The sequence below is a fragment of the Schistocerca americana genome, chromosome 1 (genome assembly GCF_021461395.2).
Source record: "Schistocerca americana isolate TAMUIC-IGC-003095 chromosome 1, iqSchAmer2.1, whole genome shotgun sequence".
NCBI classification, from domain to species: Eukaryota; Metazoa; Arthropoda; class Insecta; order Orthoptera; family Acrididae; genus Schistocerca; species Schistocerca americana.
This window is the reverse complement of record NC_060119.1, coordinates 920,538,577-920,682,755: the sequence shown is the minus strand read 5'-3', so window position 1 is coordinate 920,682,755 and position 144,179 is coordinate 920,538,577.

Genomic DNA, 144,179 nt, shown 5'->3' with positions numbered 1-144,179 from the left:
GAAGGGATCATTGGCCGTCATCATCTTAGTTATATAGGAGATGTCTGTTCTTTCGGAAAAACTGGCTCGGTAAGTCAGTTGAAAGTTCAAAGGAAGGCAATATCTTATTAGGTGTCAATGGTTCATGCATAGTAAGATACCTTCGCATCACTTACTTATTTGATAACTTCACAAAAAGAAAACAAATGACACCAACAAAATACTTTTGAATACGTTGTTGCTACCCACCTACATAGGGAGAAATGACCATCACCATAAACTAAGAGAAACCATAGCTCACACGGAAATATTTAAGTGGTCGTTTTTCCCGCACGCTATTCGAGAGTTGAACGGTACAGAAATAGTTTGAACGTGTTTTGATGAACCCTCTGCCATGCACTTAATTGTGAACTGCAGAGTAATCATGAAGGTGTATACGTACATCTACATAACACAGACAGATACGTTTATAAAGCTTCTGGAAAATGGTACGCATCAGGAGATGAATAGGATGGTGGCAGACAGTTGTTGTCGTTGTCTATCCAAGTCCGGATCGAGTAATACCACCAGGTCTTATTCCCTATGATCGCAGCCTGCATAAAGAATGAATTACAGTCAGATGTGTCAGCAAAGTCTTCAAGATTTCATGTTTGTTCTTGTTCGTCAGCCAGATTGTTCGATAAACCCGTCGTCAGGCTGTATACACTGACAGACAAGAAATCGCAACACCAAAAAGAAATAATGTCGGGAATACTTCTGTCTAGGTAACATATTTAAATTATTAACACAGCAAGACCACAGCATAATGCAAACCAAGGCAAATGTGAAATGGTGGTAGAGTTATAATCGGTGTAACTTACCGAATGTTGAATGGAAGCATGCAAACGTGCATGCATTGTGCCTCACAGGTGCCGGATGTCAGTTTGAGGGATGGAGCCGCTAAAGACACCCCTTCGGTAGTAAAAGATATAAAAAAAATTAGTTATTCTGACCTTGACGGGACTTGCTAGCAACAAAATATTAACACTATTGAAAGTTTGACTAACTGAAATACTATGTAATTAACGACATTTATTATAAGGAAAGAACTAAACGAAAGACTATCAGATAATACAAAGCATGAAACTCTAAATAAATAATTCAAAATATGTGCCTTACGAAGATTAACACCCAGACGAGAAAAAGTGATCAGAGATAACATCTATCCAAGAAGAGGGTTGTAGCTGCAACGAGCTGTAAGTTCGCTACGATTACAATGTAGAACATCAATGGAGATCTTAGTTCGCTCTCTTGTAGACGTTGCAATAACAATAAGCCTATTGACCGCTACTAGATTGTTTCAAACCGATCAGGAGTTTTAAAACTTTTCCAGTTTCGTCTTGACGTACTAGTCAGAATTGTGAAAAGATGTAAGATAATAGTTACCGTTTATCCAGACAACGGAACAGTTATTATACGTGAGGGAAAAGTAATTCGTGTGATACTTAATGAATTCTGGGACCTAATCGTCGTAATCTGTGATAGTCACGATCATTGAAGTTTACAGCAACATACAAACCGCCGACATAAACTCTACAAACAGCCTTGAGTAGGGAACATCTACACGCGATCATGAAGAATTCACACGTACACTTTGTTGTCGGAAGCTGCAGACAATGTCATAATTGCTGATGCAAATAGCTTCAGTTCCCTGAATGACAGATCGGTGTGCTTTCAATAACTCAGAAGTTCAATAAACTCAGATCTAACTTTAATGCTTCGTGTCGGCTACATCACTTAATGGAACTTTACTGTATAACTGTGAAATAATTATTTCTTGAGAGAACGCAGAAGTTAAATGTGATTTAGTCACATTATTACCAGGGAACAGTAAGTTTACATCGAAATACGACACCTTCTGTACGTTGTTTAGAGAATACCTTATCTCTGGATTTACGACGTAGGAGTTGTTGAATTAGCACCGTAGCGACGCCTTAACGACGTTATAATACTTCATAAATCAACGTCCTCGCAAGACTATAATGTGCCATCGGCTTGAATGGTGGAACTTATAATTCGAGACATCATATTATCTACCTTTGAACATTCACTTGCAAACCGGGCATAAAGAACTACTGTTATCAAGTTTCGCGTAAGCTTATAAGCTCGTCGCGAACACGCGAAGGATATTTGGTTAATTGTTTCAGATAAAGAGAGTTACTGAGGTACCGAGTGGTGCAGTCGCTGTGTGTGGCAGTAAAGAAGACAGATTTCTCTCGAACACCATTGCTTCAATTACAAGCGAGGGCCGCTTATACATTCCGGCGTTCTGCTCCATCGATACGCGGATATCTGTTAAAGGGAGATAGTATCTGAAAGTAACCAAACAAAGCGAGGGGTTTGTTTTAACAGCTACAGATCGGAGTTGTCGCGATCGACGGACACACACACACACACACACACACACACACACACACACACACAGACACACACGCACGCACGCACGCACGCACGACACAAGTTCCATGCCTCTTGCACTTCGTCAGTCAATGCAAGAACGGTTAATGCTCTTTGTGGATGACGCTGGAGTTGTCTTTCGACGATGTCCCACATGTAATCGGCTGGAGACAAATGTGGTGATCGAGCAGACCAAGGCAACATGTCGACACTCTATAGAGCATGTTGAGTTAGAACAGCGGTATGATGGCGAGCGTTATCCTGTTGGAAAACACCTCCTCGAATGTTGTGCCTGAATGGCAGCACGACAGTTCGAATCACCAGACTGGCGAACAATTTTGCAGTCGATGCGCGTGGGAAAACCACTATAGTGCTCCTGCTGGCGTACCAAATCGCACCCCGGATCATAACTCCAGGTGTAGGTCTCGTGCAACTAGCAGACAGACAGGCTGCTTGCTGGTCATTAAATGGTCACCTTCCAAATAACACACAACCATCACTGGCACAGAGGCAGAACCAACCTTCATCAGGAAACATAACAGACATTCACCCTACCATCCAGTGAATTCCCGCGTGCCACCACTGAAGTCGCAAATGGCGGTAGTTTTTGGTCAGTGGAGTGCACGCTACAGGGCATCTCCCTCAGAGCTGTCCTTGAAGTAACCGATTTGTACCAGTTCATTGTGTCACAATGATGCCAACTGCTGCTCAGATTGGTGCTGCAGATGCAGTACTACGCGCCAGAGCCACACGCCGAATACGATTATCTTCCCGCTCGGTAGAATCATGTGACGGTCCGGAACCCGGTCTTATTGCGTCTGTACATTCTTGTAAGCACCGCTTCCAGCAAGCATGTACAGTGGCTACATTCATGTCAAGTTTTTTTTTTTTTTTTTTTGCAGTATCGCGGAAAGAACATCCAGCATCTACTAGCCCTATCACACGACTTCGTAAAAACTCAGTGATATGTTGACAATGGCCTCTTTGTCGCCTTAATGGCATTCTTTACTAACATGAAGTCACGACGTCCACTCTCAAATATAAATAACATTCACACCCGTTACAGAGTGTATTTAAAGCAAACTGACTTGAGTCCTCATAGTGGCGCTGCTAGTGCCATTTTTACGCGACTGATATGAAATTTGAGTAGACTTTGACTTTCAGCTGTCGAATCAAGCCTGCCAACTTTTGTTTACGTCGCACAACTCGTTCTTGGTACTGCGATATTTTTTCCGTCAGTGTATATTTTTGTTGTAGAATCGGTTAACACTGCCGTAGACAGGTAAACTTTAACTCAGTTCACTGATGGACGGCACACACGTCGGTCGTCCACTTACACAGATCCTGCCGTTGTGTTGAGATGTCTATTCGACAATAGACGTGAGTGGCACGTTTGCAATAAGCAGACACTCACTGGTTGAAGAGCTCGCCACAAATAAGTAATCGTCTACCATTGTATCCAAAAATCTGAATTTCAGTTATTATCTGTAAGTCCATTTCTATCTAAAAGAATCACCTCATTATACCATGGCTCTTAATTTAGGCTAACAGCGTGGCAAGCTACTGATGTTTCATCTGAAACATTTTCCAACAACGTAAAGAATTGTCTCCTGTCATTTGTTCCTGCTAACGCGATCTACGACGTCTTACAGGTGATGCTGCACCACACTTTGACTGAGTATCGAAATGAACAGAAGGGACAAACATACAACAGATCTTCACCATTACTGAAAATGTGTATAATTTTAACAATCATTTTTACAATGCAACACTTGTCATATTTTTTGACGTATTTGCAAACGCTTCAAGTAGTCGCAAAAAACTGTCAACTGGGAATTCAGTGACGACATATACATGTTTACAACACAGACGACGACAGGAAAGTTGGGTAGGACAAAAACTGTGGAAAAAGAAATTTGTGACACGATCCAGAATAGAATGCAAGTTAACATGACTATTGTTGCTTTAAATGATAATTTCCATCATTTCCCCTTGTTCCTAACGCACCAGGAGCGATGGTCTAGTGTACCATTTCTTTTCAGAGCAGGGCCCATTTGGCTGTCCTCCGCGGGACCTTTACGGCACAACGGTACTTGGACGATATTCTACGCCCCGTTTTGTTGTCATTCATGGCAAGCCATCCTGGGCTTACATTACAGCAAGATAATGCCCGACCGCACACGGCGAGTTTCTACTGCTTGTATTAGTGGTGGCCAAATCCTACCTTGGCCAGCGGAATCACCGGATCTTTCCCCAGTTGAGAGCATTTGGAGCATTACCGGCAGGACCCTCCAACTGACTCTAGATTCTGACGACTGAACGCGCCGTTCAGAGAGAGCTTGGCATGATATCGCTGAGGAGGACATCCACAACTGTATCAATCAATACCATGCCAAATAACTGCTTGCGTAAGGGTCAGAGGTGGACTTGATCAGTTTGTGAAGCTCTTTATCTTGAATAATTCATCCAGTTTTTCTGTAATTGTAATCATTTGTTTGTCTGTATCTGTACATCACATATAGCGATTTCTGTCCCAGTCGGATAATTCCGTAGTGGTGCACATTTTATGGTGTTTATTTTAACTGGAGACATTGAAACATTTCGAGAACTACACATCGGATGAAAAAGGATATAGTTCCAATTTGTTTGTCTCGGAGGGATACATCCAATCACATTTGACCCGCCACCCCACCCCGTGCGTGGGTGGTGGGGGTCAGATTTGAATCCTTCAATGGAAACCACCGTCTTTTGCCTCTGATTACGATTCTGCGACAAAATCTAAATACATTTTGTCTGAATCATTTTCTCCGTTTCGCCACAGATTGCGCTGTAATCTGAAGAATAGTAATGGGTACCCAGTCGCAATTTACGACATGCTACTCAATGGCCTTTGAATACCCAATGGCACGTGAAACCCCAACTCCATGCGGCGAGAGTTGAACAGGCCGGTATTATATAACGTCTAATTGGAAACCACATTCGCAACGTCCTACTCCTCCGAAATGCCGGACAGGGGACCACTCGACGCGCCACCGCGGCCGTGTAGAGAACAACGTTGTATCATAAAAGGCACTACAATGCGGCCGGAGCTCACGTATCGTGCTGACGTAGAACAGATAGCGGCTCTAAACGTTACAATACTTGCGTAGTGTTTATTGCCTACGTGACTGCCTATGATTTGTAGAACAGACGTAAACTGGACAATGAATGTTGTAACCACGGAAAAAAACGGAGAATGTAGGAGAAATACATGGAGGTGGAATCCCACGAGCTAATGAATATTCAAGGGCCATTGGGTGACATGTCGTAAATTGCAATTAGGTACCTGTTTCTGTTCCTCCGATTACAGTGCCATCTGTGGCAAAACGGAGAAAATGCTTCAGACATAAGTATGTAGATTTTGCTGTAGAATCGTAATCTGCAATAAAAACGGTGGTTCCCATTGAATGTTTGGAAGTTACACCTCGCCACACAGGCACAGTGTGGAATGTGGGTCGAGTGTGTTATCATTGGATGTCACCTCCGAGACAAACAAATTTGAATTTCAACTTTTTTAACCCGATGTGTAGTTTTCGAGATACTTCAATGTCTTCAGTTAAAATGAGCACCCGGGTGTTCAAACAAGAACCTTCGAATACCATAAGAGGTGGTAGAACTCATCGAAACAAGAAAAATGAATCCAATAACATGGGTTCGGAAAAGCCTAATTTCCGAGACAAACATATTTTTATAGAAAGGGCTGCGCGACGCTTGGTTGCAGATATTAGTACAGTCGTTGCATTGGTACTCCGTCAAATGTGTCGGTAGGGTATTATGATGTCTTACTCACCGTACTCTACCTAGCTCTGCTGTCATTGTGTGGTTCGAGTCGTGCTCTAGTCGTTAAGCTGTTGTCGTGTTAGTGTGCCTTATTTGACGCTACTGTCAACCCTGGGTACGCATCATGGAGTTTTACCTTCTGCCAACGAGGATTTACTTATATATGACCGAGCGAGGTGGCGCAGTGGTTAGCACACTGGACTCGCATTCGGGAGGACGACGGTTCAATCCCGTCTCCGGCCATCCTGTTTTAGGTTTTTCGTGATTTCCCTAAATCGTTTCAGGCAAATGCCGGGATGGTTCCTTTGAAAGGGCACGGCCGATTTCGTTCCCAATCCTTCCCTAACCCGAGCTTGCGCTCCGTCTCTAATGACCTCGTTGTCGACGGGACGTTAAACACTAACCACCACCACCACCACTTACATATGTGTTTACTGCTATTGCGCTGTTTCTATCTATAGATAGTGTTCAAATGGTTCAAATGGCTCTGAGCACTATGGGACTTAACTACTGAGGTCATCAGTCCCCTAGAACTTAGAACTACTTAAACCTAACTAACCTAAGGACATCACACACATCCATGCCCGAGGCAGGATTCGAACCTGCGACCGTAGCGGTCACGCGGTTCCAAACTGACGCGCTTAGAACCGCACGGCCACACCGGCCGGCTATAGATAGTGTAGTACATTTAAATTTTCTCTCTTCCATCACTTGTTAGCAGTGGATAAATGAAATTACGGATATGATATTCTGCTATGGTTTAGCAAATGGACATAACTTGCGAGCCCGTGTCCTCTTCACCGAAAAATATCACAACACAGGTTGCCCTCTGATGAGCTATTCGGCAGACTTTTCCAGCGTCTGAGGGACAGAGGTAATCTTGCACGTCGGAAGACTGACGGTGGAAGGCTCCGCTCATTCCGCACATCTAACATGGAGGAGCTTGTGCTACGTTCTGTAGAAGAAACCCCCGGGACCATTGTGCGGCGATTAGCAGCAGCAGAAGACGTGTACCAGTCTATTATCTGCGGGGTACTTCATAAACAAATACTGTACCTATATCACCTACAGCGCGTTCAGGCCCTAAGGCCAGTGGATCGCCGGCCGCTGTGGCCGAGCGGTTCTAGACGCTTCAGTCCGGAACCGCGCTGCTGCTACGGTCGCAGATTCGCATCCTGCCTCGGGCGTGGGTGTGTGTGATGTCCTTCGGTTAGTTAGGTTTAAGTAGTTCTAAGTCTAGGGGACTGATGACCTCAGATGTTAAGTCCCATAGTGCTCAGAGCCATTTTTGAGTCAGTGCATCATCATTGCAGACGGCGGTTCTTTCAATGGCTGCTGCAGAACTGTGCCACACGCTCACTGTTCACATCCAAGATTTCACTCACCGGTGAGGTAGGGTTTACAAGATATAGTGTTGTGAATTTCTATAACCAGCACGTATGGGAAGATGTAAATCCCAAAGCAATTCCGGAAAGGGCAGGCTGCTTGGCGAAAGATACTTGCCACCACAAAGTTTAATTGGCGCGCGTTATCTGGACCTTCACCTTACTGCACTGTCTACCTTGCTGCAAGCTGTGCCATTGCGGCAACGAATACAAATGTAGTTCATGCATGATGGCGCACCAACACACTTACGTCTCAATACGTGCGAACATCTGACGCAAACGTTTCTAGACCGCTGGATTGGTTGGGTAGGAGGGGGGGGGGGGGGAGGGGGCACACCATGGCCTGCTCGCTCCCCAGACCTCAATCCCCTAGAATTCCGGCTACGGGGACACTTGAAGCAATTGGTCTACGCCTCGACAATCAACGATGTAAGGGCACTACAGATTCGCGTCTTCAATGCGTACCAGCAGGTGCAACGACAGCAACCGGATATACTTCAAAGGGTGCGTCATGCCTTACTCCGGAGGGCAGAGGGGCACATTGTCAAGAATGGACACCAGGTTGAACATCTCTTGTTTTTTCCTTTATTGTAATTTTATACCTGTACAAACAACAGGTAGGCCGGCAGCAGCATTCTACGCCGCTCTTCAGAGACAATGATAAAAACAGAAAGAATACTCATAATTGACATAATGGCGGGTAAAAAAACAGTAGACATAGAATACAAAACATGGAGCCGTTCACACTCGACGATAATGCACACTACAAACTGTTGGCACGACGCACAAACACTGATGATTTCGATGGCACATGTGAACGATGGAGCGTGACGGTGAACACTATACACAAAACACGACGGCATACACGAAAAACGGATGGCTATGATCTCCAGCGCACGAATGTCCACGTAACGTATGCGAGTCCGGGGACCTGCCAAGAGGGGTAGAAGGGTGAGGGGGAAGGAAGGGGAGAGCAAAGATGCCAATGGCAGAGGAGATGGGAGGAGGAGTGGAGGGACGGGGGTAGGGGAAGCCTGGGGGAGGAGTGGGGAGAAAGGGAGTAGGGAGGGAAGGGGGAGAGAGGGGAGAGAGGGTGCTCAAAGGAACAAACACAGGAAGAGGGAGGGAGGATCAAAGTTGGTAGGAGGGGTAGATGGAGAGGAGGAAGGCATCATCAGGGAGGGGGAGCTGGCAGAAGCCACCTTGGGAGAGGGTGTGGAGAGTGGAGAGATGGAGAGCAGGTGGGACATGGAAGTACAGGCGCGGCAGCGGACGGGGGTGGGAGAGGATGGGAGAGACCAGCGGGTGAGGAGGATCGAGTTTGCGGGAGTGTAGAGGATCTGTAGCTGTTCAAGGAAAAGGAGGGGGTGGGGGAAGGGAATTAGGTCATACAGGATCCACGTGGGGGAGGGGAGACAGATGCGGTAGGCGAGGCGAAGAGCATGGCGTTCTAGGATCTGAAGGGATTTGTAAAAGGTAGGGGGAGCGGAGATACAGGCAGGGTGGGCATAGCAAAGGATAGGGCGAATGAGGGATTTATAGGTATGGAGGATGGTGGAGAGATCCAGAGCCCAAGTTCGGCCGCAAAGGAGTTTGAGGAGACAGAGGCGGGAGCGTGCCTTGGCTTGGTTCGTCCGGAGGTGGGGGGTCCAGGAGAGGCGACGGTCGAGGGTGACACCAAGGTACATAAGGGTGAGGGTGAGGGCGATAGGACGGCCATAGATGGTGATGCAGAAATCGAGGAGGCGGGAGGAAGGGGTGGTTTTGCCTACTATGATCGCCTGGGTTTTGGCAGGATTGACCTTAAGCAACCACTGGTTGCACCAAGCAGTGAACCGGTCAAGATGGGATTGGAGAAGGTGTTGAGAGCACTGCAGGGTGGGGGCAAGGGCAAGGAAGGCAGTGTCATCCGCGTACTGGAGAAGGTGAAGGCGGCGGCATGTCCGCCGTATACAAGAGGTACAGAAGAGGGGAGAGGACGGAACCCTGGGGCGCACCGGCGAAGGGGAAAACGGTGTAGGAATCCGTGTTGTGGATGGTGATGCAGGAAGGACATTGTGAAAGAAAGGAGCCGATCAGACGGACGTAGTTAATAGGAAGGGCGAAGGTTAGGAGTTTGAAGAGGAGACAGGAATGCCACACACGGTCATAGGCTCTTTCAAGGTCAAGGGAGAGGAAGATAGTGGAACAACGGGAATTAAGCTGTTCGGAGAGGAGATGAGTGAGTTGAAGGAGAAGGTCAGCAGATGCGAAGGACGGCCGAAAGCCACACTGGGTAATGGGAAGGAGGCAGTGCTGGCGGAGATGCTGGTGGATGCGTCGGGTGACGATGGATTCCAGGTCCTTGCTGAAGGTCGAAGTAAGGCTGATGGGATGGTAGGAGGAGACAGCGGATGGCAGTTTACAAGGTTTAAGGAACATCTGGATACGGGAGGTTTTCCACAGGTCGGGGTAGTAGCCGGTGGACAGGACTACATTGTAGAGCCTGTCAGGGTGGAGAGGAAAGAGGCAGGAGCTTTACGAAGGTGGCGATAGGTGGCACGATCGTGACCAGGAGCAGTGTTACGTTTCGTGCGGAGTGTAGCAATGAGATCCTGTGTAGTGATAGGGCATTGAGTTCTGTGTGTGCAATGTTGTCCAAGTACTGGAAACCAGGTGTGAGGGGAGGGACAGAGGTGTCAGTTCGATCACGGACGTCTGGGAAGAGGGAGTAATCGAACTGGGGATCGTCAGGGAGGCCAAAGATATCGGAGAGGTAGGAGACAAAGTGATCGGCCTTACTAAGGTTGTCAGGGAATGGTTGGTTGTCATGAAGGAGAGGATAGTAGGGAGGGGGAGGGTTTAGATCCGGTAAGGTTGCGAAAGGCTGACCAGTAGTTGGACGAGTTGATGGGATGGGTAGCGTATAAACGGGTGCATGTCTGTCGCCAGTCCCGGCGTTTCTTAGCCGCGAGCAAGTTACGGATGTGTCTCTGGAATTGCCGGTGGCGTCTTAGTGTGTCCGGGTCATGCGTTTGGAGGAAGGCACGATAGAGACAGCGGGATTCATGGAGGAGGAGGACGGCGGCCTGTGTGGGTAAGGTAGGACAGTGGGGGTGGATGGCAGCAGAAGGGACGTGGGCCTCCACGGCCTCAGACAAGGTCTGCTGGAGAAAGGAGGCGGCATGGGTAATATCATCAGGGTGGCGGTAGGTGTAGGGGTGGCCATCGACATGGGTGGAGAGGGTAACCCGGTAGGCATTCCAGTTGGCACGGGAATAATTATGGACGTACTTCGGAGGAGGGTAAGGCGGACAGGGAGATGGTCACTACTAATGGGGTCCAGGACATCCACCGTTATGCGGCCAAGGAAGTTAGGGGAGGAGAGGACGACATCAGGAATGGAGTTTGATTCGGGGCGGGTGTGCTGGGCAATGGGGACGAGGTCGCCTTGGAGGGAGGAGAAGAACCGATTCCACCGCCGTAACTGGGCGGCGGAACGACTGTGGATGTTGAGGTCGGCAGCGATCACGTAGGAGGAGAAGGTACGGTCAATGTGGGAGAGGAAGTCAAAAGGAACAGGGGTGTTAGGACGGACACAGATGGTGGTGCAGGTGATGGTTGAACATCTCCTGTAAACACGTATTTATCGCAGAAAGTGTGCATTTCCTAACCCATATAAACTGGACGTGTTTATGTGAGTTCTACCACCTCTCGAAGTATTCGACACTTCTTTTGAACACACTATGTGTACAAAGACAGAGAGAATCATGATCCATTGATCGTGGCCAGGCCAAATATCTCACGAAATAAGCGTCAAACGAAGAAACTACAAAGACGAAACTTGTCTAGCTTGAAGGGGGAAACCAGATGGCGCTATGGTTAGCCCCCTAGATGGTGCTATCATAGGTCAAACGGTTATCAACTGCTTTTTTTAAAAATAGGAACCCATTTTTTAAATTACATATTCGTGTAGTACGTAAAGAAATATGAATGTTTTAGTTGAACCACCTTTTTCGCTTTGTGGTAGATGACGCTGTAATAGACACAAACATATGGCTCACAATTTTAGACGAACAGTTAGTAACAGGTAGGTTTTTTAAATTAAAATACAGAACGTAGGTACGTTTGAACATTTTATTTCGGTTGTTCCAATGTGATACATGTACCTTTGTGAACTTATCATTTCTTAGAACGCATGCTGTTATCGCGTGATTACCTGTAAAGTACACTTAAAGTAGTAAAGGAGTTTTGCTATTTAGGGAGTAAAATAGCTGATGATGGTCGAAGTAGAGAGGATATAAAATAGACTGGCAATGGGAAGGAAAGCGTTTCTCAAGAAGAGAAATTTGTTAACATCGAGTATAGATTTAAGTGTCAGGAAGTCGTTTCTGAAAGTATTTGTATGGAGTGTAGCCATGTATGGAAGTGAAACATGGACGATAACTAGTTTGGACAAGAAGAGAATAGAAGCTTTCGAAATGTGGTGCTACAGAAGAATGCTGAAGATAAGGTGGGTAGAGCACGTAACTAATGAGGAGGTATTGAATAGGATTGGAGAGAAGAGAAGTTTGTGGCACAACTTGACTAGAAGAAGGGATCGGTTGGTAGGACATGTTTTGAGGCATCAAGGGATCACAAATTTAGCATTGGAGGGCAGCGTGGAGGGTAAAAATCGTAGAGGGAGACCAAGAGATGAATACACTAAGCAGATTCAGAAGGATGTAGGTTGCAGTAGGTACCGGGAGATGAAGAAGCTTGCACAGGATAGAGTAGCATGGAGAGCTGCATCAAACCAGTCTCAGGACTGAAGACCACAGCAACAACAACCTGTAAATACCTCATTAATGCAATAAATGCGCAAAATGATGTCCGTCAACCTTAATGCATTTGGCAATACGTGTAACGACATTCCTCTCAACAGCGAGTAGTTCGCCTTCCGCAATGTTCGCACATGCATTGACAATGCGCTGACACATGTTGTCAGGCATTGTCGGTGGATCACGATAGCAAATATCCTTCAACTTTCCCCAGAAATCCGGGGACGTCAGATCCGGTGAATGTGCGGGTCATCGTATGGTGCATCGACGACCAATCCACCTGTCATGAAATATGCTATTTAATACCGCTTCAACCGCACGCGAGCTATGTGCCGGACATCCATCATGATGTAAGTACATCGCCATTCGGTCATGCGGTGAAACATCTTCTAGTAACATCGGTAGAACATTACATAGGAAACCAGCATACATTGCACCATTTAGATTGCCATCGATAAAATGGGGGCCAATTATCCTTCCTCCCATAATGCCGCACCATACATTAATTCGCCAAGGTCGCTGATGTTCCACTTGTCGCAGCCATCGTTGATTTTCCGTTTCCCAATAGTGTGTATTATGCCGGTTTACGTTACCGCTGTTGGTGAATGACGCTTCGTCGCTAAATAGAACGCGTGCAAATAATCTGTCATCGTCCTGTAATTTCTCTTGTGCCCAGTGGCAGAACTGTACACGACGTTCTAAGTCGTCGCCTTGCAATTCCTGGTGCATAGAAATATGGTAGGGGGGCAATCGATGTTGATGTAGTATTCTCAACACCGACGTTTTTGAGATTCCCGATTCTCGCGCAATTTGTCTGCTACTGATGTGCGGATTAGCTGCGACAGCAGCTAAAACACCTACTTGGGCATCATCATTTGTTGCAGGTAGTGGTTGATGTTTCACATGTGGCTGAACACTTCCTGTTTCCTTAAATAATGTAACTATTCGGCGAACGGTCCGGACACTTGGATGATGTCGTCCAGGATACCGAGCAGCATACATAGCACACGCCCGTTGGGCATTTTGATCACAATAGCTATACATACACACGATATCGACCTTTTCCGCAATTGGTAAACGGTCCATTTTAACACGGGTAATGTATCACGAAGCAAATACCGCCCACACTGGCGGAATGTTACGTGATACCACGTACTTATACGTTTGTCACTATTACAGCGCCATCTATCACAAAGCGAAAATAGTGGTCCAACTAAAAGATTCATACTTCTTTACGTACTACACGAATATGTAATAAAAATGACGCTCTAAGCGTCTTAACGTAAATGTGGTTGGCTACAAATGACAAATGAATCGCAATACGACTGCTATGGTTTGAACTGCACATTGCACCATCCGTATTGTTCAATGTGCATCACTACACAAGTTTGGCAGTCAACTGTGACACTGTTATTTCGGTAAGCGCATCCACCATGGCAAGGACGTACCCCATCGAACGGGAAAAACTGGTTTTGATTGTCCTGAGGTCAAAAACAGCTTGATAAGAAAAATAACATCGGTTTTTAATTTTCTTGGAGTAAGAAACAGCATAAAAATCAAAATGACACCGGTTTTTAAGTGTTGTGAGGCTGTTGCAGGACGTGTTCAATACGGTGTCCACCGTTTTCTGCACAAGTTGAAATGGAGAACGGCATATTCCACAATAGATCCTAGTGTCTCTGGATTGAGAATGCGTTGCGCAATGCCTGCTTTTAATTCTGAACCACTGAACCAGCCATCTTTCATATAACCTCGCAGCCAGGAGTCCCACGGATTAGGAGCAGGTAATCAGGACGGCCAGCCTCTAGGGAAATTACGGCTGATAATTCTAGCATGTTCGACATAGCTCTTCTGCAACCACTTCACTAGCTGTGCAGTGTGCAGAAGAGCGCAATAAATGACCCTAGCCACACACACACACTGTTGAAGGGTCGGAATGACGTTAGTCTGCAAAAGACTCTCGAAGCATTTACCAGTGATGTTACAGGACAGTGAGGTTACAGGTCCCGCAGGACTGATTTCCTCTAAAAAATACGGCCCTACGATAAGCGATGCCGTCAATTCGCACCACACCGCCACCTTTGCAGAAAGAAGTGGCACCGGTTGATGGGTGTACGGATTTACCGTTACCCATATTCTGCAGTTTTGCGTATTGACATGTCCTTACAGATGCAAATGGGCTTCATCCGTTCACAGAATGTTCCATGGACATTTATTATCCTCTTCCACGCGGATAAGAAATTTCAGAGCGAGCGGTTGTCTTGCTGGCAGTTCAGCAGGGAGCAACTTCTGAACGTCGATGATTTTGTATGAATAGCAATAAATGACGTTTCGTAGGATTTTATGCTCCGTCCTCTCCGGCATTTCCAACGTGCGAGCAATTCCCCGTGGGCTACATCTTCCCACACCACTGCTCGCCGCCTCCTGCAGTGCTGTGGCCACATCTTGGACAGACGCTGGATCAACCTCTTTCTTCTCTCTGCTTCACTGCACTTCAACAAAATCTGCCTTTGCAAATTTTGTCATCATTATTTCTATATCTTTAGCAGGCCTCAGACTAATGTCTTTTTTCATACCCTTGGGTGTCTGGAACCTCTGCAGGGTTACTGGCGCAGTCACCGTTCTTGTAAAAGAACTTTACCACCAGCGCTCGATTCTTCATGCAGATAGTGTCGTCGGCCATCTCGGACGCAAACTGGGGATCAGTGCATATTCTGAGGCTTACAGCGCCATCTGCTGGCCAAAGTTCGGTAAAATATTTTTGTTACACGACGTTTCCCCCTGTTTCAGTAATACACTGATCAAATTCAACATCAGTCTGTGCAGTGGTTCTCTTCCCACGGCCTTTTGAAACTGCAACTGTAATTATGGACGTATAGTACATTCATCGACGAAAAAAATCGCTACCCTGAAAAGGAATTAAGAGAAGCCATTGCAAATGTGAAATGCTTGCATATTAATACCCCGTGTAGCCGCCGGAATGTTGAATGCAAGGATGTAGGCTTACATGCATTGTATTGTGCAGATGCCGGATGTCACATTGTAGGATGGAGTTACATTCCTGTTGCATTTGGTTGGTCGATACGGGGATGGTTAATGCTGTATGTGGAGGACTCTGGAGTTGTCTTATGTCCCATATGTGCTCGATTGGAGACAGATCTGGTGATCGAGCAGGTCAAGGCAACATGTCGCCTCTCTGTCAAGCATGTGGGCGACTGTTATCGTGTTGGAAAACAGCCCCTGGAATGCTGTTTATGAACGGCTGCCCAACAGATCGAATAACCATATTGCCAAACAAATTTGCATTTAGGGTGCGTGGGATAACTACGAGAGTACCCCTGATGTCACGAAATTTCATCCCAGACCATAACACTAGGTGTAAGTCCATTGTGTCTAGCACGCACATAGGGTGGTTGTAGGCCGTTAAGTGGCCTCATTGTAACGAACAGACGGTCATAACTGGCACCGAGGGAGAACCAGATTTCGTCAGAAAACACAAGAGACCTTCACCCTACCCTCCAATGAGCTCTCGATTGCCACCACTAACCCTGCAAATGGCGGTGGTTTGGGGTCAGTCGAATGCATGCTACATAGCGTCTGCCTCGAAGCTGTCACTCAAGAAACCGATTTGTAACAGTTCACTGTGTCACTGTGGTGCCAACTACTGCTGAAATTACTGCTGCAAATGCACTACTATGCGCCAGAGATATATTCTGAACACGATGGTCTTCCCTCTCAGTAACGCCACTTGGTCGTCCAGAGCCCAGTTTTCTTGCGACCGAATATTCTTGTAACCACCGTTGCCAGCAATCAGGTACGGTGGCTACACACGTGCCAAGTCTTTCTGCAGTACCACAAAAAGAACATCGAGCTTCTCACAGCCATACCACACCACCTCATTGAAACTCAATGAGTGTCGAAAATGGCGTCTTTGTCGCCTTAAATGCATTCTGGACTAACATCAATTCACCACGTCCAATCTAAAATGTAACTAATGTGCACGACCATTACAGCGATTTTGCATTTTCATAGCGTCACTACTAGCGCCACTCTTACGCGACTGGAGCAAAATCTGGACAGCTATATAGTCTTTCAGTTGTATAAACACGCCTACGTAGCACAAATCCTTCTTGGTGTTGCGATTCTTTTTTTCCGGCATAGTATGTGAACCATGGACCTTGCCGTTGGTGGGGAGGCTTGCGTGCCTCAGCGATACAGATGGCCGTACCGTAGGTGCAACCACAACGGAGGGGTATCTGTTGAGAGGCCAGACAAACATGTGGTTCCTGAAGAGGGGCAGCAGCCTTTCCAGTAGTTGCAGGGGCAACAGTCTGGATGATTGACTGATCTGGCCTTGTAACATTAACCAAAACGGCCTTGCTGTGCTGGTACTGCGAACGGCTGAAAGCAAGGTGAAACTACAGCCGTAATTTTTCCCGAGGACATGCAGCTTTACTGTATGATTAAATGGTGATGGCGTCCTCTTGGGTAAAATATTCCGGAGGTAAAATAGTCCCCCATTCGGATCTCCGGGCGGGGACTACTCAAGAGGACGTCGTTACCAGGAGAAAGAAAACTGGCGTTCTACGGATCGGAGCGTGGAATGTCAGATCCCTTAATCGGGCAGGTAGGTTAGAAAATTTAAAAAGGGAAATGGATAGGTTAAAGTTAGATATAGTGGGAATTAGTGAAGTTCGATGGCAGGAGGAACAAGACTTTTGGCCAGGTGATTACAGGGTTATAAATACAAAATCAAACAGAGGTAATGCAGGAGTAGGTTTAATAATGAATAAAAAATAGGAGTGCGGGTTAGCTACTACAAACAGCATAGTGAACGCATTATTGTGGCCAAGATAGACAAAAAGCCCATGCCTACTACAGTAGTACAAGTTTATATGCCAACTAGCTCTGCAGATGATGAAGAAATTGATGAAATGTATGACGAGATAAAAGAAATTATTCAGGTAGTGAAGGGAGACGAAAATTTAATAGTCATGGGTGACTGGAATTCGTCAGTAGGAAAAGGGAGAGAAGGAAACTTAGTAGGTGAATATGGATTGGGGGGAAGAAATGAAAGAGGAAGCCGCCTTGTAGAATTTTGCACAGAGCATAACTTAATCATAGCTAACACTTGGTTCAAGAATCATAAAAGAAGCTTGTATACATGGAAGAATCCTGGAGATACTAAAAGGTATCAGATAGATTATATAATAGTAAGACAGAGATTTAGGAACCAGGTTTTAAATTGTAAGACGTTTCCAGGGGCAGATATGGATTCTGACCACAATCTCTTGGTTATGAACTGCAGATTGAAACTGAAGAAACTGCAAAAAGGTGGGAATTTAAGCAGATGGGACCTGGATAAACTGAAAGAACGAGAGGTCGTAGAGAGTTTCAGGGAGAGCATAATGGAACAATTGACAGGAATGGGGGAAAGAAATACAGTAGAAGAAGAATGGGTAGCACCTGAGGGATGAAGTAGTGAAAGCAGCAGACGATGAAGTAGGTAAAAAGACGAGGGCTAATAGAAATCCTTGGGTAACAGAAGAAATATTGAATTTAATTGATAAAAGGAGAAAATATAAAAATGCAGTAAATGAAGCAGGCAAAAAGGAATACAAACGTCTCAAACATGAGATCGACAGGAAGTGCAAAATGGCTAAGCAGGGATGGCTAGAGGACAAATGTAAGGATGTAGAGGCTTATCTCACTAGGGGTAAGATAGATACAGCCTACAGGAAAATTAAAGAGACCTTTGGAGAAAAGAAAGCCACTTGTATGAATATCAAGAGCTCAGATGGAAGCCCAGTTCTAAGCAAAGAGGGGAAAGCAAAAAGGTGGAAGGAATATATAGAGGGTCTATACAAGGGCGATGTACTTGAGGACAATATTATGGAAATGGAAGAGGATGTAGATGAAGATGAAATGGGAGATACGATACTGCGTGAAGAGTTTGACAGAGCACTGAAAGACCTGAGTCGAAACAAGGCCCCGGGAGTAGACAACATTCCATTAGAACTACTGACGGCCTTGGGAGAGCCAGTCCTGACAAAACTCTACCATCTGGTGAGCAAGATGTATGAGACAGGTGAAATACCCTCAGACTTCAAGAAGAGTATAATAATTCCAATCCCAAAGAAAGCAGATGTTGACAGATGTGAGAATTACCGAACTATCAGTTTAATAAGTCACAGCTGCAAAATACTAACGCAAATTCTTTACAGACGAATGGAAAAACTGGTAGAAGCGGACCTCGGGGAAGATCAGTTTGGATTCCGTAGAAATGTTGGAACACGTGAGGCAATACTAACCTTACGACTCATCTTAGAAGAAAGATTAAGAAAAGGCAAACCTACGTTTCTAGCATTTGTAGACTTAGAGAAAGCTTTTGACAATGTTGATTGGAATACTCTCTTTCAAATTCTAAAGGTGGCAGGGGTAAAATACAGGGAGCGAAAGGCTATTTACAATTTGTACAGAAACCAGATGGCAGTTATAAAAGTCGAGGGGCATGAAAGGTAAGCAGTGGTTGGGAAAGGAGTGAGACAGGGTTGTAGCCTCACCCCGATGTTATTCAATCTGTATATTGAGCAAGCAGTAAAGGAAACAAAAGAAAAATTCGGAGTAGGTATTAAAATTCATGGAGAAGAAGTAAAAACTTTGAGGTTCGCCGATGACATTGTAATTCTGTCAGAGACAGCAAAGGACTTGGAAGAGCAGTTGAACGGAATGGACAGTGTCTTGAAGGGAGGATATAAGATGAACATCAACAAAAGCAAAACGAGGATAATGGAATGTAGTCGAATTAAATCGGGTGATGCTGAGGGAATTAGATTAGGAAATGAGACACTTAAAGTAGTAAAGGAGTTTTGCTATTTAGGGACTAAAATAACTGATGATGGTCGAAGTAGAGAGGATATAAAATGTAGACTGGCAATGGCAAGGAAATCGTTTCTGAAGAAGAGAAATTTGTTAACATTGAGTATAGATTTAAGTGTCAGGAAGTCGTTTCTGAAAGTATTTGTATGGAGTGTAGCCATGTATGGAAGTGAAACATGGACGATAACTAGTATGGACAAGAAGAGAATAGAAGCTTTCGAAATGTGGTGCTACAGAAGAATGCTGAAGATAAGGTGGGTAGTTCATATAACTAATGAGGAGGTATTGAATAGGATTGGGGAGAAGAGAAGTTTGTGGCACAAGTTGACTAGAAGAAGGGATCGGTTGGTAGGACATGTTTTGAGGCATCAAGGGATCACAAATTTAGCATTGGAGGGCAGCGTGGAGGGTAAAAATCGTAGAGGGAGACCAAGAGATGAATACACTAAACTGATACAGAAGGATGTAGGTTGCAGTAGGTACTGGGAGATGAAGAAGCTTGCAGAGGATAGAGTAGCATGGAGAGCTGCATCAAACGAGTCTCAGGACTGAAGACCACAACAACAACAACAGTATGTGAGTGTGTGCATCTAACTGACTTGCTGCAAACAGATCACATAATTTACTACCTGATGTTTTCTGCCAGCCATACACTACTAAGTGGATTACTCCTGCCAGTACAGAATAATCATTTCGCGTCCACGCTTCCAGACTTTTGCAGCTGACCTGCTGTCCAGGGGAAAATAAACATTGGTCTCGCCACACGTACTTGGAGGATCTACTTCGCCTAAAAGTACTTGTAATAGTTACTATTGTTACTCTGCAAATGACGTGGATACTGACGTAATGTTGTTCAGTACACTGTCATTTCAACGCAAGAAAATACACATGTACACCTGGGACCAACTAGCGCAAGACAAACCTGTCACGGACTTGAAGATACTGATCAGTAGCAGAAAATTCAGCGTGAGAGGTGTAAGACTACTGAGACAACGTGAACGTGCAAGCAGCCACCATACCCTAAGAGGGAAAGTCATTTAGCCCTACGGTAAGAGGGAAAGTCATTTATCATTCAAACAATACTGCAGAGCCGATATTTAAAACGTAACCGCTGAAACAATATAGTATTAACATGTTATACCGAAACAGGCTGAACAGCAAGCTTTCTCTCGACAGGATAGGCACAACAGAACGGTTATTTGGTATATTGACGAGCGGTGTCTCCCATGCTGTCACACAAGCTTTAGGGTAGCGAAAAGAACGAACAAATATTCTGGGAGAACTCTACAAGGATTTGGAACATCGACTTATGGAGAAGAAAGAAGTCTACTTCAAGTGGTTATCACATAAGACTGTTCAATTTAGAAAAAGATAATGCAGTGTTTTAAGGAATAGGGTTAAAGAGATGGTCGAAATGGGGAAAGAATAACTGGGAAATTGAGTGTACACGGACTGATACTACTGGCTCCAAAAAATTCGCTGAGACATACAAGACCGTAAAAAATATAAGAACTGGTACAAGACACTGATGTACGATGTAGGTTATACCAGGGTGTTCAGTAAGTATGCAACACAGATTTTCTCAGATCAAGTTGGCTTTTTTCAGGATTCCAATACACCACATTATTCCTCTCTCTTTTGGCTACAAAACATTAGTTTTCATCATAATCGCTGTCCAAGGCTACGGCAATATGTCACCTTACTGGGAGGGCCTATATGCCTGCATGGCACCATTGTACTGTTCCACGTCGGAGCCAACGTCTTGCCGCATCAACAACTTCCCCATCAACCACGTGCTGTTTCTGGTGAAGCGCAACCTTCATTGGGCCAAATAGATACAATTTGTAAAGTGCGAAAACCACGCTGTGGATTGGATCCCGGTGGGCACACAGATTTAAGAACCCCAGCTGGTGATCGGGTGTGTCGACGCTACCGACAGATACATATAGCTGTGCAGGGAACTGTTCGATTGTGACCCGTCGATCACCTCGAATGAGAGTGTTTGCACGTTGCGACACTGCAGGAGTCACAGCTACACTATGTGATAAAAAGTATCTGGGCACGCCAAAAACATGCGCTCTCCATATTAGGAGCATTGTGCTGTCACCTACTGCCAGGTACTCCGTATCAGCGACCTCAGTAGTCATTAGACACCGTGAGAGAGCAGAATGGGGCGCTCCGCTGAACTCACGGACTTCGAACGTGGTCAGGTGATTGGGTGTCACTTGTGTCATATGTTTGTACGCGAGATTTCCACACTTTTAAACATCCCTAGGTCCACTGTTTCCGATGTGATAGTGAAGGGGAAACGTGAAGGGACACGTACAGCACAAAAGCGTACAGGCCGACCTCATCTGTTGACTGACAAAGACCGCCGACAGTTGAAGAGGGTCGTAATGTGTAATAGGCAGACATCTATCCAGACCATCGCACAGGAATTCCAAACTGCATCAGGATCCACTGCAAGTACCATGACAGGCGGGAGGTGAGAAAACTTGGATTTCATGGTTGAGAGGCTGCTCATAAGCCACACATCACGCCGGTAAATGCCAAACGACGCCTCGCTTTGGGTAAGTAGCGTAAACATTGGACGAATGAACAGTGGAAGAAAGTTGTGTGGAGTGACGAATGAAGGTACACAATGTGGCGAACCGATGGCAGGGTGTGGGTATGGCGAATGCCTGGTGAACGTCATCTGCGTGTGTAGCGCCAACAGTAAAATTCGGAGGCGGTGGTGTTATGGTGTGGTCGTGTTTTTCATGGAGGGGGCTTGCACCCCTTGTTGTTTTGCGTCGCACTAGCACAGCACAGCCCTGCATTGATGTTTTAAGCACCTTCTGGCTTCCCACTACTGAAGAGCAATTTGGGGATGGGGACTGCATCTTTCAACACGATCGAGCACCTGTTCATAATGCACGGCCTGTGGCTGAGTGGTTACAAGACAATAACATCCCTGTAATGGATTGACGTGCACAGATTCCTGACTGAATCCTGTAGCACACCTTTGGGATGTTTTGGAACGCCGACTTCGTACCAGGTCTCACCGAGCGACATCGATACCTCTTCTCAGTGCATCACTCCGTGAAGAATGGGCTGCCATTCCCCAAGAAACCTTCGAGCACCAGACTGAAAGTGTGCCTGCGAGAGTGGAATCTATCATCAAGGCTATGGGTGGGTCAACACCCTATTAAATTCCAGCATTACCGATGGAGGGCGCCACGAACTTGTAAATCATTTTCAGCCACGTGTACGTGTACTTTAGATCACATAATGTATGTGCTGCTGGACGGCACACGGGAGATGGGGCAGGTTTGCGCGACCTTGTTGCGATGATGACAAACGTCTCTCCCGACGACTCACTATGCATTTGTTCACTGCCAGGTCTCCATAGGCATTCTGCAAGAGCCTATGGATATCTGCGAGCTCTTGATTTCCGCCAAAAGAAGCTCAGTGACAGTTATCCGGTTAGAACTCAAGTCCATTACATATGGCATTTTGAAGGCTACGTATGCTGCTGCTACCTGTCGGAACTTCAGGAAGCTGTAGGGGCTGAAGCGGCAATATTTCACGATGTCTCACAAAAAATTCCGCATTTTGCACCCAAACTAGAAGAGAAAAAAAAAGTGTCGTCCCTTGGTTCACATTACAGTGGTCTGTCACAACAATGCACACAGCAATATATGTCAAAAGAGGTTGTTTTAGGATGCGAGAGAAAAGAAGAAGAAACAGCAAGGGAAGATGTCAAGAGGACAAAAAGTAACACTGCTGCTGCTGTAGGAAATGCTAGAATGGAACTGTTGAAATATGTAGGTGATAAGATAGCAGCCGGCCGGGATGGCCGAGCGGTTCTAGGCGCTACAGTCTGGAATCGCGCGACCACAACGGTCGCAGGTTCGTATCCCTCCTCGGACATGGATGTGTGTGGTGTCCTTAGGTTAGTTAGGTTTAAGTAGTTCTAAGTTCTAGGGGAGTGATGACCTCAGACGTTAAGAGAGCTATTATACAGAATGTGATTTATTTTTCAAAGAAATAAAGTGGCTTTATGGCTGATGGATCATGTTTGGATAACATCCACTGTCTCAGATTAGGAGCAGAAAAGAAAAGAATGAGTAACAGGGAAATGCCCAAGATTTTTGTGGATTTGAAAAAAGCATCGTATGATCTGAGATTCAACCTTTCGTGAAGAGAATGAAAGTATGGAATAAATGGCTTGATTTAGTTATGAGAATGTACAAAGAGGCAGAAACAAAAAAATAGGGGAAACAGAATAATAGAAACTTTAAAATCACCAAAGGCCTCAATCAGAGATACAGTCAATCCCCATTACTTGTATCATATACACAGACCGAGCGCTGGAAGCTTGGCACAAACAATGCTCAGGAATGGCCATGTTAGATATACTTAATTTTACAGATGCCTAATTTACTATCGTAGACAGCGCACAGGACACGGCACTGAAGCTGAATAAAATGCAGAAGGAATGCACAAGATGGTGTCTAAAACTCAATTTTGAAAAGACAGAGTACATGTGTAGTGGCAAAGAACGGATTTATTTCTCCAAACTGAAAAAAAAATTAAAAATGTGAAAATTTTAAATATTTAGGTTCTATTACATCCACTGATGGTACCGCTAATGAAGATATTGAGACCAAAGTAACTACGGGTAACCGAGGAATAACTCCCTACATGGACTGATGACGAACACTTGAAACAACAGTATTAGTCAGTAGACAAAGAAAGGAAATTCCTTAGTATTATTGAGAATACAGACATTTACATGCATATATAGGGCCTCTTACGAATAAAATACTGGACATGATGCCTGCAGACCATCTGTGAAAACTTCAAAAATATGGGAAAAATGGAAGCGGCACAGTCAATTACGAACACACTGTAAAATAACAGTCTCCAGTGGCTTGGGCATGTTAAAAGAATAAGCAATGACAGGTGGCCAAAAAAAGGCGCTAACGTGTGCACCATGGAGAATGACGAGGGTACGACCATGGAAATTGTGTATCTATTCGTTGAACAATGGATGAGACCGCGACACATTTCGATTGGAACAAACGGGACTACTGTAAGGAGAAAAAGTAATCTTGGAAAGGCCAGCTGAGGATGTGTCCTCAGCTATAGTACATTTAACAACATAGGTAAATGTAGGATGAGCTCAGAAATTGGCACCACAACACTGGAATTAGAAATAATTTCTGTCCAGATTATGCTCCCCTGTCTAGGGTTCAGAAGAGTTTTTTGATGCTCTTTTCAAACGTTCTGCACAGTGGTATGGTATGGCTCTGAGCACTATGGGACTTAACATCTATGGTCATCAGTCCCCTAGAACTTAGAACTACTTAAACCTAACTAACCTAAGGACATCGCACAACACCCAGCCATCACGAGGCAGAGAAAATCCCTGACCCCGCCGGGAATCGAACCCGGGAACCCGGGCGTGGGAAGCGAGAACGCTACCGCACGACCACGAGATGCGGGCTCTGCACAGTGTAAGATAGAATTACAGAAAATAATTTGATTTACAAAGCGCCTTTACAGTCCTTCAACATAATCTCCAGTCTTTCTTTTGACAGTTTCCCAACTTTTTGGCAACTTCTGTATTCCGGATATGGCACCTACATTGTTGAGCTCTCTGATTACTCTAGTCGTCTTGAGAGGTTCCAGGCCCTTTTTTGCATGTCGCCTCTCACTTTCATCAATTTTTTTAATGTTTTATGTCATTTCAATGTGGTAACAGGCCGAATAAGGTTCTAATGAGAGTTATTGCACTGAGAGTCCAAAATATTTTTCACTTTATTGCTATGCATGTTGGGAACTGTATGTGGTCTTGCTTTTAGTTTCCTCTGTTACTTCCCAGGGTGGCCTGTGCAAGGCGAGCACTGAAGGACATGGACCACTGCGTTTCCGGTGGGGGGCTGCACTTCCGTGAACACTGAGAGTGTCGTACATCAATGGGCTTGAGCGACTGGCGGGACGACTGACCTCGGTCGAGTTTCGTCTACTGCAGGCAGGACGAAAAGACGTGCGAAATGTCTGAGTGTCGCTGCAGTTTATGTGTTTACCGTTCCAGCGCATCCGGAACGAAGACTGCTAGCACCAACTGAATGCATTGTCATGATTCTGAGAATACTTACGGACTGCGCCCTGCTGGGCGCGGCTGTCTGACGCTGGATGGCCGGTGTTCTAGGCATGTTGTTTTCGTAGCTGGTTAGGCGGCAAATCCAGTGCCCCGAGCTAAATAGCAGATGCGTGATTGGTCAACTTAAACTGAGGCTAATTGACATCATGAAGCCCTGCTCGAAATTGAAGGGAACGGTTGCTATTGGCGTTGCGTGGGCGCAGGGCAGTAGGGATCTGATCTTTGTCGGGGTCGGACGGACTTGTTACTTACTCGCACTTTTTCGGCAGAACTTAGAATTCTCGGACAGCCTTCGAGGCCAGGGGCTGATACAGAGTTGCTGCACAGCAGAAGTCGGCGCCTACATCGTCAGAACCCTGCCTACCGAAGATGTCCTGCAGGTTTCAGGAATGGTAAAGTATTTTTCGACTCCGGCATTGTAGGACCTATAATTTTTATACCGAATTCTCATCAGGGCGCACGCTTGCTTTGCTACATGTCAGTCTTGCTTGTTTCTCCATGTGACCACATTTGATCCCTCAGTACTAATCGCAATATTGCATTATAGCCAGGGAAGTAGTATTTGGTTCATTAGCACCTCCAGTCATTATCGTCAGTGTATTGCATCAAAGAGAGTAGGAGCCCTTGTTATTGAGTTAACTCTTATTCTCGTAGTAGTTCTGTGTAACCTACCCTTTGGCCTACTGTTAGTATTGACAATCAAATTCCTTTGTGTTCTGATTTATTATAAATCACATTGTAATATTTAATCTTCATATCATTTCATAGATAGATGCAGAATCCCATTTCCTGTCGTTTATTATGCTAATTTTTTTTATTTTTTTTTTACTGAGCAGATCATGATTTTTATTAAAATATTGTGAGTGGGCACTCCTGCAAAACATTTTGCAGAAACAGCTTGCAGTGCGTGCCTGTTACATACAGACGTCCCCAGGGGCACTCTCTCAGTAAATGAGGCTCCATTCAACTAATAAACAAAGATCATCGTGAGTTTCAGCTTTGATTGTCAGCGGTGGAATTTTTCAGGTGTGGAGAGGCGGAACTTTTCAATTGTGAAAACTGAGACTTCTTTTCTGGATCAAAATCTCGTGTTTCAAGCGTAATAATCCTTTTCAGATCCTGTTCTTCGAACGGATTCTCTCCACGACAAATTCGTGGGGCACTCAATGTAAAACCTACAACGCATGTATGTGATAGGAAAGAAGATGGTGCGCTTGCATCTTTCGCGGGTGCTCTTTCCTCGAAGATAGTCCACATTCTCGAGACACACTTTGTTAATGTAATCTTCCGGCCTCCTACAAAGACTACAGGTTTACTCTGCTCTGTAAAAGATGATTTATTGCTTCGTAAGATGTGTGTGTATCAGATTCCTTACGGAAATTGTGAGAAGTCATACATAAGTCAAACAACACGCACCGTTCGTGAGAGATGTATGGAACAATGAAGATACACTCGCTTATCACAGGCAGACAAGTCAGCTGTGGCCGACCACTGTATTGACGCAGGGCATTCCATGAACTACAGTGATGTGAAGATTCCAACATTCACCCCATCCTTTTGGGGTTTTTCAAGGAGGCTACAGAGATTAGATTAGCTAATAATTTAATAAATACTGGTAATGGTTTTAATTTGGACAAAGCACGGAATCGGGCTCTTGGGATGATTAAACTGAAGAGAAGCCGTCATGATGTCAACGCCGCCGAACATATATCGATAAGCGAATCGAATGCCTCTACGCCTTCGCCACAGGCGGCGCGTCTGTAAGCATATCTCTTTGCTGCCGACCAGCTTCTGTGACTTGCACGCGCATACCCCTGTGGTGGAGCATATAAGGGCACGCTTGGCTTCTTGTCGTCAGTTTTACAATTTTCTCTGATGATCAACGGGCGATACGTTGCCGGAATGTTGGTAGAAGAAATTTCCTTTGAGCGGGTGCTTGCCTGAAATTTAGTGGACTGCTATCCTGCTCGATAATGTTGAAACAATTCTTTTGCAATCCTTTTACGACCCCCTTTCTCCTCTTCACTCCGGTCATGTGAAACCCGCCTGGCAGCTACCTTTATTATGTTTAAATTGTCAGTTATGATTATGTGGACTGAAGTGAGAGACATTCTGATATGATATACAATTTCCTCACATTTTCATCAATCCTCTCTCAAAACGTTATTAAGAATAATATGGAAGACGTAGCTGATGCCCTTCCACTTCTTGGGCTGTCCTCAGTTCTTACCCGATCTTCACGGAAACGAGCAGACCGTCCTGATACTGTACTACGATCCGCTACACTAATCCCGCACACCTCTCTCGAAGCGTTGTAAATTTACGTTGGGTTCCTTCCATTTAGGGAGTCGAATTTGATGTAGAAACGCTGGTCACTACGTGTAATAAGACCTGACTTGGTTTCAGCTTCCATTTTGAAACTGAATTAGTATGACACAGCCACGCGAAACAGCAAACACGTATACGACCGTCACGCATAAAGTTCCGCTCACAAGTGACATGAATTCCAACTTGATCACGCCATCGTAATCGTAACGGTCGCGCGTGCGTAGCGTGCAGGACTTCTGAATCCACTGTCGTGTATTTTGGTGAGGAAGTCTGTCGCAGATTGCCAGTGGAAATCCGACAGCTAATTGACCATTTCGAAATATTTAAAAACAAAATTAAAGAATATCTCCTTAGCCATTCCTTCCACAATTTATGACAATACTTAGGATCAATAATATACTTAAATCTAATCTTTGAATTAAACAGAATCTGATTTTTGCAGAGTAATAGAGAACTATTAGCGATTTGTGTAAGGTTACATAAACCCTTTCTTTAAAGTGTTTCATGACCAGCTGAAAAATGCTCTTGTTGGAGCTAGAGATAAGATGAACTGCTTCTCTTTAAAAGATTGTTACGCAAAAGGGGAGTTGGGCAGCTGCCTCAATGTCCATTCTACCTTCCTCACCGAAAATTTTGGCATGCGATCACGTTTACGCTCTTTCAACACAGAACATTCTAAATCCTTTCACCCAACCTTTCGCTCCTGGCTGTCATTGTAATGAAGCCTTCATACACACCCACCCCCACCCTCTCTGCCACTGTCTGTATGTGTCCCTCCTCAACTGTCTCCTTTTCCTCCCACTGTCGCCCCCTCCTGTCTGTCTTTCCCCTTGTCAGTCTTCAAGCCTTCATCTCGCTCTTCCTTACTAATGTCTCCTTCTCTACCACTTTCAATGTCTCTTTGCCCGACGACCATTTCCTTTGTCCCATTCCTTTTTCTTTCTCACTTAACATCCACTGTCTTTCTCTTCAACAACCACTGTCTCCACTTCACACATACCCTTCGTGGTGGCTGCTCAGACTTTTGACCTCTAGACTAGAAAACTTTAGCAAGTGGGTACAAGGGATGGGAAAAGTGGCTAAATATTTTCGTGTCAATGGTCGCCAGTTTGGAGGGACCCAGAGACTGCAAGCCTCTATATGATCTCTCTCTTAATTTCCACTGTATCTTCTCTGTTTCACTCTCACTGCTACTCCCTCCATCCATCCCTCTTTTTCGTTTACTGCCATTGTCTTTCAATGATCATCAATATGTCTTCTCTCTTCGCTCCTTCTGCTATAGGGAAGAGGTAGAAGGCACCATATTAAAACTAGGTCTGTGTCACAGGGCCCTGCAATACTGAGGAAACACCCCAGCAGCCCATGCAATGCAATGCTGTGTCAAGCCAGCCTTGTACACCAGTGGAGTTGTGGCATCGCCAGGATGCCCCAGCTGCCTACTCAGTTGTCCCCATCCTCGTTGCCTTCACGGCACTCCAGGGAGCTGCCGAGCGGCCCGCTGACAGCTGCAAGATGATCCGCACCATGTTTCCTCGTCGGTGTGGATTAGGACTCGGCGACGACAAGCGCCTATGATTCGGAGTCAGAATCTCGGGCCCTCGCCTCGGGATGCTTCTGGCGTGTGTTGGAAGCCAGGACGACTGCCCGCAGTAGTGAGCTGTGGAGTGGCCTGCCGCTGGCTGGCTTTGGACCATGCGTTGGCCTCAGAGGTTGAACCAGCCACCCACCATAGACTGGAACGTTGGAGGCCCTTCTGCTGCTGCATGTAGGTGGTGGTGTGACACTCCTTGCCGTCCAGGAGAGCTGCCACACTTGAATGAATCTCGTTAGAAAACGACACCTATTTATACTCGTCTGTGCACCTCTGTTTTGCCAAGCGCGCCGCTTCACGTCACATACTCACAACACGCTAGGATGGGCAGTGGGCCCCTTTGGCCTGCGACTTGCGACGTGCACAACAGCTACGTATACTCTTTCAGCAATTTGACGGCCCTGCGGCCTCTATTCTGCTTTACAACTGTTGGTACCGGTATGTGTAACTCACTGCAATCCGTCCCACACCTGGCTGTAACTTGTGCTCAAAATATCGCACAAAACTAACTTTCCCATCCTAAACAGTGGTGCCGCTACAAAAAGAAAGCGCGAATATGTTGCATGCCAACATTTTTGGTGAGGAAGGCAGGACAAGAGTTGAGTCGGCTGGTTCCCCACTGTTCCATCACAATCTTTTAAAGTGCAGCAATTCGCGTTTTTTGAGCTGCAACAGCAGTATTTCTTAGCTGGGTCCTCTTTTTTCCCCGTTGCAACAGCGAGTTCTACAGGTCAGTGAAGTTCTGAAACTTTACTTACATAGTGCGACTCATTTCCTTACTTCAGAACATATAAACAAGAAGTAAGTATGCATAATATAACGCTTAAACAAATTGTCTCTTCTCCAACGCAAGTTCACTTTACACTACTTTAAAAATGCATGACATTTTTAGGCTACATCTAGAGTACAGCAAAACAAGTAGTGCTTGCATTGCAAGTACAAAGAATTTTCAGAAAAGAATTGGGTAGGAGAAAATAATTTTTTGTTTTGTGCTTAGACCGCCCTGTGGCGCCATCGAATAATTTCCAGGTTAAGGCAGCGTGTATAGTTGTCAGCGAAAACAAGTAGCGACTAAAAACATAGTTTGGTGACCCCAGAACTCTTTCGATGACAACAGAACCTTTGCCACGTGTTCACTATGTCACTTAATACCACATTTACGTCCCATACCGGCTGTTATGTGCATATTTTAAGTGTGTAAGCATGGTAGGTTCTAACCTCTCGATATCAGTAACAGATAGTGAAGTAGAAATGTTTCAAAGTTCCCCGAGAACATCATCATAAGAACGCATGGCAAAAATTTCGACGATTTACCATGAAGATATATAAGTGGACATCGCCCGACTATTGAGGCAGTCAGTACCTAAAAATCACAGTTTCTTGGGTGTATCTTGATAACAAAGATTTCTGAAAAAGGTCAAGTGGTTTTCCTAGATAAATGTCTGAGGAATGTGCAGTTAAAATATGTGCCATTTGCTATGGTTACTTATTTCGATAACTGCCGTTCAAAGACTGCTAAAAACCAGTTTTTCCTTTTATCTGTGTAAGTCCGGTAACTTTGAGCATCTGGATACCAAAACGGATAATTATATTGAAAAAGATTTCGAACATCCCCGAGAAAGTAATCTTAAGAACGTATGGTGAAAATTTCGACGATTTGCCCCAAATAGAAATTATAGAAGTGGGCGTCCACACAGCTGGTACGTTAAGTACCCAGAAACCATAGATTTTCTAGGAAAACGCCACTGAACAAACGCCCATGAACAAATGAGTTTTTTTACAAGCCATCTAAAGCCCACTCTGGACCACACGTAACGCAAAAGAAGCAACCGATGTGCTCAGTTAACCTGAGCTTCATGAAGTCTATAATGTTTAGATTTTGACTCTTTACTGTAGGATGCCTACAGTATGCCTGTTCTTCTGACAGATAAATAACGGCTAGTCCAATGGCTATCCAAACCACTTGACCCTTTATCTCTGTGATCAAAGAGCCCGAGGTATAGCCCCGTAAAAAGTAACACTTTTATACGTGGAATTTAGGAACATATTGGTACCTTGCGCGGACCGACAATAGCGTCTGAGTAGCATAGAATGAGCTATTTTTCTTGTAACATCTACGCTTACAGTAATTTAGAAGTACAGGGGTTGGATAAAAATATGTTGGGCTGTTGTGCCTTACCCTAGAGACACCTGTGCAGCGTTCTCAACACATTAGGAGTGCCAGTCGTGGTAAGAACAGTGTTCGGTACACTTGTGGGTGCATTGTGGCGGGGCTATGTGACTTTGAACGTAGGGAAATCGTTTTTGGTCGTATGGCTGGTGCTTTCCTAACCAAGGGAGCTGAAGTATTTTTTGGCCTTTCAAGAGGCACCGTGTCGAATATTTATGTCGCACTCATGGAAAGCGGAAGAACATCATGCGCTAAGTAACAACGCGGACGGAAGTGTGTGGTGAGTGATCGTGACAGTCGGTCACTGAAGACGTTTGCGAAGAAAAATAAGAGGCACTTTCATAACTTTCAGATGTCTTGACCATACTTTTTATTGTTTCCAAAATCGCCGTACGCGTTTCTACATTCCGTCATTTTCGAAGTCATATGTTATGACATAAGGTGAGTGACAGAAAACTATCAAATAGATACAGTGTATCTCGTCACCATTCTTAACCAAGAAGCAAGTGCAAAACTTGGTTAAGAAAGGTGACGAGATTCACTATATCTATTTCACAGTCTTCTGTGTTTCACACTATCACCTTTGCCTCTGAAAATGGCTGAATGTCGAAAAGCGTAAAGCGACTTTAGAAATAATAAAAAGTGAGGTCAAGACATCTGAAAGTTACCAAAGTGCATTCACTGGCTGCTAATGATATTTTTGTTCCGGCGTAACCACAAGCGCCGGCACGAAGAAGACGACCGCATCCGCAGAGAAGGCTGTGAGACGACGCCAGCCAATAGCGCACTGACCAGGACGTCACAACGACAGGAGCGGCCTCTACAAGAAAAGAACTTTAGGGCCGCTCCTGCCTGCCTCGGCCGCGCAGTACAACACCGGTACAGTTGTAGACCGACACTACGATAGCAGTGATGATCCATATCCATTGCTTACATGGACATTGTCTATAGCGAAGAACATTACTTGTTTGCTTGTCACCCCTTCACCTGTGACACCATTGTAAATTCAAAGTATTGCAAATCTTCTTTATTGTAATAAAAACTATTAATGTGATTTGCTTGAATTGTTGTATAGCATTCCGGGAACGCAACATCCTTTAGGTATCCTATACGAGACGGGTGGACAGGACCCCACAGTTTTCATACACATTGTAGCTGTTAAGAGGACGACAGCTACAAAAGTCACTGTAGAACTCGCTAACTCTGACAGCACCAAAACAAAACGATGGGAGCTCCATAAGCAGGGAACTGCAGGGCGAGCTGAATTTCCATAACCGCTCGCCGCTGTTGAAAACGCCTGTAACAGACCGAAGCCACAAAACCTGGACGCTGGAGTAAAGGGGAGAATGTCATTCAGTCGGATGAGTCTTGTTTCATACTGTTTTCAAGTTCTGGCCGAGTTTACGTCCGCAGAGTGAAATGTAGCGGGGTTTCGGTGGTGACTGGGCCAGCGATATCGTGGTATTCCATGGGCCCCGTGGTTACTCTGGAACGTTGCATTCCTGCCAATGGTTACGTGACCATTTTCGCTTATCAGATCCATCCCATTGTACGAAGATTCTTCCGTTGTGGTGATACTATGTCCCAAGAAGACAGGGCAGCTGTCCAGACAGTCACATCGTCCAGTATTGGTTTTGTAAACACTGGAACGAATTGTCGCCATTCCACTGGCCACGGCAGTCACCGGATCTCAATATTCTTGAGCCTTTGTGATCTACTTTAGAGAGAAGGGTGCGTAATCGTTTTCCACGTCCATCATCCACACTTGAAAGTGCCACTATTTTGCAGGAAGAATGGTATCAGATTTCTCTTGGTAACCATAAAGGACCTGGAGCTGTTTTGAATGCCAACGGGTTCCCTCTTCCATATTAAGCATGGTAGTGTGTAGATTTTTCGGTGTTTCCACATTTTTTTTCCACCACATGTGAGAGGTTCCATGCCCTCTTTTGCATGTAGCCTCTCATTTTCATCAGTTTTATCAATGTTCTATGTCACTGCACGGTAGTAACAGACCGAATAAGATTATTGTAATGAGAGTATTTGTATTGAGAGCTCAAAAAATACTTTTCACTTTTTTCCTGCACATGTTGAGTTAGTTACATGGGTGGCCTGTGCGAGGCAAGCATCGGAGGACGCAGCACACGGCATTTCCGGTTGGGGGGTGCACTTCCCTGAATTCTGTGGGGTTCGTACAATAGGCTTGAGTTCCTGGCGGAACGACTGACGTCGATCGGGTTTCGTTTATTGTACGCAGGGCGAAACGACCTGCGAGACGTCTGAGTGTCGCCACAGTTTATGTGTTTACCGTTCCGACGCGTCCGGAACGAAGATTCCTGGCACCGACAGACTGCATCGTCCGCATTATTCTGAGAATACTTGTGGACTCTGCCCTGCTGGGTGCTACTGATTGGCGCTGGATGGCCAGTGGTCTAGGCAGGTTCTTTTTGTAACCGGTCAAACGGCAAGTTCAGTGCACTCAGCTAAATAGTAGAGGCATGATTGGTCAACTTAAACTGAGGGTAGTTGACGTTATAAACCCCTGGTCGAAGAGGGAACAGTCGCTATTGGTGCAAATGATATTCCAAGACAGTGTGGGGGAATTTTGGAATCAGCACCGAATGCGTTCGCGGTTTTCGAGGAGATTAAGGAGTTGACCAATGCTGGCTTCACTGCTTGCGTCGCATCACAGAGGTGGATTGGGGATCTGATCTTTCTCAGAGTCGGACGGTCTTCCGACTTGGTCACTCGTTTTCGGAAGAACTTAGAATTCTCGGACACCTTCGCGGCCAGGGGTTGACACAGAGTTGCTGCACGGCAGAAGTCGGTGCCTACATCATCAGGACGCTGCCTACCGACGACGTGCTGCGGATTTCAGTAGTGGTACAGTATTTTGCGGCTCTGGCATTGTAGGACCTTATCAATTTTATACTGAACCCCTCAGCAGCACGTGCGTTCGCTTTGCTACAAGTCCACCTTGCTTGTTTCTCCATGTGATCCCATTTGAGTTCTCACTATTAATTGCGATACTGATATATAGTCGGGAGATTAATATTTGATTCATTACGACCTCCAGTCATTATCGTCAGTCTATTGCACCACACAGAGTAGGAGCCCCTTGTTCTCGAGACAACTCTTATTCTCATAATATTTCAGTATACCCTATCCTTTATCTTACTGTGTGTGTCGATAATCATGTGCATTTATGTCCTGATGTATAATAAATCTCATTGTAATATTTAAGGGGGGTAGGACGTCAAACTGGCCGACTTGGAGCAGGAGAGGCATCACAGGACATTTTAATTTCCAGTGTCCATACTTTTTCTAATAAATTCATAAAACTTCGTCAGCGTTACCAGGAAGGATCCAGGATTCACACCCATTGCAGTGGAAGTTCGAAAACATAGCAAAATAAAATATTTTACGTGGGAAATTACATCATTTTTTTTCACTTACTAATGACTGCATTTGTTGCTATAGGTAGACTTTCCTTCATAAGTTAGAGAGATTCTTCGATGAATTTTGCACAACATACATACCATACTCACAGGTGTATGAAACTCTAGAATTTATTCAATTTATGGAAAACCGAATGGACTGTTATATTTTAAACTTCATGTTTAGAAAAAACACAAATTTTATAGTTAATTACCTCAATTTTTGCCACAGTTTTAAATAGATTTGGAAAATTCTAGAGTTTCATACACCTTTAAGTAGGGTTTGTATGGGGTGCAAAATTCATAGAAGAATGTGTCTTACTTATGAAGAAAAGTGTACATATAGCAACAAATGCTGCCATTAGTAAGTGAAAAAATGTTGAAATTTCACACGTAAAAGAAATTACTTCGTTATGTTTTAGAACTTCCGCTGCTATGAGTGTGAATTCTGAATCCTTCCTGGTCATGCTGACAAAGTTTCATGAATTTATTTGTAAAAGTATAGACACTGGAAATTGAAATGTCCTGTGGTGCCTCTCCTGCTCCAAGTTGGCCCGTTTGGCGTCCTACCCCCCTTAATTTGCATATCATTTCGTAGGTATAGGCAGAAACCCATTTCCTGTTGTTGATTATGATTCAGTTCTCTTTTCTTGAGTAGACTACAATTTTTATTAAATTATTCTGAGTGTGCACTCCTTATTTTACCAACTAGCAGGGTCCAACATCATTTCCTTCCGTTACCGTTGTGCTCATAATTAATTAGCTGATAGATAAGGAGGGGGTCGAGTGCATGTCTCATTCTCATGCAAAATTCGTCTGAATTGAAGAGGTACAAACTCTTCTCCACCCCGCACATGTTATTACCAAATGTACCAGTTTGGGTAAATTTTCGCCAACCACAGTGTGTTGTTAGTATACTTTACAGAATGGTCAGCAGCGGTCTCTTTTGTCCGTGAACGTGTAACCAGACCCATTCCACGTTTATGAAGACTCTACTTCGTTATGGAATTTACGAAATACGACTTGAGAGTGAGTGAATGAATGCAGGGCCGTGCCCACACGCCCACGTACATTCATGAACAGCCTCCACACAGCAGCGCAGCTCACAGAGAGATCGTGCCCCTGCGCACACTCAGTCCGTATTTCAGGCCGCTCGCTGCCTTTGTGGTCCCGGGCCGGCTGCCGCGGAACTCGAGGCGGAGCCTTGGAGCCGCCGCTGCCGCGAGTTTCAGCCGCCGCTCCATCTTTCATGGCGGGATGTATTATTCATGGCGCACCGTGAGGTATCGTCTCGCCCCAGCCGTCGCTCTTCGGCCGCTTTTTCCCGAGTTTCGAGGACGGTCGCATAACGAGCCAGAGTGCGTCCGTTCGAAATCAACGCAACGGCAGCGCACTCCAGAATAAAAGCAGCCCTCCACAGGAAGGTCCTTCAGGCAGCAACTGCTGACGTACACCATCTAATCAAAAGTGCATGGTCTCCTATTAGTGGACATTAAAATGTGATGTGTGCACCCTTTATTCTTATGACGGCTTGAACTCTGCTGGTTAGACTTCCAGTCTTATCTGATGTCTGTGGAGGAATTAGTACCTACTCTTCCCGAAGAGCAGAATGCAGGAAGCGCAGTGATTTTGGAGGTTTAGGTCTGGAGTGAAGCAGACATATCAAAGCTGCTCCACTGGTTCCAGGTCAGAATTCTGGGAAGGGTAGTCCGTTTCAGGAATGGTATTATGCACACATCCTGTTGCCTCATAAATGCTGCTTTGTGACAGTGAGCGTTGTCATGCTGATAGAAGCACTGTCGTCTTCGAACTATTCCTCTATTACACACAGTACACAATGCTATAAAAAGTGTCCATATCCTTCTGCATTTAGCGTTCCTTAAGTGCAACAAGGACACCACACCATAACTGCGAGAAACATTTCTACACCGCAACACCACCTCCTCTACATTTCACTGTTGCCATTACACATGATAGCATTCACGTTCTCCAGGCATTCACCAAATCCAAACTTTCCCACGTGACTGCCACAGAGAATGGCGCGATTCATCGATCCAAACCACTCGTTTCCTCTCGTTCCCTGTTGCTCGTTACACCATCTTAAGTATCGCTTACCAATGGCTACAGAAATGTGTGGCTTAGGAGGAGCTGCTAGATCACTGTACTCCATTTGTTATAATTCCCTATACACATTCATTATGCTGGCTTGTATGCTGGTAGAACTTTGGAACTCCTACGTCAATCCTTTCTCTGATATCATACCAATTTTTACGATCACCCTCTGCAGTTCTCGACGCTCTGTGTCCGTCAGTACGCGAGGACTGCCTGGTCTTGGTTCAACTGCATTTGTTCCTTCACGTTTCCACTTCACAATCACATCTTCAGTAATAGACTCGTGTGGTTTTAGATTGGGTGAAATGCCCCTAATGGCTATGTCACTCGGTTGACATCCAATGACGTTCATCGCATCCCGAAGCCACTGAGTTCTTTGACCCATTCCACTGTTATTGCCTCTCTAATGACAGTACTCCCTGCTTTCTTTGATATTGGCACCTCCGCCTCTCGTGGTGTCTGGTGATCAATTCCACAATCCATATGGGAGTTCAAATGGTTCAAATGGCTCTAAGCACTTTGGGACTTAACATCTGAGGTCATCAGTTCCCTAGAGTTAGAACTACTTAAACCCAACTAACCTAAGGACATCACACACATCCATGCCCGAGGCAGGATTCGAACCTGCCACCGTAGCAGCCGCGTTGTTGGGGACGGAACCGCCTAGAACCGCTCGGTCACACGGAATGGCCATATGGGAGTCCGGGTACCTTTAATGAGATAGTGTACCCATCTACCTAAAATAGTCTCTTGCTAACTATATCGTACAACTCTAGACCCTGTTTTATGTCACGACAGGCTGATAATTCTCAAGATTGAGTCGGCGCCCGAACTGGCAACACAACAATTGTAAAAGCCGCTACACACCACCTTAAGTGTTTCAAGCCCCTCGGACACGAGGTCATTATAGGAGTCCACATGTTCCTATAGAACAAGGGTAAGGAAGATAATTTTTCACATTGGAACCCTACCTTCATTTGCCCTAATCGATTTAGGGAAACTGTAAGTAGGCTGTTTAGGTTTTCATGTTGGTAACACCACGTAGCGCTCTGTATGAAAATCGCTGACTGTGCTGTGTGCAGCCTTGTGGCTGGTTGGACTCATTGTTGTAATATTCGCTTGTGTAGTGTTGGGCAGTTGGATGTGAACAGTGCGTAGCGTTGGGCAGTTGGAGGTGAGCCGGCAGCAGTGGTGGATGTGAGGAGAGAGATGGCGGAGTTTTGAGAGCGGATGATCTGGACGTTTGTCCATCAGAGAGAGTAAATTTGTAAGACTGGATGTCATGAGTTATATATATATATAATGACTTTGGAACACTATTAATGTAAATACATTGTTTGTTCTCTATCAAAGTCTTTCATTTGCTAACTATGCCTATCAGTAGCTAGTGCCTTCAGTAGTTAGAATCTTTTATTTAGCTGGCAGTATTGGCGCTCGTTGTATTGCAGTATTTCGAGTAACGAAGATTTTTGTGAGGTAAGTGATTCATGAAAGGTATAGGTTATTGTTAGTCATGGCCATTCTTTTGTAGGGATTTTAAAAGTCAGATTGCGTTGCTCTAAAAAATATTGTGTGTCAGTTTAGTGGTGATCAGAATAAGTAAAGAGAGAACTGCCTGAGTACGTTCAGTTTTACTCAGCTGTCTTTGTATCAAATAACATAGAAATTTACTAGCACAGTGTTTCTTTTCATTCAAAGGGGAAGTTTCAAAACCACTAAAACCTGAATACCGATGACCACACAGGAATTGGAATCATACTCCTCTAGGATACCAACCCAATGTCCAAACTGCTGTGTCACTTTGCTCGGTTGAGTGTCACGAAAATAATACAGTTCTTTTTATTGCTTTAAAAGTCATTACCTTATTCTGTGTACATGCTTATAGCGTACATTAAATTTCATTCGTAAATGGAGCGTGGTAAGATAGTCTGATTCTGTACCTTTTTGCAACCAGTTACTAATCTAGTCTTCTTTTGTGGTGCCAGCCGGAGTGGCCGAGCGGTTGTAGGCGCTTCAGTCTGGAACCGCGCGACCGCTACGGTCACAGGTTCGAATCCTGCCTCGGGCGTGGATGTGTGTGATGTCCTTAGGTTAGTTAGGTTTAAGTAGTTCTAAGTTCTAGGGGATTGATGACCTCAGATGTTAAGTCCCATAGTGCTCAGAGCCATTTGAACCATTTTTCTTTTGTGGTACGTATTGTGGACTCAAAAATATTTACCCATTATATCCTGAAAATGTTACTCTAACTTTGCAAATAGGTTTCTTTGTGAGCGCCTGTGTGTTTAGAAACCGAACATATTTCTTGCACCCTCACGCGTCCATTTTAACTGTCAATTTTTTTCTTTTTTTACTGCGTTTACCTCGATAGGTGTCATTTGAGGATCGGTTGTACAATAATCTTATATCTTTGCTCTCGAGGGGTTACACGTGAGCGAGTAGCGATTTTGTGATCTGTTGGTTGTTTCGTTGTAAGCTATATTGCATGCAGGTTTATGTTATCATCTTTGGTGTGCCCTTAGGCGCAGTAGCAGATAGTGGTTAACTGTGTACAAGTGAGGAAGCAGTTGTAATGTTACACTCCTGGAAATTGAAATAAGAACACCGTGAATTCATTGTCCCAGGAAGGGGAAACTTTATTGACGCATTCCGGGGGTCAGATACATCACACTGACAGAACCACAGGCACATAGACACAGACAACAGAGCATGCACAATGTCGGCACTAGTACAGTGTATATCCACCTTTCGCAGCAATGCAGGCTGCTATTCTCCCATGGAGACGATCGTAGAGACGCTGGATGTAGTCCTGTGGAACGGCTTGCCATGCCATTTCCACCTGGCGCCTCAGTTGGACCAGCGTTCGTGCTGGACGTGCAGACCGCGTGAGACGACGCTTCATCCAGTCCCAAACATGCTCAATGGGGGACAGATCCGGAGATCTTGCTGGCCAGGGTAGTTGACTTACACCTTCTAGAGCACGTTGGGTGGTACGGGATACATGCGGACGTCCATTGTCCTGTTGGAACAGCAAGTTCCCTTGCCGGTCTAGGAATGGTAGAACGATGGGTTCGATGACGGTTTGGATGTACCGTGCACTATTCAGTGTCCCCTCGACGATCACCAGTGGTGTGCGGCCAGTGTAGGAGATCGCTCCCCACACCATGATGCCGGGTGTTGACCCTGTGTGCCTCGGTCGTATGCAGTCCTGATTGTGGCGCTTACCTGCACGGCGCCAAACACGCATACGACCATCATTGGCACCAAGGCAGAAGCGACTCTCATCGCTGAAGACGACACGTCTCCATTCGTCCCTCCATTCACGCCTGTCGCGACACCACTGGAGGCGGGCTGCACGATGTTGGGGCGTGAGTGGAAGACGGCCTAACGGTGTGCGGGACCGTAGCCCAGCTTCATGGAGACGGTTGCGAATGGTCCTCGCCGATACCCCAGGAGCAACAGTGTCCCTAATTTGCTGGGAACTGGCAGTGCGGTCCCCTACGGCACTGCGTAGGATCCTACGGTCTTGGCGTGCATCCGTGCGTCGCTGCGGTCCGGTCCCAGGTCGACGGGCACGTGCACCTTCCGCCGACCACTGGCGACAACATCGATGTACTGTGGAGACCTCACGCCCCACGTGTTGAGCAATTCGGCGGTACGTCCACCCGGCCTCCCGCATGCCCACTATACGCCCTCGCTCAAAGTCCGTCAACTGCACATACGGTTCACGTCCACGCTGTCGCGGCATGCTACCAGTGTTAAAGACTGTGATGGAGCTCCGTATGCCACGGCAAACTGGCTGACAATGACGGCGGCGGTGCACAAATGCTGCGCAGCTAGCGCCATTCGACAGCCAACACCGCGGTTCCTGGTGTGTCCGCTGTGCCGTGCGTGTGATCATTGCTTGTACAGCCCTCTCGCAGTGTCCGGAGCAAGTATGGTGGGTCTGACACACCGGTGTCAATATGTTCTTTTTTCCATTTCCAGGAGTGTATGTTTCAAATGTAAAGTCTCAATTTAATGATGTGCTTAATTAAAATGATTATACAATGGTAACTGAGCTGAGAAGGAGGAAGCGTAATGGAATTTTTTATTAGCGTAAAGAGGAATTATAAGGTAATTTTCTTGAAGTCACTCTTTTATTACTGCAGCGCCATTTCTCACCTACCTTTCGCTTACAATTTTTAACTAATAATGGTTATTTTCAAAAGCAGAAAACGAACCAAGTGTGTTCCGAAAATACTTCTATTTACAATTAACAGAGAACTCATTGCATCTCACGAGTGTCTCTGTGTAGATTTAGTAATTTCAGTTTTAGTATAGCGAGCTGTACTGCAACGAGTTATCCATATTTGCGCAGAACAGAGGTAAGGACTAAATTTGCCTTCTCATTACGACAGTTCAATTTTGCATTACGATTCATTATTACTTCTGCACAGCTCTTATTATTCAAAACAGGTTACGTAAGTAATATTTTTATTATTTAAAAAGAGCTTTCAACATACGTTCCAATTGCTTCACTGGCAGAGTGAAAAAATCCTAGACTACAGATTTAGTGGTACGGTATTCGATCCCGAGATGGTGTTACGTCTTTTTTCTTCATATATCCCTTCTCTTAATTCTGGCAGTGGTCGTTTGGTGTGAAAACCGCCAACTCGCACCGTTGTTCGGAGTCTACATTTGATTATAAGACCTCCGATGTATCAGTTTAAGTGTCGGAGGACAGCAGTGGTATACCAAACACAAATCTGGATTCGCAGGACAGAGCGGATGAGGTTATGGTTGTGGAAAGAGGCCAAGATCAGTTACTGTTAGTTGCACCAAACACACAAACTTTATTTCCCTAAAAACACTTAATCACACATGCCCTTAAAAGGACTCAAAAAAAAAATACGGCTGAAAGCCCGAACACAAGTTATTAAAATTGCTTTAAGGAAAACATGCGGCTGAAAGCCGTACTTAAAAAACAAGTGAATTTTCTAATTTTAATTTAAGACGGCTGGAGACCTTATCTTAAAATCATTTGACATAAAGGCTCAGCTGAAGGCCACATACTGAACATAGAACAACTCAAGTCTTAAGGCCTGTAAAACAAGGATTTGCAATGGAGTAAAATTCCCCTTTTCTTTCAAAATGAGTTTTAAAGAAATCAATCTTGAAACCTTAATCTAAGTCGGTTGAAAGTCTTATTTTAAAATTAAAACAAACTAAATTAATAGGCGGCGGAAGGCCTCGCACAGTACTTGAGACAAAAATTACAATCTAAAAGCAACAGAACAGTGGTGCTCAGAAGTGTTCCAAGGGTCGGCCTGAGGAGGTAACTCTAACGTAAGGTTAGGTGAGACAGGCAGCCAAAAGTAAGACTAGATAATCGGATGGCAACCAGGGACGGCTGAAGGACCGACCAACAACCTAATCAATTCCCTTCCGCCCAACCAACGGCACGACAACGGAAAATGTCAGCGAGGACGAGGATACCAGCAGCAGTACGTCTTGAAAATTAGCAAGCAAAAACTGTCAAGGCACAATACGCACACAAAAATATGAACAACACGAAAGGCTGTCGAACTACAGGCCGTGCCGGACTCTGTCCCAATCAACCGACTGACAACTCCAGTAGGCAGACAGCATTAACGTAACTGCTCAGTCGAAATCACACAAGCTAGACACAGTTCCACGAAAACACTTCCACAAAAACTCGAACAATCCTAAAAGCAATCACTGTGAAATAATAAGGACGAATCACAAGTCGACTCACACAGAGGACCCATAAGCGGTTGGGGACCAAATACACGTCGTCCGATGACACGACAAACCGAACGACCAACCACGGTCGTCCCCACTCAAGTCATGTGTGTCGTCAACGGTCGGGCGAGTCTTAGCTGTACGGAGCTCACTGCAGCTCCATCTCGACTCCTTGATGTCCGTTCGGAACTCGGAGATCGACGACCCGGGCACACTGACTCGGACCCAACCATGCACAGGGAACACTTGCCCATTGGCCACCGACATCTCTACACAAGGAAGGAACCGACCCACGTCCGGCACGATGACCAACTGACGAGGCCCAGAAACGGTCAAAAGACCAAATACACGTCGCCTGATGAGACGACCGACCAAATGACAAAACAACGGTCGTTCCCGCTCCAGTCTCCTTCCGTCAGACAGTACATGTGTGTCGCCAGACGTCTGCGAGTACTGGCCATCTGGACCTCACTGGCGCTCCGTCCCAACTGAACTCCCGACATACGACGAGCCGGAAATACTAGCGGTCGCTTCAAAGACAATACAACAGCGCCCTTATCGATAGGCGCTGCTGCTGCCACTCACGGGCGCGCAAACCAGCAACTTAGTGACGCCAGTAAATCGAATAAGAAACGAGGCGACAGTACCAGAAAGACATGATGACAAGCAATAAACGGCAAGAACACGAGCTGCGGACGAGTCACAGATCTAGCAACATCATGCCTTATAAAGTACTGTGTAGTTCAAACCTGTTTTTCTGTTGAGAAAAGTGTTACTATATCTGTGTGATGTGATGGAGATTACACAACTTTCTCTCCGCAGTAGACCACAGAGATTCAACGTTGTTCTTGTTGTTGTTGTTGTTGTTGTTGTGGTCTTCAGTCCTGGGACTCGTTAGATACAGCTCTCCATGCGACTCTATCCTCTGCAAGCTTCTTCATCTCCCAGTACCTGCTGCAACCTACATCCTTCTGAATCTGCTTAGTGTATTCATCTCTTGGTCTCCCTCTACTATTTTTACCCTCCTCACTGCCCTCCAATACTAAATTGGTGATCCCTTGATGCCTCAGAACATGTCCTTACAACGGATCCCTTCTTCTAGTCAAGTTGTGCCACAAACTCCTCTTCTCCCCAATTCTATTCAATATCTCCTCATTAGTTATTGATCTACCCATCTAATCTTCAGCATTCTTCTGTAGCACCACATTTCGAAAGCTTCTATTCTCTTCCTTTCCAAACTATTTATTGCCCATGTTTCACTTCCACACACACTCCATACAAATACTTCCAGGAACGACTTCCTGACACATCTATATTCTATGTTAACAAATGTCTCGTTTTCAGAAACGCTTTCCTTGCCATTACCTGTCTACGTTTTATATCCTCTGTACTTCGACCATCATCAGTTATTTGGCTCCCCAAATAGCAAAACTCCTTTACTGCTTTAAGTGTTTCACTTCCTAATCTAATTCCCTCCGCATCACCCGACTTAATTCGACTACATTCCATTATCCTCGTTTTGCTTTTGTTGATGTTCATCTTATTTTCTCCTTTCAAGACACTGTACATTCCGTTCAACTGCGCCGACCGAGGCGGCCGAACGGTTCTAAGGGCTATGGTCTGGAACCGCGCGACCGCTACGGTCGCAGGTTCGAATCCTGCCTCGGGCATGGATGTGTGTGATGTCGTTAGATTAGTTAGGTTTAGGTAGTTCTAATTTCTAGGGGACTGATGACCTCAGACGTTAAGTCCCATAGTGCTCAGAGCCATTGGAGCCATTTTTGAACCGTTCAACTGCTCTTCCAAGTCCTTTGCTGTCTCTGACAGAATTACAATGTCATCGGCGAAGCTCAAAGTTTTTATTTCTTCTCCATGGATTTTAATTCCTACTCCGAATTTTTCTTTTGCCATCTGGTTTCTGTACAAATTGTAAATAGCCTTTCGCTCCCTGTATTTTACCCCCGTCACCTGCAATAATATCAATAATATTGCAAGCTTCTGACTGGTTTGATGCGGCCCACTACTAACTCCTCTCCTGTGCCAAGCTCTTCATCTCAGAGTACCACTCGCAACCTACGTCCTCACTTATTTGCCGGATGAATCCTGTCTCCGTTTCCCTCTACAGTTTTTACCCTCTACAGTCCCTCTTGTACCATGGAAGTTATTCCGTGATGTCTTAACGGAAGCCCTATCATCCTGTTCCTCCTTCTTGTCAGTGTTTTCCATATATTCCTTTCTTCGCCGATTCTCTAGAGAACCTTCCCAGTCTTTGTCTTATTAGTCCACATAATTTTCAACATTCTTCTGTAGCACCACATCAAAAATGCTTTTATTCTCTTCTTTTCTGGATTTCCCACAGTTACACTACCATACGATGCTGTGCTTCAGGCATACGTTTTCCGAAATTTCTTCCTCAAATTAAGCCCTATGTTTGATACTACTAGACTTTTTTCGGTCAGGAATGACCTTTTTGCCGGTGCTAGTCTCCTTTTGATATCCTCCTTGCTCCGCCCGTCGTGGTTGATTTCGGTGCCTACGTAGCAGAATTCCGTAACATCCGCTTCGTGATCACCAATCCTCGGCCGGCCGGAGTGGCCGTGCGGTTCTAGGCTCTACAGTCTGGAGTCGAGCGACCGCTCCGGTCGCAGGTTCGAATCCTGCCTCGGGCATGGATGTGTGTGTGATGTCCTTAGGTTAGTTAGGTTTAATTAGTTCTACGTTCTAGGCGACTAATGACCTCAGAAGTTAAGTCACACAGTGCTCAGAGCCATTTGAACCATTTTGAACCAATCCTGGTGTTAAGTTTGTCTGTATTCTGTGCTCACTAGACTGTTCCTTCCATTCAGTGGATTCCGTAATTCGTCTTCATTTTCACTGAGGGTAGCAGTGTCATCAGCGAATACTATTACTGATATCCTTGCTTCTTCGATATAGAGACTGAACAGTAGGGCTGAAAAATTACATCCCTGTCTTACACCCTTTATAATCCGAGCACTTCGTTCTTGGTCTTCCACTGTTATTGTTCCCTCTTGGCAAGTGTACACATTATGTATTACCCGTCTTTGTTCGTAGCGTATCCCTGTTTTTCTCAGAAATTCGAACGTCTTGCATCATTTGATACCGTCGAATGCATTTTCCAGGTGCACAAATCCTGTGAACGAAAAAATGGTTCAAATGGCTCTGGGCACTATGGGACTCAACTTCTGAGGTCATCAGTCCCCTAGAACTTAGAACTACTTAAAACTAACTAACCTAAGGACATCACACACATCTATGCCCGAGGTAGGATTCGAACCTGCGACCGTAGCGGCCTCGCGGTTCCAGACTGTAGCGCCTATAACCGCACGGCCACTACTGCCGGCTCCTGTGAACGTGTCTTGCTTTTTCCTTAGTCTTGCTTCCATTATCAAGTGTAAGGGAAGGCCGGAGTGGCCGTGCGGTTCTAGGCGCTACAGTCTGGAGCCGAGCGACCGCTACGGTCACAGGTTCCAATCCTGCCTCGGGCATGGATGTGTGTGATGTCCTTAGGTTAGTTAGGTTTAATTAGTTCTAAGTTCTAGGCGACTGATGACCTCTGAAGTTAAGTTGCATAGTGCTCAGAGCCATTTGAACCATTTGAGCCAAGTGTAAGGTCAGAATTGCATGTCTGGTGCCTTTCTCTTTCCTAAATCCAAACTGATCGTCATCTAACACTTTCTCAATTTTCGTTTTCGTTCTTATGCATATTATTCTTGTCAGTAACTTGAATGCATGAGTTGTTATGCTGATTGTGCGATTATTCTCGCACTATTCAGCTCTTGCAATCTTGGGAAATGTGTGGATGATGCTTCTCTGAAAGGTAGATGGGAAATCACCAGCCTCATAAATTCTACACATCAACTCGAACAGTCTTCTGTTGCCACCTTTCCCAATGATTTTAGAAATTCTTTGGACTGTTGTCCATCGCTACTGCCTTATTCGATAGTAAGTTTCCCAAAGCTCTTCTGAATTTTGATTTTAATACTGGATCTTGTATTTCTTCCCTGTAGACTCCTGTTTTCTCTTCCATCGCGTCATCAGACAAGTCTTCGTCCTCATGGAGGCCTACATGTACTCTTTTCTTACTTTCTCCTTCTTATTTTTCTCTTTCCTCTGGCATTTAACAGTGGAATTTCCATTGCATTCTTAATAATACAACCCTTCCTTTTAATTTCCGCGAAGACATTTTTAGCATGTCTTATTCGATTTCTTCACATATTACATGTAGTAGTGTATTACTAACATCAGATGCTATACCATATGACTACATGTGTCGGTATACTAGATCTCATACTACCGCATATGCAGTGTGCAGAAATGTTCAACCAGACAATGTCAAAATGGTTCAAATGGCTTTGAGCACTATGGGACTTAACATCTGAGGTCATCAGTGCCCTAGAACTTAGAACTACTTAAACCTAACTAACCTAAGGACATCACACACATCCATGCCCGAGGCTGGATTCGAACCTGCGACAGTAGCAGCAGCTCGGCTCCGAACTGAAGCGCCTAGACACTGTTAGTTTTCCTAAAAACATCCATGTCTTTACACTGACTCCCACTACTGCAGTGGTGTGTTGCTTGACATATCTAGGAAAGTGTAGCTCATCTATAAAGGATAGTGTGTAGAGGCCTATTGTGCGACCCATTCTTGGGTACTGCTCGAAACCCGCAGCAGGGACCCGCAACAGCTCGAAGACATCGCAGTAATTCAGACAAGCGCTGCTAGATTGGATACCAGCAGGTCGGGTCAGCTAGAGAGTACTGTGGAAACGCTCTGTGAACCTAAATGAGAATCTCTGGAGGGATACGATGTTCTTTCCATGAAACAGTATTGAGACAGAGAACCGACATTTGCGACAGACTGCAGAACAATCGTACTACCACCAGCATCAGGCGTTTGTAGCACAAAGACGAGGTAAGAGATATCGAACTCGGACGGAAGCATACAGATAGTCGCTTTTCCCTCGCTCCATTTGCGAGTGGAAAAGGAAAGATGGGATTCCAATTCGGTTTTACAGAGAGTACGCTACTGCATTGGCTCCTTACTCAGCTTGCATTTATCGCGAATCTCTTGCCCAACGTAAAGTCCCGAGCGATTGGGAAAAAGCGCAGGTGACGCCTATCTATAAGAAGGGTAGAAAGAAGGATCCTCAAAACTACAGACCAATATCCTTAACATCGGTTTGTTGCAGGATTCTCGAACATATTCTCAGTTTGAATATAATGAATTTCCTTGAGACAGAGAAGTTTCTGTCGATGCATCAGCACGGCTTTAGAAAGCATCGCTCCTGCGAAACGCAACTCGCCCTTTTTTCACATGATATCTTGCGAACCATGGGTGAAGGGTATCACATGGATGCCATATTCCTTGACTTTCGGAAAGCGTTTGACTCGGTGCCCCACTGCAGACTCCTAACTAAGGTACGAGCATATGGGATTGATTACCAAGTATGTGAGTGGCTCGAAGACTTCTTTAGTAATAGAAACCAGTACGTTGACCTCGATGGTGAGTGTTCATCGGAGGTGACGGTATCATCTGGAGTGCCCCAGGGAAGTGTGGTAGTTCCGCTGTTGTTTTCTGTCTACATAAATGATCTTTTGGATAGGGTGGATAGCAATGTGCGGCTGTTTGCTGATGATGCTGTGGTGTACGGGAAGGTGTCGTCGTTGAGTGACTGTAGGAGGATACAAGATGACTTGGACAGGATTTGTGATTGGTGTAAAGAATGGCAACTAACTCTAAATATAGATAAATGTAAATTAATGCAGATGAATAGGAAAAAGAATCCTGTAATGTTTGAATACTCCATTAGTAGCGTAGCGCTTGACACAGTCACGTCGATTAAATATTTGGATGTAACACTGCAGAGCGATATGAAGTGGGACAAGCATGTAATGGCAGTTGTCGGGAGGGCGGATAGTCGTCTTCGGTTCATTGGTAGAATTTTGGGAAGATGTGGTTCATCTGTAAAGGAGACCGCTTATAAAACACTAATACGACCTATTCTTGAGTACTGCTCGAGCGTTTGGGATCCCTATCAGGTCGAATTGAGGGAGGACATAGAAGCAAGTCAGAGGTGGGCTGCTAGATTCGTCACTGGTAGGTTTGATCATCACGCGAGTGTTTCTGAAATGCTTCAGGAACTAGGGTGGGAGCCTCTGGAAGAAAGGAGGCGTTCTTTTCGTGAATCGCTACTGAGGAAGTTTAGAGAACCAGCATTTGAGGCTGTCTGCAGTACCATTTTACTGTCGCCAACTTATATTTCGCGGAAAGACCACAAAGATAAGATAAGGGAGATTAGGGCTCGTACAGAGGCATATGGGCAGTCATTTTTCTCTCGTTCTGTTTGGGAGAGGACCAGGGAGAGAAGATGCTAGTTGTGGTACGAGGTACCCTCCACCACGCACCGTATGGTGGATTGCGGAGTACGTATGTAGATGTAGATGAAAGAGAATGACTAACAGTGGTACAGGGTAGAAAGCTGGGAAAAACGGAACATTCCATTGGGTACATTACGTAGCACGTGGCAGTGACAGATCCAGTGGCGCGTGACCTGACTTCGACAGCTTGTGCAGCCGTTGGAAATGAAAGTAGCGGTCTTCAACTTAGGCGGAAGAGAGGCGGTGCATTTTTCTGCCACTGAAGGCTATGCGGGCGTGAAGCCGGAGAGGCAGGAAGGCCCTCGCCATACATCAGCCCGCCGTGGCGCGCCGCTGGCCTTTACGGCGCGGGAAATTTACGCGCGCTGGGAAGACAATCCCGATGTGCCGTTTATCACGCCTCTTTAGCGGACAGCAGCTCTGCCGCCACCGCCGCCGCCCACGGACTTATTTTTATTCTCGCAGCACCAGAGAAATGCCCTGTTTTTGTTTATTTCCTTAGGAGGGCGGGCGGCAAAGCTTAAATAGCCACCTCCCCAGACCCACCGCGCTATCATTCTCATTCTCTCTCTCTCTCTCTCTCTCTCTCTCTCCCTCTCTCCCTCTCTCTCTCCTCCCCTCTCTCTCTCTCCCCCCCCCCCCCCCTCTCTCTCTCTCTCTCTCTCTCTCTCTCTCTCTCTCTCTCTCTCTCTCTCTGTGTGTGTGTGTGTGTGTGTGTGTGTGTGTGTGTGTGTGTGTGTGTACGAGCAGAGAAACACATAGAGAGGTCGAGAACCGAAAAAGAAACTGACAGGGCGTTTGAACCAGTAAACGGCTCGGATACACAGGACAAAGGATGAGACAGCTAACACAAGTCACCCAACAGACGTGAGGCGTTCAACAAGTAATGCAACATAATTTTTCTCGACCAATTTCGGTAGCAAAACTGCGGAAATTGTAGTGGGACATCGTGAAATATTCCCGCTTCAGCCCCTATATCTACATGAAATACCGATAGGTGATAGCGCTATACGAATCCTTCAGAATGGCGTCTTTAATAGAAGTGCGTTCCATAGAGCTGTCAGTGAGTTTCTTTTGCTGGACAATCACAGCACCGCATATATTCGTAGGCGCTTCCAGAACGCCCAGAGACCTGGCAGTGAACAAAAGCACGGTAAGTTACTGGGCGAAGCGTCTGTCATCATCGCAACGACATTACGCACACCTGTCCAATCTACCGTGTACCGGCCGGCCCCACTGAGCTTCGACACCTGAAACGTTGGAACGTGCGGACACTCTCACCTCGTTGCTCAATTGGACATCTCTGCTGGTATTGCTGACATATTCGTACACCTGTTGCAGTACTCTGAGGTGTGTGCACTCTGGGTTCCTCGCCGCATAACGGAATACCATAAAGAGCAACGAAGGACTATCTTTCCGGAATTTCTTGGGCGTTATGAGACCCATCGTGGCATTGTTTTGTCGAACATCGTCACAGGCGCCACATCACCTCTCTTCCGAAGAAAAAGTTCAAAGGCGCACCCTCAGCCGGTAAAGTAATGGCAGCCGTCTTCTGGGATTCTGAAGTGGTTATGTCGTCTCTCATGGTGCAACGGTCAACTCGGAAGTGTATTGTGCTCCCCTCTGGAAAATGAAGAAACAGCCTTAGCATGTTCGACACCACAAAAATGCAAACGAACTTATTCTTCTCGAGGACAAAGCAAGGCCTCACCTAAGCCTGCGTACCAGAGAGGAATTCACAGAACTTCATTGGACGGTTGATCTTCATCAATCCTATAGCCCCGACCTCTCACCTTCCGATTTCCATCTGTTCGGCTGAATGAAGGACGCACTCCGCGGGAATTAGTACGTGGATGGTGGGAAGGTTATTGATGCAACGAGAGGTTGCCTCCGACGTCGACCGGTATAGTGGCGGTACGCCCCTAGTTAGGTGGCACAAGGCCGTTGTATTGAATGGAGATTATATCGAAAAATAGGTTTTTGTAATCAAAAGAGTGAGGAATAATATGGTTTATTGGAATACTCAGTAAAACAACCTACCTTCAGAAAAAAGTGTTACGTTACTTATTGAACTCCCACGAATATCCAGAAAAAGACAATATATCGACGTGTAGTAGCTAAGTTATACTGGACACCGTGTTGTGCCTTCTAAAGTACGCAAATAGCTTTTAATGTTTATAGATACCGAATTACAACACCGGCTTTACGTTTTCCAAATGAAACTATATACTTTTTCTACGGCAACGCAAAGGAATTGGGCAGAACTTGGTCAAATGGTACCAGATAACAAGCCTACAAACCACTGTCCCATAGGTGAAAAAATACGCTACATTGTCCTCTATAACTTAGTGGTAACTACACATCGATATGCTTACTCACTCTGGATGCACAGAGGGTACTATCAGTAACGACGTCTACGCATACAGTTGAAAGTACACGATACCAGAAGCAAAAACATTTCAGTAAAGACGGTTTCTAAAATATGTACCATAAGGGCCATGAGCACTTCCTCAGTGGAAGAGGTGTGTTTCATAGTAGCGAAAATAAAATAGTGCTCATAGCTCTTTAAAGTTTTCATTTTGAAGCCCATGTTTACTCAGTCTTTCTTCCTTCTAGTTTCGTGTACTTTCAACTGTATGCGCTTACGCAATTAATTATAGTACACCCTATATTTGGGATCGCCTGTCTCAAGTGGTTTACTCTATGCAGGATAATTTAAATGCCCCTTCCGATATCGGTTTATGCAAACCCTCATAACAGAAAAATTTTGACCTGCAGTTCACTCTAGAAATGTCAAGCACATTGTCGAAATGGTTCAAATGGCTCTGAGCACTATGGGACTTAACATCTATGGTCATCAGTCCCCTAGAACTTAGAACTACTTAAACCTACCTAACCTAAGGACATCACACAACACCCAGTCATCACGAGGCAGAGAAAATCCCTGACCCCGCCGGGAATCGAACCCGGGAACCCGGGCGCGGGAAGCGAGAACGCTACCGCACAAGCACATTGTCAAAATGTCGCGGAATAACTTGGTAAAGTATACGAAGACACCTTAGACTTATTATACAAATTTTCTTCATAGAACTACTTTAGCACATTAACGCGATGAGTCATAAATTTATCTTTTAATTGGGTTATATGCAGGAAAGTTGTGGCTTCCACATTTCCAATTTTGATATCTTTTGTTAATTTCGTTTATGATGGTGGAACACACTTTATAAGGCAAAGTTTCTGAACCATTTATGAAAGATTAAGCACTACAAGCGGAATAAAGCTACAGAGACATCCAAAACCCTTATGACTGCACTGCTAATCACACAAACAATGACTAGAGACACTTAGATAAGTATGGTAGAACTTAGGTACATCTTGATCCAAAAATACCGTGCTACTCATGGCCAACCCTCACTCGTATTTTTACGGTACGATTCCATTAGGTAAACGTCGCCCAAAGCTCTGAGACCGAACTTACATCGATTACGTGGCCATCGCCTGACTGGATAACGAAACGTAGTGTAGGTTGTATAAAACGACATCGATAAGGCAGCTGAATCACCGAGTACACACGGTGTCCCTTCTATCTTCACCTCCCCAAACAAATATTTGTCCAGAAGCAAAATTAAAAAATTAGACAAATGTTATTTAGCTACTAGAGTGACGACATCCAACATGGCTGCCTTGCTTATAACATTGTTCTTTACAAGATATAAACAGCAGCACGCCTTTTCGAAAGAGTCTCTCATGCTGCAGTCAACTTGCTCTTCTCAAGACTTCTTCAGAAATATATCACAGTGTAACAATCAAGTAAACATGACGTAATTAAAAAACAGACACGAAAGTGACTGTGATTCTCCTGTACTTGCACACAGAGCAGGTATTTGTGTTAATGTAACTCATCTACTCGCTGGAGATGGCAGTAAACAAATGGAAATACATAAGAATACATAAAGGTCAGTCAGTCAGCCGTCTAAAGTGCAAGATTTGAGTGAGTACAATGTACACCAAAGAAGAGAACGTACAAATGGTAACCATCTACCGAGAATCTATGTTAGAAGAACAGCTACTGCAGGAATGTTTTCTTATTTATAATACATGTACGTGTACGGAAGTACAGAAGTAATTTTAAACGATATATTATGGACAATAGAAACAGTCCTTGTTTAATAGCTGCCTCTCTTCATTGACATAAATTTTGCTCACACAAACATTCAAACCGAGATGGTTGAAGGAATGGCTAAGCATGCATGGGTACAAAAGTACAGAAGTAATTTTGAACGATCTATTATGAACAGTAGAAGCAGTCCTTGTTTAACAGCTGCATCTATTCATTGACATAAATTTTGCTCATACATACCTTCAAACCAAGACACTTGAATGAATGACTGCTAAGCATTGTCGTTGCATTTTCATTATTTTACTGTCAAAACAACCAAATCATTGCGTGATTGGTATTTCTTTCTACCTGCACTACTACAGGTAGCCGTCTCTCTGACATTGTGGTAACTTTAGTTCTGTACTGAACAGAGAAAAACACAGAATCAATAACATAATAAAACGCAATATTCTGCATTGATAGGAAGGGAGGAGGAGCCGTCTCCGTCAAAACTCATGAGGTATATCGAACAAAATTTAAATTAAAGCCGAGCGGTTCTAGGCGCTACAGTCTGGAGCCGCGCGACCGCTACGGTCGCAGGTTCGAATCCTGCCTCGGGCATGGATGTGTGTGATGTCCTTAGGTTAGTTACGTTAAGTAGTTCTAAGTTCTGGGGGACTGATGACCTCAGAAGTCCCATAGTGCTCAGAGCCATTTTAACCATTTTTTAAATTAAATAGTAACACACCGAACCTTCCCATGCTCGCCAAGTGGCGAATAGCGCAAAGGCGGGCGGCCGCACAAGGCCACAAACGTGCAAACTGATGAGGCAGTAATCAGACGACGGATCCAGAACCCTTCAGTAATGGCAAGATTTTGGAAGGGGAAGTAGACGTTGGTGAAATTGAAAATGAGTGTGCCAGGAAGATCCCTTTCATCATGCAATGTTGAAAGATAGTTCTCGCGGTATCGTGCGTTGTGAAAAGTCCCCTTCGAAAAATTTATGAATGATAGTGATGATAAATCAGCCACAGACTGCACACAGCACAGCCAGTGATTTTCATACAGAGCGCTACGAGGCGTTACCAATATAAAAACCTAAACGGCCTACTTACAGTTGTTTCGAGACAACCGACATCGGGTTTGTGATGGAAGACTTGGAGAATGTTCTCGTGGTTCACTGCAAAAGTGCCTTGTTTCAGTCCACGATTGCGTCAGCGTGATTGGTGACATATGTTTTTTTACCGTAAGTATTCGCAGTTTCGCAACACCGAAACAAAATATTTTTGCATTCCTATGCATATTTTTTATATTTTTCCTATATAAAAATAAAATACTTTAATGTTTTTTCCACTTACACATCCGTTCCTTATAATAATGAACAGCGTCTCCGGTGTATCCGTAATTCCCCTATCAATTCAGAGTTACTTGAAAGTTCAGTCGCAATTAAAACCAGTAACGAAATTTCCGAGAGAAGAAACTTCGTGATAATGTAATTCTGCAAGCTTTCGTGGCCGTTGTTATTAGAAATATGACGCGGCCTAATAACCCAGAAGATTTTATCTTCATGAAAATGATTGGTAACATGGGGACTGAAATTTGGAAAGAGATTTCAGCAGTCGCCTTTGAGAGGGAAGTTAATAATTTGTTCTGAATGGCTGCAGTCGTTAAAAACTGAACAATTTTTAAACAAGCGTCTTCTTCCACGTGGAATGTGTAGAAATACAGAGGAAACAGTGTTTACAACGGTTGAGTTCGAGTCTGCATCATTTTAGGAAAAATCTGTGGGGCAAATGACGTTATCACTTATTGAGGAAAAGCAGGCAGGCCCCGGCCCCTGGCCTCCCACGCAGTTGGCTACGGCTCTGCCTGTTGAAGTAGAAAGGCTGCTGGTGTGTGGCGCCACCCCCGCCATGAGAGGTCTGGTCGTCGCTGTATCCAGCCGATTGCGTTTGCAAACAGTTTCTGACGTTGCTGAGCAACAGTCACACGATAATTTTTAAATGAACACACCGCCATTTCTATTGTTGTTTATTTAATTGCGACCCAGGTTTCGGCCTTTTACGCCAATTTCAAGTGATCGAGTTTATGTCACTAACATACATTACAAGACATCAAGGTCAATATCGGCTATAAATTAAGAAAAATATTCGCTCCCCATGAAATGTCAGATGTAAAATTATCATCTTGTATAAAGATCAGTAAATAATAGTAGGAGCACGTCATATTCAATAAAAACAGGTTTACTTTGGTATACATTCACAAAAACTCGAAAGGTGGGAAAGGACTGTTATGAAAGTGAAGGACGGAGGAACTGTTGGTTCGTAGGTTGTGGAAGTAAACAAAGGCGTCCTGAGGACGACGTTAGGTCGGGAAAAGAGGGGTAGTTTATGACAGGAAACAGAAATGAAAGTAAGAGACTGAGATGCGTGACAAGGCATAGAATGAAGTGAACAGGAGTAGCGAAAAATATAGGGAGAAGGGAGAGACCTGATGTGTAGGAGAAAGGAAACAGATACCGCACGATCTTGGTGGATTTCATCGAAAGGGATAGTTGACCGATGTTGCTGCGGACAGTTAATTTTGCTTACTAAAGGAGACATAGATCACATGGATAATAAATAACCTAACATGTGGATCCAGAATTCGGTTCTAAGCGTCACAGTTTGTTTGTGTCCCATTGTCCTCTCCCGCACCCTCCTCTGCTCACAAATATAACTAGCTGTCACTTCGTCCTTCACCCACTTTTAAAGGAACACAATGCATAAAATTTAATAATAAGAAAAATGAATTAAACAATATTTTTTAGTGCAACTGTATCCATCAGTACATAGTGCATGTATTTCTGACGAATTACTTTACTTCGATATAATATTGGAGAGTAACATTTAATCAAATTTTTCATTGTTTTAAGCAGTAACAGAAGACGTACACATTGGATTCCCAACTATTATCCGACCAGCATAATGAACATGGGAAAATTGAACTATCAGAGTTTTTTTTTATTTACTCCATCACACTGCCTCCTGTTTCGAGTGCTGACCTGGAAACAGCAAGGCTCATACCATGCGCTGCGTCAGGGGTGGCCAAGAATTCGGCTCACGAGGCGTGCCCCGGCAAGAGAATGCCGTAGCGCTCAGCCTGACTGACACATTTCCCCCCACCACCTCGCCTTGCTGTCTGAGCGCGAGGAGAGGCAAGAAGTGGGAAATTACGATCGCGCCGCATATAAACGGGAGTGCAGTTACACTGCATACGACTTGGTTTTATATTTCACATTTCTCAATAACCGAGATCAAAACCAAAACCAATTTTTCAGCATTATTTAATTATTTTTGGCGTGTTGAAGACACAATTCTTACCTGGTACATAATGTTGGCCTACGGGCAGACGCGGAGAGTTTCATAGAGTTTCGAACTCAAGTTGCCACCTAATCGTGATTTATTTAGTGTCACAAGTGTAAAAATATCTTTCATGCACATATTTTGATCGAAATATTGCATCATATTTGCAACTTTATTATGAAGACGTGGAAGCTCAACCCGAAGGAAGCAATGTAGGCGTCCTGGACGAGCTTAATGTTACACAGATTCGTCTTTAAAACATGAATTACCTTGGAGATCAATCAGTTACATTTGCACATACACAGGGGCACTTTCAACTGAAACGACAATAGGTCTAGAAAACAGCTGCAATACAAATGAAAGATTAATTGGCAGTGTCATCTAAATATGTAACAAACTGTCCTCGTAATTCTTTAAAGTCAACAAAGAATCCTTCAAACCACAGCCTTTCCTTAACACCAGTTAGCTTTGCGCGTAGGACTGTGTTTCTCAGAATGTGTCCCCTCTACAGCGCGGTTTTCTTTTTAAATGCATCCTTATCAAATCGGAAAGAATGTCTTAGTGTGGCCAGAGTGCAGTCAAGTACGCCTATAATGCGACGTCTGGAATCCATTACAGGTGTAACTTACGTTCCGGTATTCATGTTTCCTTCACGTTTCACCAAGAGCAGTATAAATTCGAAAAATCGTTCCAAGCGTGCCCCTAGACTTAACCAACGTACTTCGCAGTAATGTATAAAGTTTCCACACTCTTCACTCAATTCCATCGAAAACTGCCGCATATGACAGCGGAAAAAAGCGTGCGACTTACGAAATTTTACTGTCGTACCACCAACCACTTCGAGTGCTCCATGTCTGCTAAATTTAGCACAAAGTGCTTCTTATGTACAGAATAATGAATCCCAGCTGTCGATCGTTGTAGTTTTCTTCTCTTTCATTGTCAACTAAATGTAATTCTTTCTGCATGGTATGCATCTAATGTGGTTTCATGGCAAATTTGCGGTTCCCGTCGCTTATGTGACGGCACGCTATAATTTTAGACTGCTCACTCCTCTCTTCTTTCAACCCTCTCCGATTTTAAAGGCATGTGGTGATGGATCGCTTGATAGCCTCCACTTTACCTGTGAACGTTCTTCACACCACGACCAAATAGCGAAGAGTAAACAGCGCCGACCCCACGATTCTGCTGATCTGAAGAGGGTTGTGCTGACCGAAAAATGCAACACCGCAATACTAACAAGGGAACCTCCCCATCGCACCCTCCTCAGCTTTAGTTATAAGTTGGCAGAGTGGACAGGCCTTGGAAAACTGAACTCAGATCAATCGAGAAACCAGGAAGAAGTTGTGTGCAACTATAAAAAAAATAAGCAAAATATACAAACTGAGTAGTCCATGTGCAAGATGGGCAACATCAAGGATAGTGGGAACTCAGGAGCGCCGTGGTCCCGTGGTCAGAGTGAGCAGCTGAGGTCCTTGGTTCAAGTCGTTCCTCGAGTGAAAGGTTTAATTTTTTATTTTCAGACAATTATTATCTGTCCGTCCGTCCGTCCGTCCGATGCGATCTCTTTTTTGGGAGTGATTATTACATCCACAAGGAAACCTAAATCGGGCAAGGTAGAAGAATCTTTTTACCCAATCACCAAGTGTACAAGTTAGGTGGGTCGACAACATATTCCTGTCTTGTGACGCACATGCCGTCACCAGTGTCGTATAGAATAAATCAGACGTGTTTTCCTGTGGAGGAATCGGTTGACCTATGACCTTGCGATCAAATGTTTTCGGTTCCCATTGGAGAGGCACGCCCTTTCGTCTACTAATCGCACGGTTTTGCGGTGCGGTCGCAAAACACAGACACTAAACTTATTACAGTGACCAGAGACGTCAATGAACGAACGGACAGATCATAACTTTGCGAAAATAAAGAGAGTAAACTTTTCACTTTTTTAAAAAAAATTTTATTTTATTCGCCTTCGTTCTTTGTATCTGCTCGGGACGGACGTCGCAAGACACCCGTTTCAGTTCGTCGTTGATCCATTAACTCAGTTTTTTTTTTTTTTATTTTTTTGTTACAGAGGGCAGCTAACCCTCTGACCGAAGACGCTGAGTTACCGTGCCGGCATTTCACTCGAGGGAAGATTTGAACCAAGGACCTCTCGTTGCGCAGCTGTTCACGCTAACCACGGGACCACGGCGCTTGAGCTCACACTATCCTTGATGTTGCCTATCTTGCACATGGACTACTCAGTTTGTATATTTTGCTTATTTTTTTCATAGTTGCACACAACTTCTTCCTGCTTTCCCGATTGGTCTGTGTTCAGTTTTTCAAGATCTATCCACTGTGCCAAATTATAACTAAATCTGAGGGGGGGTGCGATGGGGAGGTTCCCTTGTAAGCGAAATGATGTTTCTGTGTTCCGCGCACTTCCGAAAAGTACTGAGCAAAGCTGAGAGAGACCGGGCCGTGGCGCGCACGCGGCTCCCACACCAAGCGTGCGTGAAATTTGGCACGCCGTGGCGAGCCGCTCGCTGCACGCTTCCAATAAATTCCCGTTTGATTGGACAATTGAAAGCTAGGCAGCGCCCCTTTGCCGCCGCCATTGTTGCGCCGGTGCTGCCAGCTGCCGGCTCGTTTGCCCCGCGCCTGCGCGTTGCGCGCGTCGGAGCGGGCGTTTTGTCACTGCAGTGTCGACACCACGCCAAGGCCGTGCGGGAGGCGGGGTGCGCCCGCTGCGACCATTACACACACACACACACACACACACAAATTACATAAGCCCGAACGTAATTGGCGCCGAAGCAGGTCGCGGCGTGAGAGCGCGCCCGCAGAACCTGAGGTCGTACCTCGGTCTCTGGTTCGACTCCCTCCTACCAGCGGCTGTTGCCCTTTTATTCGAGTCTTTTGAGAGACCGTGTGTTGTGTCAGCAGTAACCTACTTAGGGTTCTATTTAGAGAAGTGACGTACATGCATTCACCGATAGTCTGTGCCGCCTTTCTTCTCGCATATACGTCTCCTTGAACGCTCCGTCCTGTGAGAACTGCCACAGAATTAAAGAATCTCCAGACAAATGCGGACATCGTATCGCATCTGACGCAGTAGATCGGTTACATTGCGTAGTTCAGGCAGGTTCAGAAGAAATCTGATACAATCATTTATAGCTGCTGCGGAGTTATTTTCATTTATTTGGTCTGTGCAATGATATGACCTCACAGACTGCATCACATCTTTTAAGATAGTAAAAAAAAAAACTTGTGGCAATTGACACTGTGAAATTCCCGGTTGAAAAGAACATTAAATATAACAACAAGAATAACATAGAGTTCATGTAGTGATTTAAATTCGTAATTTTCCGTAATAAGCAAGAAAGGAGAAGCTATCAAAGTTGATCTTTCAGTGGGGACCATTAAGGCGTACGCTTGGATCAGCTAAAAATTAATTCAGAAAAATCGGCAATTGTTGTTGTTGTTGTTGTTGTTGTTGTGGTCTTCAGTCCTGAGACTGGTTTGATTTAGCTCTCCATGCTACTCTATCCTGTGCAAGCTTCTTCATCTTCCAGTACCTACTGCAAACTACATCCTTCTGAATCTGCTTAGTGTATTCATCGCTTGGTCTCCCTCTACGATTTTTACTCTCCACGCTGCCCTCCAATACTAAATTGGTGATCCCTTGATGTCACAGAACATGTCCTACCAACCGGTCCCTTATTCTAGTCAAATTGTGCCACAAAGTCCTATGCTCCCAAATCCTATTGAATACCTCCTCATTAGTTGTGTCATCTAGCCATCTAATCTTCAGCATCAGCAATTCATAGTCAGAAAATGTGTATATCAGTCTTGTGTGTGATGCGATGTTGGCCTGGAGATGATAACTGGAGCATGTTCACTGAGTTTCACGAGTCAGTCCCTAGTTGCAATAAAAAGTTACTAATTATCACGGAGAGAGCCAATCCTTTCAAAACCAAGTCGTTGTGGGAACAAGGATACGCCTCCAAGGTGAAGCTGGCAATTAGCAGACGCCAGTGACCGACAATCTAACGTACAGGTACAGTCATTCCAGAAGTGCTTCGTAAGAAAGACTTAGGTTGTGCCACTTTGGCCACTTGCCATACTGTAACTGTGTTACTGAGCGCTGAAGTGTCAGAAGCTTAGATGGGGCTTCCAGTTTAAGCACCTTGTCGGTCGTTTATCGCGACAACTTAATTAATAAATTGTACGATCATAGCTTGAAAGAATGACGGCAACCTAGCCTTGGAGTTGTGTATGTTGCTGCTCCGATAACGCTAAACGTTCTACTGCTAACATTGTGTCTTTTTATATGATCTCTGTCTCCAAGTCACCTTTATTTTCTCGTAGATGGGTTAACTGAGCAGTGACTGCTGGTCCAGTAACCTCTACAAGTGAACAGTTACGCAGGATTTACCGCAAATTTCAGTGCTATCATATTAGTTGATTAAGTGCATTTCTTGTAACTGTATTTGAAGATCTCATTTAATATACCTGCTTACTGCAGGCTATCTAAGACTCTTATTTGCGTTTCTTTGTAATCTCCCCACATGCCATTAACTTCTAGTAATAGCTTGGTCATAATCGCAATGATTAAGCGAGAGGGCAAGATTGGCTCAAACGGCTCTGAGCACTATGGGACTTAACGTCTATGGTCATCAGTCCCCTAGAACTTAGAACTACTTAAACCTAACTAACCTAAGGACAGCACACAACACCCAGCCATCACGAGGCAGAGAAAATCCCTGACCCCGCCGGGAATCGAACCCGGGAACCCGGGCGTGGGAAGCGAGAACGCTACCGCACGACCACGAGATGCGGAGGGCAAGATTAATTATACCTGGAAGCAGGAGAGGAAGCTGATGCCTACATCACGGGAGGACAGGAAACTGTAAGCGTGTGGCCATCGTAGCAACAGCTAGGGAAGGATATTACAATGGGCAGGAAACTTACGAGTTCCGGGCAACATTTCATGTTGCTTTTCTTCTTACAGTGAGTTACAGAAAGTAGGTTGTAGAGAGAACATAGTACAACTTCCGATAATTCCTTTGTTTAACAGCCCCTGTTACTCCCTCGAAAGTAAACGCTATTAATGTACAGAACAGACTTTCCAGTTGGTTAGCTTTTTTTTTTTTTTTCCAGCAAGTGTGATATCGCTAAACGCAACGGGAGCTCCGAGATAAGGACGAAAGCAACATTTCAAATTGCCATTGAACTGTAAAATTACATACTGTTTCAGATACGTCAATGTTGTGATGTGTTTGTGGACCGGCACTAGCAGATAATTACATACACCACTACAGCATTTAAACTGACAATGTAAGCATATTCAGTTTACAATGGACCTGGGACGCTCTTCTACATATGTATTGGACCTTAACATACATATTAGTACAATAAGACACTTACTTAGTATTTACAGAAGAAACACATTGCTACTGATACGGCAATCTCTGGAAGCTCCCATCATCCATGCGGCTACAAAGAAGCAGCTTTCCATTCGATCGTGCATAGCCTTATATCTGTTCCATTATCTGAACCAGCCTTTCAAACAGAAATGCAGACCATCAAACATATCGTTTCCAGCAAATGGCTCTAGCTCTGTCCTGACTGACAATGTACTACTAAAGAAAGAAAATGAAGATAATTATGCCTCTCCGATATGATGGCCAACACCATCAATCACTCACTAGTTGCAAAACATGGTGCAAAATCCCATATACTGTGAACAGTTCAGACAATCATGCAGAAAAGTTTGAATCTCGCAACTAGAGACCTGTATTTTATAATAGCAATAGCATATCAGAATTTTTATTCAGCAGTAAAGACAAACTGCAACCCTTGGCACAGAATGGTGTATATAAAATCACTTGCAATCAGTGTGGAAAAAGAGTATATTCGTCAGTCAGGCAGAGCTGTGGCAGTTGGGCGACGTGAACAGGAGAGAAGCTGGAGATTAAGGAAGAAAGATTCAACCTTTGCTGAACATATGCTGGAGAGAAAAAAAAAATTCATAATATGTAGAATGTGACGTCTTACATTTTTTTTAAACTGAATAGAATACTCGAAATCAACGAACACTGACACAGAATGCTATCCTAGTATTAAATGATCGGACTCAGTTTCTGTTTTCCCCTTTGTTAAGTCTTCGTTACAAATACTAGATATGAACCGTAAGCCCATTTTATTTCTCATGTGTTATTAACTATACCTCTACATAAAACCTTTGTTTACCACTTAGCTAATGTAATTATTTCTACGTGACAAAAAGTGTAATGTTTTGCTACGTAAATACCCTGGAATTTTTCTATCTTTGCACAGATAATATCTGTGTAAGTCGCACGTCATTTTTACATGCGTTTGCGACATTCAGTTGTCAGTTGCAGGTGACCTGGGAAGCCTAAATCCGGTTCGTGACCGAATAAATACATAATTTTCAGAATAGGAGGTTTTATCCTTTTTAATATCGATAACATTATGTTTTATGGCGTTGTAGCAATGAAAAAAGTTTCATTTCTTAAACAATATTTAAAATTCTGTAATCTGCTTCATAGTATAGGGACGAGTATTAGGTCGAGCAACTCTCACAGGGATATGTGCCGACGTAAAGGCCACGGCATATGGCATCGCCATAATTACTAGGGAGGAAAGATCCAGTGCTGGGAAGAGTTTCTGCGACATTTCTCCAGGCCGTACGGGCGGGAGACGGCCAGCTTTGTCAGCAGACATGAGCCGATCCGTTGGTCTTGCATGAGCTGGGTATAGCTGATTGTCAACTCACGTTGGAATCTGCTATGCTTGTGCGTCAGAAACTTTGCCGTGACGCAACGCTTTTCTCCCAGTGGTAGTAAGTGTGAAAGAATAAAAGGAGCCTTTCTTACAGCAGGCAGAACTTATAAAAAAAAATGCTAATGCCAGTAGAGGCGAATAATGCGAGTGATCAGTTTTGTGTCGGAGGAAAACGGCCTACAATTCAGTGCTGACTTACAGAAACACCTCAGTGTTTACACACCTGCAGGAGTTGGGATTTCTAAACATCAAAACTGATCAATAGTCGTCTTGTGCTTAGGAGACAAGTCACGAGCCCTTTATGTAACATGCTTCTGAATTCTGTGTGTAGTGGTTAGTGCACAGAAACCGACAAAGTTATTTTTTCACTACGTAAAGATGAGTTTAATTTGCACGTTTCCTTATGTACGTAGGCGTGAAGTTCAGACCAGCTTTAACCGATTTTTGCAGCATAGTGGTAGCAATGGAACGGATGTACTTAGCAAGGTTTAACATGTTCACAACGGTGTGTACCAAAGATGGCTCACGCTCGACTCTAGCAACTATAACACTAGGAGTACACTAACGTATAATGTATTACCTATCAATCAGGTGCAATGAACAGCTGTGAATACAATTTTGTGTGTCTCTTAACGAGACAGCTTTATGAACAAATGAGATATCACGTAATTTTTGATTAACTTATTGGTGCAGTGGACAGCTGTTGATTGTCACTTCTTCGGCGTTTTGATTCAGTCATGAGACTGCAAACGCACACAGTCCACTGAAGTGGACAGTCCCTACTGATACTGAGTCCTGCGAGCATTTGCAGTTTCAGAACTGATTCAAACCATCATAAAAGTGGCCATTAACGGCTGTCCACCTCAGTGCCCACGTCACACTAAAGGATTAGTATGGTCTACAGTTATTTTATATGATCTCCTGTTGTTTGAAAAGACTGCTCTTTCGCCACTTTCAAACTAAAAGGGCAGTATGCTAAAGTAGTAGCCTACAGTGTTTGAATACGACCGTCACCTTACAGCGAGTAACAGGAAAAGCAGCGCTGCCAGATGAAGAAATGCGTGAATTCGACCGACGTCCAACGGCTAGAAACACAATTCTCAGCGCAGGCGTGAGCGTCTTAATTTAAGGGAACAAGCTATATTTGCTTTCATACAAGCCTTAAATGACTTGATTTGCACATTAGTCTTGTCCTACATGTCTTTGCACGGTAACAGCTGGAGGTGGTGCGTCGATTGTTGGCGGTATACGTTTTCCAGACTGGTAGTCGGTACATTTTTTATTTTATTTTATTTTTTTAAATACAGGTCCGCCAACAAATTTGCCTATTACTGGTGAGATATTGTCAGTAATGTAACGTTCTTCTCTCGCCTAGCCTGTATCCAGTATAGCAGCGGTTCCACATTTTCAGAATTTGGCGATTTTTTGTTGTTATATTGTTTCATGTTATGGTCAGATGTAGTTCCTGGTGCCACAATCGTAAAGTAAGCTAAGGGTTGGAAGTCAAGTGCGCCATTTGCCTGCGATCGTGTAAACTTTTTTCTGTGTGTTATCACATTGAAAGTGTTTGTGTGTCCTATTCTCTGAAGCGGATGATGATCATGTTTGTTTTGTGGGGCGCTCAACTGCTTGGTCATCAGCGTCGGTACTAAGACCCCATTTTTACACCCTCCAATTTTTACACAGTCCCATTTTTACACAATCCACTCCTAGCCACTTTCACGAATGATGATGATGAAATGATGAGGAGAACACATCCAGTCCCTGGGCAGAAGAAATCCCCAACCCGGCCGGGAATCGATCCCGAGACCCCGTGATCCATAAGCAGCAACGCTAGCCACTAGATCACGAGCTGCGGACCCTCTCTGAGGCGGAATTTGGGAACCATACCCACATTTTGCTAAACGAGTGTTGGAAGCCGCTTAAAAACCGCATGAAGGCTGGCCGCCGTACCAGCCCACTTGTGTCAGTCAGTCACCGGGGGCTCGATACGGGTCTGGCTTATCACTCCGTACAGCACGCAGTCCTCCGCTCGTCACGCTATAAGAGCACTCAGTATGTGGTGTCATGCGTGACGTAATTCAGCGCGCGCTCCGCACTTCATTAGGAACTCTGGATTACTTTATTTCCTTCGCCCTTGAGCTTCGGTGGACTGACACCGACACACTGTCGGTCTTCATCCGAGACGATTTATAAAATATACAGGTATATTTTCTAAAATAATTTAAAATATGAATTTGTACCGGGTTGTTATAATTAACGTGCAGCTACTCACAGAGGTCTCGTATGGGCTGTAATTATCATATAGCAGTGAAACTTGGTAGATATACTAACGTATTATTGAGGAACAGATTTAAGATATACGAGGCCTGTTCTGAAAGTAAGCTCCGATTGATTGCCAAATTGAAACCACAGTGAACATCAAAAATGTTTTACTTGTAACAATTAGCTACACCTTTCAGCTACTTCTCTACGTAGTCGCCGTTCTGACTTAGACTTTTGTCATAGCGTTGTACCAACTTTTCAATAGCCTCATCATAGAAGGCAGCCGCCAGTGCTTTCCGCCAATTCTCCACGCTGGCCTACACCTCGTTGTCTGTGTCAAAATGTTGTCTTCAAAGACAGCGGTTCATGTGACCAGAGATGAAACTCAGGGGGAGACAATTGCGGACTGTATTGTGGGTAATCTAACATTTCCATTTGAAAACGATGCAGGAGCATCTTCATTGCCCCTGCAGAATGCGGCTGAGAATTGTCGTGAAGACGAAACAGCACGACAGTTATGTAATGTTAGCTGCATAGCTTCAGGCGAAATTTCTCACCAGGCCCTCGTACTTGGCGGCAGACACTATTTTCTAGACATCTTTACGCACTCACTGCGAGCTCAGAAATGAGAAGAGCGACGTGATGCTAACTGGGGTTATACTAGAGACACTACCCAACACATCTGTGCAAAGCTTTATTGGATTTTCATAGTCGTTTCCATTTCGCGACCGATCGGAGCTTACTTTCTGAACGCCCCTCGATTATATATAAAAAAAAAACATTTGTACCAATTGGGTCACGAGGTGTAAATTTAGCGCAGTGCATTGTTTGTGTGATGGTATGACATCCATGCTGTCATTTGACAGACCATAACAAGAGTGAATAGTATGGCTGTCGAGAAGAGAGATCGCGCACTTTCAGTGTAATTGTTTCACGTGAACGATAGCAATTGCAGTTTGCATTGAGAGCATATCGCCAACTGAAATATCTGAGGAGATGCCCGATGTCATTGAATGGTTTAAAGAAGATCATAATGATTTCGGGAACAATGCTGAGCTTTTTGTGGCACCTGGAAGAGGAAGGCGTCCTACCCTATAGACGAGGTTGCTGCTGGTGTAACTGACCATGCAGCCCGTGCCCCAGGCAGAGGTAGTATTCAAGCAGCGTCTTGAGGACTGTCCTTGCTAAGGTCATACAGAAAGTTTTGCAGTCTTTCTCAACACTGGTACCTGCACAAAATCCAAACAGCGCAAGAACTGGAACTTCATAATCCGCATCAACATTCTCAATTTGCGCTTCTCTTTCAGGCACCCATCGAAGTTAATGACAAGTCACAGGCAACATTCTTTGGAGTGAGGAGGCACATTTTACACTACAGGGTGCAGTGAATACACAGAACTGCCGAGTCTGGGGTACTGCTTAATCTCGTGTTTTGCACGAAGATCCATTGCATTCGCCGTACGTAACTGTGTGGTTTGGATTCACAAGCACCTTTATACACGGCACATTCTTCTTTCAAGATAATACACCCAAAGGGCGTATCGGGTGTATCATGACGTCTGCACGTGATCGATACCTTCTTTTACAGTACTGATATCTACTTTGGGAGAGTGCAACTGATTGTAAACCACTGTTTTCATGAAAGATGCAGCAACATCTGCGTAATGCAACCTCCGACGAACGTTTTATCTCCAGATGTTTTCTAGATACACGGCCTGCAAGCTGACCTGATCTGAATATGTGACTTTTGGCTCCGGGGATGTCTAAAAGAATGCTATTGCCAGGGACACGTTCAGTCTCTCGCTGATCTGAAGGCCAGTATACAGGAACACTTTGCTCAGATTCCAGTGGAACACCTGTGAGGAACTGTTGATCAAACGTTTTGCGCGTGGAGCATCTCGTTTACGTCTCCGGTGCTCATAGTGAACAAATTATGTAAGGGGCTGTTTATAATAAAAATCAACATTATGCCTTCCTCCCTCGTTTGACCTTTTCAACTCACGTGCCGTTCCGAATCTGTGTCATGTGAGAACATTCCTACACGTCTTTCTTGCATTCCCCGCGCCAGATTGGCACCTAGTGGCGGAAACTGGAACCAATTTTTTTGCAGAAGAAATCGCTTCTGCGTTAACACATTAGCATACCTACCAGATTTCGCTGTTGTACGATACTTACAGTCCACGCTGGGCATCCGCGATGAGCTGCACTTTAATTATAACCATCCAGTACATGGCCACAAAATTATATAAGTTGTTCGGTTTATAGCTGCACTGAATATTTTATATTTTTTTCTTCTAATGCACACAAAATAGAAGGCAGACTCTATGGGAAAAAGGAGAACTTTGTATACATTACTAATCGAACTTACAATAAATTAAGAGTACGAGAATAGAGTTGTTAGCCGGAGAGGGAAAGATGTGGTATGGAAAATTTGTGGGAGAGAACGGCGAAACAGTTTATAGAAAAGGGAGGAAGGAACGTGGGAGTGAAGGGAAAATAGCCTTGACATGAAGAAGAAACGTATTCCGTTAAAGCTCAAACATTTGGGCGGGTTTCGTTGTCAGGTACGGCGAGATAGTTAAAGTTTCCTCGGGAGAAGATGTGAAGGTAGTGTCAGGTCGGCGGATGTGTTGGTATGAGAGCGCCGTATTGCGAGGGTTGGTAGATTCATATCTAGTTTTTAGTGTCCAGTTTGCGAGAAATGTATAGATCCAAAGGTGTTTAGTGTGGATAGATTACTGCAGCGGGCACGCGTGGTACTTTGTGGGACTGTACGGCACCACAGAGAACGGAAAAAGGAATTTCACAGTATGTAACTTCCACAACATGTAACGGTGACATCAGACTGTAGTATGCCGCCACTATACGTAAATAGCTGCCTGCTCGTAGTTCGACAGTAGACAATGTTTGAACTCTCATGCGCGTTCATGCCTCGTGATGAATCTTTGACATTCATCAGTTGACAGTAAGTAAATGTTACAGAATGACCTTTAAGACGGTGCAGTAGCAGTGAGACAACCTCACTAACTTGGTAATTTTGTATTCTTACCTCGTGTTATCACTTAGTTAGGAAGGATTAGAAGTAGTTAGCATATGTCGTAGGTTGCTAACAGGAGAATAATCGGTGATGTAAAGTTGCCGCCTACAAACGGAGAACATGTCTTGTAATGACGATGTTCAGCTCTCCAAGGGCCGGACCAGCTCGACAGCTGCGGAACGGATACACGCCGCGTTCAGCTTGTTTTCTGTACTGCTGTAGCGCTTCGCCTCAAGGTCGCACATCTGTGGACATGACACAGTTCGCATCTACATCACGACAAATGCCCGGTTCATTAGTCACGTCTTACGAGGAAACTTTCGAGGCAGAGTGGACTCCATTTGTTCCCTTCTATGTTCTTTCCCTTACCATTACGTTGTTTTAAGAAACTGACGTTGTCATGAAAGATGACAAAACGTTTGCAAGGCAATCCTTCTAGCTATGGTTCAGAAATTCAGCTCAGTATTTCTCGATGAGAAACCGGCAGTCTTACACAAAAAATGCAAAGCAATAACCTTATGCGTTACTGCATAAAGAATGTACAGCTCAGCAGCGTAGGAAGAAGATCTGTCTCGTCCCGTGTTCACAATACTGTGTAGACTTAGTCGTCTGTGGTTCGCCTACGTCAGGACGCTGAACCGGATCCGCTTCATAAAGAAACCTCGTGCTGCTGTGTGATTTTAGGTTTTCACAGCACGTGATGATTTTGAGCTGCATTTTGTTGCGTAACGTCCTTCACATTCTGTGATATTTCGAAAAGCTAATTTAGATAGAGAACTCCTGAGGATTTGACCAATGAGATCCGTGATTACTCAAAATCTGGCTTACACTACCTGGCAGAATGCTCAAAAACTGTTCAAAATCGTGCTACCGTAAGTGCTGCCTCGTGAAACCGGAACATTCATACAAAAATAATTCCCACCCGTAGCCACTCTCTACGTCATTTTACTGTTACTATATTTGTCAAATAAAAATGATTGAATCCAGCTCACCTACTAGTTGTAAGTCAACGATGCTACAGCTAGGTTCTTGAGCATCTGCATTTATCATTAACTTATCTTAGTCCACGCTAAATCTTTGCACGAACTGATTCAGTTGGAAAGGGTGATATAAAGCCTTTATATCCTCTTCTGAGATAAGCGGTTGTAGCTGTTGTAACTCGTCCTGGGTGGTTGTGCTTGAACGGAGTTGACGTCCGACCTGGTCCCACACAGGCTCCACGGGGCAGATATGGGGATCTTGCTGGCCATTGTGGTGCCTCAGCACTATGGGAAAGAGCATTGATCTGTTGGAAAATGGCTCCACAATACCGTCACATTGAAGAAACTCATGATGACGCAGAACGTCCGTGAGGTAGCATTGTGCCGGCTGAGTTCCTTCAATCACCACCAGGCGTGACCTGAAGTCATAACCGACGGATCCCCATACCATGATGCCAGGAGTAACACCTTTATGCTTCTACAGAACACTGGAAGGCAGTGACCCTTCTCCAGGTGCATGCCATGCTCGTCCGGGATCGTACAGAATCGCGATTCATCGCTGAGCACAACGAGACGCCATTTATTAGCAGTCCATGTTTCCCTGTCACGGCGCTACCCCAAACGAAACCATCTTCCTACGAATGGGACTGTAATTCCCTAGTCCATACGCTGCTAGTCTCCGATCAATGGCGTGACATGACACAGAATGTCGCAGGAAGGTCATTACTTGTCTCGAGTGGAAGGCGCAGATGCGAAATGGTTATGGTACGGCGATCCTCCCATGCGAGGTCAGACGTGGTCGACTGGAACCTTGAAGACGAGTACGCCTGCCGCCACGTTCCCACGCAACCCAACGTCGAGCGACTGCCACATCCGAATAACTCACAAATTCTGATATCGTACTATTTGAGCAGCCGGCGAGACGTAGGTCCACAATGAGATCCCTTTCAAACAATGTCAGGTGCAGATAAACTCTGTCATACACGAGTACGCGGCTTCGAACGCTATTTATGCCTTACGTGTTCCCTACAAAGTCAGTTAACAACATTAGAGACGAACAGTCCTAATCCACTCTGGTGTCTGTTCCATCTGTCACACAGAAATGCGACTCTAATCATGCACATACCCGCCCACGGTGTACACCTTTACGAAGTGACGTTGACATCCCATCATATTTTCCGGGCGCTTCCCTTTGTTTGTAAGACAATGTACATATAAGATTTGACAGAGAGGATGAGCAATAATTTGCGACTGTTTGCTGATGACACCGAGGTGTGGTCTTTGAGAGATTGTAAGAAGACGTTGGATGACTTGAATAGATTCCCTATTTCACGTGGTAAATGGGGGTTTGCTATAAATATGAGAAATAATGATTTCATGCTGGTGAATAGCAGAAGAATCCTGCAACGTTTGAGTGTTGTTTTAGAGGTATGCTGCTAGACATTTTCACGTCAGTTAAATACCGTTAAGCTATCGGCACGCGGACATGCATTCGAACGTCAACGTTGAGCGTACCGAGTTCAATGTGCTGCTTAACGCTCAGAAACGATGCGGTTTGTGGATACGGTACGCGTGTCTTAACGTAGTATGGGCGATCGCAGCACACCCCAGCGGCAGTTGTTGGCTTTATCTGGCTCGCAGATCAGACAGTTTGTTTGCGAATTGGACGGAAGTAAAATTCCTCCTTCATCTCTGTGGAAACACACTTTTTCTTCCTTGTCCATAAGCTAGTCATGTTGTTCTGTCTGTAGGGTATATAAATAAAAACTTCAGTATCGATTGACATGTTACAAGGCAAAAAGGGATGTTACATCTACAATCAGTAAGGACACCAGCTTACAAAAATTCAATTAAAAGTGGTCCGCTACAAATTTACAATAGTCTTCCATGTAAGATACAAATTGTTTCACCATTCTCACTTTTCAGTAAAACCCCAAGCCATTCTTATTTTATCGCTGTTTCTATTCAGTAGCAGAATCTGTGGAAAATGTGAAACACAAAGCTAAACAGAAATGTGCAAAATATTTTACTGCTACTAAATAAAGATAATAGAACACACACACACACACACACCTCACGTAGAACGCACTTATACTTGCGTAACATTGAATATTATGGAATATACTTGTATTAAATAAATAATAAAGTCCCAGAAAGGTGTTCATTTTACACTTAATACACTTCATCGAGTAGGTTGTAAACTTTCTTACATCATACTGTCTGGGCGACGCGTTAAGAGTAGTTCATCCGTATTCGTTTCATAGTAACCAGTCCATCAATATTACACTCTGAGACAAACAGAAACGACGCACCAGGAACGAATTACCCGAAAAGGACGGAAATCGGTAGATGTGACGTAGATGTACAGACAAACAAATGATTATAATTCCAGAAAATTGGATGGTTTCTTCAGGAGAAATACCTTCACAAATTGAGCAAGTGAATAATCTATTGATCCACATCTGGCTCTTATGGGAACAGTTGTTCGGCTTGGTACTGATTGATGCAGTTGTTGAATGTCTTCCCAGGGAATATCGTGCCAAATTGTGTCTTATTGGCGGGTTAGATCGTCAAAATCCCGAGCTGGTTAGGGGGAGGGTGGGGCTGTACATAATGCTCCAATCATTCTCAGTTGGGGAGAGACCTTGCTGGCCAAAGTAAGCAGTAGAAACTCTCGTCATGTGCGGCAGGGCTAATCTAGCTAAAATGTTTGCCCAGCATGACTTGGCATTAGGGCAACAAAACAGGGCGTAGAATATTGTCGACGTTCACTGTTATGGGTCTCGTGGATTACAACCAAAAGAGTTCTGCTATAAAATGAAATTACAACCCAGACATTCACTCCTGGCTAGTGGGCCATATGGCGTGTGACAGTCAGGATGGTATCCCATCCTTGTCTGGGGCATCTTCAGGTACTTCTTCGATGGTCTTCGGGGCACATTTCGAAGCGGGACTCATCACTGAAGACAATTCCACTCCAGTCATGGCAAGCCATGTTGGGTCTACATTCCAGTACGATAATGCCCTCCTACACATGGCGAAAGTTACAACTGCTTCTTCTGGTGCTTGCCAAACCCTACCTCGGCTAGTAAGTCGACGGATCTTTTCCCAAATGAGAACGTTTGGAGCGTTATGAGCAGGGCCCTTCAGCCAGCTCGGGGTTTTGACGATCTAACGCGCCAGCTGCGCAGCACTTGCATGAAATCTCTCAGAATGACATCCAACAACTCCATCAGTCAATAACTGTTTCCATAATGGCCAGAGGTGGACCAACACATTATTGAGCTGCTCAATTTGTGAAGCTAATTCTCTTGAATAAATCATCCAATTTTTTCTGAAACTGTAAGCATTTATCCGTCAGTACATGAACGTCTCATCTAATGATTTCCGTCGCATTTGGATAAATTCTTCGTGGTACATCTTTGTCTTCGTTTGTTTCTTTTCTTAGACAGTATTAGCTCAACTGCATTAATACACTCCTGGAAATGGAAAAAAGAACACATTGACACCGGTGTGTCAGACCCACCATACTTGCTCCGGACACTGCGAGAGGGCTGTACAAGCAATGATCACACGCACGGCACAGCGGACACACCAGGAACCGCGGTGTTGACCGTCGAATGGCGCTAGCTGTGCAGCATTTGTGCACCGCCGCCGTCAGTGTCAGCCAGTTTGCCGTGGCATACGGAGCTCCATCGCAGTCTTTAACACTGGTAGCATGCCGCGACAGCGTGGACGTGAACCGTATGTGCAGTTGACGGACTTTGAGCGAGGGCGTATAGTGGGCATGCGGGAGGCCGGGTGGACGTACCGCCGAATTGCTCAACACGTGGGGCGTGAGGTCTCCACAGTACATCGATGTTGTCACCAGTGGTCGGCGGAAGGTGCACGTGCCCGTCGACCTGGGACCGGACCGCAGCGACGCACGGATGCACGCCAAGACCGTAGGATCCTACGCAGTGCCGTAGGGGACCGCACCGCCACTTCCCAGCAAACTAGGGACACTGTTGCTCCTGGGGTATCGGCGAGCACCATTCGCAACCGTCTCCATGAAGCTGGGCTACGGTCCCGCACACCGTTAGGCCGTCTTCCGCTCACGCCCCAACATCGTGCAGCCCGCCTCCAGTGATGTCGCGACCGGCGTGAATGGAGGGACGAATGGAGACGTGTCGTCTTCAGCGATGAGAGTCGCTTCTGCCTTGGTGCCAATGATGGTCGTATGCGTGTTTGGCGCCGTGCAGGTGAGCGCCACAATCAGGACTGCATACGACCGAGGCACACAGGGCCAACACCCGGCATCATGGTGTGGGGAGCGATCTCCTACACTGGCCGTACACCACTGGTGATCGTCGAGGGGACACTGAATAGTGCACAGTACATCCAAACCGTCATCGAACCCATCGTTCTACCATTCCTAGACCGGCAAGGGAACTTGCTGTTCCAACAGGACAATGCACGTCCGCATGTATCCCGTGCCACCCAACGTGCTCTAGAAGGTGTAAGTCAACTACCCTGGCCAGCAAGATCTCCGGATCTGTCCCCCATTGAGCATGTTTGGGACTGGATGAAGCGTCGTCTCACGCGGTCTGCACGTCCAGCACGAACGCTGGTCCAACTGAGGCGCCAGGTGGAAATGGCATGGCAAGCCGTTCCACAGGACTACATCCAGCATCTCTACGATCGTCTCCATGGGAGAATAGCAGCCTGCATTGCTGCGAAAGGTGGATATACACTGTACTAGTGCCGACATTGTGCATGCTCTGTTGCCTGTGTCTATGTGCCTGTGGTTCTGTCAGTGTGATCATGTGATGTATCTGACCCCAGGAATGTGTCAATAAAGTTTCCCCTTCTTGGGACAATGAATACACGGTGTTCTTATTTCATTTTCCAGGAATGTATGTTCACAGTGTGAACAGCTGAACTAGACACTGGATTCAGCATTGCTCTGCACTGATTCTTCTAAGCGTTCCTGTGATGTGATTAATGGTTCTCGCTTCAGATCTAAAATGGCTCTGAGCACTATGGGACTTAACTTCTGAGGTCATCAGCCCCCTAGAACTTAGAACTACTTAAACCTAACTAACCTAAGGACATCACACACATCCATGCCCGAGGCAGGATTCGAACCTGCGACGGTAGCGGTCGCGTGGTTCCCTGTCGCGTGGTTCCCTACTGAATCGACAAGAACCGCTCGACCACTGCGGCCGGCTTTCAGTTAACAATAATAACCGTTTTTGTGTGAACTGCAGATAGCTTGTAAAAAGCGATTCCACATTACACTGTACATTGGCTTGCACTTGACGTTGCGAATAAGTGGAAAAAATTGTTCTGATCGCTAGTTAAGTCAGGAAATTTCGCTAATACTGACAATACTGCAAAAATAGCACATTTTCTGCAAGAGTTTCTACATGGCTCTTGTGTCGGAAGAAAGAGTTGCAAAAGTATACCGTCATGAAAATTTCCATGAAGCCGATAAAGAAGAACTACCTTTCTCCACGGAGGTGAGTGAAAAGTGAAACAGAAATACGTACATCATATTCTAAATATGTGTGTCATGAGTAAAGCTAGCTGCGTTGTACGTACGGCTCTCCGACATTTTCTTCAGGTTTTCGGGTTATCAGTATCATTATTACGAGCAGAAGAATACTTTGCTCTCTGTGGGTTAACATTAACTTTGCAAGCAATTGAATCAAACGACCTGCGTTACTTTGCCTCATTGTATGCTAACAGTGGTTTATGAAACATTTAAAGCCACATGTTCACTTTTTGATAAAGGCACCGCTTGTTTTGGAAAGGTACGTTTACACATTAGCGCTGACAAAAGTCCCTCGCAACTGCTGAGCCCTTTTAATTTGTTTTTTTCTTCTTTTCTGTCTGTTCGCTAACAGTGGTAATTTCATTTCACGCCCGTTGCTTTGACCAGCTTGCTACAAGAAGATCCAGCCGCAACGTTCATTTGGTATCATGACTGGATAGTTTACATTTATGGCGCGTGAGAGGCAACAAAAATGTATGACTTGCAGGTCGCTGGTTTCTTTGGAGGCGCATTGCTGCTGCCTGATGCTCCCAGGGGGTAACGTTGTCTGCTAAAAGGAAATGTTGCGTTTTCCTTTGAACGTCTTTATTTAGTAACAATAACGTGCCACATGTGGCAGCAACAGAGAACACTACTGCCCTTCATATAGCGTGTCGGAAGGGCAGGAAGGAAGAATTGTAGATGAAAATGTAACGTGTCGACGTCAGAGTCATTACAGGCGGAGTGTAAGCTGAAACTGACCAACTGTTGGTAATGAAATCAGTCATAAAGTGTTTAAGAGACCATCCCAGTACTGGTCTGAATTAAACCACCAAAGCAGCCCATATGAAACTTAAAATCCGCATAGGCCGGCTGTCATGTTATCTCTGCTCCTGTCGTGATTTAACCATTGTGTCACCTCGCTTGCTAAAAGACATCCAGCTTTTTGCTTTTTATAGAACGGAATATGCTCTCGACAGAGTATGTGGAGCATTTCTGCTACTACTGATGCATGAATTTCATTACATGCCTACCAGCCAATATTTAAAGGTAAGGGAACAACAGTTTCAGCTATAACTCTTCCGTAAGGTTACTCTGTAGGTCAGTCATATCATGACTATTTTATTCATTATCTTCACTTAATTGAATAAATATGTTGGTACGGTGTATAACTTGAAGTCTGCATTGAAATTTACCAACATAATGCGTAACACACATGAAAAAAATTCATTTTATTGAAAGTACCTCGCCGGTCGGAGTGGCCGAGCGGTTCTAGGAGCTTCGGTCGCAGGTTCGAATCCTGCCTCGGGCATGGATGTGTGTGATGTCCTTAGATTAGGTAGGTTTAAGTAGTTCTAAGTTCTAGGGGACTGATGACCTCCGCTGTTAAGTCCCATAGTGCTCAGAGCCATTTGAACCATATTTTGAAAGTACCGTATTCTTGTGGTGTTTAGTGCGCTGAATCTTAATAAGACAGCAGAAAAGCATCGTTTTTTACAACTAACTCTCAATATTTAAAAATGCATGTAGCATTTTTAATGACGTATAATTCGTATACTTTAATCAATAAAAATATGACGTTGAAATTTTGGCGCAGTGATTGAAATATTTGTTATTTATATTAAATATTACGACAAGGTCCTTACACAACACAACAATGTGGATCCGAAGAAATATATCACTGTCTCACTACACATTAAGCTGGGCCTAACGATTTGTGAAAGTCTCAGGTAGAGACGGACAATGCCTAAAATATCTTTGCGAGAATACTTCCTCATCTTTGTTGGACGAAACTGAGAGAATGCGAGTGTGTTGTGCCTCACTTTCGAATCCAAATTTGAATCCAAAATGACTGTGAGTGAGGAGGAGACTTGAAAGGTTTTTACTAAGTTCTCTTGCAGAAAAGAGAATATACCTTATATCTGCGATGAAGACAACATTTTGAAAAAAAAATTTAAGACGTTACGTTTGATGAATCTCAACGTCCTCTTCTCGAACAGTCACATTGGTTTTTCCCTTTAAAAAGATGGTGATTTCAGTAAGGAACAATTTATGCGCTTTTATGAAGGCATTAGACTGGTGGAAAGGCAGTATTAGAACCGCTGTAATAAAATTATGATGGGAAATTAGGGAAAGTACTGAAGCTCACTTCACGGAGAAATGCTACAGGGTACTCATTGCAGAAAATGGTAGGTTAGATGGTTTAAAGAGGAAATACAAACCAAAGGATAGGTAATTTCTATACGGTAAAGTGGTCTTTTTTCATATTTCCTCTTGAAAAAAAACCTGTATTCGTTTTGTAAAATTAACTAACAAACATGTGTTTGGATAATTTGCTAGTTTATAACAGAGTTACATTAAAACAAAACGGTATGTGACGGAAGAAAACTGAAGCCATATATGGTTTCGGTCCCCAAAATTATGAGAATTAGCTAATTACTTACGTGGATTCTGCCTACCTTTTGTCTCTGTTCAGAAGGTTGTGTCCTACAAAAGAATTGTGCTATCACAGTTCGTGATTTCCGTTAACAGGCAGGCTTACTTGGCTTTGGGACATGTCTCACGTGGCAAACATCTTAGTTCTCTTAGAGCCAATATGTTAGCACGCAAAGGCCTTTACAGTAGCCTAGCCTGATATTGCAAGGTGATGGGAGAACCCGTCACGCAGTCGTGTGGCTGACGGTGGCAGCAAATCACCACCGGGACCTTGCTCTCGGGAACGCGACGGAATTACGGAAGAGATGGCTGATCAAGCAACCAAACTTAGCATACAATAACGCACGCGGACGTCGTTCAGGCCGGGTTGATGGACGTTACAAAAGCCGCAAGATGTAAAGAAACGCGGCGATGTCGCTCAGATTAGTTAGACGTCTTCCCGAGGTCAGCCATCCGTGTGAATCCCAATGGCGTTCAGAAATTGCGCTCTGAATTACAAACTCGGCAACGTGGTGGCCTTCCTCGTAACAACCTGTTTAATATGTATCTCTTCATTTGTCTCAAGTCTCATTTGTTCTTGCGTTATGTATGTGTGCGTGTGAGTGTGTTTCCCTTCCTGTTTTGCCCCCCCCCCCCCCCCCCCCTCCCCCGGTCAGTCCAGCAGTGTGTTGTTAGTTGTTATCTGAGACGGAATGTATTTCTCTCTGAATTATACTTTTTCTGTATTTTAAAATAAACTGGCAGAAACATAAATCCTCTGTGCAGCTCGGAGGGAGTAAAGCCGAGCTAATGGAAAGCTGAACCGGAGAGCTAATCCCTGGTATTTGCTGTCGAAGGCCAGACGATCTAGTTCGTGTCTCGGTCCGGTTGACAGTTTGACGCAGTATAATATAGATCTAGACCCACACTCTGCAAACTACTTTAAAGCGCATTGTCAGAGGTGACTCAATAGTAGCACATATTTTGGTCTCTTCTCGCTCCAATCACGACGAAGCGCGGTAATAGTGATTCCTTAATTAATGGCCTCCGTGTGTTCTATAGCTGTATTCGCAGTCCCTGCGATTCTGAGGAGGTTGTTGTATATTCTTCACTTAACACTAGTTGTTACAACCCTATAACGAAGCCTTTGCTAGAGAGCTGGTGTCTATCCTCAGGCGTCTCACACTTTCGGTCTTTCGGCATCTGCAGATAGCTCTCCCATCGGTCAAACAAACAGGTGACCATTCGTGCTGACCTTCTTTTTGTACCCGCGACGGCCTTGTTTGGTAAGAGTTTTGCAGTATTGTGTAAAGGATTGGACGAGTGTTTTCTAAACAATTTTCTTCTGAGACAGATTGCATTTTCCTTGAGTCCAACCTACGAACTGATGTCTGCCACTTGCTTTACCTACGACTGTGCCTACGATACAATTCTGCTTCATATATCTACAGAGTGTTGCATCCAAAATGCCCCTTGTAGAATGACTGCACTTTGCCAGTACCCAATCAATGAATAGATCTCTGCTACCAGCTTTAACTGGAAAGGAGCCTCCTATCCTCATCCTTACCTGAGGATGGACCAATTGTGGCCTGAGACGGAGTGCTCTTTTTTTATTTCATGTCCGTCTGGATTGATGCCCCTAGCTATTTGCGACTCTTTGACCCCGTAGTCATAGGAAAATTACTTTTTTATCGTTTTTTAAGTGTACTGTTTTACGTTTCTGAATATTTAAAACGAGTTGCCAATCTCTGCACCACTTTCAAATCTTATCCAGGTCTGACTGAATATTTGTGTCGTTATTTTGCAGACAGTACTTGATTGCAGATCATCTACAAAATGTCTGCCACGTCATTCATACTAAAAAAACAGCAAGGGTCCCAAATCTCGTAAAAAGTGATTAATTTTGTCTCACTGGAAGTACTGTATTTGAAAGCGCCTATTGAGGAACGGATTTTGCAACAGCGCATACGTATCGAAGCTTTCACGTCAATAAAGATAACATAACAAACAGTGATTCCGTCTCCAATATATCGCGATACAGAAAAGAAAGTATTAAGTATTAACTGTTTTTAAACGCTGTGGATGGGTGTCATACCAGTCCCTTAGCCGTAAGTACAAAGATGAAGAAATGAAAGCACGTACACAGACAGCGGCAGAAGGTGATTATGACGCCGTTTTCATAAAACGGATTACTGCAACCGTACGACACAGAAACCAACAAAGAGGAACAAATTCGCAGAAACGTAGAGAACTGTCCAGTTGGGAAATGATCTCGTATAAATTGAAGCGGTTATACAATAACAAAGAGGTAAAACTGTATTCCTGACAGATAACAAACGGGAGTAAAGGCTGAAACATATGATTGGCTCAAGTGAAAACGAAATAGGAAAACTGGGAGTACATGGAATAAAATGTCACGATTGTAAAGTGAAGTATGTGGGTCACACACGAGAAACCTTTGAAAGAAACTTTCAAAGAACAGTATTATAAAAAGTACGCTTCACCGGCAGTAGCAAAGCATCTTAATAATAAGAATCACTCGTTAGGAAACATCGCGGAGGGCTGGAATATATCGTATTTAGAAGAGAAAGGTTCGTTGCTGTCAAATTAAGAGGAAATGTAAGTGTTCGTGCTTTGAGAGATGATCGAATCATTGTGTTAAACGAAAAAGCGACAGAAATGTCCAACTGGGATTTCTGTGCCCATTTTAGTGAAATTCTTGTGAAAAGCAGCCACCAAGGTAATTAATTTTAATGTTTCCAGTTTTTAGTTTATAATGCAAGTAGCGAGCACTTTCTGGAACGATAATCAGGCGTTAGTCATGAAGACCATATTGATTGCCAACGGTTGCGAAGGTGGGATGATATATTATGTCTTCTCATATTCAAATAGATGTAAATATTATAAGATACGTGTAGGTTTGCCTACGACATGACATACTAACGTTCAGAAGTTGTAGTGGCGAAAGCTATATCGTTGGTGGTACTTACGTATACGTGTAGTACAACCTTTGGCAAGTGATGGGTAGTTGACAATAGTACAGTGTTTGGAAGATTATGAGCATTTGATGATAGTACAGTCTTTGGTAGGTGACGAGTATTTGACGATAGTACAATCTTTGGTAGGTGATTGGCTGTTGACTTTCGTTACTAAACAAAGGTGTGTGAGTGTGTTAAGCGCCATTGGTAATTACGAACGTTATACCATGATAAGCATAACGGAGAGGCATATATGTTTAATATTGTACTCGTGTGTTTCCTACGTGCGTATTTATTTTTTTTTTTGGTATATCTAATGACACAATACTTTCATGCTATGTAATACTACGTGGAAAATAGACATATTTCCATTACGTATATGTTAGTATATGTAATTGTTCGAAGTGATGATTTGTGTACTTCCTGGGTTTATAGAGCTTAATAGTCGGATCACGTCATCCCAAAACATATTGTGATAAATAAATTGACGTACTGGCGTTTCATAATATTCTACTGATTTCACATACATGTCTAGGTTCAGCTTGCGCCCTGTCTCATACTTACCAATATGTGACTTTAATCACTAATCCTCCTCCTCTTCTTGATCTTATTCAGCAATTTGGAATATTATATGTAATAATTTCATGTGGGTGTGAATTGGGAGAGTACTTTATTTTGCGTTCTATTGAATTTGGCATCAGTAGTGTACTTAGACAGGACACGAAGTACGAAGCTTAGGAAGCAGTGGTTCAGCAACTAGTTTGTGTAAATATCACTCAATCGATGAGATATTCAGATATATCTGTAAGAAATAGACAGTTATGATATTTATTAGGAAATATCTGGAAAAATCTAACATATAAGAATATAAAATAAAAAAATACATGTGCACATTTTTGAAGAGTTCCAAACTGAGGGATGAACGAAATAATACTGCTGACCTTGGACAGGTGAACAAATATATTCCATCAGTGGTTGCATAAAAGAATGCTGGAGATGGGAGAAACTGCAGACAATATAAACGCATAAGACATTGATTACTTTAAGGGTAAACATAATAAGTGAAAAAAAAAACAGCAAAAAATGGAAAGTCAAGGACATGGTGATAAAGCTGGTTAGTTTTAATAACAGCAAGGTATCGTAAAGAGTTTGACAAACTATAAGGAATTAAAGGAATACAACAATGAAATTCTGAAGAACTGGGAGACAAGAAAAGAATGGAGATTGGAACAAATAAGAAACAGAATACATTACTGGGATTACATATGACAAGGCACTAATTACATTCAAAGGAGATAAATACAAACGGGAAACAGAACACCGCCGCTTGTGGTGCGCCAAATGACAAACAACACCGTGCTAATGAGTGGGATACCAATAATGGTAAAGAGTATATTCGGTACACGAGGAGGCAGTAGTACCGCTCACAGATTATCAATCTCTTTTAAATGATGACGAAAGAAGAGAAAAGATGGGTAAACATCTCATGGTGTTGAAGGAAAAAAAAGCTTACGCTAGAAGTGTTTCACCATTAGTAAAACACAAAAAAGTAGTTACTAGCAGCAGGTTTAATACCATATGCAGAATATATACGAACTAGAGTGTAGCATCATCCTTGCAATTCACACACGACAAACACCAAGAAGATAAAACCAGTATGTGTAAATTGTACCAATTAATAGTGCATCCGGAACAATAGGTTGCCTGTGTTATTGCGAATTAGATTGCAATATCGTCTTTACCCGCCGACAACAGGCAAGTGACTTTCAACTAAAACTTCTCTCCTGTACGGGGATATACATAATGGATGTACGAGTAAAGGTTGTAGCCTCACGATTGACGGCATATGGAAGTTAGTGTCTGACCGTGAGTCGTGTTGGGATAGCCAAATGCTCGCGATAAGCGGGAAATCTGGATTTGAGTCCCGGTCCGGCACAAATTTTCACTGTCGTCAATCCATTTATACTGCTGATGGTTGTCCATATTCGCAGCTGCGAATACATAGCATATAATTCACAGAATTAGTTGCTGACTGTTATTGGTAACGGGTTCATCGCCGATTTACATTTGAAACCTCAGTTATCTATGTAGATTGAACACCTTCCAATCACGTTTAAATGGTGTAGGAAGGTGAAAACACAAATATTTGACCTAGCTAACAGGGAGAGTCGATAACCGAATATGACGGCTCGACTCAAAAATTTGAATACTGAGACTGGAGAAGAAATTGCGGAACAATATTGTGACTTGATCAGTCGAGCGATTTGTGTCTTAAGTAGCGTTGCGCTACAGGATGTACTTCAGAAAAGAACGGTATCCCTAGAGCTGTAACATAATTAAATTCCGAATTCGCTATGATGAGGACAAGCGCAGGTGCATAGCTATAAACGTTAGGCTATAGAGCACGTTGCTGTTCATAGTATCATACATGAAGCGTGGGTGAATTTCTATGAGTGTAAGAATGCATATAATATGCCAGGAATTGCACAGAGTGTTGTACTATGAATAAGTGTTAACCCATCATACACAAAGGAAAGCTACATTAATATTTAAAGTACGTAACAAAATGTTCCATATAACAGCAGAAACGATGCCAATTTTGCCTGAAGCTTTCTCAGAAATCATTCAGAAGCTTCTAGGGATATGATGATTAACAACGGACAGATGAACACTGACAAACCACACAGGGTTCACTGTATATAAATTAAAATACATAACAAGATATACACGCATCTAGTGTCCCTGTCCCCCTAATCACAGCAAGGCAACGTTTTCCTGTCTTTTTTTTTATAAAAAAATTTGGCACATTATTTGCCAGTTTCTTAAAATATTCTTTAAAATACTGGCAACGATGAAATATAGGTCACTGTAGTATAATACTGTTTGCACGAGGGATTAAAAAATGGAGAATTCATTCACAGTTTTACCAACTGCTACATCGCATTATGAAGGTTAAAGAGGAAAGTTACATACTTTACACCAAGGAAAATGCTAAAACTGAAAAAAAATCTCTCCAAAAACTCATCCTCTCCATCATTAAAAGTGGTCATAACTGTATTGGGTAGTACCTTTCTTGATCGAAGTACATGCAGGTAAAAGATATTCAGAAATGTTAAATTTAATGTTTGGCGAGTGAGGAATTTTTTAACAGAACGACGGAAGACGCTAATGTTATTCTTCAGACAAAAGTGACTGTATTGTTCGGCGTAACTGGAAAAATTGCGGAAATAAGACATTTTAGTTTCGCTTTATGTCGTAGGATAGACGAATTAGCAAATTCGTTACTACGAAACGCACCCGTCAGTATTCTTTTGCCGAAACGGAGTCGGTATTGCAGAGAAAAATCATTGACTTCATTTATCGTCCTTAAAGTGTCATGTTACTGTGTGAAATATTTGCTTTTACTTCTTACAGCTTGCCCTTGCTTTAAGTGCCCAGATTTCCTAAGGCAGCCGAGTACATACCTGCAGCAGCAGCAGTACTGGTCAAGATTCTCAAACGAACTGCAAGGATTTCATGCTCGTTATTCCTCATTGGTTGGTGTTTCTCTGTTTCCTTTTATGAATTTCGCGTGTGGCGCCAATAATCAACACCATTTCGTTTTTGCAACTGCTGTGAGAGCGGTATGTGCTGGGCTGCAAAGTGATAAGTGTTGCGGTTTGCATTTCCAGACAGTAGCAACGTGATCACATTTTTCTCTCTTACCGCAGCTGCAAAATTTGCTCTGCCGCCAGGTGATTAAAGGGTAGGTGTGTAAATCAGGACAAGTAGATTGCAGCTGGAGGTGAGAACAGATCGAATTTTAATCACCAGAAATTGCACGTTGCAAGCTGATCGTACGTGACTGCTCCCAGCACCACCATTTAAAAGTGGAATTGCTGCTTCAGATATTCACGACAAGCTGCTTGTAACGGAGTAATCACGTAGCTCACACGTCAGGTGTAAAAAAGACACTCGATTGTTACCAAACATCAAGCCGGAAGAAAATTCATAGCATCAACCTATCGATACGTGCGTACGCATTCAAGTATTTTTTTTTTGTTTTTTTTTTTTTTATTATTTCAGGTGACCTGGTGTTTTCCGGCGTGCAATGAACATGTGATTAGTATAACCACTTCATTTTTTTAAATTATGTACAAATGTGAGGACAACCTTTCTGTTATATATTTAGCAGGTCGTTGTGGCCGAACGGTTCTACGCGCTTCGGTCCGGAACCGTGGTGCTGCTACGATCGCAGGTTCGAATCCTGCCTCAGGCATGGACGTGTGTAATGTCCTTAGTTTAGTTAGGTTTATGTAGTTCTAAGTCTAGGGGACTGATGACCTCAGATGTTAAGTCCCATAGTGCTTAGAACCGTTTGAACCATTTTTGCTGTATATTTATTCCAATACAGAGGTGTCTTGTGTTGTTTATAGTATTCATAGCATTCCGTTCTTTAACAAGATTGACTTAATTGAGACAGTTATATCCACTCTTCACCTAGAACATCGTCACTGATAAAGCATTTATCTCTGTGATAGTGTGGAGGAAAACTATGTAAGTCATTCGAAAATCGCTTTGGAATGATACCGAATCTGATCGGTAAGCTATATCCCCTCTTGTTTCTCGGTATGTTGGTTCACTTTACGTGTGGCTCAAAACTGTCTATTGTATGACAGCACAACTTCATAAGAACGTCCTTTTCCATTATTCACTTGCCACTGCTATGCATCCTGTTGTGTCTAGACAAGACAGCCTAGACACAATGAGAGGAAGCCGAAAGGCACGCGCTAAGCTAAAGCAGGATGGCGTGAGGTCTGAAACAGGATACGTAATGAATGTTATAAAGAGAAGTACGTAGCTTCTGGAATACTCAACTTTAATCCATCCTTTTGGTACATCTGGAGATTGTGGCGATACAAGTGAGACTCTTTAGATACATGCAATATTACTAATGGCGCCTTGCTAGGTCGTAGCCATTGACTTAGCTGAAGGCTATTCTAACTATCTGCTCGGCAAAGGAGCGAGGCTTCGTCAGTGTAGTCGCTAGCTACGTCGTCCGTACAACTGGGGCGAGTGCTATCCCGTATCTCGAGACCTGCCTTGTGGTGGCGCTCGGTCTGCGATCACACAGTGGCGACACGCGGGTCCCACATGTACTAATGGACCGCGGCCGATTTAAAACTACCACCTAGCAAGTGTGGTGTCTGGCGGTGACACCACACATCCTATGTGTTAAATTTAGTTTCGTACCTGTCAGGAATTCAGTCATTATATTTTTTTGTAATCTAATGACAGGTGACAAATTGATCGTTATACCTACAAGGTGATCTACGTAATCAGTTCACCTGAATTATTTAAGATATCGTAAATCTGTTTCGACGCAGATGACATGTCGGTATCATCTACGCTTTTCAAGTGGAACTGTATTAACTTTCGCTTCTGGTATCATAGCTCTCAAGGAGACGAGTTCAACAACATCTCGCTCTCTAAGATCCGATAACTAGTTTCAACGTATCTACAATATTTTTTTGTTAGTATCAAACCTATTGCTGTCTTATACAAAAGTTCGTGTTTTCATATGCAAATAAGGACCTGACTGGAAGTCGTAGTGGAGGTGTGCGACCATTATAAACACACCGATGAAAATGTCTTTGAAATAGCTGGTTGATCGCAAAATAACATGATTGAACAACACGGAGATTTAAAACAAAACATATACAATTTTTAAACAGAGTGAAAATACAGCTACGACAAGAATTTCAGTTAACGTCGAAAGAAACAAAGTTTACAAGGCCACTCAGCAAATAACTTTACGATCTAACATGGGCGCTGCTCACTGCCGACTGATTGTGGCTGGCAGACAGCCACAGAAACGAGTGCTTGTAGACGCTAGATGGCGTGAGCGCTGCGGCACTGTTGTAAACGACCGTTGCGTAATTGCGCAAGGTAATAACACCGTCTGTTACAAAATTTATACAAACAACGACGAGCCAAACACTATGACCACGTTTTTAATATCATTTTTCAAACGCAGTACAATAGAGATTCTGCTTAATATGGATTCTACAAGTCCTTGAAATGATTGCAGAAGTATGTGGCACCAGAAGTCTACGCACGAGACTCTCGCAAATTACGGGATGGTGAAACTTCCTGGGAGATTAAAGCTGTGTGCCGGACCGAGACTCGAACACGGAACCTTTGCTTTTCGCGGGGACGTGCTCCACCGTCTGAGTTACCCAGGACGACTGAGGATCCGTCCTCACAGCTTTACGTCTGCCAGTATCTCGTCCCCTACCTTCCAAACTTCACAGAAACTCTTCTGCGAACCTTGCAGAAGTAGCGCTCTCGGAAGAAAGGATATTGCGGAGACATGGCTTAGCCACAGCCTGGGGGATGTTTCCAGAATGATATTTTCACTCTGTAGCAGAGTGTGTGCTGATATGAAACTTCCTGGCAGATTACAACTGTGTGCCGGACCGAGACTCGAACTCGGAACCTTTGCCTTTCGCGGGAAAGTGCTCTACCAACTGAGCTACCCAAGCACGACTCACGCCCCGTGCTAGCTCTAGTTCTGCAACGTTTGCAGAAGAGCTTCTGTGAAATTTGGAAGGTAGGTGACGAGATACTGGCAGAAGTAAAGCTGTGAATACGGGTCGTGAGTCGTGCTTGGGTAGCTCAGACGGTAGAGCACTTGCCCGCGAAAGGCAAAGGCCCTGTGTTCGAGTCTCGGTTCGGCACACAGTTTTAATCTGCCAGGAAGTTTCATATCAGCGCACACTCCGCTGCAGAGTGCAAATCTCACTCTAGAAACATTCCCCAGGATTGTAGTTTACGGGCACGCAGCTGGTGCCCGATACGTGCTCCAGTGGGTACAGATCAGGCACATCTGCTGGCCAAGGTATCAATGTGAGTTGACTGTAATGCCTCTCAAATCACTGCAGCACGATTCTGACCTAGCAACGCGGACAATTGTCCTGCTGAATGAAGTACTAAAATTCAGAAGTTTTTCGTATTTTAACCCTGTATTTTTTCGGCAACAACTCGTCAAAAATGCTGAAGACGTGACTGGCAGCCTGTTAGGCCGCGCCGGTAGCGTCCTCACTCTGTTGAAGTGGCTAGTGGGGGGTTGTGGGACACTGAGGTTCATCGAGGAGCACACTGGGAATGTGGTCGGAATTTCAGTCGGTGTTGGCTCGAGCGGCCTCGCGTTCTGTATCTGTGGTTCGTTAACGCAATCCCTCCTGGTGCACGTGGCGCGTGTTGGACGTGGCGACTTGGACAGATCATAGTGTGGGCGGCTGCCGTGTCTCAGTTGTCTGCCGTTTACCGCCGCAGCATCTTCGTCGTGGACAGCGGCTTCAAAGGAGTGCTGCCACTGTGGGGGAGGCAGCTCTCACACCGACGTCAACTTGCGTTTTCCAGCAGCTTGCCGGACGTTCTTACGGATGAGCACCTTTTGGAACCTTTCCTGTGATTGGTGCCGTTGTGTCGCAAGTTCTGGTCTGGGTGCGACCGATTCTCCCACACCTTAAGTGGGTTTAACCGACGATGCTGTGTATTCCGCTCCTCATGTTACTGTCTGGTGTAGATCTGATTTTCTGGGAGCAGACAAGCATGTTTCAGACAGTTACATTTTATGCGGTGCAATTTATCCTCCCTTCGTATTTCTTGTTTTTATAACTATGCTGTTTCCTTTTAAATTTTGTGGTTCATAAAACGATTCTGCAATGCACTCCCCTGTGGTGTTTCGTTTGAATGGGCTGTTTGATCAGAGTAATTTGTAAGAGAAATTTTTGAATTACCTCTACTCCCTCATGGTGTGTTGTAGGGAGCTGTCATTTGTTTGGCTCATCTCGGGTGCAGCGAGACCTAACTCTTGCTTACCTGTCGGGGCGGATCGCGGCAACGAGTAGTGGCATTTACATCACTTGTTAATGAATTTGATTATTGTTGAGTTGTCCGCAGTTCGTGGTCTCGCGGTAGCGTTCTCGCTTCTGCCGCGCGCGGGGTCCCGGGTTCGATTCCCAGCGGGGTCAGGGATTTTTCCTGCTTCGAAATGACTGGGTGTTGTTGTCTTTTTTCCGTCATTATCGTTCATCCCCATTACGGTTGGAGGAAGGCAATGGCAAACCACCTGCGCTAGGACCTTGCCTATTACACCGGTGCGGGTCTCCCGCGCATCGTCCCCTACGCTCCTCGGAGTATGGGACCTCATCATCACCATTGTTAAGTTACAATTCTGATGTTACTAGAACGCCTGATCCCTCATGATTTAATCGTTAATCTTGGGCTAGTACACTAAGCCTGTGTCCTCTAGGTCAAATGCCAGTGTCCTTGCATTCATTTTATTCATTTGGGTTCAAAATCCAATTTAAGTATATTTTCCAAAATTTATTGTCAAGTGCTTTCAGTTTTTGCCCAAATGCGCGTGCGTTCGTTAAATCTCGGACACCTTACTTTAAAATTTTGGTGTGCGTCCGTTTGTATCATCTCATTTTTTGGTAATTAGCTTGAGGTGCGCGTTTAGTTCGCCGTTCCGAACACGCATGTGCTATAAGAAATTATTGGGAATTGATTACATTCAGTTTAAATTTCATTCTTTTTGGGGAAAGGAGACTCTGGTGGTTAATGGCAGTACTTAAAGTGTAAATTTCTATCACACACACTTTAATGTCACTTTGCGCCTGCGTTTTAAAAGAGGTGGTGTCTAATTTCCGTAACCAGTCTAGCGCGTGAAGTGTCCCGATTAGCCGGTGGCGTCGGAATTGAAACCTAATCCGTTTAACTTCAGCTGACATTTTTCATTGCATTGTTAAATTCTATATAATTTTTCAAAGTAGTTGGGCATTGGAATAGAGTGCATTGTAAACTAATGTGTGTCACGAATGGTGTTCAACCCCCGCTTGCCCAGTCCTTCCATACCCAAAGCATTCAAGCAACAGGTCGCGTTTCAACAGGTACTCAAAATAGACATCGGTTTATATAACACTATATGCTAGTAAAGTAAATAACAAGATACCTGTAGGCAACTAAAAGAAATAAAATAAAGAAAATGCGGGCTGTTTCAAAAAGAATGAACTCATTTTGGACGCTAACAATTATGAAACGTGGGACATGCCAGCAACCAGATATGTCTTGTTTGAATGGGAGTGACTTAGAGTTTCCGAAAATTGCCGTTAGATGTCGGTCAAAGCGTCTTCTCACTTTGCAGTCAGTCGGATGTAAGATGGCGCCCGTTCAACAGAAGGCGTTTTGTGTGATGTAGTTTGCAGAGAATGAGTCAGTGATATTGGCCTAGCGTGCTTTTCGTGGGGTGCTTTGACGCTGATCCGCCTGCACCCAAAAATATTCGTTATTGGTATCACGAATTTGAAGAGACAGGATGAGTGTGCAGAGGTAACAGTCGGGGTCGACCTCGACCTCGTACTCCTGATGACGTGGTGGTAGGAATACGGCAAGCGTTCGACTGTCGTGCGAGTGTTAAGGCGTCGTTTGCCCTATAAAACATACAGACTACGATTAGTGCAAGGTTCTCGGGTTGGTGATAAAAGGAAATGTGTTGGCTTCAGCAGTGCTCCGCTAGAGCACATGGAAGACGAAACATTTTTACCACACTTAATCTTCAATGATGAGGCAACATTTCATGTTAGCGGTAAAGAAAATCGACATAACGTGCGCATATGGGTACTCGAGAACCATCATGACATTATTCAGCACGAAAGAGACTCGCCTAAAATGAACGTTTTTTGAGAAAGTGTACAGCCCCTTCTTTTTTGAGGAAAACACGGTGACTGGAATGAACTATCTTCAAATGCGGCAGAAGTGGCTTTTTTCACAACTTCAGGAGGGTTCCCATGATTTCATTTTTCAACAGGATGAAGCTCCACCACACTGCACAACAACGTACGTCAATATCTCAATGACATTTTGCCTCAACGCTGGACAGGGCGCATGGGATCCCGAGACACTGCACTGCGTTCTTAGCCTCTAATATCGCCAAACATTTGCCCACGCGACTTTTTCTTATGAATTCGTCTCCCCTTTACTTCTTGACACAGAAGACATAAAGAACAGAACTACTTCCGCCATAACTTTCGTAAAAGTAGATACATCCTGTAAAGTATATGACGAATTAAGCTATCGTCTAGATGTTGTTTGTGCTGCTCCTGGTGGACACATAGAGCATTTGTAATACACTGCTAAAACTTTAAGATTTTGTGCGAATTTTGCGATTCATACCATGTTTGTTGTCTGCTCTTAACAATAAATATAGGCTTTTGAAATCAGGTCATTTGTAATGAAACACCCTGTGTATACCGTTTTGTCTTGCTTCCTACGAGATATCGACTTAGTGAAACACGGTCATCAGAACCGCAAAAGGAGAACCTAATTTGTCCGTCATAACTCCACGGATATTTTCCTGCATTCGTAACAAATGTATAGCGTGTCCATAATTCAGAAGGTGACCTTGTAACTCAGATACCGGATTTACTTCACGTGCTGGAGGTAGTGTGTAGTGAAAGCAGACTGTAAGCAGAGCAACAAAGCTTCCGGTTGTTGTATCAGCCAGATGATAGCCTGGTAGTGAAGACTCGAGGCCCCACCCTATTAGCGCTACCTGTCCGGTCGAGTTAGCTTAGAGCTGCGAGGCACGCGAGCAGCCCTTGACCGCTTAACTAGACCGGCCGGCTCAACTCAAAGCTACTGCTGTCTGACTGGCTTATCTAGAGGCTATTCGCTGGAAACCGTATATAAGCAGCCTTAAAACTAATCACTTACCGAAAAATTTTATTTGTAAATCCATTTACGTTTAGAAATAGTATGTTCAGTGTGAGAGCCTCCCACAGTACCGAATGATCAAATAACTTACATAACTTACAAGATTACGGCCGGATAACGTCCTCGGCAAGCACTGGTATTTCGACAGAGAACGCATTCCACGATGCACAAATGCAATGAGAGATTGCGGTGTATTGTGTGTTATCTTTCTACAACTTTCTTCATCTGGTTTCCGCATCGTTACAGGGCGCTCACAGAGAGTCTGAACTGATATGTACAGTGACATCGCGCTATATATATATATATATATATATATATATATATATATATATATATATATATATATATATATATATATATGCGTATTCAAATACAGGGATATGTAAAAAGGCACAATATGGCTCTGCGGTCGGAAAACCTTATACAAGACAAGTGTCTGGCACAGTTGTTAGATGCGTTACTGTTGCTACAATGGCAGTTTATCAAGATTTAAATGAGTTTGAACGTGGTGTTATAGTCGGTGCACGAGCGATGGGACACAGCATCTCTGAGGTTACCGTACGACCATTTCACGAGTGTACCGTGCATATCAGGATTCCGGTAAAACATCAGATCTCTGACATCGCTGCGACTGGAAAAAGATCCTGCAGGAACGGAATCAACGATGGCTGAAGAGAACCGTTCAATGTGACAGAAGTGCAACCCTTCCGCGAACTGTTGCAGATTTCAATGCTGGACCATCAAAAAGTGTCAGCATGCGAACCATTCAACGAAACATTATCGATATGGCCTTTCTGAGCCGAAGGCCCATTCATGTACCCTTGGTGACTGGTCGACACAAAGCTTTGCCCCTCGCCTCGACCCGTCAACACCAGCCTTGGACTGTTGATGAATGGAAACATTTTGCCTCGTCGGATGAGTCTCATTTCATATTGTATGGACGTGTACGGGTATGGAGACAACATCAAGAATCCATGGACCCTGAATTCAGAAAGGGGTCTGTTCAAGCTGGTGGAGGCTCCGTAATGGTGTGGGGCGTGTGCAGTTGGAGTGATATGGGGCAACTGATACGTCTAGATGCGACTGTGACAGGTGACATGTACGTAAGCATAGTCTGGTCACCCGCATCCATTCATATCCATTGTGTATTCCGACAGACTTGGGCAATTCCAGCAGGACAATGCGACACCCCATAGGTCCAGAATTCCTACACAGTGGCTCCAGGAACACTCTTCTGTGTTTAAACACTTCCGTTGGCCACCAAACTCCCCAGACATGAACATTGTGGAGGATACTTGGGACACCTTGCAACGTGTTGTTCAGAGGAGGTCTCCACTCCCTCGTACTCTTATGGATTTATGGAAAGCCCTGCAGGATTTCCGATGTCAATTCACTCCGGCACTCCTTCAGACATCAGTCGAGTCCATGCCACATCGTCTTGCGGTACTTCTGCGTGCTCGCGGGGCGCTACACGATAGTAGGAAGGTGTACCAGTTTCTTTGGCTCTTCATTGGATTCGACGCCGCTTTCGCGTCTATAACGTTGACGTGATGTGCAAAAACAGTCTCCAACCCGGCCAGAACTCGAACCAGGAATCGTAAAATCTAGAGGCAGCAACGCTAACCACTTTTTTCTTTTCAAACTTTTATTGAAAGAAATTTAATATTATACAAAGACATCACAATAACGCAAAACAAAATTAGTTTATGAATAACTATGTATATTGTAACACTTTCACACATCAGTCTGAAATATGGTCTGTTATGAAAGGACACTTTATGCATGTTTTGGATCTGTGCTTGTAAATCGTTATCAACTTTGAATGAATTTTTCTTTTCTTTCGTGGATAATTGTTGAAAACTCCTTCCTTTCTGCTTTTCATTTCAGTTCGATAGTCAATTGTTGCTTAATCGTATGTTTTAGATAGTTTTCGAAGTCATATTTATTTTATTTTCGCTGTGATACTGTGTAGTGATATACGATATAGTCAAAAATTTCCTTGTTTTTATTGTCTTCTGGCAGTATACAGGGTGTAAATTTTAAGTTGACAAAGCAGAATAACTCGAAAAATAAGCTTGAGGTATAAAAAATGTAGAATACAACGTTTATTATTTTCAAGGGGGACTTCTGCTGGTGCTAAAATTAGCCCGCCACCCCAGCCCCCTGGGGTTGGGGTGAGATGCAACTTTAAAATTTCAAATGGGAACGCCCATTTTTTATTGCAGAATCAGATTATACATAAAAAACTACGTACATTATGTCTTAAACATTTGTTTTGAGTCTTGGTAGTTGGCGCTGTAATTCAATAAAATCCATGTTCTCATTTTTCCGTGGAAAATGGTTACGGATCAACAAAAAGTGAGTTCACTCGTTAGTAAGGAAGATGTTTGGTTAGCTAGTTAGCTAGTCAGATGATTTGTTTGATAATTAAAAGTTGTGTTGCCTTATGACCACGAAACAAACAAAACTTATCCGAATCTGCGGAAAAAAATTAATATTTGGGTCAACAGTTGTAAAACTCTAATTTCTCTCTCTCAAACCCCACCCCATGGGGAGAGAGGAAGACTTTTAGTTTGAGCGAATCAAAATTTACGAAGTAGATAAATATTTTTAATTTATCCGTAACCATTTTCCACGCAAAAATGAGAACATGGATTTTCTTGAATTACAGCACCAACTGTCAAGTATCAAAACAAATGTTTAAGACAAAATTTACGTAGTTTTTTATGTAGAATCTGATTCTGAATAAAAAATGGGGGCTCCCCTCTCAAATTTTAAAGTTTCTGGGGTGGTGGGCTAATTTTAGCACCAGCAGATGTCCCCCTCGAAAATAATCAACTTTGGATTCTACACATTTTTTCGTGTGAAGCTTATTTTTCGACTTATTTTGGTTTGTCAACTTAAAATTTACATCCTGTATACCGTGTTTACTGTTCTTTACTCCAGTACTGAGTTTTGCGATTGGGTACGGAACATCATCTGCGCTTAGGAAATCGGCTGGTGCCGTATATTTGGAAGCCGTTCTTTTTATACTCGCTAACTTCTGCCTGACAACTTGCCAAATTTCAGTTACATTTTTACACACGAATCTGCGTTCTTCGCTGTCACTTATGTTACAAGACGAACACGTAGGTGAGTTCGCTATGTGGGTCTTACAAAGTCATGAATGGCTCGAAACATTTTTGTTAACTACATTATGTCCTTTTGACGTACAGCGTTACGTTTGCGTTGTTTATGGAAATGAAGGAACCCAGTGCTAAAATACAAGGTCCTATGAAAGCGAAATGAGATTGCTCGCATTACTGAGGACGTATTCGTCGAGTTGTATTAGTGCAGGATCGTTTTCCGACTTTTGTGCCCTTACCCTGTAAACGGGTTTAATCACAGGCAATAAAGTCCATGGCTGCGTGCAAGTGGTTCACTGAATAAGTGTGTTAACATTCCGATAGAAAATGTCGAGTACCAGTTCTGGAAAAAAAAAAAATCAAGACTGAAGCTGTAAATTTGTTTACTTGCCAATAAGCTCACCTTGAAAATAGTACCTGTCTGAATCCACACCCGACTCCATCGTTACTAATGCTCAAAACATATTTGCTTTATGTTTTCTGTGGGACTGCATGTGAGCTACGTCCTTTATGCTTTCCAGCGCAGCGCCGAACGCCTATAATAAATTGATCTTCCACTGCAAATGACTTAATAAAGCTTAGTTCAGTTACCGAGCCGGTTCAATCCTTAACTTTGAGCAAAGGATAACCCATGCTGCTTGTGAACTGAGAAGATAATTTAACCGTGAATAACAGTTTAAAAGTCAGCATATAAATTACTGATTTTTCTCCGAAAGCAGATACGAATGAGCAAGAATCACTGATCAGAAATGCATTACCTGACCGGTTTAATTTAAATAAACTTCCTTAAACCGTATTTCTGGCTGGGCGCTGTTTTAAACTATAATTCCGATAGTCATGCTATGAAAGAATAACGTAGCTCAGGACTGTAAATTAACACAAGGAACAAAGTATCAATTTATACGATACTATAGTAGAATGCAGTAAAATGATGTTCTCATGGTATGTACAGGATGTTAGGGGTATAAGTGGTGATATTTTTATTGGTGCCTGAGGAAAATGTATCAAACAACATTACATCAGTATTTAATTCATTTGCAGATTAATAATTAGGGGTAGTATGTTCATATGTTGTTTAGTACTTCAAAATACTTGTGGAAAAAGGAAGTCATTAATACCTGTTTTCCCCTGTGCAGCAGGACAGGTGTTGAAGTGCGAAGACGTGGAAGCAAAGCGGTCGATCTATCCTGAAAGGTATAATCCACTTAGTGGTGTAGTTGCAGCGAAGCAGAAAATATCAACTAATAAATTACGTGACGTGACTATGCAGTGCCCGGCGGCCTTCACTTAACGACAGATAGTAGCGTTGTTTTCGTAGAGTTGTCAGTAATAACAGACAAGCAACACTGGGTGAAAAAATCGAAGAAATCAATGTGGGACGCACGACGAACGTATCCGGTAGGACAGTGTAATGAAATTAGGCGTTAAGGGGCTATGGCAGCAGACGACCGACTTAAGTGCCATTGATAACAGCACGACATCGCCTGCAGCGACTTTCCTGGACTGGCCACTTTATCGGTTGGGCTCTAGACGACTGGAAAACCGTGGCCTGATCGGTTGAGTCCCCATTTAGTTGGTAAGAACTCATAGTAGTGTTCGAGTGTGGCGCAGACTCCACAAAGCCATGAACCCAAATTGTCAACAAGGCACTGTGCAAACTGTTGGTGGCTCGATAATGGCATGGGCTGTATTTTTATGGAACGGACTTGGTCCTCTGGTCCAACTGAAACGATCAATGACTATGTTCAGATGCTTGGAGACCATTTGCAGCCATTCATGGACTTCATGTTCCCAAACAACGATGGAATTTTCATGGATGACAAGGCGCCATGTCACTGGGCTACAATTGCTCGCGAATATTTCAAGAACATCCTGACAATTCGAGCAACTGATATGGCCACCTAGGTCATCCGATATGAATTTCATCGAAAATTTCTGGGTGGTAATCCAGAGGAGAACCTCTTGTATGAACATCAAGACCTCAGATGGAAAACCAGTTCTAAGCAAAGAAGGGAAAGCGGAAAGGTGGAAGGAGTATACAGAGGGTCTATATAGCGGCGATGTACTTGAGGGTGATATTGTGGAAATGAAAGAGGAAGTAGATGAAGATGAAATGGGAGGTATGACACTGCACGAAGAATGTGATAGAGCACTGAAAGACCTAAGTCGAAACAAGGCCCCGGAAGTAGACAACTTTCTATTAGAACTACTGATAGCCTTGGGAGATCAAGCCCTGACGAAACTCTACATCTGGTGAGCAAGATGTATGAGACAGGCGAAATACCCTCAGACTTCAAGAGGAGTATAATAATTCCAATGCCAATGAAAGCAGGTGTTGACAGGTGTGAAAATTACCGAACTATCAATTTAATAAGTCACGGCTTCAAAATACTAACATGAATTGGTTACAGACGAGTGGAGAAACTGGTGAAAGCCGACCTTCGGGAGGATCAGTTTGGATTCTGAAGAAATTTTGGAACACGCGAGGCACTACTGACCCTACGACTTATTTTAGAAGATACGTTAAGGAAAGACAAACCTACGTTTCTAGCATTTGTAGACTTAGAGAAGGCTTTTGACAATGTTGATTAAAATACTCTCTTTCAAATTCTGAAGGTGGCATGGGACAAATACAGGCAGCGAAAGACCATTTAAAATTTTTACAGAAACCAGATGGACCTATGCCCTTTGTAGTCTGGTCCCTTCAGTCCCCACAACCAAATCCAGGTGGCAGTTATGAGAGTGGAGAGGCGTGAAAGGGAAGCAGTGGTTGGACAGGGAGTGAGACAGGGCTGTAGCCTATCCTCGATGTTATTTAAACTCTATATTGAGCAAGCAGTAAAGGAAACAAAAGAAAAATTTGGAGTAGGAATTAAAATCCATGGACAAGAAATAAAAACTTTGCGATTTGACGATGACATTGTAATTCTGTCAGAGACAGCAAAGGACCTGGAATAGCAGTTGAATGAAATGGACAGTGTCTTGAAAGGAGGATATGAGATTAACATCAACAAAAGCAAAACGAAGATAATGGAATGTAGTCTAACTAATCAGGTGATGGTGAGGGAATTAGATTAGGACATGAGACATTTAAAGTAGTAGATGAGTTTTGCTATTTGGTGAGCAAAATAACTTTTTCCTTGCTTTGGTGTAAGGAATATGTCCTCGAAGTCTGTAAATGGAATTTAGTTACACCTTGTAAATTAGATTAAAAGTCACACAGGTAACAAACTAGCACTTTCCGCTACTGAACTTCTCGGTGATGGTTTGCACTTCAGACTGCTTGTTTTTATTTTCCTGTGACAAAGTTCTATGGTAAAATTAGTAGTTACTGAGAGAACTTAATCTAGAGCTCAGCATTGTATGGCAGTTAACCATGGAATGCGGGGAAACTGAGAAAGCAGAAAATCGAAGCGTTGCTGATGTAGTGCTAGAGAAAGATGACGAAAATGAAGTGAAGTGTGCTGATTAGAAATGAGGAGATGCCCTGCAGAATCGGCGCGGAAAGGAATATGAGCCAAATACTGAACAGAAGTAGTGGCTGGATAATAGGACATGTGTTAAGGCATCGGGGAATGACACCCACGGTACTACAGGGAGTCATACTGATTAAAAACTGTAGCGGGTGACTGCAGTACATTCAACAAATAACAGAGGACTTCCAATATAAGTGTTGCTCGTAGACGAAGCGTTCGGCGCAGAAGAGAATGCCGTGGCTGCCCGCATCAAATTCGAGGACAAAAGACAGAAGTCTCTCTTCGCGTATCTGAGTGGTCAAGTAGGCTTTCTTCTTGGGCTTTGCTGTTTTCTTTTCCGATTTCAGCCTTGTGGGGTGGAGCATGTAACGCCGGAAATGCATATCCTCCTATTTCCATCTATTGTACGATAAATTTTTTTCCTTATTTTGTTATCTGAAGATATGACATTTCTATGTCTTTATATATTGTAATTGTTTTACTATTTGTATATTTATTTATGCATTTATGTCGATGTATAATTGGATTGTTTTGTAATACTATTTGTATTTTTACGCTGGGTCTTGCCTAGGGAAAACTATGCTATCGAACGACTACATCGATAGGTCGTGTGGAGAACCAAAGTGTTTAGGATCTTTGGTAGTGTTATCTCTGCCACATGAAGCGCGGGCAGAGAGAGTTTGGCTGGAGTAGGGCGGTGGAGCAGGTGTTGTGTGACGCTCCCGCGAGTTGCCGCGCTTTCGGGGTTTGGCAGCATGTAATTGCGCTCGACTTGCTATAATAGTTTCTGACACGGTGTCGCGGACGGGAAGCATTAGCTGGTGCACATCAAGAGCCCGTTTCATCTGGTGACAGTGTCGAGAAGAAGGCGCGCCAACATCCACCTTCTGCAACAGCGACGGCCGACAATGAGTGACTGTCGCCACGTCCTCGACCGACGACTTTAAACCTTCAATCAACCAACAAGGAAGACTGGAAGCACGTAAAGTTTTAGAACTGTAAGGCAGACCTCAGCTTTTCAAACTGTTCCATTTTTGTAACTATAATTACAGCAACTTAGCATGAACATTTGTTGCTCATTGTCCCAATTGCATTACCAAGCAGGGTCCCTTCCTTTTCCGGAATGAACCCGAGTGTCGTTGAAATTCAAACGCCAGCATTAAAGTAATATTATTCCATTTCACTGCTTTAATTTCAAAGTTCAGTTAAGGTATTCATAGCTGGCTACAGTATTTAGATTACGCAAGCACAAATTAAGAGTGCGAGTTTTGTTACCATATTTTAGCTTACCTGTACGTATATTTTAGCTTAGTACGTACCAAGCTCGGCTTGGTACGTACTAAATGTTACTATTGTTAATTGTTCAGAATCATTTAATTCAAGTTCAAAGTTAAATCTCTTATTTCTAAATCGCGTAGATTCAAGCAGCTTTTGAAATGATTGTTGAGGTAGCCCAAGACTAACCTTATTTTACTGAACTTGGTAGTGCTTCAGAAACAAATCTCACTACTAATTTCAGTCACTAAATTAACTTTCAATTTTCCGGTTTTATTAATTCTTTTGCTAAATTAAGTCAGAGTGTAGCGAAATTTATTACTTCTGACAAACTTTCAGTTTTCACACAACACGTGTCAACCTTCAGTTGCCACGCTTTTAGTGCTAATTATATGTGCAATAACCTTTCTTTTTCATTTATTATAGTAATTTTCCATAGGACTGGCGACCGTAATTTCCCCCAAATCTCAAATATCTAATTACCGCTAGTTAATTGTTAACGTAACGGCCGCACATTTACTTTCTTTATTAACTCTACCCCTTTTCAAAATTAATTTCCACCAATTTCATTTGAATTTTTCCTTTCATTTAGATGTAACTCTTTCCTCCCTCTTTACCGACAGATTAACTTCGGTGACGGTTGCTTTTCCCAAATTTACATTAGGTACACGCGGTTTAATTTTTCACTGTCATTAAGGTCGATAAGTGAGGAGGAGGTTACAAGCAGTTTATTTCTGAAGAAATTGCTACCCTCAAGATTAATCCCCCTCGTCTCACGCTATTGTCATCGGCAGGAGAGATCACCTCGTTTTTCCGCTTCGGAGCGAGGAGTGAACCAGTACAGTTCTACAAGTCAGACGACAGGAATTTCCTCTGCCGCCGCAGCTGTGCACGTCGAACGTGCGTTGCGTGCTGTCCGAAGCGATCGTGCGGACGCACATATTTACCGCGGAATGTGAGTTCCAACAAACGGGTCACGTTTGGGCAATAAAGTTCACCCGCACTCGAGGTAATGCTCCAGTTAACGACCTCGCGCTCCTGACTGTTTCCAGAAACTAATTTATACGTTACACCGTAGCACAATGTGGGGAGACCTCTACCTTTTGCCAACTGCCAGCTGCCGACCACCAACTGTAGCTGAGCTAATTTCTGTTTCCTTAACATCTTTCGGCTGCGAAACTACTCAGTCAACATAGCTTGTTTCTATCAATACATGACTTTCAATAAAGTTATTGATATGAGATCACGCAGCAATTTGTGTGTGTGTGTGTGTGTGTGTGTGTGTGTGTGTGTGTGTGTGTGTCAGAGAAAGAGAGAGAGAGTTGTTACTCTTACCAATCGCTCGCAGCTCTGACCAGTGACACTAGCGCATTGATAAAAATTTGGTAGAGCTACAGTTGGTGACTGACTAACAAGCTAGATTTACAGACCTTGCCCACAACGTGCTATTAAGGTACATGTTTCACCAGCTATGATTCTACCTCTCCGGAAGCAAATCCTTCATGCGTGTGCGAAAATGATCTACAGCTTGTGACGTCAGAATTGGGTGACCGCGGGACAATGGAGAGCAGCCTCTACCAAGGCAATGAACAACGTCTTCAACAGAGAATCATGAAAAATCAACACACAGATGCTTAAGAATAAAATCAAAGAAAGTTTTAAGGGTAAAGTATTCGTGTGGTAGCAGTATGGCCGCGCGGGATTAGCCGAGCGGTCTTAGGCGCTGCAGTCATGGACTGTGCAGCTGGTCCCGGCGGAGGTTCGAGTCCTCCCTCGGGCATGGGCGTCCTTGGGATACTTCAGGTTAAGTAGTGTGTAAGCTTAGGGACCGATGACCTTAGCAGTTAAGTCCCATAAGATTTCACATACATTTGAACATTTTTGGTAGCAGTATGTGGATCAAATGGTTAAAATGGCTCTGGGCACTATGGGACTCAACTTCTGAGGTCATTAGTCCCCTAGAACTCAGAACTAGTTAAACCTAACTAACCTAAGGACATCACACACATCCATGCCCGAGGCAGGATTCGAACCTGCGACCGTAGCGGTCTCGCGGTTGCAGACTGCAGCGCCTAGAACCGCACGGCCACTTCGGCTGGCAGCAGTATGTGTTTGGGAGAATCGATGGGTACGGTTCTATGACTGACAGGCATAGAAGTTAAACGGCTAAGGCATATCGACGTCAGTTCTGTATTCAATAAAGAAAACCATATCTCTCGTGAAATTTATTTTATTTTACGCACTGCTTGTTAGCGTCCGTCTCAGGATCTTCGGCTACTTTTGTTTTAATGGTTTTTCTGATTTTCGCCGGCACAAGTGACTGGCATTGTGGCGCTCTGGAGTCGAGACAGCCGCCCGAGATTATACGAATATGCACCTATTACGCCAACGTCTCAGGGATTTGCGCTGGTCCTTACCGCAATGGTTCTCCTCTTGCTACTTGGAACGATCGTGCGGTGGAACGTGGAAGTCCGGAATCCATTTATCATGAGGCTCACTTTTCTACTGATGAAATCAGTGTTATGTTTGTGAATTTCTGTGGCTTCCCTGAACAAGCGGACGTGTTAGCTCCGTATGTCGATGAATTTTATTATTTGGTCGATCTCACGAAGTGCATGCTCCGCTATGGCCAATTTCTTCACTTCTCATAACCTCCAGTACCGTTTGTATTTCGTAATAATGGTTTTTATGGAACGTCCAATCACATCATCACACACTATGTGATCAAAAGTATCCGGACACGCCTATGTAATTAAGAACTAACCATTAGGTATCAGGAGCGGTGAACCAGCCAGTAGAAGAGCAGGCGGGGAGTACTCTGTTGTCAGTAGAAATGCAGTAACAGCAGAATGGGTCGGTTAGAAGAGCTCAGTGACTTGGAACGTGGACGAGTCATTGGACGTAGGACATACAGCATAGAGCATTGCGGAGAGTGGTTGCAAGAAATCGCATGAAATCAGCGGAAGGAATCACTTGTGCGATTCAAAGTTCTATCAGCATTCCAGCTAGCACAGTGACTATTCATACCGAGTTGAAAAGAATGTGGTTCAGGGGTCGGACAGCTCCTCATTACTGACATATTCCTGTAGTCAGTGCTGAGAGAAGCCTGAGATGGTGTAAAAAGTGACGTCACTGGACAGTAGATGACTTGAAACGAATTATTTGGAGTGATGAAACACGCTATACCCTATCACAATCCGATGCGATGATTGGACTCCAGCGAATGTGAGGCTATGGTTTGTTGATAATATCGTTCCTGAAATGGACTAACCAGCCCAGTGTCCCGTTCTGAAGCCAGTGGAACTTTTTTGAAATGAGTTACAACATTGAATTTGCTCCAGACCCCAGTGCCTAACATCACTAAATCCACTGGTTTCGGCTCTTGAGGAAGAACGGATTGCCATTCCTCCATAGACTTTCAGGCACCCAGTAAAAGTGTCCTCATCAGAGTTCGAGTCACCATAATCCTAAATTAATGTGCAGTAACAGGTGTTCAGGTACTTGAGATCAGACATTGCAGACCTTTCCACATGTAAACGGTTTGGAATACATTCCTGACATTGCGTGTTGGTCACTTTTGTCCTTTGCCAGTCTGAGACACACTGTAATATCATGGTATGTTTCTTAACAGTCTTCAAGCCGAGTTTGCATATTACCCGCCGATTCTGTCCATCACGTTGGGGTTTATAGCAGAGACGACATATCTAAAAAATTCTTAAGCTGACGTGTCACTACGTCGAGTGTTAGGTTTCCTGAAGTCTTTTTATGCAACGGTGTACGCACTGCTCTTTATAACGCATTTCAGGTGTTAAACCTCTCGTCTGACGTACCGCGACTCACATATTTATCTTGCACGCATTACGAGCACATCAATCATTCCTCTTTCCTGGCTCGTTTGGTGATTTCATAGATTTTGCAGGTATTAGCCTAATTGTGTCAGTTTTTGCTACATGGTGTGGCCAAGGTTCTCACCATTCCTCGAAACCTGCATATCTAAAAAGGATAGTTTTGGTCTTGTACTACCTCCACAGTAATTTTCATGTTTATGTGTCTTGGGAAATCACTCAGCCATTCCTTATCGTGACGACAGAACTGTTGTTCGCGTACTTTTACAACACATTAGGTTTACGAAGTACCAAGCCCAGATCATTTCTTACGAAATCCTCTTCCATAAAAAACAAACTGGCTATCACTAGATTAAGTGTAACACCGAAGGCGACATCTTCTAGCTGTCAGAAGAAATCGCCATTCAATAGAAAGTATCCCGTGGTAAGGCAAGCATGAAAGAGCTTGTTGATGTCCCGTGGAGAACTGGAACTGATACGGCACTTTGCCAAACACAGAAACAACAACAAAGCTGACCAGGATGTCGACTGATCCAAGTTTTAGTTTCTTCAGATTCCCAGCGAAATTTCCTGAGTCTTTCATGTACGTGTTGTTCTTTCACTACAGCAGATGAAGCAGAGATGCCAAGTGTATATACCTGTTTTCACGACAGTGGGCACAGAGCACTTACAACCGGTCTTAATGGTACATCGTCCATATGGAATTTTCATAACCCATAGTGGCAGCTCCCTTTCTTAAAACGTGGCTTTGAATTTATTGAAATGTTTTTCAGTCACAGGTGCTACAGTTCAATAATCATTTTGTTCTCTTTGTTCTTGACGAACCACCGCTATAAGGAGCCTAAATCAGAAATATCCTAGAAAGCTTCGACTACCAGCGTAAAAGTCATAACTAGGGCCCCACATTTAGCATTCCTCCGCTATGGGTGCCTCTCGTAAAACACTTGTACACAAAATGTGAGAACAAGGGTAAATGTTAGTTTCATCTTCGCGCAGCGATGTACGAACAGTTAAGTACGCAAAACTACCAAACTAAATTGACACGCTTTCGTATAAAGCCACTCCACGAATAAAACTATTGTTAATTGAATTAAAAAATGTTTCGGTGATTTAAGTACTTTTTTCTATTTTGTTCCGAGAACTTTTTAACCACCCTCGTATATTTTTCAAACACTATTACAACCACTGCATCTCATAGAAATAAATTCTTAAGTCTTTGAAATATATGAGTGATAACCGTAATATCTGTGGGGCATTAGAAATCGCATAATCGACCATGGCTGCAATTCGAACACAATTACAATTCTGCCTTGGATTTTACAAACTACCGCCAGTAATGGATTCAATGTTTCTTAGATCATTGTTACATGCCTACAGTGCGTTCACATTAGTTTCCCGGTTACTCCATTCCCCGTTACAAGAGGCTGGATGGCTACTCGGACATTCTTAGGAGTGAACTTAAAACAATTTTTTCCACCATTACTAATAAAAAGAATTTTCCCCCACTTGCCACCATTCATCCATTACTCATAAACCGTTTGACTTTGGTTATCTTACCGTTACATTTGCAAATAATATTTTATCAGGTAAAGAAAGCAAACACGTATGTAACTGGACTGTTACAACATACAGCCGGTGTGGTAGGACTTCTATGTTGTAGAGCTTTGCCTTTGCAACCGTTAGGAGATGCCTCAATTAACCATTTTCGATGCAACGGACCTGCACTTTGGTACGTCGTCGAGTCCATTATGTCATAAATCTTCTGTCCATACTCTTCGGTCTTCATTACAACGGTCGCACTTCCCTTGTCAACAGGGAGTACGATTACGCTTCTGTCGCCATTAAGTCTCTTAATAGCTTTTAACGTTCCTCTTTTAAGGCAGCAATCTGGTGAGTTTGCTCTACACAGTATCCTGAAGGTTTCACTGCGTATTTCAGCTTTTTCACGAGTTAGTTTCCAAATGGGTGCATCGGTGTTCGCAATGGTATCATCCGTAGGTAAAGTTCTGGGGATGATAGTGAAATTCCGTTCTTTTTGAAGGACAGACACTCCCTTACGTCGACCAATGTGTTTTACATGTCGGGAATGGACCTGTTAATATGTTTTCCGCATCTTCAAACTACTTCTTCTGTCACTCTACGTAGCGGTAGCGTTCAAAGTTCCTGTGAGTGATGATGTACATTTTAATCCTTATTTTCTCTGGTAAATGACGCGAACAATTAACATCAAAATGACCAAGCGATAAGTTAAATAGACGGGTGGACAGTTAGAAATAACTGTAGTTTGGTTTACAACAGAGATGCTGCCGTTGATCTGATTGCGACACGGCCCTGACTTTTCGTTCTTGTATCTATTTATTTATTTATTGTAAACCTGCGGCACCAGCAAGTCTGTACACCCCTGCTTTGCAACATTCAAGGCACGGAGTAGAGTGCCACGGTAGTAATTCAGAGAGGTGCAAAACGATCAATCTGCGCAGTGAAATGAACATTATGAATTGAAAATTACTTTCTCATATACGGGTAGTCGTGTATGTCTTTCTTAGCAGGATGTTTATCCTGGAATTTGTAAGAACTTTTGTTAAATTAATGCATTCATGGTCATATACTGACAGGACTAACACGCACAGTATTCTTCTATTTCAGCGAAGTATTCGTAGTGTTAATAATTTATAACTGTGCTGAGCAATATGTGAAGAACACTACCCGGTTTCTGTTCCATATCTGGAATATAGTTTCAACTTTTATGCTTCAGGGCTGACATATTTCATATCCTTCACTGTCTCAATATAGTCCTCTGATTAACTTGCAAAAAACGAAAAGATCCACATATTTAGCCCAGTATACGTACGACGATCTTAAGCTACCCTGCTAAAACTTTGCTGCTTTCCTGATTAATTTAAGTAACATTCCTGAAGGCAAACAACACTTAATATTTTTCCTAAAATGACCGTGATCAGATGTTTTGCTCGTGTGATTTTCTTATATTTTTTGTTGACAGCAGGATTATATGGTGAGGGCAGTAGCTCACAACAAAAAGAAGGAGGCGAGAGGAGTAGGGGGAGAGGACTGGCAAACGTATATTTTTTTGCAGATTTTTATCTGTATATAGGATCTCAACTTTGCGCATTGTATATTAAGGCCTGATTTGTCTAAATGCTTAGTGCTCATTTAAATTCTCATGAAATATTTAAAGAACTATTCATGAAGTATTAGGAAAGTGATTTGAGAACATCGTCCGAAGGAGGAGTCATAAGACAATGTATCACGTGTTACATTTTCGAAACATTCTGGATGAAAGGAATAAAAGAAACTCAACAATCTTGTCAAAATAATGAATGAAATTCGTGACGGACTATTAACTTCGTTGCTAGCGAACGGTTTATTTAAGGAAGACTTATACTGAGGTGACAGAAGTCAGGGGATATCTCCTAATATCGTGTCGGACCTCTTTGCCCTGCCTAAAGCGGCAAGACGCAGTGAATACCTTCGCTGCGCAGTGCCGATGGTACTGTTACCTTCGACTGCGCCGGTAAAGCGGAGTTATTGAACGCAGTTTTCCGAAATTCCTTCACCACGGAAGATGATTGGAATATTCCAGAATCTGAAACACGAACAACTGCTAGCATGAGTTTCTTAGAAATAGATACCTTAGGGGTTGCGAAGCAACTCAAATCGCTTGATACGGGCAAATCTTCAGGTCCAGATTGTATACTGATTAGGTTCTTTTCATATTACGCTGATACAATAGCTCCCTACTTAGCTCTCATATACAACCGCTCGCTCACCGATAGATCTGTACCTACAGATTGGAAAATTGCGCAGGTCGCACCAGTGTTTCAGAAAGGTAGTAGGAGTAATCCATCTAACTACAGACCTATATCATTGACGTCGGTTTGCAGTAGGGTTTTGGAGCATATACTGTATTCAAACATTGTGAATCACCTCGAAGGGAACGATCTATTGATACGTAATCAGCATGGTTTCAGAAAACATCGTTCTTGTGCAACGCAGCTAGCTCTTTATTCGCACGAAGTAATGGCCGCTATCGACAGGGGACCTCAAGTTGATTCCGTATTTCTAGATTTCCGGAAAGCTTTTGACACCGTTCCTCACAAGCGACTTCTAATCAAGCTGCGGGCCTATGGGGTATCATCTCAGTTGTGCGACTGGATTCGTGATTTCCTGTCAGGAAGGTCGCAGTTCGTAGTAATAGACGGCAAATCATCGAGTAAAACTGAAGTGATATCAGGTGTTCCCCAGGGAAGCGTCCTGGGACCTCTGCTGTTCCTGATCTATATAAATGACCTGGGTGACAATCTGAGCAGTTCTCTTAGGTTGTTCGCAGATGATGCTGTAATTTACCGTCTAGTAAGGTCATCCGAAGACCAGTATCAGTTGCAAAGCGATTTAGAAATGATTGCTGTATGGTGTGACAGGTGGCAGTTGACGCTAAATAACGAAAAGTGTGAGGTGATCCACATGAGCTCCAAAAGAAATCTATTGGAATTCGATTACTCGATAAATAGTACAATTCACAAGACTGTCAATTCAACTAAGTACCTGGGTGTTAAAATTACGAACAACTTCAGTTGGAAAGATCACATAGATAATATTGTGGTGAAGGCGAGCCAAAGGTTGCGTTTCATTGGCAGGACACTTAGAAGATGCAACAAGTCCACTAAAGAGACAGCTTACACTACACTCGCTCGTCCTCTGTTAGAATATTGCCGCGCGGTGTGGGATCCTTACCAGGTGGGATTGACGGAGGACATCGAAAGGGTTCAAAAAAGGGCAGGTCGTTTTGTGTTATCACGTAGTAGGGGAGAGAGTGTGGGAGATATGATACGCGAATTGGGATGGAAGTCATTAAAGTAAAGACGTTCTTCGTCGCGGCGAGATCTACTTACGAAATTTCAGTCACCAACTTTCTCTTCCGAATGCGAAAACATTTTGTTGAGCCCAACCTACATAGGTAGGAATGTTCATCAAAATAAAATAAGAGAAATCAGAACTCGAACAGAAAGGTTTAGGTGTTCGTTTTTCCCGCGCGCTGTTCGGGAGTGGAATGGTAGAGAGATAGTATGATTGTGGTTCGACGAACCCTCTGCCAAGCACTTAAATGTCAATTGCAGAGTAGTCATGTAGATGTAGAAGTCGACATGGCAGGCACTCAATAAGTCGCTGGGAGTCTCCTGCTGGAAAACTGAGGCATGATGCCTCTATAGCCGTCCATAATTGCGATACTGTTGCCGGAGCTGGATTCTGTGCACGAACTGACCTCTTGTCCCATAAATGTTCGATGGGACTCATGTCGGGCGATCTGGGTGGCCAAATCATTCGCTCCAATTGTCCAGAATGTTTCAACCAATCAAACTGTTGTGGCCCAGTGACATAATGCATTGTTATCCATAAATGTTTCATCGTTGTTTGGTTGCACATAGTCTCCAAGCAGCAGAACATAACCACTTCCAGTAAATCAATGTAAACACAGCACACATCATTATGGAGCAACCACTAGCTTGCACAGTACCTTCCTGACAACTTGGGTCCATGACTTCGTGGGGTCTGCGGTTCTCTCGAACCCTACCATCAACTCTCTCCAACTGAAATCGGGACTCATCTGACAAGGTCACGTTTCTGCAATTGTCTAGGTTCCAACCGATATGGTAACGAATCCAGAAGAGACGCTGCACCCGATGTCGTGCTGTTTGCAAAAGCACTCGCACCGGTCGTCTGCCGCCATAACCCACTAACGCCGTGCTGTCCTAACGGACACGTTCGTCGTACGTTCTGCATTGATTTCTGCGCCTATTTCACGCAGTGTTGCTTGCCTTTTAGCACTGACAACTCTACGAAGACAAAGCTGCGGTCGACGGCGTCGGCCACTGGGTTGTCCGTGGTGATAGATGATGCCTAGAATTTGGTTATCTCGACACACTCTAGACACTGTGGATCTCGAAATATTGAATTCTATAACGATTTCCGAAATGGAATGTCTCATGCGTCTAGTTCAGACTACCATTTCGTGTTCAGAGTCTCTTAATTGCCGTCGTGCTGCCATAATCACGTCGAAAAGTTTTTCACTTTAATTCCCTGAGTCACCTAGCGTACGCGATGCTACCGCCATATACAGGGCGGTCTATTGACAGTGACCAGGCCAAATATCTCACGAAATAAGCATCAAATGAAAAAACTACAAAGAACGAAACTCGTCTAGCTTGAAGGGGGAAACCAGATGGCGCTATGGTTGGCTCGCTAGATGGCGCTGCCATAGGTCAAACGGATATCAACTGCGTTTTTTTTTAAATAGGAACCCCTATTTTTTATTACATATTCGTGTATTACATAATGAAATAAGAATGTTTTAGTTGGACTACTTTTTTTCCTTTGTGATAGATGGCGCTGTAAGTACGTGGTATCACGTAACATTCCCCCAGTGCGGACGGTATTTGCTTCGTGATACATTACCCGTGTTAAAATGGACCGTTTACCAATTGCGGAAAAGGTCGACATCGTGTAGATGTATGGCTATTGTGATAAAAATGCCCAACGGGCGTGTGCTATGTATGCTGCTCGGTATCCTGGACGACATCATCCAAGTGTCCGGACCGTTCGCCGGATAGTTAACTTATTTAAGGAAACAGGAAGTGTTCAACCACATGTGAAACGTCAACCACGTCCTGCAACAAATGGTGATGCCTAAATAGGTGTTTTAGCTGCTGTCGCGGCTAATCCGCACATCAGTAGCAGACAAATTGCGCGAGAATCGGGAATCTCAAAAACGTCGGTGTTGAGAATGCTACATCAACGTCGATTGCACCCGTACCATATTTCTATGCACCAGGAATTGCATGGCGACGACTTTGAACGTCGTGTACAGTTCTGCCACTGGGCACAAGAGAAATTACGGGACGATGACAGATTTTTTGCACGCGTTCCATTTAGAGACGAAGCGTCATTCACAAACCGCGGTAACGTGAACAGGCATAGTATGCACTATTAGACAACGGAAAATCCACAATGGTTGCGACAAGTGGAACATCAGCGACCTTGGCGGGTTACTGTATGGTGCGGCATTATGGGAGGAAGGATAATTGGCCCCCATTTTATCGATGGCAATCTAAATGGTGCAATGTATGCTGATTTCCTACGTAATGTTCTACCGATGTTACTACAAGATGTTTCACTGCATGACAGAATAGCGATGTACTTCCAACATGATGGATGTCCGGCACATAGCTCGCGTGTGGTTGAAGCGGTATTGAACAGCATATTTCATGACAGGTGGATTGGTCGTCGAAGCTCCATACCATGGCCCGCACGTTCACCGGAAATGACGTCCCCGGATTTCTTTCTGTGGGAAACTTGAATGATATTTGCTATCGTGATCCACCGACAACGCCTGTCAACATGCGTCAGCGCATTGTCAATGCATGTGCGAACATTACGGAAGGCGAACTACTCGCTGTTGAGAGGAATGTCGTTACACGTATTGCCAAATGCATTGAGGTTGACGGACATCATTTTGAGCATTTACTGCATTAATATGGTATTTACAGGTAATCACGCTATAACAGCATGCGTTCTCAGAAATGATAAGTTCACAAAAGTATATGTATCAGATTGGAACAACATAAATAAAATGTTCAAACGTACCTATGGTCAGTATTTTAATTTAAAACACCTACCTGTTACCAACTAATCGTCTAAAATTGTGAGCCATATGTTTGTGACTATTTCAGCGCCATCTATCACAAAGCGAAAAAAGTGGTTCCACTGAAACATTCATATTTATTTACGTACTACACGAATATGTAATAACAAATGGGGGTTCCTATTTTAAAAAAAACGCAGTTGACAGCCTTTTGACCTATGGCAGCGCCATCTAGCGGGCCAACCATAGCGCCATCTGGTTCCCCCTTTCAGGCTAGACAAGTTTCGTTCTTTGTAGTTTTTTAGTTTGACGCTTATTTCGTGAGATATTTGGCCCGGTCACGATCAATGGACCACCCTGTATATTATATCGCTTCTATCGGCTCAGTGTACTTATTGCGAAATTATAGATAAAAGAAGTTCCACCATTTCCTGCCAGTGGCAAAGCAGCTATTAGCTTGAGGCTAAATTTATATCGCTGCAAGTAGTGTTTCGCTGCAGGAGCGTGTACTCCAGCGCAGTGCGGCCTTCGATCCAGAAGCCTGCTGGACACACACAGCCTGCCAACGACGAGCCGCGTGAAGGCTGATACGCTGATGGATGGGGCGGCAGACGCACGACCTTATTCGCTGAGACCTCTGTCTATGCGAAGCACGCGGAGCAAGTGTATCGCGGGAGGCCAGCTCGGAACCTCGAGGAAATAAGTTCGTCGCGCCATCTTCGCTGAGGATTAACCTCGGCTGATTCTCAACTACGGATCGCAAAAAAGAAACGTGAACAACCCCGACCAGTTTGTAGGAGACATAATACGTACACACCGCTACAGGAACTACTTACGAGAGATCATGTTTCTTTGTAACCGTCCAGACGTACTGCGCTGCAGGAATGACTGTGAAGTTACTGTATGGCGGCAATGAATGGAGTTAATTCCTTCCGTATTCTCTGGCTGTGCTTGTAACATATTAATATGTGGGAATTCGCTATCAGATTCTGTTAATGAAAATATGTACGTGACAGAAATCCTGAACATATTTCTGCGTCTTGCGAATTGTTTTATTATTGTGAAACTTCCTGATAGATTACCATGTCAAACATTCGTTTCCGATAGCAACACTTAGTCTTTGAGTCAGTAATTTTCCGCCACATACTTTTCCCTGCGGTTGCTAATACAGCAAACGAAAGAGCTTTTGAGCATTTGTAAGAGTATTAAAGAGACACTGACAGATCTATAGATGAAAGAGGAAAACAAACGTACGTCTGCATTGCTGACATCAATCTGTTTTACGAGGACGTGTTGGAAAACAATGCCTTCGAATTTTTAAATAAAGCGTTACTAACATTCTACATCTTTATTCTTCATGTCTACGTACTTATATCTCAACATAGTCACCTTCGCGACGAACACATTTCTCCCAACGAGGGACCATTTCGTTGATACCGTCACTGCAGGGTGTTAGTTGAGGGGGCCACAACCTCACCTCTGCTTCAATCGCTTTATCACTATCACATTGATGTCCTCGAGGTTCTTTAAGATTTTGAACCAGATAAAAATCGAATGTGTTGTAGTCGAGATTTTATAGAGAATGATCGACGAAAGTGAGCGTCGGATTGAGTGATCTTGGTTGGTTGGTTGGTTTGGGGGATTTAAAGGGACCAGACTGCTACTGTCATCGGTCCCTTGAATGATCTAGCATGACGTTTAAATGTATTACTTCTGTGCTGATAACTGTATTCGCAATAAATTTCGCAGGCAGTATCCACATATGCCTCTAAATGCACCTATAAACGTATGTCGATACATAGGTCAGGAGATATGACGTCATAAATACTGTGAAGCGTGAAAAACTGCCGATTCATGCATGATGTTTAAATTTATTGTTTCTTTGCTACTGAACTGTTCACAACATACTTCACTGACAGTATCCACATATGCTGCGTAACAGTACCTACACAAATATATCACTGTACGACACATAGTGCAACAGATATGTCGTCGTAAATGTTGAGATACGGGAAAAATCCTGCACATGCATTCTTTACTGCTAACACACTCCCATGGTCGAATCAACTTAAGAAAATCCCTGACAACTGGCAGCACTTCTTACAGCTTTCAACTGCAAAGAGCAAACGGCCGCAGGCGAGAACGATAGCCGTCTCTAGAGATATGAAGAGGCATTGACATACAGACGTTTACAAAATCGCTATGTAATCACGCGAAGCAGCTGCGCCCAGCGTACAGGAACTGTTGGGGATCAGGTTTCTAGCTTTGGGTACTGTGCTTATACATTTGTACATTATGCGTATTTCTTTTTGATGCTGTTTCACAATTTCAAACGCGTTTTCATTACAAGCACAGTTAGTTTTTATTTTATTTTCATTTCTAACAGAGAATTGGTGAAGTGGATACCCGGCTGACCCCGAGTTTGTCCGCTAATATACGATAAACTGCTGTTACTTTGGACTGGGAATTCCACACATGTCTCTTTAACTTTCACGTCTCTCAAGGCAGATATTCTGCATTAAAATGCACGAGTAGTTGTGTATTTTTCGAAACGAAATAGGAAGAGTTTCGGAATCAAGTCCTCAACGTTAGATAATGTGAAATTCACAGAAGTTCTTCCTGTGATTCGATAGTTTCAGTTACCACCGACGTAATTATTAAACGAAGTTTATCTTTAGGTAAAATCGCTGCTGATTATAGAACATGACATTACTTAAACAATGATTTCCAGGAACGCCTGCAGACACACATTCAGACGTTGTCTAAAGAGCACAAACTCAGACACAACGAACTGCTTCATCAGTTTCCCTAAACCACCATCGACTTTTGCCTCCTTCTCCCAGGCTCCCGAAATACCTCGGTCCGATTCTGTTTCTACTCCTACGTGATTACTCTGCTATTCACAATAAAGTGCCTGGCAGAGGGTTCAATGAACCACCTTCAGGCTGCCTCTCTACCGTTCCACTCCCGAACGGTACGCGGGAAAAAAGGAACACTTAAATTTTTCTATGCGATCCCTGATTTCTCTTATCCTGTCGTGATGATCATTTCTCCCTATGTAGGTGGGTGCCAACAGAATGTTTTCGCAATCGGAGGAGAAAACTGGTGATTGAAATTTCATGAAAAGATCGCGTCGCAATGAAAAACGCCTTTGTTTTAATGATTGCCACTCCAATTCACGTATCATGTCTGTGACACTATCTCCCCTATTTCGCGATAATACAACACGAGCTGCCCTTCTTTGTACTTTTTCGATGTCATCAGCCAGTCCCACCTGATGCGGATCCCACACCGCACAGCAATACTCCAGAATAGGTGGGACAAGCGTGGTGTAAGCAGTCTCTATAGTAGACCTGTCGCACCTTCTATGTGTTCTACCAATGAATCGCTGTCTTTGGTTTGACAGATAACTTATCTAAATCATTTTGCAAGTCGTTTTGATCATCTGTTGACTTTACAAGACGGTAAGTGACAGCATCATCTGCAAACAATGTCGTTAATATAGATCAGGAACAATAGAGGGGCTATAACACTTCCTTGGGGGACGCTGGATATTACTTCTGTTTTACATGATGACTTTCCGTCTTTTACTACGAACTGTGACCTTTCTGACAGGAAATCACGAATCCAGTCGCAAAACTGAGGCGATATTCCGTAGCCACGCAGTTTGGTTAGAAGACGCTTGTGAGAAACGGTGTCGAAAGCCTTCTGGAAATCTAAAAATATGGAATCAATTTCACATCCCCTGTCGATGGCACTTATTACTTCGTGAGTATAAAGAGCTTTCAAGCGTATGCGGAGACACATTTTTTGCTGTTCGTTCTCCACCACAGCCCTGGGCGTTGCCAGCTGTCCAACCAACCGAATCCCTCTGCTTCTCGCCATTTTTGTAATTCGATGATAAATTTTTCCATGATCTAATTCTTTTGACTATCTTTGTCTTCATCGTCCTACTTCCTCAACATGACCAATAACTCTCCATTCTTCTTACAGGGTTTCTTCACATTCAGCTTTATAATCACCATGTCTTAATAAGATTGCCAACAATTCTTTTTAGGAGTGATTAGCAGGACCAAGATTAGGAAAGGTCACCAACCAGACGTTTCGGAGAATAATATACCGGGTACACATATAGTTCAGAAACGTCGAAGTTAACAGGACTTTCTAACAGTTGTGGTTGACCTCGCCATTAGTCGATCACACTGCCATTCGCGCGTACTTCTTAAGATTAGCGTTTCGTGACGGCCATTCGATCTTATGAATATGGAGTGGGAGTCTTAACAACAGCTCCACGTCCCCTGAACTGCTACCTTGCTGTACAGAAACAACCAATTTTGATTGAGTCCAATGCACCAGAGAAGAGATCATACGACCCCGATAAGTGTGCGTGCCAGAGCGCGCGGGTGTGTGTGCGTGTGCGTATGTGTGCGTGTGTGTGTGTGTGTATGTGTGTGTGTGTGTGTGTGTGTGTGTGAGCCCGTATCTTTGCTCCCTGCCGTGCTCCGGCGTACGCCCCCGACATTTGCGTGGCGGGCGGTGTGTGTTTATGACACATTAGGCAAGAGGCGTTCGCACCGGATCCTGTTTCGTGATCTCCGCGGCCGGCTGACCTTTCATGTTCGGCCCTTTCGGCTGCCGCCGCCGCCGCTGTTCTGTTGTCCAGCCTGTATGCGGAATCAGCAGCTGCAGCAGATAACATCTCAGTAATCTTTCATGAGACTTTCTCCTGCAATTTAGATCCCAGTCGCCCCTGTGATCGCCAGGTCCACTTACTCCGCGTCACATTAAGGTCACGAGAACCGTTCCACGCCACCCAGGCGTGGGCGTAACTACTGATTAAAAACATCAATTGGTCTGTTCCCATGCTTGAAACGCGAATCTCACTAAAAACCGTTCAAGCCTTAAATTTTTAATGTAACGACGAGATTCGATGGGTAACTGACGAATAGGTAAAGAAGCAATGTTGCTCAGTAGTTGGCACACTGGACTCACAATTGGGGGGTCATGGTTAAAATCCCCGCCTGGACACCAAGATTTAGTTTCTACGCGATTTTCCTAAATTTCTCCAGGTAAATGCCGGTATAGTTCCTTTAAAAGGAACTGGGTACTGCTAAATTCCTTCTCCATCCTTTCGTAATTAGGTTCAAAATGTTCAAATGTGTGTGAAATCTTATGGGACTTAACTGCTAAGGTCATCAGCCCCTAAGCTTACACACTACTTAACCTAAATCATCCTAAGGACAAACACACACACCCATGCCCGAAGGAGGTCTCGAACCTCCGCCGGGATCAGCCGCACAGACCATGACTGCAGCGCCCTAGACCGCTCGGCTAATCCCGCGCGGCTCGTAATTAGGGCTTGTGGTCCTCTCTAAGGACTATGCTTTCGACAGGACGTTCCTGAAGCGAAATAAGAAAAACCTGCTTTCTGTTGTAAGTTGATTAAAAGAAGGGATGGGTGGACAGGGTAGAGTCGTGCATTATCGGCCAGCCCACAGTACCGGCCACTACTGTAATTTATCTTTCCACCTCTAAATAGCAGAAGTGTTCAGTAAGCAGAAGCAAGCACGTGTATCCATGTGCACTGGAATCGGATATGTTCTTTCACTGCTCAGTGCTTTGTCTGCTCTGAGAGCTTGATGGTGTTGTTGTAACTTGTCAGCCGGCCGAAGTGGCCGTGTGGCTCTAGGCGCTCCAGTCAGGAACCGCGAGACCGCTACGGTCACAAGTTCGAATCCTGCCTCGGGCTTGGACGTGTGTGATGTCCTTAGGTTTGTTAGGTTTAACTAGTTCTAAGTTCTAGGGGACTAATGACCTCAGAAGTTGAGTCCCATAGTGCTCAGAGCCATTTGAACCATTTTTTGTAGCTTGTCGCGCACGAAAGATATTTTGAGGTCTGTGATACCCGTTTTTAAGATAAGTGATTAATTTCGTTGCTTTATTTCGGTTATTCATGTTACGCAACATATGGCAGAAAATGAGGTTAAGTAAGACGAAAATGGAGTGTAGAACTTATGAAAATGGCTGTCACCAAGGTTATCTCTAACAAAATGACCACGAGGGAGGCAGCTGAAGCGTTCTCAACAATTATGTAAGAAAATGACTACCACCGAAGAGAAAAGAGAAGAGATTAAATTCAGACAAAATAAAGTATGAAGTCAGAATAGAAGCTGAAGAAAGCTGAACCGAAGTCATGCGTTCCAAAACATAATAAACACACAAAGTGTCTCCACGGAAAGTAAATTACAAAGCGGCGTAGAGAACAGTAATTTACCGGAAATATTGAGTCAGGAGAAGATGCTGAGAAGTACATTAGGAATCATCTCTAGAAGACTGTATGATATGTAGGCCTTTCAAGAGTGGAGGCTGGGCACGTGTTTGATGTGTGGATCAAGAGAATTTGTTGTATTTTATTCGGGAGTTAAATATTGGTGAACTGAGCTGAAACAGTAACAACAAATTCACATACTTACGTGATCTATTGCTTTCAATGGGTGCTGTGTATCATTAAAAAAACTGGTATTATCAGAAAAAAGGTAATGGCCGTCACGGCAAGACACTTTCTACGAGCCTTGTAATTGTAGCTCTTTTACTTTCGATGTAATTAAGTAATATAAGTGAACAATAAAAATCGTTACGTTGTGCTATTCATAGAACATGTCTTGAGGTATGAGAACAGTATATTAATATTCCGATTAAGCACCGCAGTTACACAGTGGAGTCAAAAAACAGTCTCGCTGATACTGGACGACTCTTTCCTTGAGCATTTCCTGGGGCATCAAGGAATAGTGAATTTGATAATGGAGGTAAATGTAAGCAATCAAAATTTTAGATGAATACTGAGGCTTGAATTCAGGAGGCGCGTAAGGTGCGGATTCAGGGCTCGAGTCTTGTGGGGGGTGGACGGTATAAGTTGGTTATTGTCTCGTCATCCCTCCCTTCAGCCTTTCAATGCCAATTATAAGTTGCTGACACTCCCGCTTTTAGCGTACAACTTGTGACTAGGATATTATTACGAAGGTCGTTCAATAAATAATACACCAAATTTTTTCTAAAAACCGTTCAAATGCACAGGAAAACGTCCTTACAAGTGGCTCAAATTGTCAAAAAATTCCGACTGGTGGCAGAGGCGTAGCATGCCACCATAACTTTTTTCCGAAAATTATTCTGAGCGTTAGTTCAGGATCCCCCTTAAAGTTTAAATGGTTGCGAAAACATGTTTGACCTCTTAACAACAAATAATTATTAGCAAATAGGAAGAGTCATGACGAATGAAGGGATAGCACAAGGTGGTTGTAGCGAGACTGACCACCGCAACATCCAAATGTACCAAAAGTAAAAAAAAGAGTTGTAAAGTTCGCTCGACGCCTTCCTAAGAGACAGCTTCCATATCTCCTGAACTAATCATGGAAACGTAGACCAGATGTGGCATAGATCCAGAGAAGTAATGTTGACAGCAGTGGAGAGATTAACACCCAATAAATTATTAAAGGATGGTACTGCTCCTCCATGGTACACAGAGCACGTCAGAACCCTTTGTCAGAAGCAACGAAAACACCATGCCAAATTCAACACGAAGTTTCCAAGACTGGTAATGTTATACTGTAGCAGAAAAGTTAGAGCGGATTTCAATCCGAGATGCTTTTAATAGTTCCCGCAGCAAAACTTAGTCCTGGAATCTAACAGAAAATCGAAAGAGATTTTGGTTGCATGTGAAGTACACCAGCGGCAAGACACAATCAATAACTTCACTGCACGATAACAATGGTAATACTACCGATGACTGCTCCACTAAAGCGGAGTTGTGAAACACAGTTTTGCGAAATCCCTACACCAAAGAAGACAAAGAAAATGTCCCTGGATATGAACAAAGAACAGCTGCCAACATGACTAACTTAGAAGTAGATATCCTCGGTGTAGCGAAGGAGCTTAAATCACTTAATAAAGGCAGGTCTTCTTCTCCACACACTATACCAATTACGTTCCTTTCAGAGTATGCTGTTACAATAGTCCCATACTTAGCAATCATATAAATCTCTCCCTCGACAGAAGATCCGAAGCAAAAGACAGGAAAACTGGACAGGTGACACCAAAACTAAAGAAGAAAATAGCAGTAATCCGTTGCACTGCAGACTCTGTCACTGACGTCGGTTTGTAGTAGGGTTTTAGAACATAGACTGTGTTCGGACGTTATGAATTACCTCGAAGATAACTGCCGGTTTCCACGTTGTCAGCACAGATTCAAAAAATACTATTCTTGTGAAGCACAACTAGATTTTTATTCGCACCATTTAATGAGTGCTGCCAACAAGGGATCTCAAAGTGATTCCATATTTCTAGATTACCAAGAGTCTTTTGACACCGTTCCTCACAAGAGACTCCTAATAAAATTGCGCCCCTATGTATCATCGCTTCAGTTGTGAGAATGGACTCCTGTCAGAAAAGTAACAATTCGTAGTAATCGACGGAAAGTCATAGTGTAAAATATAGGCGATATCTGGCGTTCCCCAAGGAAGCGTATCGGCCCTCTGCTGTTGCCAATCTATACACACAATTTAGAAGATAATCTGAGCCGAGTTTTTAGACTGTAGATGATGCTGCCATTTGTCGTCTATTAAAGCCATCATAAGATCAAAACCAATTGCAAAATGATTTATACACGGTATCTGTACGGTGCGAAAACTAGCAGTCGTCTCTGAGTAAGGAAAAGTGTGAGGTCATCCACATGAGTACGAAAAGAAGTCCGTTAAATTTCAGTTACAAGCGAAATCAGAAAAATTTAAACACTTTCAAATGAACTAAATATTTAGGAATTACAGGTATGAACAACTTAAAGTGGAATGATCATATCAGAGTAGACAATGTTATGGGGAAGGCACCGCAAAGACTGCTTTTTATTGGCAGAACACATACAAGATGCAGTGGGTCTACTGCCTACACTACGCTTGTCCGTGCGATAAGGGATCCTAATCAGATAGGACTGACAGAGGATAACGAAAAAGTCCGAAGGTGGGCAGTTCTTTTTGTGTTATGGCGAAATAGAAGAGAGCGAGTCGGGGCGGCATTCATTGAAACAAAGGCGTCCTTGTATTGTAATCTTCTTGTGAAAACTTATTTATTTGTGAATATCGTTATTTTAACACAGTTACTGAATTACCAATGTCGGCAGTGCGTATTGCCATCTTCATACCCATAAAACCGGGCAGTGGTTTTTGTAGCATACAATGCATGTCACTGTAAGGCCCTACTTTCCTATGCATATTGTATGGTCTTAATGTGACTGAGTGGTTTAAGCCTTGTATAATGTAACTGCTACTGCCCGGTTTTAAGGATCTGGAGTTTACTATACATACTGCCGAAACAAGTGATCCAGTAACTGTGTTGTCATGGCGATATTATCAAATAAATTACTTTTCACTAGACGACCACAATACAAATTTTCTGGTTGCCTCCAACACCGAATGATCATGTCAAGTAACCATAAAGAAGTGTTTCGTTGCGGCGAGATATTTTCTCAAAATTTCAATTGGCATCTTTCTCCGCTGAATGCGAAAATAGCAGAAACAGAGAGAAATGAACATCGTGATAAAATAAGAGGTATCATAGATCGTACAGGTATGTGTGAGTCCTGTGGGAGTGTGGGAGTCAGTTCGATTACATGTTTTGATCTTACACAATTTCACAGAGTTAAATTAAATCTGACAAATTACAATTATCCAATCACACGAAATTTTGCAGTTTTGCGTGATCTTCCATGTAAAGAAGGGCTTGTGCTACTGACGACTGTAATTTTGCGAAATTTCATACCTCACGTAACTGGCTAAACATAAGAAACGTACTTACGTTAGTACCAGTAGACGGGTACGTTACAAGCTCCCACAGGTAGCAACGTCGTAATGATAGTCTTTGGGTTAGTAGCGGTGTGATTCTCGTGGATATGTTGTGAAAAGGGTCATCCATTAACACAGAGATATATCTGAGGACTATGAACGATCTCAGAAATGATTTCCGATGTGTTCGGTATGACAAAGAGTCCAAAAGAAGTCATGCACCAAGCGCCAATAAATGCCTCACAAGTCTGAGAGCCTGGGAACATTTGGCCAAATTGCGTTGGACGTGACACCTCATTCACCCTACAGCCCAGACGCGGCGCCTTCGGAGTTTCATCTCTTTCGGGCACTTAAGGATTTTCTATGTGGGGTACAATTTGAAGATAATTTATGCAGTGAAAATATCGATACTAACACAGGACAAGAGTTTTTACCAGAATGGAAAACATGTACACCTACCTCTGGGAGGGGGTTCATCGAACTACCGTCAAACTAATCCCCTTTATTCCGCTCTCGAACAGGGCGGAGAAAACGATCGCCTATATCTTTCCGTGCGAGCTGTGATTTCCCTTATTTTACTGTGATGACTGTTTCTACTTATGTAGGTCGGTGTCAACAAAATATTTTCGCATAAGAAAGAGAGAGTTCGCGATTGAAACTTCGTGAAAAGATCCCTCCGCAGCGGAGAACGCCATTCTTTTAATGATGTCCACCCCAAATCCTGCATGATGCCTGCGACACTCTCTTCCCTATTTCTCAATAATAGAAAACGTGCTGTCCTTATCTGAACTTTGTCGATTCGTTTATTGTAAAACACAGTCTTTGGTTCGCCTTCCCCACAACATTTTCTACGTGTTCTTTCAAACTTAAGTTTTTTATAATGATAATTCTTAGTTATTTTATTGAATGCAAGAGCATTAGATCTATCGTGTATGCGAAGTTTAATAAATTCCTCGTAGCACTCACACTTTTCAGTATTTATTCAATTGACAATTTTCACACCAAGCAGATATCGATTCTACATCGGTTTGCAACTTTTTTTGATTTCCTGATGACTATACTAGACGATAAACGACAGCATCATCTGCAAACAACCTAAGACGGCTTCTCAGATTATCGCCTAAATGGTTTACGTAGATAAGAAACAGCAGAGGGTCTTAGGGAACGCCAGAAATCACCTATGTTTTGCTCGATGACTTTCCGTCAATTACTTGGAACTGTGATCTCTCTGACAGGAAATTACGAATCCAGTCATATAACAGAAACGATATTCCATAAGCCACAATTTGATTACAAGCCGCTTGTGAGGTACACTGTTAAAAGTCTTCTCGAAATATAGTAATACAGAATCAATTTGAAATCACTTGTCGGTCGCACTCAATACTTCGTATGAGTAGAGAGCTAGTTGTGTTTCACAATAAACACGTTTTCTAAATCCTTATTGATTATGTGTCGATAGACCGTTCTCTTAGAGGTAATTCATAACGTTCCAACACAATATATCTTTCAGAATCCTGTTGCATGTCGACGTTAATCATGTGAGCCTGTAATTTGTTGGACTACTCCTACTGCTTTTCTCGAATACTGGTACGATCTGTGCAACTTTCGAGGTTTTATATATGGATCTACCGTCGAGTGAGCGGTTGTATATGATTGTTAAGCGTGGTTCGAATGGTTCTGAGCACTATGGGACTTAACATCTGAGGTCATCAGTCCCCTAGAACTTAGAACTACTTAAACCTAACTAACCTAAGGACATCACACACATCCATGCCCGAGGCAGGATTCGAACCTGCGACCGCAGTGGTCGCGCGGTTCCAAGCTGCAGCGCCTAGAACTGCTTGGCCACACCGACCGGCTGTTAAGTGTGGAGCTATTCCATTGGTATATCCTGAAAGGAAGCTAACTAGTATACAAGCAGGACCGGAAGACTTTTTTTAAATAAATGATTGAAGTTGTTTCTAAGTTATTCAAGTTGGCAGCTATTCTTGATTAGAATTCTAAAATATTTACTACATCCTCTTTGGTAAAGTAATTTCGAAAGGCTGTGTTTAGTAACTCTGCTTTAGCAATATTATCATCGATAATATTTCCATTGCTATCGCGCAGAGAAGTCGTTGTGTCTTGTCTCTGAAATAATTTGCATACGACCAAAATGTCTTTGGATTTTCTTCCACATTTCTAGACAAAGTTTCATTGTGGAAACTATTATAAGAATCTCACACTGAAGTCCCCCGTCGTAGGTTCGAGTCCTCCCTCGGACATGAGTGTGTGTGTTGTTCTTAGCTTAGGTTAGTTTAAGTTAGATTAAGTAGGGTGTAAGCCTAGGGACCGATGTCCTCAGCAGTTTGGTCCCATAGGAACTTACCACAAATTTCCAATTTTTACACTGAAGTCCGTGTTAGATTCCTAGCTTCTGTAAAAGATCGCCATTCATGAGGATTTTATTTTCATTTAAATATGGCATGCTTTTTTCGTTGTTTCTGCAACGGCGTTCTGACCTGTTTTGTATAGCATGGGGAGTCAGCTTCATGTTTTGTTAATCTATTTGGTATAAATCTCTCAGTTGCTGTCGATATTATTTCTTTCAATTCAAGCCACATCTGATCTACACGTACATTGTTAATTAGTATTTTACTACTACATAACGCTGGCCTACGGCTATAAATGTGATGGAGACGAAGGAGGAAAGATAATGCAGGTAAAAGAAATGTTGATTTGTATTGGCACCAACTTGTAACCTCTAAGAATAAATATATCCTCTGAAAAAAATTGTGGAACATTATTTATTGAACGCCCCTCGTAACTATAATGATAAAATATGTGTAATGTCTTAACATACCATTTATGTTAGCTCTTAGTACATGGTTCTAGCACAACTTTCAAGAAATTTCATTCAGAGAAATACAGTTGCGAGCATGCTGTGAACAGAAGCATCGGTAGGATTTGACTGTTACTGACTTCACGAACTTCCAGCATGCTGGAGCAGCTTAAGTCAGTAACTTTTGTTACTCAGTAGTACTAAAATCCAGTACAAGTTGCAAATTTTCCATGATATTCATTCGATGACTAGTTTCAGGGCGAGACCCATTTTAAAACCACCATAACATAGTCGAAAACAGCATTTCCGACGACGTCAAAATTGTACAATGAACATTTACAGTGCATACAGACGATTATGTTATGATGATTTGAAAATGGGTTTCGGCTCGAAGCCGGCCGGAGTAGCCGTGCGGTTCCAGGCGCTACAGCCTGGGGCCGAGAGACCGCTACGGTCGCAGGTTCGAACCCTGCCTCGGCCATGGATATGTGTGATGTCCTTAGGTTAGTTGGGTTTAATTAATTCTAAGTTCTAGGCGACTGATGACCTCAGAAGTTAAGTCGCATAGTGCTCAGAGCCACTTGAACCATTTTTCGGCTCGAAACTAGTCATCGAATGAATAACAAATAAAAATTTGCAGTTTGGACTGGATTTTTGTTCTTCTTGTTTGTGCTTGCTACGAACCCTCGCAAACAGTACTGTTTGAAATAACATAGCATAGTAGTATTTTGTAATCTAGAGTAGCAGAATTTCACATTTTAAGTGGATCTTGCTGGCTTTGTCGTATTTTAAGCAACTGAAACATCTTACATCTGTTAAAGCTCACAGGGTAGGACTGCAACGAGCCTCAACCTCTTGCCCTGATATCTGCGACTAGAAGGGGCTAACCAGCCCGAGAACTCATTGGGATATTCAGCGACTTTAGGAGTCCCAAGAGGTGAGGGACGCCAGAGATCCAGCCCACGTCAGCAACCTGGAGGTAAATTAGTTTATAGCTGTTTGGGGACTGTGAGCAATCCCTCCAAAACAACCACAGAACTTTCATTATTAGATAAAACAAATTAAGCATGTAAAACACTTAAATAGTTCTTAAACTCAATTATTTACTATCCTAAATAACTGTGAAGCAGTAACTACTTCTAAAGCTGGTCTAAATACCGTTAACTACTAAGATATGGCACTTGATACTTAGTAGATCGCAAAATACACAAAAAAATAAGGAAATTAAAACTTATTATTGAACAAAGACGAGAAGAATAAATTCCTGATGACTTCCACCACACAGAAGTGCCCAATAAACTTCTAAAATTGCGAACCAAGTGCGGCTGCTATCGATTAATGCTCACTTCTACAGCAATGGTGCACTTGTGTTGGCCGGATCATGCATTTGGAGTATCGAAATAATATGTAAATTTGGTACCAGCTAGCATAATTAGTATAGAAAACCAACTAAGCATTTCATTGAGGTACCATCGCAAGGAGTGTCTTCTCAAATATCTGATTAGCTAGACGAATGTTTGACAAACAGAACAGTACCTAATATTGGGCGACGATTGTTCTACGGAAATGAAAGTGACGTCGGGTGTATCAAATGGGAACGTTTTTTGACCTCTAAAGTACTCAATACACACATAAATGTTTTATCAGACAGGATCTGCATATAAAGGGACATCCTCCTCTAGCACCAGTTTTCCTCAACAGTAGTGGTCGATACCAGAAACATTTTTCGAATTTTGGACTGGTCAATATTATCTCAGCTGCTTTTCTGAAAAATTTAATACATAATTTTATACACAATATGTTATATTTCAAGCTAAAATTAATGAAAGGGAATTACTTTATTTCGTTGTTACAATCAATATGTACTAGCCCTGAATGAACAGTTAAAATTGTTTTTTTATAAACATTTGAAATTATAAAATATTGGTACACTTAACATTTCTATTATTAATTACCCAATCTAGTACTGTTTGTTATGTTTATTTCTGGATTCATTTATAAAATAAAATGTAAACTAATAGAAATTCATTTGTTAAGAATAACTTTAAACTCTTGGAATATTGTTATTACCGCAGACTGGAGTTAAAGTAAGCATCCCTCTGACGTGAACGGACGTATTTTTGTATTTTGGACGAACAACGTAATTTCGGCTTTGTTAATCCCACTGTGATATAGTAAAATGTGAGACAATAAATTATCGTGAAGACAAAAATTCTGCAAAGACTTTTTGAAAATTATATAGATCAATTGATCCATGAGTACGTAAAATGTTAAAATTTCAGCTTCAAGAATCAGATCCCTAGACATGAAGAACCGGAGCCAACTGTGCGAGAAAAGATAAGTAAAAAGTTTGTTGTAAATCTTACTCCTCTCGATCTTCAGAAAAGACTTCACCATCGTGAACATTAGCAATAAGAAGAAAGGGAGTGGTCGATTACATGCAGCACCAAAAAGTCATTCGCAGACGATGCTGTTGAATACAGGGAGACACTGTCCTTGAACGACTGCAAGGAATCCCAAAAAGATGTAGACAAAATTCTAGTATGGTGTCACGAATGACAGCTTTTTGTAAATGTGAATAAATGCAGGAAAAGGCCTGCAACAAGGAATAAGTACATGATAACATGAGAGTGGAAGATTGGTCATAAACATCGTATTAGTATGTACGATGTGAAATATCAGACCATCTGTATGACTGTATTTAAGAGTTTCTAGCAAACAGAACACGGCATTTTCTTCTCAATGGAGAGAAGTCTTCAGATATAAAAGTAACTTCGGCCGTGCCCCATGGGAGTGTTTCAGGACCACTGCTTTTCACAATATATGATCATGACCTAGTAGATAACGTCTGAAGTTCCATGAGACTTTTCGTGGATGATGATAAAAAATAGCAAAAAAATTGCAGCGAAGTTGCAGGAAGACGTGCAGAGGATCGAAGCTTAGCGCAGGGAGTGACAATTGGCCCTCAACATAAACAAATGTGACATATTGCGAATACATAGGTAGAAAATTTCCGAACAACCACTGGAAGGAGTTACTTCCACATAGGATTGTGCGTACAGAGAGATTTGAAATGGAACGACCACATAAAATTAATAGCACGTAAGGCAGATGTCAGAGTAAGATTCATTAAAAGAATCCTCATGAAATGTAGTCCATCAACTAAGGAAGTATGTAACTAAACAGTCGTGCCACGAGTACTTGAATATTGAGATCTCTACCAGACTGGAGTGATGGGGAAATAGGGAACATCCAAAGAAGAGCAGCGTGTTTCGTTAGAGGTTCATTTAATAAACGCGAAATCGTCGCAGAAGTGATCAACAAACTCCTGTTAGAGACGCTGCAAGGATGGCGTCTTACGTCATGTTCTGGTTTAGTGGTAAAGTTCCGAGAGCGTACATTCCTAGATGAATTAGCCAATATATTTCGCGGAAATTCCATGAAGATAAAATCAGAGAGATTTGATCCCACACAAAAGCTTACCACTAATTGTTTTTCTCGTGAACCATACACTGGAAAAGGGAGAAGTGACACAAGTATACAAAGAACCCTTCGCCACTTACCGTACTGTGGCTTGCGGAGTATAAGTGTAGAAGTAGATGTGGATTTAGTACTAAGAAGTGGTGTGAAATGAGACTATCACTTAAGATTAGTATTAGGAAAGATTTGTTGCGAAGGTTCATGGTAAAATTCAGTACATCTGTACAGCAAATCGCAGTCCTCATCAAGTAAACGTGACAAAGACGTAAGGAGTTTTCGAGACGCTCCGCTGGAATTGGTGTAGACCATACGAAATTCAAACGGGAGTCTTTGGAAGAAACCGACATAATTCATTCGAAAGCATGTTCGAAAAAATTAGAGAACCTGTTTTCGAAGAAGAATGTGAGAACGTTATGCTGTCACCGTATTATATCTTGTTTAGGTACCATAGGAATAAGCTAAGACCGTTTAGGGCACGCAAAGAAGCATCAGAGACGTATGGGCAGTCATCTTTCTCTCACTCATTACGATATTGAACGAGGAAGGAAAAGTCATAATACTGGTACGAAGTACACTTCGTCACGCACTGCTCAGTGGCTTCCAAGAGTATACGAGGATCAATCAAATGAAAACCTTAAATATTTTTTTAAATATTATATATTGTGCAGAAGTGGTACAAAGCTTTATCACTTTTCAACATAATCTCCCCCACGCTCAATGCAAGTCCTCCAGCGCTTAGAAAGTGGATAAATTCCTTTAGAAAAAAATTCTTTTGGTAGTCCGCGCAACCACTCATGCACCGCGTGGCGTACCTCTTCATCAGAATGGAACTTCTTTCCTCCCGTTGCGTCTTTGAGTGGTCCAAACATACGGAAATCACTTGGGACAAGGTCTGGTGAGTATGGTGGATGAAGAAAACACTCAAAATGTAGGTCTTTGATTGTTGCAACTGTTGTATGGGCAGTGTGGGGCCTTGCATTGTCATGTTGCAAAAGGACACCTGCTGAAAGCAATCCATGTCGCTTTGATTTGATTGCAGGCCGCAGATGATTTTTTAAGAGATCTGTGTATGATTCACTGGTGACAGTGGTCCCCCTAGGCATGTATTGCTCCAAAATGACGCCTTTTTCGTCCCTAAAGAGAGTCAGCATAACCTTCCCTGCTGACGGTTCTGTTCGAAACTTCCTTGGTTTTGGGGATGAGGACTGGCGCCATTCCTTGCTCGCTCTCTTCGTTTCCGGTTGGTGGAAGTGAACCCAGGTTTCGTCCTCAGTAACGATTCTTGCAAGGAACCCATCACCTTCTCGTTCAAAGCGCCGAAGAAGTTCTTCACAAGCATCAACATGCCGTTCTCTCATTTCAGGAGTCAGCTGCCGCGGCACCCATCTTGTAGACACTTTGTGAAACTGGTGCACATCATCCACAATGTGGTGTGCTGACCCATGACTTATCTGTAAACATGCTGCAATGTTATTCAGTGTCACTCGGCGGTTGTCCTTCACTATGGCTTCAACTGCTGCAATGTTCTGTGGAGTCACAACTCGTTGTGCCTGACCTGGACGAGGAGCATCTTCCACTGAAATCACACCATTTGCGAACTTCCTACTCCATTCGTAGACTTGCTGCTGTGACAAACATGCATCACCTTTCTGAACCTTCATTCGTCGATGAATTTCAATAGGTTTCACACCTTCACCACGCAAAAACCGAATAACAGAACACTGTTCTTCCCTGGTGCCAGCCGCAAGTGGGGCGGCCATCTTTATACTGATACTGTGACGGTATGTGTTCATCTGCATTATGCTGCCACCTACAGGCCATTCTGCACAATATTTGTAGCACACTTACCAACATTACAGGATAATGGCGCGAAATTTCGATTTGTTATTACAAATTTAAGGTTTTCATTTGACTCACCCTCGTACAAGTAAATTTAGACAATATATCGCAATTCGGTAGTAGCTAGAAGCCATTAGTATTCAGCCTACGCAGTTTGGGAATGGCAGACCTGATATAGTCGAAGATATTGCGGTGGAATTTGGGTATTTTGCTGCATCGGTACCTTTCACCGACGAATAATACTGGCATTTATCCTTTGCTGCGAACCAGCTGGCCATTTCCGCTGGCCGTCGGGTCAGTGGCGCAGTATATTTGTAGACGCTATTCACAGCGTAGCTTCTCGGCTGGGGGGTTATCGACAGGTTCGTCCTTGACGTCACGGGCTTGACTGACAAGCAAGAGGGAAGCCACTCTTCCCAATCCATATGCAACAGAAAGGGACGGCCCACGAGCCCAGGCCGCCGTCATGCGTCATCGGTGCTACGCAGGCCCTGGGGTATTGTAATGAGCCATTATTTGCCGTACGCATAATGGAATTCGAAGCGCGAAACCGGCATTAGCCTAACGGGGTTGCTGCGGCTGTTGTGGGGGAGGTGGGGGGTACAAGCGTGCAGCCGGAGCTCATTGCTTACACATTCTGGAGGCGGCCGTAATGAGCGATTGGTAGCTGCGGGCCCGCGACGGTGAATGCGAATTAGGTCGCGCCGCCTCGCCCGGCCGAGATGTGGTCGATAAGCGACGGCTTCGTCGATACACAGACAGCGCTGATGAAACTCGATAATCGCAGGACAGCAGCCTCGTTAAAAGAGCGCGGTGTTGTGACACTATCCGCAAGTGTTAACTGCATAATTTCGTTCCGCCTTAACTCTGTTCGTTTAGCGGTGCCGCAAGACTTGCTGTTTGCGTTTCCTTCGAATATTGGAAACGATTATAGGGACGTTCTCGGCGACTACACGCAGACGAGGTATAATTGAAAGTCTGTGGGATTTCCAGCAGTGAAACACAAGGAGTTTCAGTGTGTTCGGTCTCATTTGCAGATTGTGCATCAGCTACCAGAAATCTCTGCGACATGGTGGCATGGTGACGCCATCAAGCAGATGCGGATTAGTGAAGAACACAGATTGTTATACTAAACTTTTAACACACATCTAAATAGGTGAGGGATGGCTTATTAGCAACAAAGATTACTCACGAAAAGTGAAATGAAAACTCTCGGTGAATTTGCTTTTGCAATTAGAAACATTAGAATTAATGCCACTTTTTTTTTTTTTTTTTTTTTTTTTTTTTGGCGTATGGATAACCGAAGTTAACGGATTCCAAATTACATGCAAAGAAGAAACAAGAAAAAATTACAGCTCATAAATTTTCCAACGTAATGTTACAAAGCAAAAATTCAACAAAAATATATAGCATATCTCAAAGTCTACGAAAAATGTTGCCCTGATGCAGCATTCCACATTCACAGATCTACATCAACGTCTGAGACTGAATTAACATCTTCAACTGTAGCACCCATGATGTTACTCCAATGACACTACTGTGCAGATCCAATCTTGACACTAGTATTGTGTGGTCGTCATAGACGTTACGGTACCCCATGTATGCTTACCCAGTGACAAAGTCCTTTTCAGCGGACAGGTCTGTGACAACAGATAAGTCTTTGGCACACAGAAAATGAAGAGGCCAAAAGTTTAATGTTAAGGCCCTTTTAGATTATCTCAATAAGATCCAAATTCGGGAACTTTGTGTTTACACTGAAGAAAAGGTATCTGCTTCATGTTTTAGGGATAATAATAATAATTTTAACTGCTCGGGCTCTCTTCAAATCCAGTAAAGTTCTAATTTGAAAATAGTACACAAAAAAACGAATTTCTTTATTCAAATACTATTCCTATTGTCTTTAATTGCTTATCTGTTTAGGCTCCTTCATACGCGATAGCAATATGCGTTTTATGTCGATGGTCCTTCCCAGAAGTTTAACTGCCCGTTTGACTATTTACGTGCCGATGGGCATGCTTCTGCTATTTATCATCTCGTTACCTGCGAAGATAGTGGTAGTGCGGAAATCGGTCTGTGATTGTCTGATTACACGTAATTCTTTCTTACATGTTATAAAGTGTTCACATCGAGAAATTTTTAAACCTGTTGGTACAATGGCCGCACCTAAACCGTAGGTTGTAGTGCTGACTAATGAATCACTAACATGTGGAGCATTGATTCTCATAATCTTATTCAATAGTTCGCTATGCCCAAAAGAGACTTTACTTTTCAGTAAAATAAAGATCTGTTTATTTACTGATTTTTCTTTTAACTGTAGTTGCTGGTTACATAACTATATTTAAGCTCGGCTCCGTTCAGTGCGTGATTGGATATTCGTTCATGGCACGTAAGATGTTCGCTAGTACAAATACTTGTTTCGACTTCCTCTTAGATACGGGCATTGCGTTATGCTTATCGACAAGTTATACTTCATATTCTAGAGAAACATTAACGCTCTTGATGATACCCATATCGCACGAAGAAACACGTGTGCAAAAGTAAAACGGTTCGTTTTGCAAGTACTGGCGGGACTGTGAGTCCAAGGTACCCTGGTTTCTGATAGATTATTGTCAGAGGTCCCGTTCTCTGTTCTTCTGAAAGAAACTGTTTCTGAGCTAAGCATAACAAAACATAGTGGTACTTAAGCCGCCATAGAAGCACTTCTCTTGGTAGAGTTGTATGAAAGCTATCATCTGTTCAGCACAATACTGCCTGGTTTATTTCATTTATCTTCCAAAATTTGCTCAAAAAATTGTAGTGTTACATATTGTTCCTTTGTACTATCTCCTTTGAATACAAATACGACGTGCTAAACTCTGTATGAAGATGAAACCGAGTAACAACAAACCACTGTGTGGTAAAGACTCATTACTGCAAAGTTACAGTCAACGGCTATGTAGGTAACACTAAACCTTTTATGTTTCACGCACACATCGTTTGTTTTCTTTTATACATAATCAGTGTTTCTTCTTCTGTGCTCTTCCTGATCGTTACCGCTCTACTGTTCAGATGTAAGTTTCACGTAAGGAACTTTGTCTTAATAATAAATTAGCATTACTGTGAAATCGTGTTTCAAGCAAATTATTTGAAACAACATGCTCTTTCTTTCACGAAAATATTAATTAAATGTACTGCAATTAACGGCCGTACAAAAATATGGTACCTGAATGAAACTTACTGGCAGATTAAAACTGTGTGCCGGACCGAGACTCGAACTCGGGACCTTTGCCTTCAAGGTCTCGGATTCGAGTCTCGGTCCGGCACACAGTTTAATCTGCCAGGAAGTTTCATATCAGCGCACACTCCGCTGCAGAGAGAAAATCTCATTCTGGTACCGGAATGTTTAATGGTTGAAATAACACTGTGCCAGTTAAACATTTTCTGTTATTTCACAAAGAATCAGCCTTCATTTGTAACAACGTCCTTAGCAGCTTCATGCTAACGATGTATTATAATTAAAACATTATGTTATTTCCTGCAGTGAAATATGCGTTCGCACTTATTCGCAGTTAGTGTATCAGCTACCAGAAATGGGTGCTGCATGGTGGCGCTGTGATGCCATTAATCAGATACAGAATAATAACGACCATGGATTGTTATGGCGGCACACTGACAAAGTCCGATTATATTTCAGTCAATATTTTAAAAAATTAAATTCGTTAGTTATCAAATGCCACTGAGGAACGATGGGAGCGAACATTGCACATTTTCCTGATTAAAAATTCATAAATGCGATGAAAACAACACTTTTTAAAGTTAGTTTAAAGCAACTGTCTCAGGTTGACTTGAATTTTCAGTTCCATTGCTCTTGAAGCCTGCCTACTCGCTGCGACATATTCTGAAGACGAAAGCTTTACGTAAATTTGTATTTTTTTCAGTCGCAACTTTTAAAGACCAAATTTCAGTTTACTTTAAACATAGGTAAGAACGTATGCTTCATATCACAGAACATTACCCCGGACCAGGAAAATGGTCTTCAGTGCTATTTAATTATTTACAGGTCTTGAAATTGAACGATTTTGCTTGCACATTCTTTCTGTTAGAATGTCTGCAGAGTAATTCAGTTGATTTGTCTGAGTATTTTGTATGTGCGCCTGATGTCTCAGACAAGGCTCCAGTGCAGGAAGAGGTTCTTCCACGTTTTACTAACATTTAAAAGGCGGTAGAAAACAGTTTTAAGATCGGATACACTGTTTTATCATAATATTCTTGAAGAGAGAGGGACTAAACCTACTAATACAAACCTGTTGAATGCGATACTATTAAATGTGCGAAAGCAATCACAAGCTTTATTGTGATAAGTTTGAAATTGCAGAGAAACGACAGAGATGAAGCGAAACACTGTAGTGAGTTGCGCTGGCGCCTTCATTGCCCTCGCTGGGCACTTGTATCGAGGCCAAGGCAAAACCGTATAGAGAGTGGCAGCTCGTCCAGCTCTCTTAACGCTCTACAGATGTAAGTCTTCATCAAGGTGTTAGAGAGCTTAGAATGAGAATAGCCAGGGTAAATGAGTTGAGAATTTCGTAGTATGGTGTTGCTATAGAGAGAACTATTCTTGTTACAGTGTTATACCATGGAGATTGGCGTAATACCACATACTACTGTGAGTACCAAAGCACTCCGCGAGGTCATAGGTATCAGTCCCCTGAGTATGTTTAATGAACGTAACCACCAGTGGAAATTCGAGCATTTCTTAACACCGTGTGAGATGGTGTTTCACATACATCTTAAATTATTAACAGCTCTAACGTCACAATGCCTGCCTACGTAAATGTGTAGTCAAAGCGACTGATTGCCACGTAGACCGCCCACCTGAAATTTATCCTTGGTGGAAGGACTGGACAGGCGTGAACTCTGACTCGTGATGCCAACTGAGGGGCTACTTGAAAAAGCAGCAGAGGCTGCAGCTCACGAAAACTCAGGACGGCCGTGAGAGCGACGTGCTAACTCGATACCACCCATTCTACATCCAATGTCGTCACTGGCGGAGGATGACACGGCGATCGGTCGGTACCGATGCCCCTCTTCCCCTTCAGGGCTTGTGGACAGTGTTTACATTTACGTAACATCACAATGGAACACAATCATAAAAGTATTTCATTTGCTGGACACTTTCACTGTTTACAAAAACGAAAGCCTGAAATACTTACAGGACACATGGATCACGACAATTTACGATAACATATAATAATTGTAATGAAACTATATGCACCAATATCTGCAACATTCTCGAAAAACAAAACATTCCTTGCTTTCTGAAAATCACTCATGGCAAATGAAACTCATTCAGTACTCTGAACAGAACTCATCTGATATTTATTACGTTTAACGCATATTAATACGGTTCAAGTCAGCTGAGAAATGTTTTTCTATGACATTTGAATATGTTAGCCTTACCTGTGCAGAAAAACCTCAGTGTTATCACAAAGAGCTAAGATTTCACTAAAATTTCCTTGTTTACTTCGAGTAAACAGAAATATGCGCTTATAATTTTAAAAAAAGCTGTTCATCAGTTGAAAGTTTGTGTGAGAGACTCAGCTAATCAGTTGCTGAAGTTTTGTTTATGAACTGTTTGAACTAACACTAAGTATTTCGCCAGGTAATGCTGAATTTACGAGCCACAATTTTTTAACCATGCTGAATGTTCAACAAAATTTACTGTCTCTTTGAATTACATAATTTGAACCAACTCTTCCAGTAAGCTGTTGGCATTACACGCCAAGTCACAATGCGTCATCACCTGTTTCGCTGATACGCGTTAGACGAGGAAGTGGTTGTATCATTACGCAAATGGTTTTTTTTTCAGTTTTCACTGGTGAGAGTACAAGCTGTCGAAATGAAATATTTGGTCCCACTCGCAGTTAGTTGTCCAGTTTTTCAGGATTAGCTTTCCAATAAATTCAACCAAATTTAATCATGTGCGTCTAGGCGGCTTGCACAAACAAAATCCAGCGTTTTGAAATTCCGAAAGTTAGAGGCAATGTATACCGTAAATATAAGGCACAAATAACAGCTGAATTAGTCCTCTCAAACAACACGCACATCTAGAGATATACAGATGCCGATTTTATTACTGGACGTTGTGAGTTTATTGGCTTAAAATCAACGCAGTCATTAGTACAATTCCATGTTCACACCAAAAAATTCTGCAGAGTATTACAAAAATTGTCACCGGCGGCAAATTCGGTTTAGTTTCCGGTTTTCTATTCAGCTTTCGATTAGTGTTTCCAATCAGTCACAAACTACATGTCAACGTTTTTGTTCGGAATACAAAACAGGTTTCATCAATACAGGCTGCCCATAACTGAAGTTTTAGTTTCAAAAGGCTGTAGAAAGAGAAAAACTGTTGAGAATGACCTCAAATACAGGACCAGTAAATTTAATTACAAGAGCAATTAATATAGGATCAGAGAGAATAATTTTAGAATGGACACTGGTGTGTTATTGACACGAGAGGAAACGTCATGGAGCAAAAAAGTTATGAAAATTTGACCACTACATGGCGCTGTAAGCGTCAAAATTTGTACACCAAAGACGCACGACACAGGGATATTCCTCAGTCTGAGTCGCCCAACATGACTGTTCGATGAAGGATCTGTGAGCTGCTCGAAAAGCTCTTTTACAAGACCGATGACTGTGCGCCAGTAGCCGGCAGATGTTCCGGATACTCAAGGGTACGAGAAAAGGCAATTAAAAAAATTATTAAAAATTGTCGAAAAGACAGTGTAAGAGGTCCATGATTAAAGAATTTGTTGCTAGCGCACTCGAGCAGATGTAATTTCGATGGATTGCTCATGCGCTGCCTGCGATATGTAAGCTGTAAGAGAACCTCAGACCAGAGAGCAGTGTTGTATGCAGTAGGAAGTGTGTACCAGTTGTAGTAGTAGTAGCTAGCAGTCTGGAGTATCGTGTTGGCTGGGCCAGTCGTGGGGAGCAATGGCGAAGCCTGAGCGATATAACATAAGGTAAAAGCAGCCTCGCGCATATGTACTATTGTTATGTCAAGCCCCATGTAAATGTTTTTAAAAATCTTTTAATAATAATCTTTCTCATAAGAAATTAACTTTTGATAATCATTCATCTCAATTTGAAGAACTTACTAATTTCTCCAATCCATGGTCATCCCGATTATTGTAAAGAAGAATCAGTTGTTTCTTTTTATACATGACAAATCTATCGGCCAGCATTGCACAGGGCTGTGCCAGAAAAATTTATTATAGGAGCAGATATATACTCGTTATCCGGCGACTTCATTGAGGTGAGAATTTTCAATTTATTCAGAATGATCTATCAGGGCCATGACGCAGCACTGCTGACGTCCAAAATTTACCAGTTTACATTCACAGTCAATTATTGAAAAGTTATAAGTGAGGCACTATTTTATTGAGAGATTAGTCACATTGTATTATTGGTAGGTTACGGAATTTATCTGTTGGTAGGTTACACTGAATGTGAATTACAAATAATTTTTTTTTTTTCTTTTACTGTTGGGAGGTTTCGGAACTTTTCTGTTGGGAGGTTACAACAGCTTCTTTTGAAGTGCAACGTGACAGAGGGAGGAAAGCTGTTGATCCAGCAGTTGGCCACAGCACTGCAGGATGGATCAGCAGTGGTGTGCCAAAACGCAGTGCGAGGGGTATTGCCAAAAACCTTGCACATGCTGCGAGCAGGTTGCATAAAATCCTATGAAACATCCTGCACTGCCATCCATTGAAAATAACTCATGTTCAACAGTTGTTTCATGCTGACCTGCCAGCAAGACAAATGTTGACTCTGGAAGTGAACAATGAATGCCCATGGAAGTCCCGCGGAAAGGTGAAGCCTATTTTCATATCCAAGGACACGTCAACTCGCAGAATTGCAGAATATGGACAACGGAAAATCCGCACGCGCATCACCCAGTACCACGTCATTCTGCAGAGATGTTGCTGCAGGTTGAGAGCATCGTTTATCGTAGCGCCGTATTTTTTCGAGGAGGTGAGTCCTGCGGTTCCTCTTACCTGTACCGTCAGTAGTACACACCGTGAGAGCCTTTTGCGCATTAACGTCATTCCAACCCTTCAACCTCACGGATGTGTGATTTTTATGCAAGATAGCGCTCCTTCGAACACTGCAAAGTTTGTGAAGTGGCTGCTTGCTGCAGTGGGATTTTCGGAAATGCTAGAATTATCAGCCGTCATTTCCCTAAGCCTACTCGTCCAGATCACCTGATCTGAACCCGTTTGACTTCTTTCTGTGCGGTTAGTTGAAAGATGCATTCAGTGTTCTAATTACGGACGTAACTGAGCTGAAGACACACACTCTGAACGTGACCCCCGTGACACTCCGATCTGTGTGGAACATGCTGAGTCTCGATTTCAGCTTGTGGCAGAAAACCGAGGACAGCATACTGTACATGTCTTGCTACAGTGTCACGGCCATTATAAACCGATGTGAATTTGCTTTTTATTCGGTTTTTGGCCCCAGGACAATGGATATGAAATGATCGTATGGCATTGTTGGCAGGGAGGCCCCATTCGGGGGAGTTCGGCCGCCGTATTGCATGTCCTTTTTAGCTGAGCCACTTGGGCGACTTGTGAATCAATGATGATGGACACACAACACCCAGTCCCCTGCCGGGAATCGATCCCGGGCCCCCTGCGTGATAGGCGGTAACGCTACCGCTACGCTACGGAGGCGGACCCCAGGACAATTAAAAAGCGATGTCACTTTGCTTTTATGTGGTTTTTCCGCCTCAGGACAGTTAGAAACTGATTTTTCCCATCCGATGTGGTACGACCTTACCATGGTGGATGGGTAGGATTACTTACCAGTGCCACAGCTGTTGTGGAGTGATGCACATTGAACTGTCGTATTGTGATTTACCTGTCACTTGTAGCCGCCCCATTTACATTCAGCCACTTACAGCTCCGTCTATTGGTAAAATTTTGGTTATTTTTTTTCATGACGTACCGTCCCCCCTCCCCACTCCCTCCCCACTGTTTAAATAATATGTCGTTCAAATTTGACGTCATTCCTAACAGTGGTTTTCTTACTACAATGTTTTGAAACTGGATCTTTAATTATGGGCACCCTGTATTTAGCGATGTAAATTACTTCATTTTATCGATTTTTGAAAGTTATTGTTCAATACGGCAGCCAGACACCAACAACAATTTCATTTTAATCATTTGTTTCATTGGTGTTAAACTTCCGTAGTAACCTATAAACGCGCCGTTTTGCATGTACTCTCTCCACAATGTTATACCGACTCAAAATCTTTAAAACATCGATTAACCAACAGCATGGTTAGACACACAGAAAATGTCGGCAGAACTCTTACAGGTATGACAACACTTTTAAATCCATTGATGCGGATGACGTCACAAAAATTTTGAGACAGGGACACCGTCTTCGTTATTATGCTACTCACACACGCTCTAAAACGTCACTGAAGTTACGCTATGGTCAATTCTTCAGGTGGAAAGTACCACATCTGGTGACCGAACACATCACTGATGACAGAATGGATATATTCAGCAATGACATAGACGCAGTAACAATCACAGCACATTCGAACGTGGCGTCGATGTTTTGTGGCAAATGTTAGGGTCCTTCTGACCAAGAAAACTTGTCATTTTCCCACTCACAACATTTTCGAAGACTATGATGACTACGTTCTTAAATAAAACATACAATTTCAACTATGATGAGCCTAGAGTCTCTTTGATGTCAGTTTCTATGTTTTCGGTTCAGTTCTTCTCAATCAGCAGCGTTTTCCACTCCCCGTATACTAAGCCGAGCGCATGGTGCTCCTGGCACCTTTTGTTTTGCTATACCCTCGTCCGCATCTCCCTCCATTCTCCACAAACCGCTGTACTGTGCGTGACGGCCGTGGGGAGAGACCGCGCGGTTTGAGGTGCCATCACGGATTGCGCTGCCCCTCCCGCCGGAGGTTCGAGTCCTCCTTCGGGCATGGATGTGTGTGTTGCCCTTAGCCTAAGTTAGAGACCGATGACCTCAGCAGTTTGGTCCCTTAGGATTCACACGCATTTGAACACTTTTTTGTGCGTGACGCAGAGTACGCGGTGCAACACTGTTACCCGCATTTCTCATCCGGAGAAAGCTGCAGAAAAAAACAGCTGTTACCTTGTATCCACAAGTCGCACTAAAAATAGTCTTGACGCTGGCGGGTTACTAATAGTTATATGAAAATATTTATGTGCGTAAAGTTTCACTGTGTTACGGTCAGCTCGTTTATCATCAGTTACAGCCAAGCGTTACCCTAAGCTCTACAAAGCCTGAAAAGTATACCAGCAGAAATCATTCATAATCATAGCCGCGGGCCGCGGTGGCCGAGCGGTTCTAGGCGCTTCAGTCCGGAACCGCGCTGCTGCTGCGGTCGCAGGTTCGATTCCTGCCTCGGGCATGGATGTATGTGATCTCCTTAGGTTAGTCAGGTGTAAGTAGTTCTAAGTTCTAGTGGACTGATGACCTCAGCATTTAAATCCCATAGTGCTCAGAACCAGTTTTTTTTTTTTTGAAGTCCCATGTTTCATGACAGGGCGTAGGGGAACGATGCGGGAGACCCGCGCCGCCGTACTAGGCAAGGTCTTAATGTGGGTGGTTTGCCGTTGCCTTCCTCCGACCGTAATGGGGATCAATGATGATGATTATGAAGACGACACAACAACACCCAGTCATCTCGGGGCAGGTGAAAATCTCTGACTCCTCCGGGAATCGGACTCGGGACAACGCGCTCGGGAAGCGAGAACGCTACCGCGTGACCACGAACGCTGCCACATATTCAGAACCAATCAAAAAATTTGCAGATTTGTGAGAAGTTCCTATGGGATCAAACTTCTGAGGTCATCGGTCCCTCGGCTTACGTACTGCATGTTGTAAGCTAACTTACGCTAAGGACAGCACACACCCACCCCCAATGAAGGACTCGTTCCTCCGACGGCGGGAGCCGCGCGAACGGAGCAAGGCGCTCGAGACTGCGCGGCTACCCCGCGAGGCGAACCAATCAGAATTTGTCACTGAATCAGAACAGTAAACTAACATAAATGAATTCTGAAAGCCCACAAATATTGAAGTAACTCCCTTTAAAAAAAACTACATTACCGAAATCATAATCTCATTTTCACAGAACCAAAAACTGACGAAATACACTCCTGGAAATGAAAAAAAAAAAAAAGAACACATTGACACCGGTGTGTCAGACCCACCATACTTGCTCCGGACACTGTGAGAAGGCTGTACAAGCAATGATCACACGCACGGCACAGCGGACACACCAGGAACCGCGGTGTTGGCCGTCGAATGGCGCTAGCTGCGCAGCATTTGTGCACCGCCGCCGTCAGTGTCAGCCAGTTTGCCGTGGCATACGGAGCTCCATCGCAGTCTTTAACACTGGTAGCATGCCGCGACAGCGTGGACGTGAACCGTATGTGCAGTTGACGGACTTTGAGCGAGGGCGTATAGTGGGCATGCGGGAGGCCGGGTGGACGTACCGCCGAATTGCTCAACACGTGGGGCGTGAGGTCTCCACAGTACATCGATGTTGTCGCCAGTGGTCGGCGGAAGGTGCACGTGCCCGTCGACCTGGGACCGGACCGCAGCGACGCACGGATGCACGCCAAGACCGTAGGATCCTACGCAGTGCCGTAGGGGACCGCACCGCCACTTCCCAGCAAATTACGGACACTGTTGCTCCTGGGGTATCGGCGAGGACCATTCGCAACCGTCTCCATGAAGCTGGGCTACGGTCCCGCACACCGTTAGGCCGTCTTCCGCTCACGCCCCAACATCGTGCAGCCCGCCTCCAGTGGTGTCGCGACAGGCGTGAATGGAGGGACGAATGGAGACGTGTCGTCTTCAGCGATGAGAGTCGCTTCTGCCTTGGTGCCAATGATGGTCGTATGCGTGTTTGGCGCCGTGCAGGTGAGCGCCACAATCAGGACTGCATACGACCGAGGCACACAGGGCCAACACCCGGCATCATGGTGTGGGGAGCGATCTCCTATACTGGCCGTACACCACTGGTGATCGTCGAGGGGACACTGAATAGTGCACGGTACATCCAAACCGTCATCGAACCCATCGTTCTACCATTCCTAGACCGGCAAGGGAACTTGCTGTTCCAACAGGACAATGCACGTCCGCATGTATCCCGTGCCACCCAACGTGCTCTAGAAGGTGTACGTCAACTACCCTGGCCAGCAAGATCTCTGGATCTGTCCCCCATTGAGCATGTTTGGGACTGGATGAAGCGTCGTCTCACGCGGTCTGCACGTCCAGCACGAACGCTGGTCCAACTGAGGCGCCAGGTGGAAATGGCACGGCAAGCCGTTCCACAGGACTACATCCAGCATCTCTACGATCGTCTCCATGGGAGAATAGCAGTCTGCATTGCTGCGAAAGGTGGATATACACTGTACTAGTGCCGACATTGTGCATGCTCTGTTGCCTGTGTCTATGTGCCTGTGGTTCTGTCAGTGTGATCATGTGATGTATCTGACCCCAGGAATGTGTCAATAAAGTTTCCCCTTCCTGGGACAATGAATTCACGGTGTTCTTATTTCAATTTCCAGGAGTGTAGTTTACAACAAATTCCCAGGTACAAATAACTATCACACACGTCATTTTCGAACTTTCCTGATAAAACCGGTTACTTCAATGTATAGTATAAAAATTTACATGAAACATTGTTTCACTTTCACACCTTCATTCACCCTCATAACTAAGCACAGTTATAGTAGTAATTAATAAACAATTAGAAAATGAAACAAACAGATCTGCAAATAAAAATGACAGTATTTTGACTGCAGCTCAGCGTCCGTCAGCTAGTCACCTCCACCAGATCGCATAGTAACTACACACAGTCGGACATCTGATGCCACCAGTCCCGCACGACTCATACTGCACGTTTGTTCACCGCGGTTACGCTCTCTATAGGCTCGGTGTAAGGCGCTACGCCTCAAATGGTTCGTGGGAAGAACGACTGGTGGTAAGCCTACGTGCGACCTCCAATCGCCTAATTTTACCTTCAAGGTCCTTTCGCGAGATATAAGTATGAGGAAGCAGTACGTTGGTTGACCCTTCTAGGAACGTACACTCGCTTAACTTTAATAGCTAACGCACAACAGCTTTGTTGCAATGTCTGCCACTGTAGTTCGCTGAGGATATCAATGATGCCGACGCGCTTACCAAATGAATCCCAACGAATCGGCTGATTTTGAACTTCTGTGTTTCTTCTATCAAATCTGTCTGGTTCGGGTCCCAAACTGACGAGTGATATTAAAGTTCTGGTCGAACCAGGATTTTGTGAGGTACCTCGTTTGTTGTTGGTGATTTTGTGATATCTCCTTTATAGTTGGTGTACATTTTTTAACGATTCTTCCAGTGGATGCGTGTGGCATCAACTTTACCTGCGATTATTTTTGTGTGATCGTTCTTCATTTCGCTCCGTTTGCATACTTCAACATATTTCATAGGTGTGGCTGCTTCTACTGATTGTTCTGCAGTCATGTAATGAGATAAATTGCATAATACGTTGCGTTTGCTTATGATGAGGGTCGATTTCCAATCCCTGCACCAAGTGTTGATCCTCTAAAGGTCTTGTTGTATTTAGCTGCCGTTGTGTAGTGCATTTTCTAGAGTTGCGACTGGCCTGTGTACAACAGCGTCATACACAAAAAGCCAAGTGGAACCTCCAACGTTATCCACAAGTGTATATATATATACATTTCTTCGGTTATCCCTAAAATTAATTTTACGTCTGAAGATACTTCCCCACTGAGAAAGACATGCTGTCTTATGTTTGCTAGAAATTTTTCAGACCTGTCACACAGATGGTCTGATATTCCGTACGTTCGTAATTTGTTCGTCAAGGGATCGAATACTTTCTCGAAGTCCTAGAACACGACGGCAGCTCGCTTTCTGGGTGTTGTGCGAGAACAAAGAGTGCTGGCTTGATTGATTTGATTGATTGATTTTAACAAGACAGCTAAAACAGCTTAGGTCTAACCCGCCACTGCCCGCACCGAAGCTAGGTTTATTGTGCGGTATCGCTCCCTGTATATCTAGTAAAGCCAACCAGTGCCCTTAAATAGTGCAAGGAGTGCCTCTACCAGTTTTTTGTTAGACACAATTTCTTCAGGTTTAGTTGTCCCGAAGATTCTGTATCTTTTAGTCTCCAGTACCATGCATTCAAAGATTAGGTGTGATGCAGTTTCTTCACCCTCATCGCAGATCCTACATTTAGGGTCCTCTTCCTTATACCCATTGTGTGTAGGTGTTTTTTGAAGTTCCCATGGCCCGTCATCAGTCCAGTCATGAGTCTGATCTCTTTCCTGTTCAATTCCAGGGCTACAGGGCTTCTTTTAAAACATGGCTTGGGCATCATTACCTTACCATGTGTTTGTTTATGGACCTTGGTCCAATATCCTACATGCTGTTTCCTAAGCCAGTTCCGTAGTTCATAGTTGATCATAGCCTTGGTGATTGTCAAGACAGTTTCCGGTCTAATAAATGGAGTTGTTGCCCCATCCTAGCCAATCTATCGGCTTGTTCATTGTCACAGATCCCTGAGTGGCCAGGGACCCACACTAGGTACACCCTATTGCTTCCTCCTAGCTCCACCAGAACCCTGTGGCAATCTGCAACAATCTTAGATCTTGTTGCAGGAGCTGCCATTGATTTCAGGGCTGCCTGGCTGTCTGAACAGATGTAGATGCTACGATCATTGTAGCACCTACTCATATTCTCCTCCACACATGCCCTGATTGCAGTAATTTCGGCTTGGAATACAGAGGCGAGTTTCCGTAGAGAGATACTGCTCTCCAGTCTTGGCTGAAGCCCGTAGAACCCTGCCCCAACGCCTTGATCTGTTTCCGACCCATCGGTGAACCAAACGATGTCCCCCGTACAGTGTCGAACTGTTTTCTCCCACTGCTCCCTACTTCCAATTATTATATTGTAAGGCTTGTCGAAGCAGTTAGGAGTTATTATATAGTCAGAGGGCATTTCCCCAGCCATACCTATATTTACCTCACTCACTATGTTAGTGTGTGATTCTGGATATCCAAATGAGACCCACTTTTGGCCAGTTTTAAGTCTGTGTGCCCCAGCTGCTGCCTCCATCTTAACCAAAAGGTGAAATCGACGCATGTCCACCATGGCTTCCATTCCAGCGGCTGGTGTGCTGCTAATTCTGCCCGTTATGGCTAAGCAGGCCAATCTCTGCACCTTAGCAAGCTCTTTAGCAGCAACCCGCTATTCTACCTTCTTCCACCACACTATGGCCCCATAGAAAATCCTAGGTCTAACCACTGTGATGTATATCCAGTGCATACCCCTGGAGCTTAAGCCCCAGTTTTTGCCACAAGCCCTCCTAGTA